This window comes from Gobio gobio (genome assembly GCF_949357685.1).
Source record: "Gobio gobio genome assembly, chromosome: 4".
NCBI classification, from domain to species: Eukaryota; Metazoa; Chordata; class Actinopteri; order Cypriniformes; family Gobionidae; genus Gobio; species Gobio gobio.
In genome coordinates, this window is record NC_137100.1 from 49,502,270 (window position 1) to 49,644,912 (window position 142,643).

The 142,643-nt window shown below is 39.3% G+C and overlaps 6 protein-coding genes across 10 annotated transcripts; 3 read left to right on the forward strand and 3 right to left on the reverse strand.

The window, feature by feature from the left end:
• Positions 1-7,226: 7,226 nt before the first annotated feature.
• On the reverse strand, positions 7,227-35,031 carry brwd3 (bromodomain and WD repeat domain containing 3). 2 transcript variants are annotated; one of them, XM_079813741.1, is made up of 40 exons: positions 34,887-35,031; positions 34,691-34,749; positions 34,576-34,605; positions 34,374-34,433; positions 33,599-33,749; positions 33,337-33,435; positions 32,710-32,870; positions 32,024-32,245; positions 27,925-28,025; positions 27,760-27,830; positions 27,510-27,610; positions 27,290-27,330; positions 27,073-27,177; positions 26,743-26,896; positions 26,481-26,615; positions 25,706-25,834; positions 25,388-25,613; positions 22,919-23,053; positions 22,509-22,689; positions 18,644-18,734; positions 18,303-18,473; positions 18,085-18,164; positions 17,338-17,542; positions 17,163-17,261; positions 16,948-17,055; positions 16,693-16,817; positions 16,368-16,450; positions 15,615-15,726; positions 15,456-15,517; positions 15,212-15,367; positions 14,976-15,096; positions 14,745-14,870; positions 14,560-14,635; positions 14,365-14,415; positions 14,134-14,277; positions 13,821-13,973; positions 13,386-13,534; positions 12,881-12,957; positions 12,359-12,505; positions 7,227-9,511 (listed from the first exon to the last, which is right to left on the reverse strand). In XM_079813741.1, the coding sequence occupies exons 1-40, from the start codon at positions 34,918-34,920 to the stop codon at positions 8,829-8,831; spliced, it is 5,214 nt and encodes a 1,737-aa protein (XP_079669867.1). In that variant the 5' UTR covers positions 34,921-35,031; the 3' UTR covers positions 7,227-8,828. The 2 variants fall into 2 exon arrangements, with proteins under 2 accessions (XP_079669867.1, XP_079669866.1); XM_079813740.1 differs by having other exon boundaries at positions 22,509-22,692.
• A 1,418-nt stretch (positions 35,032-36,449) lies between these two features.
• On the reverse strand, positions 36,450-39,724 carry hmgn7 (high mobility group nucleosomal binding domain 7). The gene is made up of 6 exons (XM_079813776.1): positions 39,535-39,724; positions 38,648-38,674; positions 38,303-38,332; positions 37,981-38,028; positions 37,744-37,851; positions 36,450-37,341 (listed from the first exon to the last, which is right to left on the reverse strand). The coding sequence occupies exons 1-6, from the start codon at positions 39,547-39,549 to the stop codon at positions 37,282-37,284; spliced, it is 288 nt and encodes a 95-aa protein (XP_079669902.1). The 5' UTR covers positions 39,550-39,724; the 3' UTR covers positions 36,450-37,281.
• A 583-nt stretch (positions 39,725-40,307) lies between these two features.
• Positions 40,308-51,944, forward strand: LOC307124525 (uncharacterized protein). 2 transcript variants are annotated; one of them, XM_079813771.1, is made up of 3 exons: positions 40,308-40,472; positions 40,889-41,048; positions 48,856-51,944. In XM_079813771.1, the coding sequence occupies exons 2-3, from the start codon at positions 40,898-40,900 to the stop codon at positions 49,500-49,502; spliced, it is 798 nt and encodes a 265-aa protein (XP_079669897.1). In that variant the 5' UTR covers positions 40,308-40,472; positions 40,889-40,897; the 3' UTR covers positions 49,503-51,944. The 2 variants fall into 2 exon arrangements, with proteins under 2 accessions (XP_079669897.1, XP_079669898.1); XM_079813772.1 differs by having other exon boundaries at positions 40,310-40,472; positions 40,865-41,048.
• Positions 51,945-53,204: 1,260 nt separating this feature from the next.
• LOC307124509 (connector enhancer of kinase suppressor of ras 2) lies at positions 53,205-114,327 on the forward strand (the record flags this gene model as incomplete). Its single annotated transcript, XM_079813743.1, has 23 exons — positions 53,205-53,268; positions 71,638-71,801; positions 81,574-81,776; positions 82,126-82,213; positions 82,333-82,374; positions 83,315-83,434; positions 83,816-83,875; positions 86,907-86,975; positions 89,373-89,519; positions 92,699-92,829; positions 92,947-93,107; positions 95,275-95,355; positions 96,712-96,950; positions 97,391-97,425; positions 105,403-105,451; positions 106,172-106,220; positions 106,336-106,508; positions 106,882-106,955; positions 107,170-107,241; positions 107,321-107,391; positions 107,567-107,649; positions 109,754-110,458; positions 112,751-114,327. The coding sequence occupies 23 exons, from the start codon at positions 53,205-53,207 to the stop codon at positions 112,970-112,972; spliced, it is 3,102 nt and encodes a 1,033-aa protein (XP_079669869.1). The 3' UTR covers positions 112,973-114,327.
• A 5,124-nt stretch (positions 114,328-119,451) lies between these two features.
• Positions 119,452-130,140, forward strand: apool (apolipoprotein O-like). 2 transcript variants are annotated; one of them, XR_013816271.1, is made up of 10 exons: positions 119,452-119,578; positions 120,830-120,940; positions 121,591-121,710; positions 122,330-122,384; positions 124,276-124,374; positions 124,469-124,560; positions 125,162-125,260; positions 126,863-127,556; positions 127,965-128,305; positions 128,636-130,123. XR_013816271.1 is itself a non-coding variant. In XM_079813755.1 (9 exons), the coding sequence occupies exons 1-9, from the start codon at positions 119,474-119,476 to the stop codon at positions 128,051-128,053; spliced, it is 1,464 nt and encodes a 487-aa protein (XP_079669881.1). In that variant the 5' UTR covers positions 119,452-119,473; the 3' UTR covers positions 128,054-130,140. The 2 variants fall into 2 exon arrangements, 1 of the variants encoding a protein (XP_079669881.1); XM_079813755.1 differs by having other exon boundaries at positions 127,965-130,140.
• On the reverse strand, positions 130,135-141,927 carry radx (RPA1 related single stranded DNA binding protein). Of its 2 annotated transcripts, none has more exons than XM_079813744.1 (15): positions 141,026-141,927; positions 139,621-139,763; positions 139,335-139,527; positions 139,104-139,212; positions 138,314-138,414; positions 138,069-138,188; positions 137,885-137,977; positions 137,454-137,624; positions 133,055-133,209; positions 132,772-132,932; positions 132,012-132,056; positions 131,610-131,722; positions 130,893-131,180; positions 130,654-130,818; positions 130,135-130,533 (listed from the first exon to the last, which is right to left on the reverse strand). In XM_079813744.1, the coding sequence occupies exons 1-15, from the start codon at positions 141,585-141,587 to the stop codon at positions 130,385-130,387; spliced, it is 2,568 nt and encodes an 855-aa protein (XP_079669870.1). In that variant the 5' UTR covers positions 141,588-141,927; the 3' UTR covers positions 130,135-130,384. The 2 variants fall into 2 exon arrangements, with proteins under 2 accessions (XP_079669870.1, XP_079669871.1); XM_079813745.1 differs by having other exon boundaries at positions 132,772-132,929; positions 141,026-141,924.
• Positions 141,928-142,643: the final 716 nt, after the last annotated feature.

Here is a 142,643-nt window from a genome sequence, read left to right on the forward strand (position 1 = left end):
GATCTCTCTCTTACAGGTAACATTCTATGCATAGGCCTACTGAGTACAATTAAGGGTTTAAAGGGTTAGTTCACCCAAAAATGAAAATTCTGTCATTAATTACTCACCCTCATGTCATTCGACACCCGTAAGACCTCCGTTCATCTTCGGAACACAAATTAAGATATTTTTGTTGAAAGCTGATGGCTGAGAAAAAGGCCTCAGATAGGCCTCCATTGGCATTCAGTACATTTACACTCACAAGACCCATAAAAGGCACTTAACCCTTAATCGTCCCACTGGACTTTTCCTCCATTTTTTAAAAGTGTTCCCTTCATCTCAGGGCCATGAGACTCTGTGACTTTTCCTAAATAATCTATCTAAACATGCACAAAAATCTGGGCTTGATTTGGTTGTTCTAAAGGTGTGTAAAAAAATGTTTACCGTTTAAGTCCCTCGGGGTCAGATTGACCCCACATTGAAAATGAATGGGAAAGTGTAAAAAATATATTTTTTTCACTTTTTTTGTCAATTTATTTTTACTAAATCCAGTATAAATCTGAAAATTTCCACATTTATATCAAGGTCTGGTCCTAGAGCATAAACACAAAGTAGAACGAACTTTCTGTCTCATACACACACGCACACACACACACACACAAACACACACATGTGTGTGACTGCAACAGAGAGCATTTTTATAGAAACTGGCAAATATAATCAACAAAACTGGCATAAATCTGAAAGATTTTCATACATAAATGAAGTACTAATACTAGAGCACAAATGCAATATGGAACAAGCATGTTCACTCACACGCACACACACACAAACACAAACACAGGTGTCTGGAGCATTTTTTTGGATTTTGGCAATGAATCAGAAAATGTAAAAAATGCTTTTTTTTCACTTTGTTTGTAAAAAAAAATCAACTAAATCCAGTATAAATCTGAAAATGTCTACATTTATATCAAGATCTGGTCCTAGAGCATAAACACAAAGTGGAACGAACTTTCTGTCTCATACACACACGCACACACACACACACACACACACACACACACACACACACACACACAAACACACACATGTGTGTGACTGCAACAGAGAGCATTTTTATAGAAACTGGCAAATAAAATCAACAAAACTGGCATAAATCTGAAAAAATTCCATACATAAATGAAGGACAAATACTAGAGCACAAATGCAACATGGAACAATCATGAGAAAGAGAGGGAAAAGGGCAAATAAAAGAAAGATGAAAGGCAGCTTAACTTTTGCATAACTTCCCTATGGACCTCTATTGGATAATGTGGTCATTGCACTCTCTTTGTCTTTAACTATAATTCCTAAAGTTTTTCCACAAACCTACAGATGGCGGTATTCTATCCCTAGCACATAGAGCAATGTCCAAAAACTATTTATATTTATTTAAGATCATCATTCAAGTGATTTTTTCATTAAAAAATAATTTTTAATGAGCCAATTTATGACATACAGTAGTTAAGTATTTGTGCAGTAAATAGGTAAAAAGCTAACAAATACCCACAAAAACACAGCATAAATGTATAGTTGAGAAGTAAATAAAAAAATGATACATAGTTTTCCATGTAAAAAAATTATATTTCCTTATGCAATCGCTCTGTAAAAGTTTGGGGTCTATCTGACCCCAAGGGACTCAAACGTAAACCCTACTTGAGGGGCAATTAAGGGTTAAAACGTTGTTACAAAGTCCATCTCACCACAGTGGCTCTACAATAATTTTACGAAGCGACGACAATAGTTTTTGTGCACAAAAAAAAAATCAAAATAACGACTTTTTCAACCTCTTCTTGTCTTCCGTGTACGCCTCCACGACGCATGCGCGAGAATATGACGTAGCGCCGGCGTTCGGGAATCCATGAAATGCACACTTTAGCCCCATTTTGAGCACTATGCCAAGACCTAAAGCACGATCAATGTAGAATTCAACAGCTTAGATACGCACGTCTTCCTCTGCTTGTAAACAAATCTCCTCCTCGCTTCTGGGTCATGTGTCTGAACGCCAGATCTGCGTCATATTCTCGCGCATGCGTCGTGTAGGCACACACGGAAGACAAGAACAAGTTGGATAAAGGTGTTATTTTGATTTTTTTTCACAAAAACTATTGTCGTCGCTTCATAAAATTATTGTAGAGCCACTGTGGTGAGATGGACTTTGTAACGACGTTTTAAAGCTGTAGTCTACGATGTTGAAAATCAGTCGAGAAAGCCTGAATTTTTAAAAAACTCATCCCGCCCCTCCACAGGCCCACCCCTCCCCTCTGTGCTACCTGATCCCTCCCACCGGGAAACGACCTGAACAACGTCACTCAGTCAAGCAGGAGTAAACAGAACCACTCTGGTCCTCTCTCATAGCTGATAGAAGTGACCACAAAGCCTTGAAGTAATGAACACATACAATTATGATTGATTGACGTCATTTACTTTCACAACATTGCTTAGTCGCTTCAATCTAATGACCTCGCTAATGACACATCATATGTAAAGTTGACTTTCGACACTTGAACTTAGTTGCTTCATCAACAATTCAATGTCACCATTGTCGTAACAAAATAGCTCAGAGGCACACGTTTGAGTTCACGCCCACGCAAGATTAGCAACACATGCAATGTTCTATCGGCTCGAACAGAAAACCGCTAACGTTAGGTCTATTGAAATAGTCAAGCACTTTAAGAAATAGAATTACTTTTACCCGTGATAGGCGATGCTAAACGGCTAACATTCCAATGCCGACCGGCAGCATGATCATGTTGTCAGACTGATAAAAAGCTATTTATGTAATACACCACACCATAAAAGTATAAATAAATGCTTACCTGCTCAACAAAAAGTCAGCCATGTCAGCGTCGGTTTTAAGTCCAAGGTTTCTCTGAAGCTTCCTCCAACGGGCAATGGCGGACCCTATATTGATTCGGCTTTGACTCCGGCGTTCTTCACATTTTTTTTTAATCTCTGCTCTTTCCTCAATTGATTTACGCTTTCTTCCAACCTTGACTGTTGGGGCGAGCAGAGGCCGCTTGCTGCTGTCTGTTTGGTTTTTCTCCATTGCTGAGTTGATGCTGCCTACTTGCCCACGAAATTTCATGTCGCAGGAGGGGGCGGGGTGGGGTGCGTTTGTTTGGAGACGCGAGTGGAGCAGGGGATTGGATGAGAGCAGTTAACCAATGTAAGCCGTCCGGCCGGACAGCTTACATTGGTCAATTTCTCTGCGGGTGTACACCCAATAGAGTGAATGGATTTTTTTCATTCTTTTTTCTCTTCATATTGTTAGGATTGTACTGTAGAACCATAACCAGCATCTAAACAAGGTTATTAATAATGAACAATCTTTGAAATCGTAGACCATAGCTTTAAGTGCCTTTTATGGGTCTTGTGAGTGTAAATGTACTGAATGCCAATGGAGGCATTCTGTCTCTCATAGTTGACAATAGTTGGCAATTCTGTCTCTCATAGTTGAAGTGTACCTATGATGGGGGTGGCAGTGGCTCAGTGGTTCATGTAGGTTGTCTACAAACTGGAAGGTTGGTGGTTCAATCCCCGGTTCCACCTTACCAAGTGTCGAGGTGTCTATGAGCAAGACACCTAACCCCAGATGCTCCAGACGAGCTGGATGGCACCTTGCATGGCTGACACCGCCGTCGGTGTATGAATGGGTGAATGTGAGGCAAGATGTAAAGCGCTTTGGATGGCCATGGGTCTGTTGAAAACGCTATATAAATGCAGTCCATTTACCATGATGAATATTACAGGCCTCTCTGATCTTTTTAAGAGGGAGAACTCGCACAATTGGTGGCTGACTAAATACTTTTTTGCCCCACTGTATGTGGAAATGGCACAAGAGCCATTGAGTGATGCTCTGCAGCATCTGGTGACTGTATAGTTTAAATTTCACGTTATTTTAATTATAAAAGTTTGTGTTTTCCAGTAGATGGCAGCAATCTTCTATTAAACCTATTAATTTAATGTTATCTCCATGATAATTCTATGTTATTTCCATGAATAGTACATGTGCATATAGATCTTTTTTCCATCAAAGTGAATTTTATTTAAACATTATTTTATAAAAACCTGAGGTCCTTAATTTGGAAGGCTCTTTTGAAGCCACGGGCTAAAAAGCCAACAAATGATCCCATGATGGAGGCGAAGCTGGACAGAGAGAACATGCTGATGAGATACTGAGATGCTGTGGATCTGGAATGGGTACAGCTTCACTGTGGTCCAGCCCGTGATAGACTTCAATACAAATGGCAGGCCGTAGTCCTGAAGCTGGAAGAACAGTATTCTTATTTAAACAATGAAGGGATGGTATTTACTGATAGTATCTGCTCCTCCGTCTGCACCAGGATGAATAAATATTCTGTAAAGTTTCACCATAGAAGAAGTAGTTCATGCATAGCAGGAAGTACCAGCTTAGGCTTCTGAACCACATCAGGTGGTAACTGTTTTAAGGCCAATTCACACCGCACCAACAGACGTCGAGAGATGACAACTTCGTCAGGTTTTGTCGGATCAGTGTGTTATCCCTGTCAGAGTCTGTTGCCGTCTGTCGGGGCTTGTTTTCACAGATGGAACATGCTGAACATGAGTCTGTCTGTGCAGTGTGAACTGGCCTATACACACTGTCTACAATTGTGATGATTGTTTTGAACGCACAGCACAACCATCATCAGCGGCATCGGACTCAGATAAAAAACCATGAAGAAGGAGGAGATCATAACCAGAGTGAGGAACCCCCACAACCAGTTCTTCCACCGCGAGGAAAGGCCCGAGAGGACTTTGTTGGGAATCTCTGATGTGTCATCAGCAGGAACGGGAACCCCAGAGTCTAATTCAATCTCATTGTTCGAGCCTCCATCTCTCTCCTTATCCTCCGAGTGCTGATGTCGCAGCTCCAATGGAAGGGGTTCAGAATAACCCTCCTAGAAGAAAGACAGTTCTTATTATGGTTGGATGGAGATAGACATGCCCATTCTAAGCATGTAGAGCAGGGGTGTCCAATGCTGCTCCTGGATGGCCACAGGTAAAATATTTCAGAAGGACTAAACATACAGAATTACTTATCATCTGTGTAGTGTATGAGGATTGACTATATGAAAGTTGCATCACGTATTGAAAGGCAGCATAAGAAAGCTAATGTCTACAGTCTGATAATTGGACCAAATCAAAAAGACTTCAAAATCTTCCAAATGTAAAGAATACCTTAAACCAGTTGTGGAGACAGACTTTCTCCAGGTCAGTCCGCTTCTCTGGGTCGTTCTGCAAATAAAATCGCAGCGTTCTGTGCAGAAAAACGCGAGACGTCTGATTATTACCTTAAACTTCACAAACATCCACAAGACCATCATTTATCAAGCTGATGCTTTTTTAAGCAAAGTAATTTTGTTAGCAAACTGACCCATAGTAGCTCTCTTATTATTCAACTGAGGTGCCGCAGTGTCCTCTGCTCAACTGTCTGAAGCTTGGGGGACGTCAATACTCATGTCAGGTACAACATGGACAGGAGTTTGGAAGGAATCAACATTATATTTGCACATGACACGGATGAAAACATGGAAGGAGTCGTCAATCCAGTCATCATCGACTTAAGGGTCACCAGTGACAGGTTCCTTTGCAGTAGAGAGGACTTCAGGGTCACCACTGGTGATATCTTGAGAAGAAGTCTGACCTAAAGAGGGTAATGACATCAACATAACCATATTAACAAATAATGATATAATCACATCATGCTGTCTGCTGGTGGATCACTGCTTTGTTATTAATTGATGCCGATTTAAGTCGTGCTTTTGAGAAGAATATATGTGAGACAAACCTCTTAAGCTCTGGCACCATTTTTGGGCTACCCAAATTGAAAAGCTTCCCATACCACATACAGTGGTCTAAATTAAAAATTCTGGTGTCATTTTACAGGAAACCCTTTGAAGTTACATAAACCACTGCTAAAAGGGATAAACATGAAAGTATATGTTGTCTGAGCTGTAATAACCCCCCCCCCCGTCTGTTTTTAATATTTTATATGTTTATTATATCAAACAAAACATATATTATAATAATTATCACTTTCAGAAGTGTTTTAAGTAATTTCAGGGTTTTATGTAAAATAGACAGAGATATTGCATGGGGGGATTACATAAATTACAAAAATCTTTTTTTCCAGTATTTTCTGGAATCTAGTGGAAACAGCCCAAACTGTCTGCAAGGTGCTAGAGCTCACAGGGCCTGAGTTACACACTTTCAAAAATTAATTTATAAACCCCCCCAAAAAAATCACAGCTCCGACAACATATACTTACATGTTTATCCCTTTTAGCAGTGGTTTATGTAACTTCAAAGGGTTTCCTGTAAAATTACATCAACATTTTTAATTTAGACCACTGTATGTGGGTATGGGAAGCTTTTCAATTTGGGTAGGCCAAATCCAGACAGAAATGGTACCAGAGTAAATAAGTTGTAAATAAGTTACTTTGTGTAATACAAATGCCAAAGTGATGCATGTCTCCAGAAAGTAGAGACTCCAAGCTTTCAAATGGTACCACATATGAGGTCAGAGCTCCTCCACAGACATTTAAAATTGAAAGTACTGAAAGGACCCTGTACTGGGTCCGCAGAGTTTATTAATTGTAAAATGAATACCTTTTTAAACTAACGTTTATTAATAAAAAATATTTTTGAATCATCTAACGAAATGAGACATTTTCACCAAATTTCACACGCTTGTGTATGGGGACACTCTGAGGACACAAAAAAGCAGTCGTTATAATTAAACAAAACATGAAATTGGCTGAATTTGGCTCTATACGACTCAACCTTTTTGCTCAAAATTATCTTCATTTTTGCAGTTGATCTGCTTCAAGCTTCTATTGTGCTTGGCTCCGCTGCTTGCAGCTATATTTATAATTATTATTAGTTTTAAGTAAATTTGTCATTATTTATTTTGCCAGGGAAATTAAAACTTTACAAGTTACTTTTTTCAGTGATTATTAGTAATATTATTATTACTAATTTATTCACAAAAAAAAAAATCTAAATTCAATGTTTTGACAGTAATGTTCTACTCCTGTGCATTTTGCAGCACGCCTGTATATATATATATATATATATAAATATATATATATATATATATATATATATATATATATATATATATATATATATATATATATATATATATATATATATATAGAGAGAGAGAGAGACCCACAACATATAAATTACAGATTTACACCTTTATTATAAAAAAATGCGTAGAAAAAAAAACACACATAAGCTTATGACATCCAACATCATGACCATCTTCACTATCAGTGTCACTGAACAGATCCAGGCTTTGTCTGTCACCCAATGACAACAGATCCCTGATACACACACATACACACATATGAAAAAAAAAAAAAAAAGGCCATGAGATGGAAAGGAAATGAATAGACAAACTCGATCTGGTCAACTCCTTTCTAAGCACAGAGCCTGAGGAGGTTAATGCTGTATCCTGATAGGCTGCGAAAAGTCTTTCAAACAGGTGAGGAAAAGCAGATTAGGGATCGGATCGGAGGGTATTTTCCATTACAGTGCAATAGAGACAGGGAAAAGTGAGAAAAGAGGGATAAACAGAAGATAAGAGAAGGGCAAAACAGAGAGAAAGAGATATGTACCAGTATGATAAAAATAAAAATCACATTTTGTATACACCCTTTGAACACTACAAACCAAACTCCGATTCAATTTATGGTCTCTTCAATTTATAATGCTTTGTATTCACCATCCTGAAAATACACCAATGAAAAACATGGATTAAATGATCACGTCACATAATTTTCAGATGATTTTTCTTGTGGTCTTCCTTGTCCAAAACATAACAGTCTTTTCAATTTTATGATAATGGCACAGAGGAAAAAAAGATGAGAAAATAAACATTCTGATGCTCCTCAGATAGCTTGAGGGCACCGGCTTCAATTTACATTATATTTGAACCAAAGTCCAGGATTCAGACATCACCTCATTTCCACCAATCAGCTGCCACATACACTTGACATAAAATGTGCAAACATCATCAATACTAATGTTCTCCTTACTGTAAGACAAGAATGAATCAAAGTGTATCATACAAGAGTGGAAAAATATAAATATATTCTGTAAAAACAGTCTGAAGTGTTTTTGTGTATTTGAACAAGAGAAGGGAGAAGTGCAGTTTCTCCTACATTTCACATAATCCTCCTTGTGTCTGTACTCTAATGGATGAGGAGTAACGCAAGTGATCTGGAAGTAGTTAATGCATCTTAGAGGTTGCACCTGCACTAAATCATAGGACAACATTTTATTATATTATTGAACAGAGGTAAATGCATTACCTGATTTAATAGTAAAGTCAAGTCAGCTGTATTATATGGTAAACATAAGTGTTCTCAATGACCCCCTGTGTAAAAAAAGTATGAAAAGAATGCAAGATGGAGAAAGTGAGAGGGGAGCAGCACCATCTTTATGACAGAAAAAAATCATTGGAGTTAAAGAGACTGGAAACCAAAAGAACCAAGATGGGAATCAAAGTCATTCAGGAGGGAGGAAGGAAGGAAGGAAGGAAGGACCGCTCCAGACCAGAATAAGGCAGAGGTGGCGGATTAGTTGATGGCAAGGTAGTTTCCATGAAGACCAGAGAAGAAAAAGCACCACAGTCCAGGAAGAGTCATGAACATCAAGTCTCGGAGACAACAATAGTAAAAAAAAAAAAAAAAAAAAAAAAAGTCACAAAAAGACAGTACTAAAAACAAAATCCCTGCAGTATCGCTGTAGTGAGTCTGTGTAAGGATCATAAAATGTCAATGTGTCCAGCCCATAAGATGGCTAACCCTCGCACGCTCAGTCATGCGACGGACCCTTCCAGAACGTGACATTCCTAGATTCAGAGGGTCTGTCGTCAGCCCCTCCTCTTCAGAGTCATCGTTGTATAGAACAGTCCTTCGTCCCTGGTTACGGGTGTTAACCCGCCCTGACTTTGGAGTCCTTTGATTCGACCTCTGACTTCCAGTTTTTGTTGATGATGAAAGGAGGTCATCCTCCTCAGACTCCTCCTCTTCCTCATCCATCTCCTCTTCTTCCTCCTCAGGTTCCTCCTCTTCATCTGGTTCTTCCTCTTCCTCAGGCTCCTCCTCCTGTTCTATTTCGTCCGCCCGCCGCGCTCGTTTCTCAGGTTCTGTTGTCTGCTCGTCTCCTTTCCGCTTTCGATTTGCGTTATCATCAGAGGCTGCTGCCGCTTTGCCTGTCTGTTTATGTTGAGGGGCTTTGCTGTAGTCATGATCGCCGCCGTCGGCAAAACCGCCCACCTCAGTCCCACTGTCGTCGCTCTCGGACGAAGATGACGAGGTTCTGGAAGAAGACGATGCGGATGTAGAGGATGATGACGAGCTGGTACTCTCACATTCAGAGACCTCTCCCTCTTCGGTTAATGCAGCTCCTCTCCTACGTGAACTTCGACCTCCATTTGGCAGGCAGTCATTGCCACCTATAGATGCACGGAGGAAACGATATCAGTGTAAACTTGGAGATTAAAACATTTTCTGAAACATGCATTATACCAGTGGTCGGCAACTGGCGGCCCGCGGGGCCAAAATTGGCCTGCCAGCAATAATATCTGGCCCGCGCCCGCAGCCAGATTATTTTGATAGCGGCTGGTGCTGAAATAGATCTGTCATGATAGTGTAATGGAAGCCAGCTAGTGACAGCTGTGCAGGTAAATCTCACTGCTGTGACTGAAACAGTGACTGACTATAGAGGTCGCAGCCTCATTGTTAGAGCGTCCGACTCCCATGTTTGCGCACCGCTTGGAGCGGCCGGTGCAAACCGGAGAGATTTCAACAATAACAGTTGCTCATAATCAATTTCTCTTTAGTGATTTTGCCTTCAAAAAAAGTACGAGAACGTTTTGGGATTAATTGAGAGCTTTTCATTTGAAAAGTTCTGAAAGACATTCAAAAGAGTGTGGAATGGATCGCTAGACACGCCTCTAAAATAGCCGTCATGAAATGTGTGGTATGATAAAACGACCCGTGAACCATTGAAACTTTTGCTTATAATGCGGGGCCTCAGCACCAACACGTGAACAATAACAACTCAAATTCAGCTTCCTTTTTATCAAAAATATTGAAAAGACAACCAGCAAAATAAAGGTGCCATGCTTCCTCTCGTGGTGCCGTCTGATATTATATTCGTTACAAACAGCGACAACTTCGTTGCAGATGAGACACACCGGCTTTGCATTCACAAAACCAGGTAAAGTAGGATGAACACAGTTGTCTTCCCATTCCTTTTGTATGCCCTATTTTTTTTTCGCTGTCGACTTTCCTCTTTACTCTTTGATAATGCCATTTTCTCTCACCGGCTAGCTTAAATGTTAACATCACTCTGAACACGACGTAATCGCGTACCTCTAGCAGGCAAACAATTTAAAAAATGCAGTTTACTACGTGAGGATGACAAGGAATAATTCGCAGTGTAAAAGTAGGCTACTTCAAATAATTATTACAATAAGTTAGGCTCCATAGTGTCACAAGCAAATTAAAATACACATTTATTATTCACAATATGGAAAGAGGAAATAAAACATAGTTCGTTAAGAGCATGCCATTAATGGGCTTAAGATAATTACGAGTCTGCATCTCCCACATATGTGTTTTAGCAAGGCGATCTGTGTTGCAAGTTGTAAGATACTTAGGTTACGTGTCACTACTGCTTTATTAATGTATACAATTTTTTAACCCTCTTGGGGCTCTTTGGTCATTTCTGACCCAAGTAAAAAAAAAAAAAATCGTAGCTTCATCGGAATGGTCCGAACCTTGGTGACTTTATTGGTACTTGGTATATGAACACCCAACAATTTGGGGACAGGATTTGAAAAGTCTAAGGGGTCGAAAAAAAATAGTCACACTCAGGACCTTCGGGTCAAAAATGACCCCCGTAGGAAATGAATGGGAAATTGGCAAAAATATCATTTTTTTTTGTCTGTTTTTTTGTGCATACAATCTACAAATCAGCCAGGATGCAGAAAAAATGGACTCAACAGTGAAGGGGTGAATCTCTAAAACATCAAGAGTGCAAAACAGACAAAAAAAACCACATACACACACACAAAAAACCCAATTAGCTTTTGGAATGGCACGCGTTAATTTGTGTGTGCGTGTGTTTTTTTGTGTATAAGTGTGTGTGTGAGTTTTTTTGTCTGGTTTGCACTCTTGATGTTTTAGATATTCACCCCTTCACTGTGGAGTCCTTTTTTTCCTGCATCCTGGCTTATTTATAGATTGTATGCACAAAAAAACTAATTTCCCATTTATTTCCTATGGGGGTCATTTTTGACCCGAAGGTCCTGAGTGTGACTATTTTTTTTTACGACCACTTAGACTTTTCAAATCCTGTCCCCAATTTTTTTGGGTGTTCATATACCAAGTACCAATAAAGTCACCAAGTTTCGGACCATTCCGATGAAGCTACGATTTTGCATTTTTTTTTATAAAACGCAAGATCCAGTATAGTGGTAAAAATTTGCTATTGCGTGATAAAAATGCTCAATGTGTCCACCGGATGGCACCGATCTCATTAAAAAAATTGCTTTCATGAGGCCTAGGCTTGATTCTAAAATGAAATACACCTTTAATAAAAAATAAAATAATAATAATAATATATAGATATACATTTTTTTATTACATTCAATGGGAAAAATGGGTCATAATTTTTGCATAAATATTAATTATAAATCATAAAATTATCTCAAACCACCAAAAAATAAAATATTATTGAACAAAAATATATTTCATTGATTTTCCTCAAATCTTTATCTTAATCCCGCCCTCCGGGTCATTTTTGACCCGAAGGTCCTGAGTGTGTCCCATAAATGAAGAACCCCAGAGGGTTAACAGAGTAACAGCTCACTACCAGTAACAAAAGACACTGTAACAGTATGTCAACAGGCAATTCTAGTTGCATCTTCATCAATTAATTTCTTAAATTATCCTTTGATTATGTTCTGGGCCACCATCTAGTGGCAAATTTTTTTTGTCCAGATGCCAAATTTATTTGCTGACCCCTGCATTAAACGCTCTTATGCTCACCAAGGCTGCATTTATTTGATTAAAGATGCAGTAAAAACAATAATATTGTGAAATATAGTTAATTTTTAGATTCTATTATAATTAGTTTACAGAACAGAATTTTTTTTAAATAGAACATTTTGTATTATGAGAAATGTCTTTACTATCACTTGTGATCAACTTAATTCGTTTTTGCTGAATAAAAACTTTTTTTATCTTATTGACTCAAAACTTTTGAGCGGTAGAGCATGCGTTTGTTTGTGTACCTGAGGATTTGCTTGGTGTGCCTCGGCTGCGTGTAACTCGGTCGGCTCCTGCATGCCCTGATGACAAAGACGAGGACGATGAGGAGGAAGAGGAGGAGGATGAAGAGGAAGGCTGACTGTCTTCATCAGCTTGTGCAACACTCGAATCTGGTGAAAAAAGCAAACACTTTGACTCTCCCATGAAAAAAACCCAGCTGACTTAAGGAGCCGTCTCACTAGCTGACTAAAATGGTCAACATTTTTCTAAAATAATAATCACCCACAGAGAATGATAGGAAATGTAGTGTTGCTTATCCAAAACAGTCATCTCATAAACTGGCTAAAATAGCATTCAAATAAGCTTTATCCCTGTTCTTCGACAACAGTACACAAAATGCATAAACTAAATTCACAATTATTATTATGATCAATTCTATTCTACCATTATTGCTGATTTGAGACCACCCCAATGGGGAAAGTCAGGGTTAAAAGAAAATCCAAGTTCCCACCGGTAATTACGACATCTCTAACTCGCTTACACACCTTGAGAGGATTTCCGTGAGCGGGACTTTGTAGACGTCTGGGAGGTTTTCTTTCCCGATTTCTGTTTTCCTTTAGGGCTGCCGACACACACAAGTTTAAAACGGGTACAAGAGAAATAAAGGTAACACTTTACAATAAGGTTTCATTAGTTAACATCAGTTATTGTATTAAATAACATGAACAATATATTTGTTACTGTATTTGCTGTATTTATCTTTGACGTTAGTTAATATAAATACAGCTGTTCATGGTTTGTTCATGTTAGTTCACAGTGCATTAACTAATGTTAACTAATAATATTAACTAATGTTTTAATAAAGTATTAGTAAATGTTGAAATTAACAAAAGATAAATAAATGCTTTATAAGTGCAGTTCATTATTAGTTCATGTTAACTAATGTAGTTAACTAATGTTAACTAATGAACCTTCTTGTAAAGTGTTACCGAAATAAAAAATCTGTGTGGGCTCTGTACCATTATTTGACATTGCGTGTGCATGTTTTACCTGTTGGGAAGGGAACTCTGTAATCTCTTGGTGCAACTGAGTCTCTGTTGACTCCTACGCTGATTCTGAACAGCAGATTTGTAGTCTGAGATTATGGGAATGATTTGATTCTCAAAGAACGCCGACAGACTCAGAGTCATACTGTAGATCTAAACAAAAACAAACAATATCAGAGTCACACTGTGGATCAACTGTCAAATGTAATGCTTAAAACATACTTTACGCAGCTATGTACATTTTAAAGTACTCAGTAATGGCAACCTAAGACTGCAAAACCATTTTAAAAGGGAATCAATATACTGTTTTAGTTACTATTTAAAGCACAACAATATTGTCTTATTGCTTTATTATAAAAGTAGACAGACTCTGTCTGGATAGTAGGTAGGATGAGTGTGATTGTGAGAGGGCTAGAAAAAAAAAGGGTGCTGGTCTTACTCGGGACTTCTTGTTGGGCGTGTAGGCCTTTGAATTACTGAAGATAAGCCGCACATCTTTGGCAAACTCTATGGGATTCTCGTAGTTCCCACCCATCAGGGTCTCCGAGACTGTGCCCAAATCCATAGGAGTGTCTATAATATCACGATAATCCTGATACAAAGAGAAAGAGATTAGATCTGAAAGATTTCCAACATGGAAAACAAGTAGTGAGAGACATCATGTTAAAGTGGGAAGACAAAAAGTACAGGAAGGAAAGGAATGATAGAACAAGGTGGCTGTGGAGAAAGAACAGAGGGGAAAAAGGAGCTACCGGGTAGATGAAGAGGTCAACAGGCTGGCGGAACGGCTCTGAATCTGGGCTTGCCATCATTCTCCTCAGAAGCTCTTTGCATTGTTTGTGCCATGCGTTTATATCTAGGACCACGCCTCGCTTTTGAGGCACATGACCAGACCTCTGAAAATGGTGGGAAGAGTTAAAGAAAATACACCTAGTACTAAAACACTTTCATAATAAGTAGATTCCTAAGCATAATTGTCTCACCCTCTGACCAGAGGAGGTGCCAGGAGTATCTGAGTCCACATCCACAGTCTCCTACAGAACAAACAGAGATGCTTAAGAGTTCATCTTCATACTAAAATCATATACACCAGGTCACAGCTTAGGCTCATTGGTCCTGGGTCAGTGGACCATACTTCTTGTTGAGCTCTGTACACACACATAGACTCCCAGGCTCACCTCTTCCTCTCCAGTACTGCTGAATTCGGTCTTCATCTTATTGTACAGATCCAAAATATCTGTACAGCTTTGATCCCTACAGACACACATACATTAAAATTGAAAATGTTCAGCATGGACACTGAGCCCAGCAGGTGGACCAGAGGGATCCTAATGTAAAAATGTGTGAGCGTTTTTTCTCTGACCTGATGAAACGCAACAGGATGTCGCTGACCGTTTTGGCTGCCGTGACGATGGGGCTTTGTGGTTCGTTAAAAGTTCGAGCATTGTGTTCGATGTAACGCACTTCCCACATAAGGGCTGAGATTCGCCTACACATACAAACAGAGACATGAGAACTCCAGCAGTTGTCCGTGTGCATACCTGGAGTAACGGGGCTCTCATTTTTGTCCGATGGCCTAAAGGACTGAGTATACCTGTAGAAACGGTGCACTAATTTTGTTCTGATAGTGCCAAGGTCGGTGAGATAGGCCACAACAGTGCAGTACAGCGGATATTCCCTCAAATCTACAGGGCAGGAGAACGCCTTTGCCACATCTGTAAAACACACAAGAGTATAATTAAGCAAGGAACATATATTTTGCAATAATATTTTACAAAATTACTGTTTAAAAAAAAAAAAAAAATCTAAGTTCAATATTTTTTGTGATACCGAGCGTTAGCAGCTGATCTATGGCCATGATTACTCTCTCGCACTCCTCATCTCGTGTCTGCAGCCCCCACTCTCCCTCCCGTGGGCTGTATAGTAGGGACTGAAGCTCGTCCTCTGTGACTGGGACACTGTCCCCAGTCTCCTCTGGGACTTCAGCTGTACACAGTCAATCACACCATTAGACATGCCAGAATGTGATGCTGATTTACTGTCAGAGCTCATGGGTGGAGTAGTGTATCAGTACCTTCTTCAGAAATGGGCTCTATATCCCATGGACTCATCTTCTCCCTCTCTCCATTATCCCACCTGCAAAACAACGTACACCAATTATTAATATTTACAGAAATAATGAGCTAAAGGTTTAACTCCATCCTCTGGTAAAACAGTGATGAAACCCATGTACCTGACAATGTAGCACTGAAATAGGCTGTCTGGATATTCAGACTGAAACGGCTCCTGACACTCAACCGAACCAAACCACCAGGCATCATCAATGATGCTCCTAAAACGCTGACCTGCACACACACACAAACTGTTATTACATTTCATAAACCTACACAAATGTGTCTATACACCAACAGCATTAATAGATTAATAACCTATGTTTTGCAGTCACTAAGGCACTCTGTGTTTTATAGCATGTCGCTATGTAGTTAATAGTGTGTTCTGGGTGGCCTTTTACTGGCTTAAATCAGAGTCCACACACAAGTCTCTATGATATTCTGGTATGGCTCGGGTCAGAAGTCTGCAATCCTGCGACATGACGAAGGAGTGCACGGGGGTTAAACGCAAGTGTGCAGCACGAGACAAGTTTTGAATTGCTGAGTGCGAATGCGTAAGGTAGGATAATGATGTGTGCGACTGCGCGGGAATGGGAATAAAGAAATGGCTTGTAAAATATAATAATCTAATAATAACAGCATGTATAAGTCTGCCACTGGAGAAAAAATTGCAAAGTGCAAATTGTAAGCTCAATGACGAAGTAATATCACACCTCTCTTCAATAAACCACATGGTTTGAGGCATCATTTATAGCCTCAGTGCAAACAATCTGAAGTTCAATACTTTGGGAAGAAGATTGTTCAAATCCAAACTCTAAGCTTGAGCACTAGCTTCAGCGACAACACATGCATCACAATTTTAAACACAAACACACCTGGTTGCCAGTTTCGTGCTTTGGCCTCATTATAAATCTGTTGTAGCACCAGAAAGTCAATGACATCAGGCATATCATGATACCTAAAGAGAGAGATAGAGACAGCTATCATTAACAATCTCATATTCATGAAGAACTATCCTAACATCCATATTCAATTTGTTAATCAGTATTTAGTATTTATCATTATTTATTGTGCAATTCCAATACCAATAAATGTTACAATCCCAGCAAACTGGCAAGTGTATTGTCAAATATAATTCATAAATAAATACCAATCTAACAAAATGTGCTGGTGTGTTTTTGCAAAGAAAAGCATACATACTTCAAGCTGAAGGATTCGTTGGTCATTTTCCCTGAGGTGGGGTCCAGGAAGGCCAGTTTGAGGCAGCACAGAGTGGGCGGCCCGACTTCATATTTAATACCCACTACTTTTACAGACTCCTGATCCTAAGAGAACACACAAGCAACATAAATGGAACATGTTGCTCTGCCTGCAGAATGGGTCAACCGTGTGTGATGCAAACCAGATTATGCCTAATAACAAGTAGGAATGGTGATGAGACCATGAGCTTCTTACCCTGAGATCCAAGCGGTTCCAGGGCTGCTTCTGAGGGTTGATGCTGTAGGCTTTGGCACGACACACGGCTCGGACATATGCTTGATGACCCTGACGGAAATATATCAACTACAGAGGGACACACAGAGAGCGAAATTATGTATGTATAATGCAAATCCTTGTACTTACTTTTGGTAATTTAGTGTGCATGTCTATATTTAAATGTAGGGACTCACCTCATCTCCCATTTGAGGTACAAAAGGTGATCGTCTTGGAATCGTTTCCATGATCCAAGCAGGGGGCAACCATTCATCTAATTCTCCTGCAGGCACAGTCTAAACACACACACATTATAATAATAGAAAAATATGGGTGTATGGATGATCGAATTAATGAATAATGGATGCTTACCCGCTGTTTAGTCTGCTTCGGTTTCCTTTTCTTTTCAGTCCGTCTACTTGATCTCTCAGCCTCCCCTTCTCCCTGCCCTGTCCCTTCCTCATCCTCAGAGCTGCTGCTCCTGGCTACAGGGGCCTGCCTTCTGGTTGTTCGCTTGGGGGGCTGGAGGTTGATTCCCGCATCTGCCGTCCAATCAGAATACTCACTAGAAGAGTTGCTGTACAAATTTAAAACAGGAAAGAGCAAAATAAACAGCAAAATCAAAATATGCAAACCATGATCAAACATAGCTAGCTATATATATATAACTTCATTGTACTTTTGAGCTAAACACTAACTTAACTTATTTTGAAAGAATATTAGAAACAAAACAAAAAATTTATTATATATTAATAAATACCCTTTTATAGTAATTTTACTATTTTATCTAACGAATTTTCAATTTGAGAATTGCTAAAAAATGATATTCAGGGTTATTAAATTTGTGTTTAATAAAGTTAAAGGGGTGCACATTTTGGGGTGAAATAACCCTTTAAAAGAAAATGAGCACGCATGATACCAATAAATTAAATATCTAATATATTGTGAATCCCTAAATAAAAATTCATGTTATTAGACTTTGTCTAATTCTATATGTAGTTTGGAACTAAAAGCTTAATTAAACCTAAGCCAGGTCTAGACCAACTTCACAAGGCTTAATTTGCATTATTGATTTTGGTTTTATGTTGTGAAATATATGCAACTAATTGGAGACTGAACCTGGAGCTGCTGTCATTCTCCCACTGAGCTTCACCATCAGATGACCCATCACTGTTCTCATTCTGGTCCACCTCCTCTTGCTAGGTGCACACATACAGAAATGTTGCATATTTAATTAATCATTTCAAAACTAACGCTGAAAAAAACCTAAAATGTATATCCTGAGGGCCTATAGAAGATGAACAGAGTTTGAGGCCAAACACAAACTCCTATCTTACCTCTGCTTCACTGTCAGACTCTCTCTCACTTTCCTCGTTACGGGTGTATGAGAGCACGCTTGTGCTGCGTCTCCTATCTCGAGTTGAGCGGGTCTGATATGTGTGTCTCCTCTGCTGGGGCTTGCGCTGAGGCCTTCGTAACATGCGACCGCTGCTACTCAACAGCTCGCTCTGCAGATAGATGGGGAGAAAGTGAGGTTTTTACTATAGTCTGGCACAGTTTGTTTTTATTGCCATACCAGCATATGGCTAATTTCATGGCAGCATCAATGAATTTTAAAAGAAACAACAGTAACAAAATCTGACATATCTGTTTGTGTGCATATACGTATTAAACTCACTCCTGCTGTGGGTGCAGATTTTCTCCTCTTCTCAATGTTGTAGAAAAAACGCTCCACCTCTCCTTTGGCAAACCTACTGTCCTCCATCACTCTAAACAAACACATCAGGGTTTGAATGTTAAAACTCAGGGTTTGAATGTTAAAACTCAGCTCTCAAAGAAGTTCACAAGAAACAAACAAGGACAGTTTAGTGTAGTTGACAACTAGAAAAGCCAACTAGAACCATTGTATTGCTAAATGGTATTGGAGACTGATTTAATAATGTCAACAAAAATGTAAACTATACCCACATATTTAAAAGTGTATTTTTATTATGTTGCGCCCCTGTGCAACAGCTCAGCTCCATGTACATTACAACAGCTTTTATTAGGCCACTGTTTTATAAAATCCTCTTTATTTATGGTTAAAACATTGGTTACACTTTATTTTAAGACAGAAGCTTAAATACTTTAGAACAGTTTCTCTCAACCAGAGGGCCAGGGATTTAAAATAAAGTGGGAGGCGACTGCAAGACAGGGTCTTTTAGTTTGAAATCCAGGTTTGTATCGGTACAAATAGCATCTGGTCAATTGTTATATAGTAGCTGCTAGTTTTTGTCTTTTTGCTCCGTTGACTAATGGCTTTCTCTTACGTAACCAGACCATTATGCAAAGAAAACCGATATATGTAATACCCAAAAGTAAGGAAGAAACAGAGTTGCATAGCCAGCACAAAATTAATCCATTCAGTATGTTGCATTGTTTAATCTATTTTTTTCTCTTAGTTTTATCTGCGTTTACACTTTAAATAATAAATTCTGGATACAAAGCCATTATATTCTTCACTCTGTATTAGGGGTGTAACGGTACACGTATTCGTTCCGAATGCAATCTTTAACAGTTGGCTTGTTTTAAGCGCGGAACACACTTCAATCCTAGTTCCCACTCGAACATATGTATTCAGTGCATTTTATCACGAAATTCAAACGATAAATGCCGTTTTGACGCTCTTTAATGTGACGACTGATCACTGTATAGGCGCGTCAATTCAAGTGGCCGGGGCACGCGCGCGAGTGAACGTGATCATCTCTTCCAGAAGAATAAACATGAATTAATATCTTAAGGCCTGTTCACACCGGGAAGATTTTTGCAAAAAGCCAGGCGTAAAAGCGTCATTAAAAAAAAAACGGCCCGGGTTCTTTTTTTTATTTTGACGCGGCGCGTTAAAAACTGTCCGACCAATGAGATCAGCGCTTTTGTTTACGTGCCTGGAGCTGCTGAAGTGACAGTAAAACACGACTTGTTGGCGCTCAAGCAAAAAATCGGTCTTGCCGAGCACACATTGATATGACGAAGAAGTAGTAAGTAGACTAAGAAGAAGATGAGCTGCTAATGCTGCCTGCCAATTAGCAAAAAGTGTGTGAATGGTTTTGGCCATAGACATAATAGATCTGTGGTTTTGGCAAGCACGTAAATACTGTTTCTCTTCTTCTGTGCGACAAGTAGGGCTGTCAACGAATATTCTAAATTCGAATATATATTCGAATAGTTTTTAAAAAACGAATTTCGAAGGTGAAAATTAATATTCGAATAAATAAAAAAATGTTGGGAAAAAAACGCCTGCGGTAGTAGAGGCGTGGCTGTCTGCTTTGCGAGTGGGCGCTAGCGCCCCTGAAGCCTTGTGTACTTTGGCCTGTCTCCGCAGCGCGAGCCCCCGCTGACTGTGCGCGCTCCTCCCCAAACGGACGACGTGTTTATACTTGACGCGCTCGCCGTTGTGCTTTTCTTTGAAACGACAGATGGCGACTCGGAGTTATTTGTTCTATAAACTATCAGGAAAAAGCGTTGAGAAGAAGTGGGCTAATGTACACAGGTGACGATATTTATTTTAGTACACTTCACCGAAAACCACACTACAAAAGAATCATGTAAAACAGATCAAAATAAACCTTGATATTACTTGTGACATGAGAACAAAATGTATGTAGAAATGTAACGTTAACTTATACAACTCAATGTATGATATCTAAATGTTTCCCAATTTCACTAAACACTTTAGTGAGTTTCACTTAGTTTCGTGAACTTTTCTTTATTAAACGGGCTTTTTTATGCTTTTGTAGGCTCGTTTTGTAAATATAAGCAACCAATGTGTTTGTGTAAACTGGACCACCCTTACTTTGCATCGCCCGCCACAAGCTCTCTGTCTGCAACACGAAAAGAGGCCATAAAGGAGAAATTAATTTTGTTCATTTGTAAGGACATAAGAGCGATCAGTGTCGTGGATGGGGCAGGCTTCATGGAGTTATGTCAAGCAATGGAACCGAGGTACTGACTGAAGAGATATTGCATGAATAAAGGATAAATGCACTGCTTCCACTGGTTTGATCATTTACCGTTTCAAGTCAAAGAAAAGTTCCATGTTTACCACAGCACAGCTCGGAGCGTTCAATAATATACTGTAAAACTTATATTAATATTTGTTTCAATCACTGAATGAAGCCTGCTATATTTGGGACAAGAGTCGCGACCTTAATTTGCTTTACAAAACTCTTGATCAGCCTCAAAATGTGTTTGTTCATTTAAACCGTTATGCGCAGAGAGCGTGAGGGCGAGAGAGAGTGAGGTCTGCGGTCTTTAGCCATTAGTTGATTTACTTGTTTTTGTGTAGGTAATACGTTGTCAAATATGTTTAAACTTAAATAGACTACCTATATAAGTAGTTATGTCTCTTTGTATTAATTTGTCCTCTTATTGACGTAATGCGCGTCATTGATAAAATGCGCAACCAGATGTTCGAATATTCGTGCTTTTTTTAGAGGGAATATTCGAACGTCATTTTTGAGCAATTTTGACAGCCCTAGTGACAAGCGAGTGTCAGAAGCGTAAAGTGCCGCAGCACCACTTTGTGTACCGGGAGCGCATCTACTGAATGTGCACGTTCACTCGGCGCATCGCCAGTGAAAATCGTTTGGGTGTGAACACTCGAGACGCGCCGAAAAACGTCACGGAAAAAAAAAAACGCTGGCGATAAGCGCGCGCAATATTCGTCCCGGTGTGTACAGGCCTTTAAGGTATGTTGAGGATAACACTTACTGAAACGTATCATATGTCGTGTAATCGCTCAATCAGTGTTTCAATCGCGGAAAGACGTCAAACAGCTTGTAAACAATGTCACACAGTATCAATTATCAATAGAGTCAGAAGTCCTTCAGTGTCCACAGCTGTTAATTCACTAGAGAAATTAACTCTTTCACTTAATATATGCACTATAGTAGCCTATATATATATATAAATTCTACTTAACGTGTTAGTGATGTCTTGATTATTTAATCCTATGTTTAGATAAATCTGTCATGAAAATGACAGTCACTAAGATTATATTTCAACAACGAAATGGAGAAAAAACAATTTTATAATTAGATTTAGGAGTTATTGCAAAAACTGCCTTATGTGAAGTTTACATGTTTGCACACAATGTTTTATTTGAGTGTTGATTATCCTATATCTAAACATGAATATCAGCTGAATAAAGGCTCATAGTTTGGGCTCTGTTGTTAACCTTTAATATTATAGTAATAATGTGCAAGTAAGGGCTCCCTATATAGTTTACAGCATTATCTTTAAGAAACTTTTAGTTATAATTTAACTCATTTAAGGACAGACACAATTTTTTCAGTAAACCACTGTTTAAAAATAAAAAGCTATTTTTTAAAACTGCTGTACCGAACGGTGACTTCAAAACCGAGGTACGTACCGAACCGTCAGTTTTGTGTACCGTTACACCCCTACACTGTATACATACAATATTGCTCTACCAGTTGTTAATTCAGTTCGGCCACACTATCCAAATCTCAGATTTGCAAACCGTTTAATTGTCATATTTGTACCTGAAAATGCCAGACTGGACTTCATTAACCACCACGCGCCGGCTCCATGCCAACAGGTCTCTCTCAGTGGCCATCTGACTGCGGGGGGCATTGTTGTGCATCTGCCGTACACCCTCAACTTGTCCGCTACGTCGCAGCCCGACATTAGGGGGTGACAGAGGACCACCTGCCACCTCAGCACCTACTGATCAACAGCTTTAAATGTCACAACCTCTAAACTAACAGCTTTCACATAAGTGACCAACAGGTGCCAGTCTTAATGCTAAATATATTTTAATATAAGTTCAAAATCATATAGTATAGTAATTACACTGTATGCAGTTTTCCCTGCAAAAGAAAAACAATTGTCCAACAAACCACTGAAAATGCTGGAAAACATTTTGACGGGTTAACTGTGGGTTTTTCCTCACCTGGAGGATTTCCTGAGTTACGATGGTCATCTTGCTGGAGCTGGAGCTGCCTAATCAGGTCATCCAAAGGGCTTTCATCCTGAGAATCCTCTGCGGTCTGCTGGCCAATCACCTGCTCAACCACTTCGCCATCACCTAAAAACATTAAAAGACTCTCAACAAACTAAATTTAGACCAAACACTAGACTAGTCCTATAAAAGGAGTACACATGCCATGACAGTAAGAACAGGAAGGTTTTCATTTAAAATTATTAACACAAGCCATCTGATATGCACAGAACACTAATGAGGTCCTCACCTTCATAGTATTCAATAGGAAATACATTTGAGCCAAAGTTATGTGTGACTGCTTAACAGGACAACATGACAAGCAGTAATGCTGCTACAGCTATGACTAGTTGCAAATAAAAGCACAAGGAGGTTCCAAGAAAAAAAAAATATTTTGGGTGGAATTGTATATGCCCTCATTTTTATGTAATTATTAAAATCACGACATTTCATTGTTATTGGCAACTGAAATTTTATGCAGCTTCTATTACAATGACTATTACAAAGGGATGCACAAAACTTTCCCGACCGACAACCGCCGCTCATTATCCGATTATTAACCGTTAATTGATAAGATTATAATATTGAATTGGCATTAAATAAATATTCAATTGAAGACTTTTTTCCACGGGTTTATTTTACTGTGAAAACCGCAGCATACAGAACAGATCAACAACAACATCAGAACCTGGATTCACATTATCAAATGTTCACACACCTGCAGCGTTTCTGACAACAGAGAAAAGCTAATAAAATATAAATAAAAATCATAAAATAAATAGGTCTACACTAAATATTTTTCACTTAAATAATTATCAGATTAAGATGACAAAACGAAAACACTGAATCCGTTTGAAGCTTTGAAGAACCGGAATAGTTTTTTTCCAGTCAAACTAAGTTTTTTTCATCATATAAAAATAGCAGGCCTACCTCAATCCACACCTTGACTGGTTTTAAAAATGTTTTTAAAGTAGCATGTCTAAATTGTGCAGGGGCGCGGGAAGTGGGGGTGCTGCAAAGGATTTCAAAGGATTGCAAATGCAATTCAAATTTTTGTTCATTTTATTCATTTTTTTTTTATTTAATAATTTATTTGTAAAAAAAAATGTAAGTGGCCCATAAAAAAAGTATTATTTATTTGTTGAATTACGTTTTTGAAACATACATAAGGTCATATTGTGATCATTGCGGTGTGTGCGTAGAAAGAGCGGTAATATTTCCTTCAGTGGAGAGCACCCTTCTGAAGATTCCGTTCATTTCTGAAGCTCATTGCGCTCAGCACCGCACGCTCTACCCAGAACTCCCTTTGTGATATGCTGGATCAAATTTAGGCCTATCTGAAATAAATAGTAAGGGCTGCCCCTGACTAAAGTTTTTTCTTCTTTTCTAGTTGTTCATTTAAACTGTTGTTCACGCTGCGCCGCCGCCTCCATGCCATTGTCTGTTATAGGCTATTTGCTTATTATTTATTAAATCTGGGCAATTTGGTTGATTAAACATAGATTCAAATTAAGATACAATTTATACAAAACGAAATTCACTTTAAAGAAAGGCTTTCAACAAAACAAAACTTATTGAAGTGTTATTGAACTTATTGAAGACCCCCGTCTTCTGACATTATGTATCTTGTGTGTCCTGTTCAGTTTTCAACGCAAATTAAATAAAAAAATAACATAATATTTCAACTGAAACTAATTACGTGTTTTAATGGCTACAAGTATAGTAGGCTACAGTACAGAGAAATGTCATGTCGGAGTGGGATTTGAGCGCACGTCATTTTACCGGTGAGCAGTTCATGAGTGAAGCTCCGCTTTGCTTTGCTGACATGCTCTGGTAAGGTAGGCAGGTTTTTTGCGTTCATTTTTATTTCCTGTCGCTGTGCAAGCTCGTTTATTGTAGATGACTGTGTAAACCTTTTATTTAAAGGTTTAATGTAGGCCACAGTCCATTGCATTACGATTGCAAGAAGAATCAACATTGTGAAAAATTTTCACATTTCAACAAATGTGAAAAATGCTGTCAAATGCAGTCCCGGTGTTTAAAGAGTGTTCTCACCGATATATGTTGTTCTTTCATGTTTTATAGACTCGATATTGTTTCTTATAAAAATGTGGTGACCATGCAGCAAAAAAATAAAACTACCTTTTAAACCGTTTAACTGATAGTATTAATCGGTCAAAATTCTTACTATCGGTTAACGGTCAATATGAGCATCCCTACTACAGACTGAACAGTGAAAAGTGGGATGATTCTTACTTATAATTAGTTTTGCAAATCTATGAGACTACCATAATTAATTAATTTATTTATTTATATTTATATATATATATATATATAAAATTATAACCATACAAATTATATTAATCATCAAGCGAATCTTTGTGACATTTGTTATTAGCCATGTAAACCTAATAAATTTACCATTTGCCATGTAGCCGAGCTGTGGCACAAGCTGCTCCTCTTTGCAGTTTTCTCTGCCCGGCACCAGGCGTTGGCAACGAGGAGGGTGGGGGTTCCCATCCACGTCCACCAGGAAAGGTGGAGGCATAAGATGAGGTGCCTGCTGCGTCTGCTCATCTAGAACAAAGTTATTGGAGTCCCGGATCAATGGCCGGAAATCCGTATGGAAGAACATCTGGTCTGGAATCTGAAAGCAGAGTGAAGCATTGGAATGTGAACAAGAGTGGATTCGATCACCTGTACAAAAGGCTCAGAATATCACACATGAGACGCACACACCTTTTCATAAAGCTGACTGCACCCGAAGCCGAAGATGAGCAGATGACCATGAGAGTCTGTGCAGGCAAAGTGCTGCCCATCCACTGAAAATTTACAATCAAACACGGCACCATGTCCCTGGCCCTCGATCTAACACCGAAAAAGAGAGACAGACAATAATTAAATGACTGTAATAAGCAGTACTTTAATCAAAATCTAGATTGTAGAATACATTACCGTTCAAATGTTTGGGGTCAGTAAGATTATTTAATGTTTTTGAAAGGAGTCTTGTGTGCACCAAGGTAAAAACAGTAATGTTGTGAAATATTAACTTATTTATTTTAATATATTTTATTATTTTAAAATTATTTATAATAATAAAGTGTTAAATGTTTTAAAAGGAATTTATTCCAGTAATAGCAAAGCTGAATTTTCAGCAGCCATTACTCCAGTCTTCAGTGTCACGTGATCCTTTAGAAATCACTCTAATGTGCTGATTTCATGCTCAAGTAACAATATAATCAAACAGTGTAAAATAGCTGCAATGCTTAATATTTCTGTGGAAACCGTGAAACATTTTTTTGGTGATACATTTAGTCTTTTCTTGTTAATTTTGTAACAAATGTCTTTACTGTCAGCTTTGATCCATTTATTGCATCCTTGCTGAATAAAATTAATAATTTCTTTAAAAAAAAAAAATCATACTGATCCCAAACCTTTGACCAGTAAATGTTTCAACCTTACCCACCAACTATTTTTAAAACAAGTTTAAATTGAAACCGTCATGTCATCTCACCATATTGAAAAAGTTTCTGATCTTCTGGCCTTTGCTGAGGTCCCAAATGTAGATGTTACCGTCATGACCAGCCGATAACAAGATCCGTGGGTCAAAGGGATGTGCTTCCAAAACAAACACCTCATCATCATGACCCTACAGAGAAAGAAACATTTGCCTATATGATCCACCCATCAGAGTCATAGAAAGCTCCAACTAAGAATTAAAAAACAAGGACCAAAATGAACAGACTGAATTCTGCCTCACATGCACACACACATACCGACAGAACATGTAGTAATTGGCCATTTGCTGAGTTCCAGACTTTGAGGAGGCAGTTTGAAACGGCTGTGATGATGGAACGATCGCAACGATCCCACGCGACCATGGTCACCACCAACTTTGTCGATTTATCATCGCCTGATATCACAGCACTCCTGTGAACACAATACATATGTCCACACAGACATAAAAAATACACATTTTTCACGGACCAACTAGATTTTTTTCTCCTCAAAATAACAATATTTAATGTTAACAATTATATTCTGTCCAAACTGTGCTTGAGAAACCTGCCTGCTCTCACAATTAACAGATATGTACACACACTGACCCTGGTAATCTGGTGGTCATGTCCAGTACGGTACTCTTCCATTCCTGCTGTTGGTAATGCCAAATCCGGGCCGTACCGTCCCGACTTCCACTCACAAACCTGAGACTGGAGATACAGAGACAGCCAACACACACTTAAAAACACCAATAATCAATAAAGATGAATGGTACATCCCAATGAACAAGCACAAGAGGAACCATAACACATCAAAACTCACCTGTCGGTGTTATTGCAGAACTGAATAGCAACAACTTTATCCTGTAAAACAAAAACATTAACTTCATCAAAAATAATTTAACTTTTTAATCAGCACAATATAGTCAGGAAAATTTCATTTCAAGTTCTGCCTTTTCTGTCTATAATTCTCCTTAATATCATTATCTCTTTTGCCTTCTTGTCTGTCTACTGGCTTTCTTCTCTATGTCTCTCGCACTCACCGTGTGGGAGTCCAGGTCAGAAAACTTCACAGGAGTCTCTGTTCCGAGGTAGTAAACTCTGATCATGTGATCTGTGCCTCCAGTGGCCAGAAACATTCCCCCTGGGGTCAAAGGACACAATGTCGGAATTATTGTCTGACTCTGATCATAAGACGATAATGAAGAAACATGAAGAAGAAGAAAAAAAAAGTTAATTTGAATCAAATCGTTGAGAGTTTGGAAGTTGAAGTGTAAGTGTGGGTTAACACACCAGAGCTGAAGGAGCTGCAGGATATCTGAACTCCGGGACGAGAGCGTTCCATGAACTTCACAGGCTTATCACTGCAAACACAAACACACGTTACTCGACATAATAAAAATGAATCACTGGCATCAGACAAAATGTGTTATTTAAAAATGTACAAATCACACTTACACAAACTTCATGCTGTGTGAGTTCCACTGCCAGAAACACACCATGCCATCAGCTCCAGTGGTGGCCAAATACCGAGAGGAACCTAATGCTGATGGAGAAAACTGCAGAGACAGAGATAAATAATAATGATTTTTCTAATAAAGTTGATTGTGATAAATAGAAAAGGGGCTGCACAATTTGGTCCCACATTTTTGTGATTATGAAACAATGACCACATAATAATACTACTTAAAATAAAGAATAATAAAATAATAAATATTACTATTTTAATATTTCACTGTAAAATAAAGAGTACTTAAAGTGCCCCTATTATGCTATTTTAAAAGGACCCTGATTTTGTTTTGGAGGTCTCATACAATAGGTTTACATTCATCTAAGGTCAAAAACCACTTTAATTTTCTTATCATATAGATTGCACAGCACACCACCTTATTTCTCAAAGAGTGTGAAAATGGTTTGTTCGAAGATACTCTCTACTCTACTCTGATTGGTTGAATGGATGACTCATTTCAGCAGTTCAGAATCGATGCCATTAACTTTATTTGTTGTGCACGTTGATCTTTAAAACACAGACTTTTTACATTCACAAGCAGCCATATTACACACTGCATGAAAGGTAATATTCGAAAAATAAAAATTATTTTACAGTACAACGGTCTTAATTTCTTAATTTCAAACATTTTAAACCATCAAACTTATTTTGACGAAAAACTGCAGAGCCCTTAAAGTTTCTCGTTTGTTGACAACAGCTGGTTTATAAGCACTTCTCTTTACAAGTATGGGTCATTACACCCGCCAACCCACCATTTGCGGGTGGATTTCAGCTGACGTGTAACAGTCACTCCCACTAGTCACTTTGGCGGGTCTTCTCAAAAGGTATCTGTTATCGCGTTGTGCATTAAATCAAATCACAAGCGATTCTGTTAATCTTATGAATGCAATGTCATATAATCAGAGGCGTTCAGATCAGTCATCGCTGAAACGCAGAAGTTTTGTTCAGAGCGCCCTCTCTTAGAGATGCTCCGATCAGCATTTTTGGGGCCGATCACCGATCACCAAGATCATGATCTGCCGATTGCCGATCACTGCCGATCACAGAATGGCAGGGGAATGGCAATCTTTTATCTATAATCTTGCAGAGTTTGCACCATTTGTAGAAATGAAACTAACTCTAAATTAACTGTATTGAGAAAAAAAAACTGTAGAAATAGGCTAGAGTCAAGATCTTGAAGAACCACCAAGTGTTTATTTTAGAAAATGAGATAACTTAAGGCTACTGTAGGCCATCTTTCCCAAATAAATTTATATAATAAATGTATATAATTATCTCACCTAAATATTTGATCATGCAGTGCATTTTTGTTTTTAAAGACAAATTTTCAGGTAGGTCTAACATTAGTATTGAGATAAGAAATACTAAAGACATTTAATAAGAAATCAAATGTAAATTAATATTGGTCTTCCCTGAATAAATTAAATTAGATTAATCCTTACACTTACGGTTGCAAAAGTTAGTCATTCAAGAGCAGTGAGTGTCATAAAGGTTCATCAAACAACACGACAAAGAGAAACTCAGAGACAGCAGCAGTTTATTCGCCAGCTGTCACCTTAAGAGCGAACACGGTTACAGTTACATGCAGTTGCACAAACGTTCACTCGCGAGTCACGACGGGGTTTACGTGCATACTCGTCAAGACGGTAATTTAGTACATACATTTGTGTGTATCTGACCATTTCACCGCAATTTGTTCTCGCAAGCTTTTTGTGAGATGGCCTGTGTGTGTGTGTGTGTGTGTGTGTGTGTGTGTGTGTGTGTGTGTGTGTGTGTGTGTGTGGGCGCGCGCTCACGGTCTGGAGAGCGCGCGAGTGCTGAGCGGTTTGAACACTGGCAAGACTTAAAAATAAATGCAAATGATAAACTTTAGTGACGATGCGACACTGCCTCGATTGTGCAAGTGGCAAATCCTGTCAACAGTGGCAAATCCTGTCAACTGTGCAGCTTGATTTTAGTGCAGATGCGATGATATGAAGCCATTTGAGCATTTTGAAAGGGAGAGAGAGCTCGCGCACGCGGTGATTCACTCGCGCTGTTTGTGAACTTACGCAGTCATTTTAAAACTTTCTGTGAGACGTAAGTTATTTAATAGAAATATGAATTGTACCTCACCTTCAGCATTATAATTATTTTACCCGCGCTGGAAAGAGAATGAGACTGTGTCGCTGCATATCATGCCCTGGCTCTCACGGCAGGTGCGGATTTATGTGTCGTCAGCATGCGATCGGTTCATGAGATCGGCCTTTTTAGAGACCGCCGATCAATCATCCCAAAGCGATTATCGACCGATCGAGATCGGATGCCGATCAATCGGAGCACCCCTACCCTCTCTCACTGAGATCTGCTCTCATCATAAACAGCACAGCAGAGATGCGTGCGATGTACGTAGAGATTCATTCATCATACAGTGATTGACTGTTTTTGTTCTATTTCACCAGCGAAAATAGTTTCAGCCAAAGATCACAGCAGACCCACAGCGCATCTAATGTGATGGCATAAAGTCGGCTTGACATTAGACATTCGATATTCGTTAAAGCTACACTATGCAACTTTTCCGTCCACTAGAGGTCGCCTGTTCAAAACAAAGGCGTAGTTTGATGACGTCACGTTTGAGCGCAGAATCTTGGGACATGTGGTCTTCACCTCACAGCTGGTGGAAAAGAGTATATAGATAGGACTCCGGCAGAAATCATGTTCAAGGATGCGATTATTAACATTACAGTAGTATGAAGCAGAGCAGGACCGAGTGTTGTGGAGCTGAGCAAGGCCGCAGGAGCGATTGAAGAGCGGGACTGTTATTATGGCATAGTCGGCGCCGGGACTTTTATTATGACACGGTTGCCGGCACCACTTCCTCTTTTCCAGTCATGAGTATGAGGTAATGCAACTCTGTTTATCCTATTAGATATATCTGAGTGTGTTGAAAAGGAAGTTATGACGTTCGCTCGGCGGCTGCTATGACACTTGTTCAAACTGCAGTGAGTGTACAGCATTTCTGCAAAATAAAACCGGAAACCGAGGGTAACGCAGATATGACGCAATCGACAGGCGACTCCCTCAAGCGCATAGCTCACACGTCCCGGTTCCTTGGTTAAAATAGCAATTTCTCACGATTTACAAATAGTTGGAAACATTTGGGATATTTTAAGTACTCAACTGAACAAAATATATAACACTGGCCTAGTGGTTTTTGGATATTTTACTGCAAAAATCTTACATAGTTCACCTTTAATTTAAGGACCGTCTCTAAAGTTATATACAACATTGATTGGTTTACACGTTTCTAACTTCAATAGCTTTTGAAGAGAATTACTTAGTCATAAAACCAAATGTAAAGTGTTCAACTGGGTGTCAGATACGATGCACACCTTTTAGATTTTTCATATTTAATCAAATAAACTGTAAAATCACATGAAAATATGAATATTTATATACTATGTTACTGTATGGGCTCATACACAAAATATGCTAGATTTAAATATGTCAGCTGATAGAATACTGATGAGTAAAAAAAGACAAGCAAATGTTAGTGTTTCTCTGTCTAGAGTAAGGATTTTTACACACAACCTTATCAGAGCTATTGGATGACCTGTCATGTTATACATTTCCTGTAGACTTGATTTGGCTGTGTACAGTGCTCATCTACATATAGCCAACAACAAATTTCCCAACGACAAAATTGTGGCCAGTGAAAATGCTGAGTGGCTAGTAACTTTGGAAAACCACTTGACACAGTGGCTGGTGAGCAAAAAAGTTAATGTCAAGCCCTGGCTGTGCTCCTAAATGCATGTTATAAGCGACCTAAACTCACAGCATATACAGAGATTAATGTAGAAAAGCATTTACTGTGAACTGAGCCGATCTGAAACACTGAACATGAGCTGCCAGATTTGTTGGACAGCTAGATTATGAATCAAGATAGAAAAAAAGAAAAGATGTAATGTTATCAGAAGTTTGTGTGGAGGTAGGCAGCTCATTCCTCCAAAGAGTAGCAGAGAGGGTGAAGGTTTGAAGAGTTTATAAAGAAAACTTGTGTTCACACACCTGTATGGAGGTGATGGAGGCTGTGTGGCCCTGTAAAACCGCCACAGGTGCACATGTACGCAGGCACCACACGCGGACGATCTTGTCACAACTGGCAGAAGCGAGGAGTGTATTCTCGAAATTCACTGTCATATCTGAAATCTCTGCCGCATGTCCGCGCAGAGTGGCTAGCAGACGGCCATCATCTGTTGTCCAGATCTTCACTAGACAGTCATCAGAACCCTGACAGAAACACGTGTGCATAAACCTTGATTACAAGCATACACACAGAAAATACTACAAAACTACTGATTACAAAACAGACACAAGTGTTTCCTGCATTGCTATTTAGCAGCAAACTGAGCAATGACTGGAAAACGGTATAGAGTGTTTGTGTTGACTAAAGTACCGACATCGGTACTGAAATTTTAAAAATGTGACCCTCAACAATGCAAAAATGCACATTTTGTACGACTTGGTACCGAAGTCGGTACTTTTGAAAACACTAGATCGTTTAGATTTTTTGAGCAAATCAAACAGTGCATGCCTTGTAATTGTCTCTGCATGTTAATCTAGGACAGGAGAAATTATTTTAACATGACCAATATTACACACTTCACATTTATGTCTAAATCAGGCCCAGTAACTGGCCCATTAGAAGTCTCATCCTAAACTTCTACATATTACACACATAAACCCCTCTTTACCGTAAAAATGCGTCGTCCAGTGCGGTCAAATGCCACACAGTACACTGATGAGAGGTGGCCCAGAATCCTCCGATGCATCTTCATGTGCTGGTATGTGCAGGAAGGGAAGGCGTGGGCAAATCGAGCCACTCCTGTTTTTTGGCGAGCACCCATGATTGACACTGAGCAGAGATTTAGACTGTTACAATCAACGGAACAACGGTCTACACCGATGGACATTATTCCATCACTAAATAACATGCTAAATAAGTGAAATTTAATCAACAACAGAATTGAGCATTAAAGTCACAATGAAAGGAAGTAACGTCCATTCTGTGACATACACTAGAGTGTAAATGATTCTTGAATAGGAAATAAATGTAGGACAGTTACTTGGTTCCTTCTATTCCAAACATTGACTGGATTTGATATGCAAGTTATAGCATTTTTAATAAACAAAGAAAAATTAAAAAAACAAAATAGATTTGATGCATTTTCATTTCATACTGACTTTAATCAGCTATCATGAAGCACCATTTTTGATTGGAAAGAGAATACTCTTTGTGCACAAACCACAGTTGATTCCTAAAACTGAACACAAAACCAGCCAGCGCCAGGAAACCACACCATTTAAGAGGCAGGACTCACCTATATTTGGTGGTATGGCACAGTTTATAGGTGGTTCTGGGGGCCGTCCCCTGTGCAGGGCGACTACTGCAGAACCACCCCATACTGTATGAGAAGAACCTGAGTGAGAGAACAAAAGATTGAACAATGTTAGAAGGAGAAAATTCACGTAAGGGAAATGTGTTAATGCGATCATGTGTGCTATTCAAGTATTTTTTTGTAGAAAATAACTGAGAGAAGTTCTCATTGTTCGCTGTATGTAGTGATCTTTTGTGTGCCTCACTTTTTGCTGTCCGTAGTAATGACTGTCGTCCGGTGCCCAGTAAACTGTGGACTCCAGGAACACTGGGAGGAATGTGTTTATCTATCAGTGGGCCAATCTGCTCACACACGCGTAACAGGTAATCCGCGGGTATGTGCTGATTTAACAACACCTAAAACATACAGAGGTAATTGATACACAAGGTGCTTTAGTAAAAGACACAGCAAATCTTATTTGTATTAGGATAAAAATTACACCGAAATAACAGCAATACGAGTCATACTATATTATATAAGAATATATTTTATTATATTATAATATAAGATTACATTATAGCATTAAACATTTTCACCAACATATCCCATATCATTACCGAAAGACCACCCTTTTCCCTCCACAAGCGTCCGCATTGCGTCAGCCAATCAGACGCCTTCTCCCCCCATCTTTACCGTCTCTTAAGTAGCAACTGAGGTTTGATTGGCTGACGCCTTTAGTTGACGCAGCAACCCACCAATCCCCTCTCGATATGTCTGCTCTGCCGTAACGCCCACGGCAGGCACGCACAAAGCCTTTCATTTCAAAACAAATGCTTTTAATTTCAATTCCTAAAATCAAAACTTTCCCGCAATACAGCAGACTCGTGTGAATTATAAATCATATTCTCAAAGCTAGCACCATTTCCTCAAATCTGCTTTTATAATTTTACGCGCTGTAATATAAGTAAACCAAGCACCTGTGAGAGTTTCGTGCTGTATTTCACGTGCGTGTATGTGTGTGATAGTTTATTTAATCTTACCCAGTCTTCAAAGCTTCGCTTAAACAGCTTCCCATCCCAGCTCCAGCGCTTCGGGATGATCTGCACACAAACACAGCGGGGGGAAAACACACCACACGCGGGATTTAGACACGCAGCCGCGCTGGGATGAGGAGGAGATGCTGATGTTGGGACATTTGAGAGAAATAACGGGTTTGAGTGGGAGAAGAGGCATGAAACTTACCTCATATTCGTGCATCTCCTGCAGCAGCATCTGCAGAAACACACAGAGAGTTACACACACCGTAACACACAATCATTGCTACACACCGACACCCACAAGTCATTTTCGGTCTCACCTGAGCGGATTTCTGACATGGTCCAGACTGCAGGAATCTGGCGATCAGGTAATAAAGTTCTGCAGAGAGTGAAACACAACAACACCAGTCATTAGCTTTAGCTTAGCCTAGCTTAGCCTCGCAGGCTAATGCTAAAACAATGCTTAAAGTCTTTCTAGCAATAAAGGCGCAGAAAAACCGCCAGAATGGTGCCCACCGGCTTCAATCTGTGAGCACGGTTCCGCCGCCATGGCCCGGTCCGGGCGGTGGAGGTTCGTGATGCTCTGCTTGCTAAGAGCGGCCTGTGCTGTATTTGCTCTCAGCGTTTCGGCCTGCAGCCGCCGCTCGCGCTGCTTTGTTTGAGCGCCCCCGCGCGGCGGCCGTACGCCAGTGGTAGTGTAGTACCACGCGCCCTCACCAGGGGCGCCCTAAGCGCGCACAGGACAGGTGAGCTCACCATTTCCACGGGCGGACATTTTGCATGGTGTGCTTTTGGGTGATTTATTAAGACCATAGCCTAGTTGATTGCAGTAAAAGTGCGCATTTAATGTTTTTTTCCATCATTTTAAGGAACGCAAGTCAAGCGTGTGTCGGTTAAACATAAGATCTGTTAAAGAAAAGATCTGGTTCCATACTACAATCAATGTACCATATACATGTGTTATGTAAGGCATGGTTTATAAATATTACGTAATGCAGTTATGTAATATGAATATATCGAACAAGTGTAAAAATGCATCCATCATACATTTAAGTTATTTAACAAAATGTAACCCTGTTGGATATATGCAGAAATAATTAGTTCTTTATTGCATGTTCACTCAGAAAGGTTTCACTTCATTATGTTGTGTGCATATTACCTCTAATTTATTACAATAAAGTTATTAAAATGTAAGCACAATGTCTTTGTCCAGAAATGATGTTTTCTGTATAGCTATATGAACAGCAGAGCAGAATCTTTATAGGCTGTCAGTGTGTTGCCTCTGAGATGACTCAAACTTAAGAGGTCATGGATGCTTGCATTCATTCATCAACTAGAGACACACAGCAAGGGTCTAAATGAATTTGTTTGCAGGTGAGAGACACTCAATTATTTTTCTAACACTAAACTAAAAATAAGTTTACCTTATGGCTGTTGTTTTCACTGAATCCTTTTTGCTCTCTATCCAGTTTGTCTCTGAATCTTTTTATTGATATACATTTTGAAAGGCATTCATAAGTGCAAATAAATAATAAAGCAATGTTTTTTTATTTATTTATTATTATTAATCTACCAATAACTTAAAATCCCTCATCATCCCAGCAAATTTGCAGGCCTTTTATTCTTTCAATGATGAAAAAATAGTTGCAAATAAATCTTTTTTTTTAAATCCAGAGAAATGTTCTCTTCATTCTTGGAACCTCTTATATTTGAACGGGATGACAGTTGTAGTGTATAAAATGATTCCAAAGAACGCTCATCCCTTAGCACTGTCTTTTCACATTGTATTCAACAACTTAAGATTAAAAACTATTTTGTCTTTTAAGTTATGGCTCAACTGGTATTCATATTTGCATTTAGGGTGTGTTTGTCTCAGCTGTTGTGTGATTAGGATCATTTGGTAATATTTAAATGCAATGTGAACCAGTGGTGAAATCCGCTATTAGTTATATTATTTCATCAACCACTGTTATATACACTTGATAACTGATTATAGCATATTAACAGCATATGCAGAAACTCTGTATATAAGACAGTATTTAATATGTAGTAACCAAATCAGTGAAAAAGACCACAACAGACATTTTGAGGAAAACTCCAATGATGGATTTTTATTGAGTGAGACCGAGAGAATTATAGGGGACACTAAGTACTTTTTCACAGATGAATTTTCAGTGTTAAAAAAACTCCAAAAACGCTTTAAATCTTTTTTCTTTGAATCCCGTAATTTCAAAAAAGTCCTCTATAATAACAGAAGGGTTTTTCTGGCCTCCTAACAAAGCCCAGTTACCTGTTTCAACAAATTGCAAAGGAGGTGTGATTCTTAAAAAGCCAGGAGTCACCATCTAATGCTGAACCTGGAATGTAAGCAGTCTTTAGTTGTTTTCTCTCTTTTCTTCTACATTTGTTGAACTCATTCCTCTTTCTTAAAGACAATCCATTACATTTAAAAGAAAAATAAAACAAACCCCGTACAGAAATGTCACAGACTCCAGAGCAACATCACAAGCACTAACGGACATACAGACTGAGAGCCTCCTTCCACTCCAAAACCCAGCTACAGACCATCCGCTTTTTAAAAAAAAGAAAGAAAAAAAAAGAAAATAAACGAAACGAAACGAAAGAAAGACGCCGCCTTTTTTTACACCTCTCATGTTGTAGACACCTGATACAGCTGCGGCCGAACACAAGACTTGTTTAGTCAGCTTTGTTTTTTGTGCTAAAAACCTGAACCAGTATTTACAAATTCGCTGATAAAAATATTCTTCTGGTGGTGATGGGCAGAGAGGAGGTTGTTGAGAGAGCTAGAGTGGGAGAGAGAAAACTGGGAGAAAGAGAGGAAGATAAAAGAAAGGAAAGGGGGCAAAGGGAAAGAATGGACGGACGGACGGGCGGACGGACAGGCGTGGTGCTACTCTGCCTTCGGGTCCTCCTTCTCGGGCTCTGCCTCCTCTTCTGGAGTTTTCTCAACCTGTGTAATAAAAGGAACAAACCCATAAGAATCAAGCAGGACTGCCTTTGCACCAATCAGAATCATTCTTTACAAATAATAAAACTATAGAGTTCCAAACTAGAGGTGAAGTTTGGATAATTCGCTTTAGTTCAGGCTATCAATGTCTTCGTTTTGGGTAATTAATTGAACGATGTAACTTGGTATTTTTGAAATGTTATTAGGAAGAATTCAAAAGCTGATGGAAATATCTTCGTGGTTTCAAGACAAACAAAAACATTATAGCCTGACATAATTTTTTGTAGATTTTTTTCAAAGTACTAGCCAAGTAAAGGTTTTTTGATAATAAAGTAATAAAGATGGAAGTAATAGTACTAGTGATAGTAATAAAGTGTTTATGTACGATCTGAGGTATATATTTACCTCGTTGGTCTTAGTCTCCCCATTTTCTGATTGATTCTCCTCCTTGGATTCCTCAGCCTTTGCCTTTGCTTTCTTCTCTTCCTTTTTATCGTTCACTTCCTTCTCTTTCTGTCAGAGAGGAAAAGACAGGGCAAAAGAATGACTATAGCGCAATACATGTAAGACAAACCGAATCATGGAAACAAGTGACACGATCAGAACAAAAGTGTGTATTAAAAGTGTAATTACTACAAGTACCTTGGGAGTTTTTTTCGGTTTGGGTTCAGGTTTTGGAGGTGTTGGTTTCTTAAAGGAAACAATAAATGATTCATTCACAAACATACTGTTTGATAAGAAAAAATGCACACCTAAACAATGAACATATAAATAGTTAAAATAGAGCACAGTATGGTGTTTGTTGTTCTTCCCTATACTGAATTTAACAGATCATCTTAAAGGAAAAGTCTGGCAAAACAGTGCTAATAATTTCCGAAACTATATTTAAAGTCTCTGAAGACATTTAAGCTCAAGGATAAAAAAAAGAAACATTCAAAATCTCTTTACAAAGAAAACAACTTACCGCTGATAATCTAGCAGACCTTCTCTGAGGCTACAAAAGGGAGAAAGAAAAAAAATCTAATTATTTGAGGGCAGGTAAAAGAAAACAGATACTTACTGTAACTCCTATATATTTTAAAAATCTTGTTCTTTGACTTTTCATTTCATCTTTTTGTGTACCAAGCACGCTTATACTTTAAACTTGGCACAGTGCACTACAAATATTATTGGCTCTTATGACAAATTTGTGGTGTTTCTCATTTGTATAATAATTTAGTAACTGTAATTCAAAAAGTGCCTGCTAAATAAATAACAAATTTGCAACCCAAAAATAGCGTTTGATATTCGTAGAATTTTCCTTTCGTACCTCTTCCTTGACTTCTCCATCAGTTCCCTGGAACAGAACCAAAAAAAAAACATAGGTTAGAACATGATATATCATATTATTAACATAAATGGCGGGAAAACCAAAAAGGCAACTAATATAAACACTGGGATCTGCTGTTCTGCAGGTTTGTAAATGTGAGCAACATGCTGGGTGCCAAAAAAGGGTGTGTTTAGCTCTATTAAAGTTCAAATGACTTTTATCAAAGGATTTGCATCTAAGTTTATTTGTCAGCCGGCGGCAGCGCAAAATGGTGCGCCGATTTTTTATTTATTATTTTTCTTCACGGAGACATTTCACTTCACCGGCTCCACACATTTGAATAAGGAGGAGGGGCGCGATTATCCCGCCTCAACTATGCCACCTGGCGGCAAGCAGGCGTTATGACACGCCTCTTCCATGGCGAACAAAGAAAATGCGTTAAAATTGTATAAAAACGCGACCATCTTTTCGCAAAATTACCACCATTCAGAGAATTAGAGTTATCCAGCTATTTTTTAATCCCCATTTGGCAGCGGCTGAGGCACGATTGCGCTTATAATCGTCGGTTTTCGCGTCGCGCTGTGTTGGAGATGGAGAGAGAGAGAGGGCAGCATGGCTGCGGTTCCACGGGCATGAGATCAAGCCGAGCTTCAGCACAGCTCTGCTCCACTAAAACCCTCCTGCTAAACGCACCGCCGTCGACAAAAACACCGCGATCCGTCAGAAAAAATCACAAAATTAACAACGATTTTTTATCGCCCACTGATTCTAAAGAAGTCGCCTGGGTTTTTATTAAAAAAAACATTGTCTCGAGGGCTTCCTAATTTCACGACTGATTAGTAAGGGCAAAAGTGTAGCCGTTCGCCGCGCTCGGCTTTTCTACATACCTTTCTCTTGGGCATGTTGAGTTTGGGATATTTTTCTTCTTTTATGCAAAACTAACAGGTTATCTTTTGTGATTCGTAGTTCACAGTTCAGGAGACTGTCGTCCGCTATGCACTAATTCTGTAGTAAACACAGGGCTACATTAGAGCCAGTGGTTGAATGGGAGGGTGGGGGCGGGGCCCTGCTGTGACTGATGTTCTGCTTGTCCAATCAGCGGGCGTCTGGGTCCACCACAGAAGAGGCAGATTCTTACCTCCGCTGTGCTTTTACGCGCGAAATCCTGAGGTGTAAATCCAACGGCGGACCTTCCTGTTATATTTCCCTCCCAGCATGTTAAAAATATAGTTTGTTGTTAGTGCGGTCTGCACCAAATAATGCTCTGGCATACAGTAGGCTACTGATGTGAAAAGGAATAGCTCACGCTTTTAAAGTCAGACCCTCCTTTATATCTGTCACCACAGCAAATCTGCATCTGTGAATTTTACTAATTGCTTACTTATATTCTTGAGAGGTTCTAGTTATGAGCTCTTTCTATAAAATAAGTTCTGAAGTGCCAATATAATGAAACATAAAATGCAGTCACTGCGCGCGTGTGGCAATCTGTAATAGAGAAGAGGAGCCACAAGACTTTTCACACTTCTGCTTTATTCAAGCAGAGGCCTAATCTGTGTAAGTGTTTGTTTGTGTGTGTGTGTGTGTGTGTGTGTGTGTGTGTGTGTGTGTGTGTGTGTGTGTGTGTGAGAGATCTATAACTGCTTACTTCCTCTGCTGCTACCCAGATCAGAGACGCCAGCTCAGAGAAAACATCTCAGCCATAGATAGACAGACAGATGATAAAACTATCTGAAAGTGACACTGTACATTGGACATTACTCGGCATTACTGTCATTCTTGAGATTTATGCAACCATACAAAAAGGCATTACACTCTAAAACTTTTGGTAAGTTTCTTTATAGATTTCTATATTCTTAATAAATAGTTGTGGCTAGCTGATTTTGTTTTCTTAACTAATTGTCTAAAGGTTTTTGAACAGTTTATTTGGGAATTTGTTTGATCTTATTAAATTGCAGTGATACGATTGGAGTAATCTTCTATATTCTGAAAGGCCTTTATTCATTTTAGATGTTATTAGGGAAGGAAGTCAGTATGTGAAATGTGTGTGTGTTTAAAGTTTCCATAATTCTGTAATTCAATTCCGTTAAATTCCTCATTTCAGTTTGATTTAATTCATGGTTTTTTTAAGCATGTTTGATTTTGCCCTGATTACACTCTGTTTTTGTATTTGATTCAAGTTTTTTCTTGAGTAAACATTAAAATGTATATTCACTGGAGCTTGAGATGTGTTTGCGTGCATAGGTGGCTATCATGCTCGGAGAAGCTTTCCTTCATGTTCTGAACTGCACAGAAGACACCACAAATCACGATGGACACTCACGCACACACTCATCCACCTGTCCCGACCCCTGTGCGACAAACGCCGCTGCCAGATCACCTCTGACACCACGAACTGTGAGAGGTGAGAGACCACAGAATTCTGGGTTATTAGGATGAGGTTGTGTTAAAAATAACTTAAAGTCATGATCTGACTAATGGCATTGGGAGATGAACAAATGAAGCAATATCACTTATATGAATGTGACCCAGGTCCTAGGAACAGTCAATAAATGTAAAAATAATATTCAGGAAGGAAGTGTGATGCTGCTGAGAATTTTAACCCACAAACCGAAAAGCCACTTAAATGCAGGTGTTACATTTGAGCAGAGTAGCTATTACAGAGCCGTTATAATGCAGAAGTAGTTAAATGAAAATTTCAGTCATCATTTATGCACTCTCATGTCGTTATAAAGACGTATGAGTAAAATTTTTCTGCAGAACACAAAAGAAGATATTTTGAAGAATGTTTCAGCTGTTTATTTGTCCATACAATGAAACAACTTTCATTGAATGGAAAAAAAATGCTTACAGGTTTTTGACATGAGGGTGAGTAAACGATGACATTTAAAAAAATTAACAATTTTAAAACACATTTATAACGCTATATTTCATGTTCTATTAACTTGGCAGTAAATTACAAAACATGAGTTCATCAGGGTTACCACTCTTTCATGAACACCAGATTCAAGGACTTTTTAAAGCACCTTTTATTTTAAATCAAGCACAATAAATACGATAAAGGTGGGTGTGTTACTGCCAATATATCAAATACCTACTGCACCTGTGTCAATCATTAATAATGCAGTAATGCTAAGGCATATACTGACAACTAAAATACAATTTCCAATGAGGAAAAATGTGCAATTTTACAAAATCAAATGAGGAAAGAGGCTGGTGTACAAGAGCGAGCAAGTTTTAACGAGAGATGCAGTTTGCAGCTCTTTTATTCCTGCTTTTAACATTTATTTCACACTAATTTTAGCTTTCTTTTTTCTAAATCACTACTTAATTAAAACATCAAAATATAGAGATAATATTGTATACATGAATTTTCCAATTAAATGAAAAGATATGGACAAGTTAATTGTTAGGCATTAAAAATATGCAAAATGATTTATCAAATCAACTGTACATGTACTTTTTTTAAAAATCAATTTGAAGGCTTTTAAGACCTGCACACATATATTAAACATATATAACTGCTGTCGTTAAAACGGGCCATTTCAAATCTTTACGTGCTTTTCTTTTTCTTTTTTGAGCGGTGATGAAATATTGCTCTTTTAAGTACCAGTCTTTTTAAGTGCTCTTCCCAGCATTTCAGTAATGAAAGTCTAGATCTTTAAAATGCATCCAAATTACAGCAAAGCGCAACCGTACGGTGGCCTGCAGTGGTCAAAAAGTATATAAACAGTGCATTTTGAAGTGATCTCATCTTGAAAACTCTGAGATGTGGATTCGGACAGCAGTTAAATGACCACATGTCCTTGGTGTTTGAAAAACAGTAGGCAATTCGGCTGGGGATTTTTACGCGGGTGGTGGGATAAAAACACTGACATTCTGAATTCGGGCGGCAATAAAATCTCCGAGTAGCCCCTGTCAAGGATGAAAATACCTTATGACCCCACGAGAAACAATTACCACCCGAATAGGGCTTTTGACAGTAGATGATATTATGGAACAGCAAAAATATTTTGAAAGAGCTTCCTCCCTTAATGCTGTTTTGTTCTGGCTTTGGCTGCGCATGAAGGCCAATTTTTGTAATAGCACCATGCTACTCTAACAAAATGCAGTTCATGCTTAATTCAAGCACTTTCAAGGACCCATGTTTGTTTTCAAGAACTTTCCAGGCCTTGAATCCATGTGTCTGAAATTCAAGTACTTTCAAGAAGCGTGGGAACCCTGGTTCATGCTGCTGCGATGCTGTTTCTAATACAATGGCTGAGGGATTGATGGCAAATTTGACATACTTCTGACTGCTGAAATCAATCTCTCTATATTTGTCCCTCTTTTTGGAAAGTCATGGAAACGCAATCACAATTTTTTTCTTTTGCTTTTAAAGCAAACGCAAATACAACAAATTTGTTTGCTGTCGTTTCCCATTCATTGCTATAGACGTTTACCCAACTATAATGACTTCTGCTTCTGAGAACCCCAGAAATGTGAAAAGGGTCCATTATTATTTTTTATGAAATATTGCAGTGTTAATTATAAATTATTCATCCATGCATTTTTTCTAATTCATATGCCTTTTCAGTCTCTTTAGTCAAAAACTTTAAGGCACAAGATGTATTTTTTGCCGCTAGAGGTCGCTTATTCAAAACAAAGGCATAGCTTGGGGATGCCGTAAATGAGCGTGGCATCATGGGAGTTGTAGTCTTGACTCTTCACCTCCACAGCCGAAAGGAATCCGATGGACTCATGACAGAAATCATGTTCATGATTGAGTGAATTTATTAAAGTTTTATTAACGTTACAGACAGTGGTATGAAGCAGGACGCGCCAATAGCCCTTGATAGAAAATGCTAATGAGAGAGACGTGAGCAAAACACTGGTCTCTGAGCTTTTATTATGCTTATGCTGCAGTCAGCCACTTCCGCTCTTTTCGTTGTGTATGTGGGGTAACGCAGCGCTGTTTTACATTCTTAATTTACATTCTTATTTAGTGTGTTGAAAGTTATATTATAACATTACTTGGTGCGTTCCCTCGGTGGTTGATATGAGATACTTGTTACACTTTGCAGTAATATAGATCGATATTAGAATACCATATCTGGAAATCGAGTGTAGCGTGGATGTCATTGACAGGTGACACAAGGCCACGGTTCGTAACTGGTTAAAAGAGCTGATTTCTCTGGATTTAAACAATGTTGGAAACGTTTGAGATAATGTAAATACACAGGTCAACAAAATATATAACATTGTTCTAGTGGTTTTTGGAAATCTAAAAATCTGACATATTGTGCCTTTAACTTACCCTCCCCCTTGCCACGTCAATTCCCTTACAGCAATCTATCACTCACATACTACAACAATCTAATCAATTTGAGATTGAAAGACTGTGAAAACTTGCATAACTCCATATTGTCTGGCGAAAGACAATAACTCACTGATAGGATACTTTTTGATTCCGACGTCCCACTGAGTGAATCAACTGAGAATCTCCTTAATTTGCATGTATTTACCTTGCCCCAAATATCCCCCATCTTACTCCCCTTCATGTTGAGGGATCACTTAGAATTCACCCAAAATCTATTGGATTTAATGTGAATTCTCACTATACAGTATCATATGTGTTTGATATCGTTTGAAATGTCTCAGTGCGAATGGTACAAAAATCTCATGCCCACAGAAATTGTTAATAAGAGTTTTTAGAGCTTAGAGATATTTTACTCATGACGGTGGGTGTGGCTTTTGGAGCCATTTGGTTTCTTCTTCCAATCCAGGAAAATGGGAACTGGATCCAATTTAAATTCCCTTTGTTATTGTAACGTACTGCTCTGAGACAGAAGGTTGAGGATCCAAACGCAGCTTTATTAAAGGGTAATCCAAAATCGTAGTCGTCAAACAGGCAAGAGGTCATAACATGTAATCAGTCCAATCAGGCAAACAAGACAAGAGAGACAGGTGACCGGGCTGGTGTAGGCAGAGCAGGCGGCCAAGGTGAAGGCTGGGCAGATGAAGAGGCTGGCGTAGGCAGAGCAGGCGGCCAGGGTGGAGCAGACGACCACCACAGTAATGCAGACGAGGTTGAAGACCCCCACGGGCGGAGCAGACGACCACCACAGCAGTTCAGATGGTCTTGAAGCCAATGGCGAAGCGTCCTGAGCAGGTGGCCCGGTCGGAGTCCTCTCTGGGCTCGGGACAGGAGGCAGAGCCGTCTCTGGACGCAGGTCTGTGGCTGGAGCCGTCTCTGGACGCAGGTCTGTGGCTGGAGCCGTCTCTGGACGCAGGTCTGTGGCTGGAGCCGTCTCTGGACGCAGGTCTGTGGCTGGAGCCGTCTCTGGACGCAGGTCTGTGGCTGGAGCCGTCTCTGGACGCAGGTCTGTGGCTGGAGCCGTCTCTGGACGCAGGTCTGTGGCTGGAGCCGTCTCTGGACGCAGGTCTGTGGCTGGAGCCGTCTCTGGACGCAGGTCTGTGGCTGGAGCCGTCTCTGGACGCAGGTCTGTGGCTGGAGCCGTCTCTGGACGCAGGTCTGTGGCTGGAGCCGTCTCTGGACGCAGGTCTGAGGCTGGAGCCGTCTCTGGACGCAGGTCTGTGGCTGGAGCCGTCTCTGGACGCAGGTCTGTGGCTGGAGCCGTCTCTGGACGCTGGTCAGTGGCTGGAGCCGTCTCTGGACGCAGGTCTGTGGCTGGAGCCGTCTCTGGACGCAGGTCTGTGGCTGGAGCCGTCTCTGGACGCAGGTCTGTGGCAGATGACCACCACAGCAGTGCAGATGGTCTTGAAGCCAATGGCGACGCGCCCTGAGCAGGTGGCCCGGTCGGAGTCCTCTCTGGACTCGGGACAGGAGGCAGAGCCGTCTCTGGACGCAGGTCTGTGGCCGGAGCCGTCTCTGGACGCAGGTCTGTGGCCGGAGCCGTCTCTGGACGCAGGTCTGTGGCCGGAGCCGTCTCTGGACGCAGGTCTGTGGCCGGAGCCGTCTCTGGACGCAGGTCTGTGGCCGGAGCCGTCTCTGGACGCAGGTCTGTGGCCGGAGCCGTCTCTGGACGCAGGTCTGTGGCCGGAGCCGTCTCTGGACGCAGGTCTGTGGCCGGAGCCGTCTCTGGACGCAGGTCTGTGGCCGGAGCCGTCTCTGGACGCAGGTCTGTGGCCGGAGCAGTCTCTGGACGCTGGTCTGTGGCCGGAGCCGTCTCTGGACGCTGGTCTGTGGCCGGAGCCGTCTCTGGACGCTGGTCTGTGGCCGGAGCCGTCTCTGGACGCTGGTCAGTGGCCGGAGCCGTCTCTGGACGCTGGTCAGTGGCCGGAGCCGTCTCTGGACGCTGGTCAGTGGCCGGAGCCGTCTCTGGACGCTGGTCAGTGGCCGGAGCCGTCTCTGGACGCTGGTCAGTGGCCGGAGCCGTCTCTGGACGCAGGTCTGTGGCCGGAGCCGTCTCTGGACGCAGGTCTGTGGCCGGAGCCGTCTCTGGACGCAGGTCTGTGGCCGGAGCCGTCTCTGGACGCAGGTCTGTGGCTGGAGCCGTCTCTGGACGCTGGTCTGTGGCTGGAGCCGTCTCTGGACGCAGGTCTGTGGCAGACGACCACCACAGCAGTGCAGATGGTCTTGAAGCCAATGGCGAAGCGTCCTGAGCAGGTGGCCCGGTCAGAGTCCTCTCTGGACTCGGGACAGGAGGCGGAGCCGTCTCTGGACGCAGGTCTGTGGCCGGAGCCGTCTCTGGACGCAGGTCTGTGGCCGGAGCCGTCTCTGGACGCAGCTCTGTGGCCGGAGCCGTCTCTGGACGCTGGTCTGTGGCCGGAGCCGTCTCTGGACGCTGGTCTGTGGCCGGAGCCGTCTCTGGACGCTGGTCTGTGGCCGGAGCCGTCTCTGGACGCTGGTCTGTGGCCGGAGCCGTCTCTGGACGCTGGTCTGTGGCCGGAGCCGTCTCTGGACGCTGGTCTGTGGCCGGAGCCGTCTCTGGACGCTGGTCTGTGGCCGGAGCCGTCTCTGGACGCTGGTCTGTGGCCGGAGCCGTCTCTGGACGCTGGTCTGTGGCCGGAGCCGTCTCTGGACGCTGGTCTGTGGCCGGAGCCGTCTCTGGACGCTGGTCTGTGGCCGGAGCCGTCTCTGGACGCAGGTCTGTGGCCGGAGCCGTCTCTGGACGCAGGTCTGTGGCCGGAGCCGTCTCTGGACGCAGGTCTGTGGCCGGAGCCGTCTCTGGACGCAGGTCTGTGGCCGGAGCCGTCTCTGGACGCAGGTCTGTGGCCGGAGCCGTCTCTGGACGCTGGTCTGTGGCCGGAGCCGTCTCTGGACGCTGGTCAGTGGCCGGAGCCGTCTCTGGACGCTGGTCAGTGGCCGGAGCCGTCTCTGGACGCTGGTCAGTGGCCGGAGCCGTCTCTGGACGCAGGTCTGTGGCCGGAGCCGTCTCTGGACGCAGGTCTGTGGCCGGAGCCGTCTCTGGACGCAGGTCAGTGACTGGAGCCGTCTCTGGACGCTGGTCAGTGGCTGGAGCCGTCTCTGGACGCTGGTCAGTGGCTGGAGCCGTCTCTGGACTGGCGGGTACAGAGTGAGTGTCACATTCCTCCATGACACCCACAGTAAAATCAGAGCTGCTTATTTGTAATGCCAAATCGATATAATGTTCCAGAGACGAATTAGGGTCTTGTAATGGCATAAACAAGCTGAGCGGCTCAGATAGTCCCCCACGAAAAAAATCTCATAAGGCATAGCATGTCCATTGAAGTAAGGTGTGCCAGTTCAACAAAGTCTCTAACATAGTCCTCAATAGGACGATCTCCTTGACGGAGACACAGGATTCTTGCTGCTGGATTCATGGTGGCGAAGTCTTCTGTAACGTACTGCTCCGAGACGGGAAGGGTGGAGTAGGTGGCCACAATCGTAATCAAAAACAGGCAGAGCTCATAACATGTAATCCGTCCAATCAGGCAAACAAGACAAGAGAGACAGGCAAACGGGTAATCCACGGAACAGGCAAGAAATCCAAAAACCAAGAGACAAGAAACCAGGGAAAACGCTCAGAATTTCAGTGTGAACATAACAAGACTTCACCATGAATGACTGAGATAACCAGGTTTATATAGGGTGAGGTAAACAGGGTAATGAGACACAGTTGCATGTAATCAGGGATGATGAGGAGCAGTGAGTACTGATGAGTCCAGGCAAAGAATTATGGGTGATGTAGTCTATGATAGAATGACAGTCCGGGTTGGAGTGCCCTCTGGTGGTTTATTACAGGCACTCACACTGGTGAATTGTGACAGTTATCATGTATTTCCATTTGAAAGAGGTTTCGGTCTGGTCTGAGTTACTTAAAGCAATACAGGAATGGGTTCGGGGCGCATACTGTAATGTTTTCGGCCCGTAACATTCAGTCAGGTATCGATATCTTATTCTTTGCTATAGAGTATTTGATGTTATGTACAAATATGATGTTATGTACGTAATATTCAGTCAGGTATCGATATCTTATTCTTTGCTATAGAGTATTTGATGTTATGTACAAATTATCTTTGAATTGATTATGTAATTGGCATTATACATTTACCTGACTGTTAATAAAATTGTTACATTTTGATCCTTTCTGAATTAGCCTACTCTGTAATTATTAACTATCTCCAGTACGTAACGGTATAATTGCAACAAAGGGTTAAAACGGAATGATTAAATGTATGATTAACTATTAAATATAAATTACCAAACAACCAATTGGCATTCTATCCTAAATTCGACAACTATGATAAATGGAGTCAGATAAAGAATATTATAATTAAATCCATTTTGCCCAGCGGAAACACGAACGCGCAACGGCCTTCAGTCGCGGTTCGTTACCGATCATTGGAGCGAATTCAGCGGCCTTACAAGATAGATAAAAGTCCCAACCTACATTTTTTCTGCTGTCACTATTGTGATATACATCACAATAGACAAGAAAAGATGATCATAATTTCAGTTTCATGCCAACAAGTGAAAATATTGTGCAATAGAATAAAAAAAAAGAAGTACTTAGTCCATTTTAGCATTTTTGCAATTCAGTTGAGTGGCTCACAGCTGCAATATATTTAGGTGAGTGCTCAAGTGAATTGCACAAAAGCGGCATTTGTATGAAGATATTCAAACTCTGAGCTGCAAACTCTGGGCTTTCCTTCAAACTTCCACATTTTGTGGCTGTTTTCTTTTTGTTCTATGTTAAGATGAAGCTGGTTATAGCAGTGCCTAAAACATGATCTCTTCATTTCAGCTGGCAGGCCTGTTGGCCTGAAAAAGCCAAGGCAGTGCCGGGCCTCTGCACCCAGCAACGCTATGCCCATTCTCAGCTGTGGCGGGGAGGATCACTTGGGCATGACGCTATATTGCTCCTGGTGCTGTCCCAGCTTCTACAAGGACTATCCAGACCTCCGGCTTGCAGGTGACCGGCTGGAGCACTGGAGTCCTCATAACCCAGACCTGCTCAACCCACCAGACGACGGGCCACTGCTTCAATCTCAGGACTTGAGCTCTCTGGAGCCTTCTTTGGAGCCAAGTCAACAAACAGAGGCTGTAACCCAGCAGGACGAGGGGTATCTTGTCATGGAGAGTGTTCAGAGCCCAGGCTGGGAGAGAAGGCTCACCAACTCCATGTTGAACGGCTATCTGGAGGTCCAAATGCTGGAGGTGTTTTGTCAGCATATGCAAAACATGGCGTGTTGCGGATCGTCATTGCTGGGCACTGACGTCATGCCAGCACTGGTGCCCACCAGCCTGACTGTGGCCAAAGAACAGACAGCCAGTCAGGGAGAAGAGCTGGATTCTTCATCCAATAATGTTGTGCGATACTTGAGCACTTGCTCAGCTCCAGCCACATCCCACTTCAGCTCACCTGTGCTGCGAATTTCAGAAGCTGAGTAGCCACCCTCATAGACACACACAACTCTTGCCCTCATACAATTTCCTGTCTTTTGACCAACACACAAATATTTTAAGTCATCTGTGTTTTAAAGGAATGTTCTGCTTTTAGTACCTATGTTGATTACCAGATAATTTTTGTAAAGTATACTTAAAGTACTTAAGGCAAGGCAATGAACATTAACATACACAATGTTTCAAAAAGTATAGCCATAAGATTTTAATAATATAGGCATGGGGTGTGATAACTTGTGACCTTGTCTATGCAAATTTACACTACTGTTCAAATGTTTTGGGGTACATATGTTTTTAAAAGCAGTCTCTTATCCTCACCATGAAGGCTGCATTTATTAAATCCAATATAATTAGTAATATTGTGAAATATTATTACAATTTATATTTTAAAATGTAATTTATTTCATGTACTGACAAAGCTGAATTTTCAGCATCATTACTCCTTCAGTGTCACCCTACAGAAATCATTCTAAGTTCCTTATTATTATCAATTCTGAAAAATGTTGTGCTTCTTATTGTTTTGTTTTTTTTGTGTGTGTGTGTGTGAAAATTGTGATACAATTATTTCAGGATCCTTTGATGAATAGAAAGTTCAAAAGAACAGCATTCATTTGAAATAGAAATGTGCTGTCAAATTATAAATGCCTTTACTGATACTTTCGATCAATTTAATGCATCCTTACGGAATAAAAGTGTTAATTTCTTAAAAAATTGACCCTTAACTTTTGAACAGTAGTGTACTTCCGATCTATATACCTGCTATCTAGCATGATACACACAAGGAATGTTACATATGTGACAAAGCCCTGTGTTAACATGGAGCAAACTCCACCCACAGGAATTCAGACATTCGTCCAGCCACCGATAAAAATAGTCCCACCTCAAAAGGATGATTTTAGCAGTGTTACAAATAATAGTGAATGATAAATGTTTTTTTTATATGAGTCCTTTAACAAATATGAGTCTCACATTTCTAGTTTAAGACTTTCCAGATTGCTGAACTTTTTACTTACATTGTAAATACAAAATTGTCTACGTAATTATCACTGTAACTGCAATTTTTGCTTTATCTAAAAAAGAGAAAAAGCCTGAAGGACAGTTCTTAAATTTTTGTTTTCTACATTTTGACACAAATTCTGTCGATAGAGCTTAACTTGTGTTGAACTCAGAGCATTGCTTTAATTTACATTAATGTTTACACAATTCATTAATGCTAATTCATCCTTTCCAGACCACAATCCTCCCCTCACAATCCTGCTCCTCCATTATAAGCTTCCACCAACATGGTATGTTTAGAAAAAAGAGGAACCAAAATCAGGCTGTCATGTGTAATGGCACTTATAAATGTTACCACTTCCTACTAAACAACCAATCAAATGTTGTTTAAAGGCTACTTTCACTTTCCTTGTAATCATAATGAAGTGTGTGTGTGTGTGTGTGTGTGTGTGTGTGTGTGTGGGGGGGGGGTTATGGATAAGTGTTTATTCCCATAATCCGTTATGGGAATAAACGGTACTATCCAATGTCCTCAGTTCTATATAACATGCCATAATTCAGTTTAATCAATTAATTTCTGCTTAAGATGTTTGTGGTAATGTTTCAATAATGTGAAACTGTTCAATAAGTGTTATTAAACTCTGCCACCTGCTGTTCTTACTGTAAAATGACACCCAGGTGGAGAACAAGTGCTGATATTGTGCTCGCGCCCTCTGCTGGGAGCTCTCGGAACGGTGGCCAATGTCACCATGAAGGGTTTTTATGTCATTTTGCCCATGGCATTGTCCTTCACCCAGAGCTGTGAGACTTCAACTGTTATATTTACAGCTAAAATACACGCATTACATTAATATAGGCTATGCTAAGAATTTCATTTTATTGTAGTAATGAATGGAAAAAAGCTTAAATGCCGTTACTGCCATGAATGTGCTGACATATTGTTTTGACGTCACTCTGACGTAACGTTCAGGGAGGTGCCGGTATAACAGTTAATGGACCATGATGAGTAATAATGTGTGTTTCTGTGCATGCTGATATCCTGGCACCGGTACGCAGGAGCCAAACTCACAGCATCATCAACAGGATTAACTGTTAACTGTGATCTGTAAATGTGTTTGTATGTGTGTGTGTGTGTGTTAATCTGATCTGTGCCAACATGGCTACTTCACACTCTTGTAGTTGCTCTGTGGGCATCTAAACGGGCTCTTTAGCCTGGCACCATGTGGCAAACCATAATACCAGATGGACCGCTCTCTCTCTTTCTCTAGTCTTGGAAACTGCCCAGGCCAGAATAACATTTAATCTAGTTCCTTGCCATAGCCTACTTTGATGTCCTGTGGTGGGACAGGAATGTAAATGCATATGGGTCAATGATGTGATGATCATTTTTGTGCAAAAATGTTTCAAGTAAAAAATGAAAATAAATGCAATTTATAGACACTTTTTGAGATGTTTGATTTTTTAGCTAAAATGATTTTGAAGTAAACAATGTACAGTGGTGTAACTGGAGATTAAAGAATGCAATTAAATAAAAATGTAGCCCAATGTAATAATTAAAATGTGTGTGAAATATATGAAAAATGCTTAAGCAATATGCCTTCAAGTAAATTCAAGGTACAAAGTATTACTTTTATGAGTTCCACTTGATTAAGTAAGTACCACTTGATGAGTTTTCTAAATTAAAACCAAAAACGTATAAAACCGTAAAGAACACAAAGATTAGGCTATACATTTATTAGCATGTGTTTTAAAGGATTGTGCCATTTTAACATCTCGCGCATCTTTAGCCTATTTGTTACTGCCCCATAGCCAGAGCCCCAGCCAGCACCCCTCAATCTGTTTTCTCTTTCATTTTTCTGATCATTTGAGCAGCACAGACTTGTGTTCTCTGTCTATTTTATCGGGTGACCCGGTTTCCCTGGCTCGGTCGGTTGCGGTTACCTCACTCTGCTGCACAGCTATTGGTTGAGAAGGCGCACACTCCGACTTTTGCTATACGAGTGATATTGGGCTGCGGTGACGTAAGCGAACGGGCGCGCAGAAATTTTCCAGACGCGGACAGAGGAGCGAGCTCGTGTAGACCCGAAACGGTCCAACCGAGAGTGAGAGAGAGAGAGAGAGAGAGAGAGAGAGAGAGAGAGAGAGACAGAGAGAGAGAGAGAGAGAGACGCATACAAGCACGCATACCAAGTAGTCGTTTGCAAGGCACTCGGTTGCATCTCGCGCTCAGTATCGGACCCAGTGGAGCTGTTCAGCGTTTATCAGTAGTGTCACCGAACAGTCCCCGCGCTCACGGAACCGCTGACCCATGTGATACTGCAGCGTTGCGAGCGCGCGGAAGGGAGGGGGCGAGAGACACATTTCCCCCCCTGCATCTCCACTCGATAGACTGGAGAAGCAGGTGCACACTTGGGAGAGAGAGCGAGAGAAAGCGAGCGAGCGAGAGAGAGAGAGAGAGAGAGAGAGAGAGCGCTCTAGGGGGGCGGGGTAGAGTCGCGCGCGTGGATCTCTCCGTCGCAGTCCTCCGCGAGGATGTATCCAACAGCTAGACTCCTGCCGCGCGCGCGCTGCCGTCACTGTAACGGTATCACATGTGCCCCTGTGATCTAACGGCGGTTCTGATCTGTTTCTCTGGGTTCGGATGGTCCGCGCGCTCCATACACAATTCAACCGGGAAATCAACGCACACCAGCCATGGCGCTGGTCATGGAACCCATCAGCAAATGGTCCCCGAAGCAGGTGCTGGACTGGATGAAAGGTAAAAAAAAAAATGTCCCCCCGCATTGCCTCTGCATGACCTATAGCCGTTGGGGGAGGAATGGGTGAGCAGGGAGAGCGTCTCGGCTGCATGCGGGTTGTGCTCGGCTCTGCCTGTGCCGTGCAGTGAGGTATTGATCGCGCTTGTGTGCCATTTTGCGCCTCTGCTCGGCGCACCATGGTGTGTGTGATCTGCACAGCGCTACACGCGTCGCGCAATAGGGGGTGTGCGTGTGGTCTGGGGATGCGTGATGTGTATGTGTGTCTGTGTGCGCGCGCTCGCGTGTTTTGCAAGAAGATGAGCAAAATGGTTATAATGACAAAGGACGACATGGCGTTTTCACACAGTAGCCTACCTAAATACACACATACGTGCATGCGTGCACACACACAGAGATAGTGACAGTGCGAGAGAGACAGAGAGGCTGTTTCCAGCCTCAGTGAATAAATCTCCCTCTCGCGCAGTGATAACTAGCACCATGGACAGAACCAGGCCGTCGCGCGCGGTGCTGCGCTGCGGATGCGCGTAATCTAGGGACCAGAAGAGGGATGACGGTATCTGTGGAAACTAGCTGAGCCTTGACAGTCCCTCCACGACAAACATTTACTCATTTAAACTAACTAATGTCTATTTTTGTGTCACTAGCACTTGTGGTTTAATTACCATTAGTAATCCATTAGTATCCTTTTCAATTATAGCAATTGTTTAGATTATTAATTTGCTTCCTATGGTGAGTATCTATTAACTTTGTCACAGCACATACTAGTGCTTATGTATTTGTTTCTAGTCACTATCTAAATAGGGACAAGTAACTATTCCATTGTTGCTTGGAACAGATTGTACATTCCTTGCTTGAATTCTGTACTGCTACTTATTTGTGTTTTACTAGTAACTCTTTATTATGTACTAGTTGATCTACTTATTTCTTATTTACTTCTAACAATCCCAATAGTTATAATAATATAGTGTACATTTCAGCTTTACTTGTTCTTATTTGGGTTACACTTTATTTTACAGCATCATTGTTACAGTGTAATTATATATTTAAGTACAGAGTTTTAATTAACTACATGTATTGAGTTATGGTTGGATTAGGGTTTGGTTGAGGGTTAGTTGCATGTATTTATGCATAATTAACTGTTATTACTATGGTAAGTGCATGTAACATATGTAACAAGGACACTGTAAAATAAAGTGTTAACTCTTATTTGATTTATTAGATAGGCCATCTACCTATTTTATTATAGCCTAGTGTCTATCACAATTAACATTTCTTATCTCACTATAGTTACAATTGCTATAATTGCTGTCTTAATAGCTTTATAATTCAATTCAAATATTACTACTAACAAATACAAAATTGTACTATACTGGAAAACTGGTACTTAAATATTCAAACAATTACAGGTAACTAAAGAATAATTTCTAAAATGATTGAAAATATATTAGTCAAATATTTGCTTTACTTTTAATATGATAAAAATACATGCTATAGGAACATAAACATAGATCGTATTTGGCTTTTAGGAAAACTAGGTAAAATAGCTTTGCATAAACCCACTACCTCATCCAGAAGAAAGCAAGAGAGAGTATCCGAATGCTGCTTGCAGATAGTTTAAGGCACACCACGCGGGTTTCGTCATGCAGTTATAGCTCAGGGATGTGGACTTGGCCTCTCCTGTTTAGGAAAAACTGACAACATTTTCAAAAAGCTACACAGTCTGACATGACAGTTGGTATCTGATTGGAAATCATTATCCATTAATGGCATGCTCTTCTTTAGATGACACACTGATATAAGTAGAACACACTGGAGCACAGCTGTGGCGGAGAGACAGAGGGCCAAAATACCAGCCAGATCAGATGCAATCTGAAGTGAAGTTTAAGGGCATTAGTGCACATGACATTCAGCTGCTCATAATCTCTACCCAATGATCATTTTAAAGGTCTGATAGCCTTTGCCACCAATCTAATAATGGACAAGTGTACACAGGTGAATCAATAATGCGGTTGTGATCTCTACTGTATGTCCAAAACACCCATACTTTAATGAAATTCTTTCGTAGATGCATGTAGACTTAAGCCAATTATATGTCCATCAGGTCTCTCCTATATCTATTAATGTACTTAAAATGGCAAAAAAGGCCCCATAGTTGATCAGTCTTTCATTTATTGCTATTATTGGTATTACTGCCTGGTAAATTCATGTACTCAATGAATCAGTGTTTCCTACAGAATTTCACATATAAACTATACATGTATAGTTTAGGAAAGATTTGTCAGATTCATTCAAACCAGTTTAAGTTTTTGTTTTAACAATTCACTAAACGAAGCTTTCAATTCACCAAAAATAACCTTTATTGTTTGTGAATAGGATTACCCTGATCCGTTTTCGATTCACTATAAGAGCACCGGCTGATTAAGAGTCATTTGTTCTTGAATCGGATTACCCTGGTCTCGCTGAATGTTTTTGATTCACCGAAAAGAGACGGCTGATATAAGTCATGTGTTCATGAATCGGACGACTCTGATTGCTCTGTTTGTTTTGGATTCACAGGAAAGAACCAGCTCAAAATAGTAATTTTTTAAGACACCTAACCCCAGCTGCTCCCGACGAGCTGGATGGCGCCTTGCATGGCTGACACCGCCGGTGTATGAATGGGTGAATGTGAGGCAAGATGTAAAGCGCTTTTGATGGCCATGGGTCTGTTGAAAGCGCTATATAAATGCAGTCCATTTACCATTTTTTCATGAATTGGACTAAACTGGTCACGTTGTATGCTTGTTTGGTCACGTTGTATGCTCAACAGATAGATTCTTCTTGCCACCGTTTTGTGGTGCACATTCTATGTATTTGCTCACAATTCATTATAGACTGCAAACTAAAATATAATTTTCTTTGCCATGGCGTTGAAGATTATACAGATTGCAAGATCTATATTTTCTTACATTTATGCAATATGGACACTACTTAGGTGACATTACTCTTAATTGTAACATTTCTGTAGCCTGACAAGCCAGACCCACATCAAGATGTTGGGTCTGGGAACTCACCATTGGCAGGGCTCAATCCGAGGGGCGGGATAAACGGTTGTCTTTCAAATTCCCTCTGCACGCAATAGGATAGCGCCATAACCAACCAGAGCAACGAAGAAGGTGAAGCGGAGCTAGTTGATAGATTAAACTTTCGCTGTATCCGGTCGGCAAAACTCCGAACACATCTCCCTTTCTTACGAATGACTTCAGTGCCGTTCTTTGTTCTTTTCTCAAAGAAAAGCTTAACACCAAGTCTTCCAGAGTCGCGGCTAGACATGTGCCGGTATCAAATTTTCATGTTGCGATTAATTGCTGAAGCTTTTATCACGCTATACGGTATTATCACGATATTGAAATAAGTTGCAAAAAAAGTGTTGTCATACTATAACAGATTAAATCACTTTCTTATAACAAAAGAACCAAACATTTAAATACAATAAAGCAATACACAAAAATGTATAAAGTAAACAAATATTTAAAACAGATTAAAGTGCAAAAGAATTATAAAGAACAATAGGTATGCTGAAATGTACATTTAACTAAGATTAATACATGCTTTAGAAGTATTTTTCATTGTCAGTTTGTTAATGAAGGAACTAATGTTAAATACTGGAGCCTTGTAAAGTGTGTGATTGAACAACAGTCAGAACATATTCAAACAATATCTAGGGCATGTAATTTAGTCCAGATTAAAATATAAAATGCAAGTTTGAAAATGAATAGCCTTAAGTCTTTAAGTATTATGTGTTAGGTTATGTGATTACTGGGGAAACGGCTGCATTTCTGCTGTTCCGTCAGCGCCCTCTGCTGTCGAAGAATGAATGTGCACTTCTCCTCATTCCGCCATGTGCTCGGCTCATGCACGGTCTATTTACATCAGTGTGCATTCCTCTTTGACTTGTTTTTCATTTTAAACGTTTGATGGGTAAAGTATTCTTAAAGTTAATTCTAAAAATCTGAATAATTCGTAATAAATAATTATTCACGGTATTTTGAAGTGCCCACGATAACAATATTGTGCATGTTCATTATTGCGGTATATCGTATTACCGTTTACCGCCACATGTCTAGTCGCGGCAAAAGCAGATTTCGAAAGACTGCTCCAGCTTCTCCGGAACCGCGGCACCTCTGCCGTCATTATGTTAAGCTTGCCCACCGAGTCTATACACGATGTGATTGGCCTGAGCCTGACCAGAGTTTGGTTTTTCCAGCTCGCAAGCCAGCGGAGAGTTGCTAGACTACCCTGGCTGCAAATTAGATTTGCTCCCGCTAGGGTGCGTCTAGATTTCTAGGCTAACATTTCTGTAAAGCTGCTTTGAAACTATATGTATTGTGAGAAGCACTATAAATGTGAATTGAATTGAATTCTCCCCTGTGCAGGATCACTGATTAGTTCTGTATTTTAGAGAACTAGGTTTCACGGCCAGTTGTGCAGGATGGTTTCCATTTTCAGGAACTCTGTTCACTGTCTCAGATGCAACTGCAAACTAGCTGCTTGTGCATAATTTGCACAATTACTGCTGACAAAGAGTTTGTCAGACCTCAGAGCACCTGATCCAGGGTCATTTTGCTGGTATTGATGCTTTCTGTTCTGTTGCTTTGCATCACATTTTTGTAGAGATTCTGCACAAGCAAACATCTGTCAGCATGATTGTTTTGTGTTTATTGTTTACTGTTTATTTCCTAAATTGTACACTCTAAAAAAAAAGGCTCGTAATCATAGGGGAACCTTTTTTAGTGCTATATAGCACCAATTTTGGTGCTTCAGTGGTTCTTCAGCGGTTCTTCAGAGGTGCTATATAGCACCTTAGTCAAAGAACCGGTGAAGAACCTCTGAAGAACCGCTGAAGAACCACTGAAGCACCAAAATTGGTGCTATATAGCACTAAAAAAGGTTCCCCTATGATTACGAGCCAAGAACCAATTTTGGTGCAATATAGAACCTTTTTTTTTTTAGAGTGTAGTTATTACTTACTGTCTTGGGACCAACTGCCATTGCCATATTTCTGTTGTGTAATGTGTGTATCATTCGTTTTCTTACACTTGGCAGAATGTCAGTAGAAAAAAGACACTTGTATTGGTGCAGAGATGTGGCAAGTGCTGATGATGTCTGTAGGGATAATCTGCCTCCTCTAACATTACAGACATCTTGTAATATAAAACTCTGCTGCGTGCCCTGTTTTGACCTTTGCATCTTACATTTGAAAAATCATCATGTAGGTTGACATATGATAGGGTCTTATACCCAAGATGACAGTTAGGGCTGTGGATACACTCTAAAAAAAAAAACGGTTCTATATGGCACCAAAAATGGTTCTTGGCTCGTAATCATAGGGGAACCTTTTTAAGTGCTATATAGCACCAGTTTTGGTGCTTCAGTGGTTCTTCAGCGGTTCTTCAGAGGTTCTTCACCGGTTCTTTGACTAAGGTGTTATATAGCACCGCTAACTATGGTGCTATATAGCACTGCTACCATATACAGAACATGTTAAGATATGGTGCTATATAGCACCAAAAGTGGTTCCTCTATGATTACGACGAAGAACCATTTTTGGTGCCATATAGAACCATTCTTGTGTGTTACGCAGCACGCTTGAGCTTCCGCAAGAGGTTTGTTCTTTTGCGTCAAGCAGGTTCGGTTGAGCTTCTGTTTATGTTCGCTGATCAATGTTTATATGTGAATAAAACCGCTCAAATCATATGGATTAGTTTCACGGTTTCTTTATGAACTTTTAGAAGCGTCAAAGTGTCAGTTGCGTAGCTGTCAATGGAGGGACAGAAAGCTCTCAGATTTCATCAAAAAGATCTTCATTTGTTTCCGAAGATGAATGTAAGTCTTGCAGGTTTGGAATGACATTTTTGGGTAAACTAACCCTTTAAGGTTATCCATATAGTTGCAGATATGATATGATATTGATATTGCAGTCCTTTCAAATGTGTTACGTTTAAAAGAAGAAAAAAAATTGCCAATACAATGTACTACTTGTTTGTCTCACTGCAGTGGTTCTTCCCAGACCAGTGTTCATTGCTACTGTTGCTCTCCCATCACTTATCAGAGCATTTATCTCCAGTGTTCTCTGTTAACAAAATGAGTGCACACTCCATAAGCCCTAGTGGCTCACCTGTTTTATCTAATAAAATCTTTCCAGAGACCTAATTTCATTTGCAAACCTATTCAGCTTGTTTGTATCTCTGCATACTTCAGGGTTTTTAATAGATGACTGTTGTCCTGTGGAAATAATCAAATGCCTCTGCCTTTTCAACCAGCTTTTGTATTATTGCAATCAGCAGTAAATGTAAATAAACATTGTGTACTCTTTCGCCATTTACCCATTTATTGATAAAAAAGTCGTGTTTTATTCAAGTCTTTTTTGAAAACTACAGATTTTATTTGCACATTTTTGTATCCTTGCTCACATACAGTTTGATCGAACCCAGTGTAAACATCCCAACCATTTTTCTCTTCTCTAATCATATAGTGCCGATTCAAAAAAAAAAAACTTTTTACTGCAAAGACAGCCCATCTTGCCAGCTATACCCCTTTAAACTTTGGCTGCTCAGAATAACCTACTATCACACTACTCTGTGTTTCTGCAGTATACAGCATGCACATTTTCTGTAAGCATGAAAATCCTGGATGAGCCGTAATACATTTGCCAAAATATGCGTTATACAACAGAGCTCAATGCCCTGAATACTATATTCCATAATGGAAAGTGCTCAATTTGACCTTCAATTTTCAGTGTGATAAAAAAAATCAGAAGTAATATCAGCAACAATTTTTAACACCCTTTTCTCGACTCGTTATTTAACTAGACTGCCAAGATTGAAGACATTTTAAGACATTGCAATAAAACAAATCAATAAAAATGCTAAATAACACATATTTTACACATAATGGGGTCATGTTGCAGCATACTTCTGTTTGAAATGTTTATCAATGCATAATGCCTACTGCTTCACATAATACTTTTAAAAATAGTTGACAGTATAGTTTGCAGTACACTAGTTTTGTTCGAACATTGCATTTTCTTATCCAAGAGATAAAACTTTAGCATCTTGACTTCTGTAGTTTCATTGCAATTTGGCAGATGTATTCATCAAACAGTCATGGAGTACGCAGTTAATGCATACAAATCAAAACCTGGACATTTGTGGCTTTTAGTTCATGTTAGTTTTGAGGCCATATATTTGATAGTGTACTCCAAAAGCTTTATTTATATATCTTTTATTCACTATTTGAAGTGTCCCATTAGAGCATGCTGTTAGATGTTTACATTTATGCATTTGGCAGATTCTTTTTTTCAAAGTGACTTACATTTGATTCAGTGTACATATTTTATCAGTCTTGCTTTCCCTAAAAATAACCTTGGTGTTGATAGCACCGCGCTCTACTGCTTACAGGTAGGCTGAAGTGATCAGTCAAGCTTGTCATGGGATTCTTAACACAGCCTGGATTTCCAAAAACTAACATTCTAAATCGATGTACAAGACTGGCTGTCTGAAGGGGGCGATGGGAATAAGAGTGAACTCAAAACCACAGAGGTCACACAAGCCAGTACTGATGATCAGCTCAATTCAAACATTCTCTCCTATGCTGATTCAGATACAGAAAAAGAACTTATTTGATGAATGCCTTCATTTTAATAAACCCAAAACAAATTGACTGTATTGGTGGGAAAAGTGCTATGCACTCCCTCACCTTGCCTGAGCGGAGTGTTTTATCACTCATTACCTGCTCTTCCTGAAGCTGTGAAGGTCAGATTATCTTAGCCTACTAATGCTCCAGGCAGTCATTTAAAATGATTTCAAATGGTGGATCACCTTCCATGAACCAAAATCAAATATAGGCCCATCTAAAAAACAATCTTCACCACACATGCATGGTCATCACCACTTAGTTTTTAAATGTTTGGCCAGCAGGGGCGAATCCAGGATTTCAACCTGTCACACCCATAGCTCACACCATGTGCATGAAACAGGTTAGTGATAGGCACCAGCGGCCCCAGGGGGGGTCTTGGGGGGTCAAGACCCTCCTAAAAAACGCCTTGACCCCCCATTTGACCCCCCCCCCCAACCCCACCCTCTACCTGATTAAAAAATATATATCCGGGATAAAGATTTAAAAATGTTTCTCTTCAAACTACCCAGAACAATAATAATTAATAATTTATTCAACATATAAAAAAATATAAACATAAGAATCACTGCGAGGCCTCATGAATGTCGCTGCGCCTTGGATAGCCGTAACTTATGGCGGACCCTGGTGCAGCCACAAATATCATAACTAGCCTATCTATAGGCCTACTGTAATTAAGACATATATTCAAAAAAATTATTAAAAACAGAAAGACGGGCTTAGACTACTCAAAGGCCGCGGAAACAGGCCAGTGGGTTCGTACACACGTCAATACATTCCCGACGATCTTGGTTTGCTTCTTATTTATTAAATATACAGCCATTTAGTGGATGAAACCTTGATCAAAATTAAAATACAATTTATAGAAAACGAAATTCACTTTAAAGAAATGATTTCTGCAAAACAAAACTCAATAAAAATCATGTCTGACCCCACTCCATGTCTCCAGACATATTGCACGTCTTATAGCCTATCTTACTCATGCTGCTCACTTTTCATCATCAACATATGAAATTAAAACAATAATATAATAGGCTAATATTTAAACATATAGCCTATATGAATCTAAATAGGCTACGTTTTGCATGTAGCCTACTCCACTCCAAACGCTTCAAACATTTATTTTGTTTATTAAACGCAAAGTTTTTAATTTCAAATTTAATTTCTAAATTCAGTTCATATTTCCAACAAACGAAATTCCGAGCCAAAATAACTAAGTGGTCAAAAAAACTGCAAAAATTATAAATATTAAAGAATTCGCAGGCGATTTCGTCGGCATGAGTAAGATGGAGTGGGGTCAGACATGATTTTTATTGAGTGTTGTTTTGCAGAAAAAGTGAATTTCGTTTTCTATAAATTGTATTTTAATTTTGATCATGGTTTCACAAACGAATTGCCTGTAGCCTATATTTAATAAATAAGAAGCAAAATAAGAACGCCGGGAATTCGGATTGACGTGCGTAACGAACCCACTGGCCTGTTTCCGCGGCCTTTGAGTAAGGTTGAAAGCGTCTCTCTTTTTAATACATTTCTAGAATATATGTATTACAGTATAACATACAATATATCACAGTAGGCCTATTATAGATAGTTATGATATTTGTGCACCGGGGTCTGTGATTTCTAGGTTAATGTTACGCCACTGATGCTAATCATGAGCGGTCCATGGCACCTGCTACCCGTAGCTGTTAAGAACTGTAGGTTACATCAATAAATTACAATACTTTCGTGCTATGGGCACTGCCATTGATACAGGCAGCGGAAGAGCCTATTTTACGCTGAGCTTGCTTCTGCTTTTCAGACATGGAAGTGTGACAAATGCACATGGGCTATATGAATTCTCTAATGTGGATACAGGCATATGTTGTAGACATCACTGTACAACACATGTCCTTATTAGGAGAAAATATATGTCGTTTTAACGAGAAAAATATGTCGTTTTAATGAGAAAAATATGTTGTTTTAACGACATAAGATCTCGTTATTACGACATAATTGAGTGAAAAAAATTATATGTACGTGGCAGCAATGTGTCACCGTAACATATAGCCTAATAATAATAATAAACAAATACACAACTTAAATACACAACAAAAAAACCCTCAAATATGCTAGGCCTACAACACGTAGCCTATAGACAAGCTACAATACCATAAATGAAGGAGTAGGCTATAAGTTGTTGCTGCTATAGACCTAAGGGGAAAATCCAAACTTCACAGTCTATTCATCATCAAACTAAAAATGCAGTCAACCAAATCGAAAAAGTTATTTGGTTCAATTTATATTATTGATGTTTAGTAACAGTGATATGCAGTTATTAGCCGTGTCCACTGTATTTTTTGTTGGTTTTCATGAGACCCCCCTTGAAATGACCAGGACCCCCCATTGCCCCCCCCAATCAAAATTGTCTGGAGCCGCCACTGGTGATAGGATAAAGTAAGCTTTTTGAAACTTTGAATCAATTTTACCATTCGAATCGCCACGCGCTTATGACTCCTGCTGGTCTGAACAGTGTCAATATGGTGAAAAAAGCTTAAACAAGCATAAAACACTTCACAACGCATATACACCATGTGCACAATTATTAGGCAAGTTGTTTTTGAGGATTCGTTTTATTATTGAACAACTACAGTGCTCTCGGTCAATACACAATTTTAATAAACCTCAAACCTGAATATTTAAGGAAGTAAAAGTGAGGTTTTGGCTTTCTTAGGAGAATATCTACAGTATGTGTGCACATTTATTGGGCAACTGTTAGTGTGCAGAATTATGCAACAAAATGAAAAACGCAAATGTTCCCATCTCACTTGTTTATTTTCATCTGTTAAAGTGAGAATAATAAACAAACAACTCAATTTACAAATAAACATTTCTGACATTAAAAAAAGCCACCCTTCTTTTCAACAACAGTCATAAGCCTTCCATACATGGAGTTTCTTGATCTGTTGACGATCAACTTTTTGTGCAGCTGCAACCACAGCCTCCCAGACACCGTTCAGAGAGGTGTACTGTTTTCCTTCACCTTAAATCTCCAGTTTAAGAAGGGCCCACAAGTTTTCAACAGGGTTTCGATCAGGCGAGGAAGTGAGCCATGTCATTATTCTTTCATCTTTAAGGCACTTCGATGCATGTGATGGAGCATTGTCCTGCATAAAAATCATGGTCTTCTTGAAAGATGCAGAATTGTCCTGTACCACTGCTTAAAGAAAGGGTTTTCTAAAAACTGGCAGTAAGTTTGGGAGTTGATTTTGAGTCCATCTTCAACCCAAAAAGGTCCAACTAGCTCATTTTTAATAATACCAACCTTGCTGGCGTCTGAGTGGAAGTGGAGCTCTGTGCCCGTTACTGATCCAGCCACAGGCCCATCCATCTGGTCCATCAAGAGTCACGCATCTCATCAGTCCATAAAACCTTTGAAAAATCTGTCTTCAGATATTTCTCGGCCCAGTCTTGACTTTTCAACTTATGTGTCTTGTTCAGTGGTGGTTGGGTTACGGCCTTCCTAACCATGGCCATGTCTCTGAGCACTGAGCACTGGAATATGGAGGATAATGGGTTCCTGGTAACTTCACGTTTGATTCTTCTGAAATCTTTGGCAGTTAATTTGCGTTTTTTTCTCTCAACACGTTTCTTGCGACCCTGTTGACTATTTGCATCAAAACGTTTGATGGGTTTGTGATCAGGTCCCAATATCTTAGCAATTTCAAGAGTGCAGCTTAAATCCAATAAGCATTCAAGTTTATACAGCTTGGAGTTGGAAAATATGCATAAAAACGATGATAAGATCAAAATACTCACTTGCTAATAATTATGCACACAGTGCATATATATATATATATTTTGCTGTACATCATTAAACGGTTACACTGCCTAAGAAGTCTGTCCGAAATCAGTTTTGTGAGGTGCCTTCATGCTCAAACGCTGCCTTACAAGCCATTGTCTGATAAGGCAGTGAGGCAACGAGTCAGCTGCCTAGGTTTTCGGAGGCAGCCATAATGAAGCCTCGTTTATTGAAATCATGTGACTTTGGCAGTTTAGGTGTGCTCGAATTGAAGCAGCGCTGTGCAGACATCAAAGTATGACGAGAGAGTGATTAGAGAGTAGACGGCTCCATATGCTTTGAAATCAGTCCTGCGGTACTTATGCGCCACACCGTTTCAAGTCGAACACACCTTTTGATATAGGCTCCGAGTCACTGGTTTGAAACAAATGATTCGCAAAGATTTCATTAAAGGGGTGGTAAACCACGATTTCACTATTCTAACTTTAGCTAACGTGTAATGTTGCTGCTTGAGCATAAACAACATCTGCAAAGTTACAACGTTCAAAGTTTAAAGCAAAGGGAGATATTTGCTTTTAAAGAAATCAGTTTTTAAGAACTACAGCAAACGGCCAGTAGGCGACTACAGACATTCCTCCAGGGTTGGTGACATCAACAGGCTCAATATTTACATAAACCCCTCCTCCGAGAATATTAAATAAGGGGGGGTGAGGCCATTTTGTATCGCGGCGCTGTTGTGGTATAGTTATGCTGGAGTGTTGTTGCCGCGATGCAGAGGAAACGCTGTTATTTTCATCCGGATTGCAGGTCTGGGGTACTTGCTCTGTTCAGCCTTCCTTGGGACGGGGGTGCGTTGCAGAGCGTTTAACATAAAACATGTTATATGCACGTGTGTTTGAGTCAGCGGGGAATCAGGCGCGCAGGGCTCCCTGCAGCACATCTAACAGAGGAAAACATCCACCGTCTTCGCGATTTCAATGCCAGATTTGCACAACATCAGCTGCGTGAAAAAAACACTGCCGGTGCGTGGATGCATGACGCGCGCGCTGCACATTTCACGGAGGACAACACAAACTTCCACAAACTTCGCGAGTTCAATACAGGATATGCACAACGGCTTGTCCTGAAAGCTGGATTTACAAACAGAAGCTGTTCACGGGCCACAACCTGTAAGTCTGATTTATTTTTCATCGATGTGTTTTCCTGTAATAGGTTGTAGCAAGGAAGTAAACAGATGACAATGCTGTTCTGCAAACCAGTCTGTTAAATGCTCATTCATACTTAACGTTATCCGACGAACACCTAACGTTACAAACACTAACGTTAAAATCTCAACAGCGAACCTGACATTAGTGTAAATGATTCTTTGATTAGAGCTTTTATGTATTGTTTATCTACAGGCATGCTAAACATGGTTCTGTGTGTGATTTGGCTAACTTACTAGTTAAAGCCAGTGCTTAGTGTTTGTTTTGGGTTAGTTCTTGCGACAGATATTTGGCTATAATCGTTCTAAAAATACAAAAGTTAAAGTGCCATTCAGTAGCGATCATTATAGATCCGCAGTCTTTACTCTTGAGGACTGAACAGGTTCTGCTCGATCATCTTCACTCAAATGTTCTGGGTCTGATTCGGGCTCAGATTGGTATGGTTTTATTGACGCCGTTGTTTCTAACACTGACCAAAGCACAGCCTCCGGTAAGGGGCGTGACGTTTCCGACATACGTGCACTAGGCGTTTAGCGAATCACAACACACTGGGCCAGCTAACCAATCAGAGCCCATCGCGTATTTTTGAGGGACTGGCTTCATACAACCCGGAAAGCATCAGACCGTTTTACAAGGAGGGACAGAGCAGTGTAGAATAAAGGTCAAATATATGAAAAATAAGGCAATTTTTTTTAAAACAAAGCATGAACACGTTACAGTGCACCCCACAAACACAGTCAAGCCTTCAAAAGAATGTGTTTTACCACCCCTTTAAGCGTATATTGAACTCGAAAGCGATTATCATTAAAAACTCACAAAGACTCACTTTCATTCTGACAGCATTTCTGCTTCGCTTTGATAAAAAAAAAAAAGAAGTGATAGGCTATCTAGGTTGAGTATTTTAAGCGATAAAAAAAAAAAATCACTCACATGTCACTTCCATGAGAAATCCAAATGCCAAAAAATCTACACAAAAAGAAACACAAACCCCAAACTCCTGCAATAAACTCCTCTGGATTCATTCAGATGTGCTGGTGTTTGTGTAACTTGTTGCATGTGTAATTTGCATGAAGTCCGATAGAGATGACTTTTGCAAAAAAAAGTTTGCACTGATTATTTTAGTGCCTGCATCGAGCTCGCAGCATCCTCAAGGACTCCTCTCACCCAGCCCACAGACTGTTTTCTCTCCTGCCCTCCGGCAGGCGTTTCAGGATCCACCGGACCAGGACCAGCAGACTAAAGAACAGTTTTTTCCCCAGAGCTGTCTCTTTATTGAACTCAAACCCCCGTTGATCCACTTCCCTCATAAACTGATAACTCTCCTACCTCACATCTTCCTTCACTTTGTTATTTGCACTACCGACTGTTTATCACAGTAACAACTGTTTACATATGCATCTTACACTGCCATATCTTAACTGGATTATGCTCATTTGCACTGCCGACTGTATTTATAGTACCAATGTTTACATTTGCATTTTTGCACTGTACTTCTAAATGTAATATGCAACCACTTTCCACTGCACTTTACACTTTTTTTTTTCCGGATAGCTCTGTCCATAATTTATTGCACTACCCTAATCCACTGCTATTCCTCATATTAGCCTAGCATATTATTGTATACCTCTATCTGTAAAATTCTGTTTATAGTAATAGCCATCTGTATATTGTATTCATAGTACATATTCACCTGTAAATTCTGTTTATAGTAATAGCCATCTGTATATTTATTCACTGTACATATTCACCTGTAAATTCAGTTCTGTTTATAGTAATAACGTCTCTCTATTTATACATATTTATACATATTCAGTACATATCCATGTCCTGCACTTACGCATCCATTGTATATCCTGCACTTGCTGCTATTGCACTTCTGGTTAGACCTAAACTGCATTTCGTTGCCTTGTACTTGTACTTGTGTAATGACAATAAAGTTGAATCTAATCTAATCTAATCTAATCTAATTTTAAAAAGCCCTCTGTTAAACTCGCATGCTACATACAGGCCTGTGAAAAAAACTGAAATCAGCCAAAAGTACATTGAAAATGCACTATAAATGCACTATAAATCTCCACAATGTTTTACAATAAACCTGGTGTTTCTAATTTCTTTGTTGGTGACTGAATTGCTTGTGTAAATGTTTCACGAAGCACTTGAGTGAATGATTCAGTGACTCACTCATAAGGCCCTATCCCAAATGGCACACTTAATATGCACTTATGGTCTTGTGGACTTACAATGGCTGCCGCGTGTCCGTTAAGTCTACAAGACCATAGCATCTCCTAGCATTTGTCATTTTAGGTTTCAGAAGTAGGCTCGGGAGCGCCCCCTTTGTGGTCGATATGGGTCGATGTGCTATTTGGGACAGGTCCATAAGTTCCATTGCTTGTTAAGCTGGATTTTCAGCATCATTACTCCAGTCTTTAGTGTTATATGATCCTTCAGAAATCCTTCTAATGCTGATTTGTTGCTCAAGAATAATTTCTTATTATTATCACAGTTGAAAACGGTTGTGCTGCTTAGTATGTTTGTGGAAACTGTGATAAACTTTTTCAGGATTCTTTGCTGAATAGTGCTGAAAAGTCCAAAAGAACAACATTTATTTGACATAGAAATCCTTTGTTAGGCCAAATGTCTTTACTGTCACTGTAAAATGTAGTGTTTGATTACTAATAGAGTGGGGTTGTACTTGAAGTACACATTGTGATCTCATGAAAGAATAGACTTGAGAGAAAAGAGACAACATTTATGGCATGTTCGGTCATTTGGGATCATTGGGATGATCAAAGGACTTACAAAAAGTATAAATACAGGTGGTGAACAGATTTGAAAAAAATGTCCAAAGTGGGGTGTATCAGAACCTGAAACAGCAGCAACTGGGCTTAGAACAGTAGGATGTTTGCAAGCATTTGTGTTTGAGTGAGTGTTTGATGATTTTCTAAGGGGTTTCCTCACGATGAGTCACCACTCTCAGTGGGAGGGACCAGATACAGTTTTCCCTTTGTCAGCTGTTCTTGGATCAGCGTAGATGTGTTAGCGCAGATGTGAGATGTGGGATGTAAACCAGAAGAGTGGACTTGAAGAGATTATGTGTGTTTCTTAAAGGAGGCCATTCTCATAGGGAATTGCATGCAATTATGCATGATAATAATAACCCTATTTTCTATGATGAAGTACTCTCTCCTGTCCCAGCTTAATATGCAGAGACTGCAAAAGGTGTAAATGGATAGTTTATACATTGATGAGCTATTTCTATCTAATATGACATTTAAAAATTACTTGGTGAAATCTCATTTAGTCATGTTAATTTAGTCATTAAATATTTAATAATGTGTAAAAAATATATACAATAGAAATATTTTTAATATCTATATCTATATATATATATTTTTTTTTTATAAAACCTAGGATAGCAAGGTATATTTCAGTTTAGTTTGTGCCAACCCTGGGTTTTGGGCATCATGAAAGTGGTTTGGCTTTTAGCAGTATTCATTTCCATAATACTAATGTAGTGTGGCATAAGGCAAGCTCACACTACATGACTTTTGGCTGGAATTTGCTTTCGCAGACAGTTTTCCAAGGTCTGCAACAAAACTCCCAAATTGTGCCCAAATTGGTGCTTGTGCTGTGCAGATGCTGGTTAAATATGAGCAAATCTGAGCCTGTCTCGAGCAGTCACAGACGCTGTGTTATTTTTAAAACCTGTTTGATATTATTGCCACGTGATCTTGTAGTGTGTGCAATGCAAAGACAATGTGGAACTAATCCAGCCAATCACAGTGCAGATGGTTTTTGTATCAGTATTGGTCGGGACTGCCTATTGACCAAATGTCTTGTAGTTTTTGCACCTCATCAGCATTGTGATAAGTAGTGTGCGCTGCTATGACAAGACGACGACAGATGACAAGAAACCTTGTTGTGCACAGCAATTCATTATTCATTATTATTTGTTTAATTAATAATATTCCCTTAATCCATTAGACATGACATTTTGTTTAACAATTATTATTAAGCATTTAGTTTAAATGTATGTAAATATATACGTATGCAATACACACTTTAATAAAACACGCTTTAGAATCAGTAGATAGTGCTTTAAAGGAGACCTATTATGCAAAATTCACAATTATAGTGTTTTTGAACATAATTAGTGTGTAATTAGTGTATTAGTCCGCAGTGTGTGTACACAACCATCCTATTGTGGTAAAAATCCATGTTTGTTATTTTCCCCATAAATCTAAAACAGTGTCTCAAAATGAACCGCTTAGGAATTGGAACATCACATGCCCCGCCCACAACTGGCATGGAATCTCCTTCCCAAAGTGAGCTGTACACAGGGCGTTTCTTAATATGCGTTCTTAAGCAATCTTGCGTTCTCATACTACGTCATCATCAACCGTCGAAGTTCAATTTCAGTCCTCAAGAACTGAAGTACAAAGGATGCAATGAAAGTACCCAGACGTGTTCTTGATATCGAGGATGCATCGAATGCAGACTTGAGAGAATCGAACCATTATAAATCCTAGAAGACGCTGCGGGCGGACAACATACAGAGGCCTGTAACTTCTCGTTCTCACTTAAGAAATTCCCGCTGCCAGCTGGCAATTACGTGACGGCTTGTGAAAGTAAACATTTGTTTAGCTTTATTTGAATAAAGTGATAAAGACCTGAAGAAAGCCTGTAAAAAGGGGCATAATAGGTCCCCTTTAAAATGACATATGTGCTTACATTTAAACGATATAGCAAGATATTTACCTCTTGCTGTTAAATGCATTCATATACTTCATGTTGTTCAATCTCTTAATCCTCAGCAGAAGAGACAATTGAATTACTCTGACTCTCGTGAGAAGTGAATCACAGTTTTGCATGTTTCAAGGCATGTGATTGGCTGTTCGCTACTGATGTCACACTTTCACCGTTAGCAAAGATTCATTATTATTGCACTTCCATTTGGTCATGTGAGTGCTGCAGGAAATACACATTTCTCCTTTAATGTGTGTATATGTTTGCAGTGTATGTATGTGTGTGTGTGTGTGTGTGTGTATAGGACTGTAGGAAATGGAGGCCTTTATCATTGCCTGTGCAGGCTTACCTCCCCGTCTCTAAGCAACGGTTGCCAAGCAGCCCGTATAGCTGGAGCAGAACGAGAGAATGAAGAGAATGAGCACGAGAGAAAGTCTGTTTAGCTGAAGGACATCCTACACACACACACACATACATATGCACATGTCGATAAAATAACACACAGGTTATCTTGTGTGTGTTTGAGACCATGAGCTTGTGTGTATCTGCTAGTTCAGAATGTTCCCATCTGAAGAACCTCTCGGCCAACCTCATTCTCTGAGAAAGCGAGTGTGTCGCTGTCTTGAGAAATGCAGGTGTGTGTCTCTTTCTGAGAGACGTGTCTGTAATCACTAAGTGGTTTATCTCCGTTTTTTGGGGGGTGGGGGGTGGGGGATAAAGCACAAACTGTTACAGGAATTAGCCACTTGACATCATTTGCAGGTTTACGATGTGTTTATGCATTGCTTTTGGTGTGCGTGAGTGTTGTGTATTAATCATCCTAATGACAGCTCTCTGTATGGAGAGAAGCTCCATTACACTGGGTCACATTTTAAGTTTATTACATGACATAAATGAATTATGATCACATGGTTGTGTTGCACTTCTCTCTCTCTCTCTCTCTCTCTCTCTCTCTCTCTCAGGGTTGGATGACTGTTTGCTGCAGTATATGAGGACATTTGAGAGAGAGCAGATAAACGGAGAGCAGCTGCTTCACATCACCCATCAGGAGCTGGAAGAGCTTGGCGTGACCCGCATCGGACACCAGGAGCTCATTCTGGAGGCTGTGGACTTACTCTGTGCACTGGTGTGTGTGTGTGTGAGTGAAAAAGAGACTGGCTGTGATAATGATGTGTTTGTTTTGTATTAATGACACAACAGACATTTTAATCAAACTCCGCTTAACACTGAATGATTAGCACCCAGCGGGAATCTCCCAACCAGTATGCAAAAAGAGGAGCGAGTTTGTGTGCAAGGAAGGGAAGATGCGTTTTTGGTTCTGCTGGAGGAATTCATGCATCATAGAAAGAGAGGAGGAGTTAAATCTCAGTCAACTAGCTAACTTCCTCACAGCTGTTCATGCAAAACAATTCATCTTAGAAGCAGAATTTAGGTTTATTAGCAGGCTAAAGTGCTGTTTCGGGTGAAATGATTGCACGTGGACAGCATTAATACTAATGCAAACGGGGTCTGAAACAACCTGAGATCTTATCGCAGATGACAGCGAAGGGTCACCTATATTTGTCCAGTGTGCAGCAACATTGTAGTTCTTGTTGCAATTATTTTATTAGTATTTTGATGCTATTATAGTATTTATTAATATTTTTAATTAGATTTTGTTGACTCGTGAACTTACATTATCCCGAATGTTTCAGACAATTCAGACAATGGATTTCCAGAGAAATCCGCTATTTTAAGCAGTGTAACGGCCCGTGTCATTGTGTCGCCTGGCAGTGAAGTCATATCCACTTTACCCTCGATTTCTGGTTTTACTTCCATAGAAACCATGGGAACACCAAAGACGCATTAATATTATGTGTATCATTAGACAGGTGAGCAACTGTTTGAATATACTTATATACAGAAAGTTAATCATTGTTATATAGCTCACCATGGTTAGTCTTATTGTTTGAATTTTTATTATTTACCACGTGTAACATGTTTGTACCATGCCTCAGAGACAACACTATTTTGTAAAGTGGCTAACATAGCATAATCAGAAAGAGCTTTATTTGTAGCACCAGTAATACAGCATTTTCTCCACAATCCAATATATTTTAAAATGAACTCCATGTCAACACAAGTCATCCAGTTTTTATAAATATGATATTTAAATATCAATCTAGCTTAATATCAATCAGTGTGCAACAAATGTCTCATAGCAGCCTCTGAGTGAACGCACAGAGAAACATGAACATATCTTTCAACACACTCAATTTAAGTACTCCTTTTATTTCCTCAAATAAAGTGACCTGTATGAGTAGTAATACAGCTCCTGTGGCTGTTTCATTAGAATAAAATAAAATAATGTGAATTTAAAGCTGCTGTCCAAACTTTTTTTGGTTCAAATAATATCAAATAAATTTTTGAGCAAGTACATAACCAGTAAGTGTTCAAAACTATCTCCTCGCCCAATTCACCAGGGTAAGCTTGTAATAATGTGTTATAATTTGAGTGGTACTGGTAGCTTTCCGCGAGGAATTTGAGCATGAAGAAGGAGTCTGGCTAGTACGCTAAATCGCATGTGTTGATGCTGTAGGTGGCGGATCATTTATAGCCTTTTCTCACAGCAGCTGGAAAATTTTAATTTAACATTTTGATGCCGAATTGTAATCCAGAGAGGTCCAAACAACATCGTCAGTGACAACTGGAGATTCACCCGTATGACAATTAGAGATTAGACTACAGAAATTGAAATCTACAGGTACACACTAAATACACATAGTCATGCAATGCTGATGTTGTTAACTTGAGAACAAAGTATTACAATAATAAAAATGTGCATGGTTTGATGTGATATGAGCTAATCGAACGTTAGATTTAATCACGTTGGTAGCGTGTATTGTACAATTTTTTTTTCCTAGTTGGTCCGAACAAAAGTGGCAGAAATGTTACGTACAGTTGTGCTCAAAATTATTCTTACCCTTGGTAAATATGACCAAAGAAGGCTGTGGAAATAAATCTGCGTTGTTAATCCTTTTGATCTTTTGTTTTAAAAATGTATCAAAATCTTATATTGTGCCATGGTTGGATCTTCCAACAGGACAATGATACAAAAAAAAAAACTACAAAAAAACATCAAAATCAACACAAAGATTGGTCACTGAGAACAAAATTAAGTTTCTGTCATGGCCATCCCAGTTCCCTGACCTGAACACTATAAAATGAGTGGGGCGAACTGAAGAGAAGAAGCACCAACATGGATCTGGGAATCTGAAGGATTTGGAGAGATCCTGATGAAGGAATGGTCACTGATCTCTTGTCAGGTGTTCTCCAAACTCATCAGGCATTATAGGAGAAGACTCAGAGGTTTTATCGTGGGAAAAGGAGGTTGCAAAAAGTATTGAATAAAAGGGTATGATTAATTGTGAGCAATGTGTATTAGAGAAAAACATTTATTTCATTTCATAATGAGATTTTCCAACCATTTAAAAATGTTATTCTCCAATGAAAGATTAGATTTTTGTAAATTAAAAAAATACAAGACCAAAAGGATTAACAACACAGATGAGGAGGAGTAAATCATTTTCACAGTTTTCTTTGGTCATATTTACCAAGGGTATGAATAATTTTGAGCACAACTGTTCTTGTTCAGATGACATTTTCTGGGGAAAATTCTTATTTTGGTCATACTACCAAGATGTAGAATCTGTGATTCCGAAGTACAGTATCCACACCGGTGCAGGGACTGACAGCCATACATACTCCTCAAAACATTACAGTGCATCTGGAAAGCATTCACTTTGCTTCACTTTTTCCACATTTTGTTATGTTACAGCCTTATTCCAAAATTGATTAAATTAATTATTTTCCTCAAAATTCTACGAACAATACCCCATAATGACAACGGGAAAAAAGTTTGTTTGAAATCTTTGCAAATTTATTAACAAAATTCACATGTACATAAGTATTATGTACATTAGTACACTCTAAATCGTAATGCAGACGCATGCATTTTTGTAAAGCTGAGCCGATATGTATTGTGAAAAGCGCTATACATATAAATGTGAATTGAATTGAATATTCACAGCATTTGCTCAATACTTTGTTGAAGAACCTTTAGCACCAATTACAGCCTCAAGTCTTTTTGAGTATGATGCTAGCTACAAGCTTGCCACACCAATTTTTGGGCAGTTTGTCCCATTCTTCTTTGCAGGACCTCTCAAGCTCCATCAGGTTGGCAGTTCCTGCCACAGAAAACATCCCCACAGCATGATGCTGCCACCACCATGCTTCACTTTAGGGATGGTATTGGCCAGGTGATGAGCGGTGCCTGGTTTCCTCCAGATATGATGCTTGCCGTTCAAGCCAAATAATTCAATCTTTGTCATCAGACCAGAGAATTTTGTTTCTCATGGTCTGAGAGTCCTTCAGGTGCCTTTTGGCAAACTCCAGGCGGCCTTTTACTGAGGAGTGGCTTCCGTCTGGCCACTCTACCATAGAGGCCTGATTGGTGGAGTGCTGCAGAGATGACTGTTCTTCTGGAAGGTTCTCCTCTCTCCACAGAGAAACACTGGGGCTCTGTTAGAGTGACCATCGGGTTCTTGGTCACCTCCCTGACTAAGGCCCTTCTCCCCTGATTGCTAATCATTTGGCTGGGCAGCCAGCTCTTGGAAGAGTCCTGGTGGTTCCAAACTTCTTCCATTTACAGATGATGGAGGCCACTGTGCTCATTGGGACCTTCAATTTTCTGTACCCTTCCCCTGATCTGTGCCTCGATACAATCCTGCCTCGGAGGTCTACAGACAATTCCTTGGACTTCATGGTTTGGTTTGTGCTCTGACACGAACTGTTAACTGTGGGACCTTATATAGACAGGTGTGTGCCTTTCCAAATCATGTCCAATCAACTGAATTTACCACAGGTGGACTCCAATCAAGTTGTAGAAACTCAAGGATGATCAGTGTAACCAGGATGCACCTGAGCTCAATTCTGAGTTCCATGGCAAAGGCTGTGAATACTTATGTACATGTGATTTTTTCATTTTTTATTTTTTATTAAATTGGCAAAGATTTCAAACAAACTTATTTTTACGTTGTCATTAAGGGGTATTGGTTGTAGAATTTTGAGGAAAATAATGAATTTAATCCATTTTGGAATAAGGCTGTAACAAAATACTTGTAAATATTTTCTGGATGCACTGTAGATTCATCCGCACTGAGGAGCCGTGCCAATGCACAACCCACGTAAAGATGATAATTCTGCAAATAACTGCAATTGCAGGTTTCAAACAGAGATGGCGACAAAGAGGCAAAACTTAAGGACTGCAGCTTTACGCGATCAAACGTAGTGTTGGAGTCAAGACCACCTAATCCGAGACCAAGACCAGACCAGACCAGCATCCCTTAAATTCATAAAGATCCACATTAATGCCTGAGAAATGACTTATTTTTAATCAAGAAACATAATTAGAACAAGACACTATATATAAAGCTGTTATACCAATCAAATGAAATCTTTAACAACAAAATTCATCTTTGCACTGGTGGTGGTACAGAAGATGCATCTGAATTGGTAAATTACAACAGCATAAATAATGTTAAGAATAATGTTTAAAAAATATTTTTTTAATGTTTGTATGAAAGCAATATAATGTTTGCAGTCATGCTCAAATTTGTGAAAACAGCTCTCTTGTGATATTGCTTAATTATATCACGTTATAATATAAAAATCCAGATCTCATACAATACTTTTTTGCAACAATATTTTGAACTTTGTGAGCATTTGTATTCATTTTGGTGTAATTTTTGACACAATCCCTCATTTCTGAACCGGCACAATAAATAAAGTAGAAATAAGTTATTGATTGCATCTGAAGCAGTAAGTTTTATATCCAATCACATCAATGATGTTAATAATTAAATCAGACAATGTACCGGCAATTTAGTAATATCCCAAAAGTTGCTTTTGTCTTGAAACAAAATCCTGAGTCCTCAAAGTCTGAGGCCGAGACAAGACCGAGTACAAATGTGATCGAGACAGAGACCGAGAAAAGACCAAGACCTTCAAAAAATGGTCTTAAAGGTCCCATGGCATGAAATTTTCATTTGATGAGGTTTTTCAACATTAATATGAGTTCCCCTAGCCTGAATATTGTCCCCAAGTGGCTAGAAATTTTGATCAGTGTAAACCAAGTTCTGGCTGTCTTTTTCTGCCTTTGAGAAAATGACAACTCAGATGAGCTGATCTGGAATTTTCCTGTTATGACATCATAACAAGAACGGTTAACTCCCTTTCCTCCGCCCAGAGAATTTGGCACACCCATGCGAGGCCCATATTTGTTTGTCCTCGAGAGATCATGGCTTGTGAACTAGTGAATGCTGGCAGTTTCTCAGTGATTGGATGTACAAATGAAAACAGAAGTCTTTTTTCAGTTCCTTCTGATCTGTGATCAGTGATTTCTGATGTGTAGCTAATTATTCAAGTTCACACAGAACGTTATTATTCGTTTACACGCTACAGCTTCTCTCTCTCCCGACAGAACAGTGTTTTCGTGTTTTCTATCTTGTGAGTCAGTGTTTTTGTACGTCCTCGTCGCGTCTATCTGTTCTAAAATGTGCATACAGTCGTGAGTTTCTGCTCAACATCGGCAGAGCCACATCTTTAGAGATAAACCTCACGCACGCCGAAGCTCGGGCTGCACTGACCGGTCGGTCTTCAACATCACCAACCCCCAGTACTGCATCTCTCCCACAGCGGAGGCGCCATACACGGCGCAAGATTAAGCAGACGGGGGGTACGCGTGAGCGTATCCGGGCTAGGCTAGCCAGCTATCCCCACAATAAACTGGATTACATTTGATTACTGCTGTTGTGTATTTGTTTGCGCTGTGTACTCAATGCTGACGCCTTTCAGTTTTCACTGACGCTTTTCATATGATAGGAAAACATCTAAAAATAATGCTATAATCAACACTTACTCGTAACTCATTCATCTCGACAACTGTAATGGTACATTACATGTGTTACAAAGTTGGTAGAATAAGGAGGAAGATGGGCTCTGCGTGACTGGGACTCGTGTTTATTCAGAACTCTCAGATACAAACAAAATAAACTCGCGCTGACAGCTCTCTCACAACTCAGTAGTTACAATATATAACTTTGTTAGCAATCGCTCCGTCTCTGGTCCATTGATGTCCGGTTCGCGAACGAATCGTTCTTCTGAACCGGTTCTTTTTAGTGAACCGGTCGAACCAGTTCACCAAATTGGACTGAATCGTTCTAAATGGTTCGCGTCTCGTGTCAGCGCTGATCCATCATTTACTAAAGTTACTAACTTTCTGACATGAGTGACAGTCCCTCCGACTAGAAATAAACTAATAACCTGAAGTATATGCTAGTAACTACAACAGTTCACTGAACTGAGACGTGCTGAGAGAACTGATGAGAAGTGACATCCGTCTCTCTGGCAGGCCGCAGGCTTGTGCCTCGTAAACCACGCCCCCTCCGCTCATTTCAAATGCAAAGATGTCAGCCAATCACAACAGTGGGCGTTTTTACTGAAGTCTCACAGCAGACACGCCCCTTGAAACAGGCCATTCAGCCAGAGGGCAAACATCAGTATAGAAAAAATGCCTTTTATTTCTAAATTATGACATTTTATGATGTAAAAATTATACTAACAATATAAGTACACCTCAGAATACATTATACAATAAAATAAAAAATCCATGCCATGGGACCTTTAAGACCGGTCTCAGGACCAAGACCTACAAGACTAATCAAATGTAACTGTAACAAAGTTCAAGTAATGTTTAATCGTAAAATAACAAAACGAAAGGAGCAGCAGCGGTGGACTGCGGCTTATAAGCATAATAAAAACAGCAATGTAAAATGTCCCAGGCTCTCGGTTCTGCCCTGCTTCATACCACAGCGTTAATAAAACTTTATTACATTAGCTAATCCATGAACATGATTTCTGCCTGAGTCCCGTCGGATTGTTTTCCATCGGCTGTGGAGGTGAAGACGAGAACGCCCATGATTTCATGCTCATTCACGGTGCCAAGCTACGCCTTTGTTGTTGCAAGAAAAACTTACATACTGTGCCTTTAACTTTACTAATTTAAGTTTTAGTAATTTTGCTTTTGTCATTTTTATTAGTTTTTATTTATTTATTTTTTGTTTTAGTAATTTTAGCACTTCTGCTTGAACTTTTAAATTTGATTTCAGTTAGCAAAATTTCCTGAGTTGTTCATCCAATATTTATATTTTATTTTAATTTCATTCTGTTTTTTTATTTAATTTAACAATATTTAGTTAACAATAACAACACTGCTTGACATTAAATGGAAGCCTCTAGAAATGTTTTCAAAGTAAACATTTTAAAATTAAATATAAATACGTAAGTATAAAATAATTATAAAATGAATAAACATTGTGAATAATAAAACACAAATAAAAAATATATTAATTAAATATGTTAATATACAATTATAAAATAATAAATATTATAGCAAATCAATATTTTATAAATTAAATATATATATAATATAATATATATAAACTGTATATTATACATAATAAGGGTTTTAAACTTTGCTGTTTCCATTTGGATTTAAAATAAAATAAAATTTGGTGCATACCTCACAAGACCTGCCCTCTAAAGCACCATCCCAAAGTCTCTCTCTCCTTATAAATTTTGCATTGAATCTTTTTTAAACAAGAGTCAACTGTCACTCCTAAATCCTCATATGGGTTCTGCTGACCTTCTGTTTTTTTCTTTTTTCTTCTTCTTTTCTTTAGGTCTTTGCTATTTATTCTGACATACATAGCTACCTGGAAACTTATTTAAATTCTAAAGATGCCTCGAAAAGCTTTTAGGTGCCTTGAAATGATGAACAACATTTCAAAGATCTTAACCGTGAACCTATTTATATAAGGATCTATTTATAATAATGGTCTGAACATTGAAGGGGTGTCTGCATATTAATGTGCATCATGGCTGTAATTTATGCAGCGAGGAGCTTGAAAAAGAACAACAGTCACAACTGTAGAAAATGATACGTCACTGCTGCAGGTACCAATAAACACCATATAAAGAAAAAACGGAGAAGAAGTCAGAAAACCCCTAATTTTTATAAATGATAGATGCTGGGTCCAGCTGATTAATACTATAAACAAACCCAAAGGAAATGTGAGAAAATCTACTGTTTGTTACTTTAAACAGCCGATTGTGAATCAGAACGGTCCGGTGATTGAACGGTTCAGCCGATCGATTCACAGAAATGAAGGGTTTTGCAGTTCCACACTCTCAAAGCTGCAGTTCTGAGAAAATGGCATTTATTCTGAGTAATGCCTTTTCCAGATATGAATGGAGACTTGATTGTGTGCTTTATTTCATTCCACAGTGTAGGCAGTGTTTTATTTCTGAGTAACTCTGTTAGTGTGTAGTGATGACCCTCTGTACTTGCTGTGAGAATGCTTCTTGATTTTTCTGCTGTTGACACTTGGCTTTTAAGTCTCGGAATGATACAATAATTCATAAGGTTGACTGCTATGCTTCAGACCTCAGACCTTCTTAGAAAAAAAAAAACCTATTGAACTATGTTATAAAAATAACTGCTATCTATAAAAATAATAAATTATGCTTTGTCAGACGTTCACAAGTTTGTGGTCTAAATGGCAAGACCATAAAGAGAAATCATAACATTTATTTATTGCTATTTTCCATCTTCTTAGGTCACAAATAATAAAATTTCATGATTTAAAAAAAAAAAAACATGACTTTTATTTTTTATTTTAATGTTTGTATCCCCCAGGATACGTCGCCAGTTATAGGGTTAATGTTTCTGAAAGAAGTCTTTTTTGCTCACCAAGGCCACATTTATTTGATCAAAATACAGTATAAACAGTAACATTGAGAAATATTTAGTTGAAAATATTACAATTTCAAATAACTGTTTTCTAATTTAATATATTTTGAAATGTAACTTATTCCTGTGATGACTATCCGATAATTACTCCAATTATGCCATTACTCCAGTCTTCAGTGTAGCATGATCAAAAACTATAGACGTACAAAGACGGTTCACTCCTATTGCTTGTAAATGGGAGAAGCTGCAACACGCTATTTGAGCATAAGAAACAACATTTATGGAACATTTCATATCAGATTTTGTTTTTAATTTGAAATATGTTATTTCATTGTGAGTTCAGCAAGCAGTTTTTGAGATTTAAGGATTCCCCCATTCAGATAGATAGGACTTGATCTTGAATGCCCAAAATAGCTGCCTGGAGGCATTGCAAATATGGCTGCCGAGGGAACAGACGTTCCTTGAAAGGAACTTCCCTGTTGAAAAAAACTGCATATGCTGGTTAGCTATGTTTTGAAGCATGGCAGCTGGTTTGAGCTGGTCCTTAGCTGGTCATGAGATGGTTTAAGCTGGTCAAGTGCTGGTTCTAAGCTGGTCCTAAGAAACTAGCTCCAGCTCAGGACTAGCTTAAACCAGCTCATGACCAGCTAAGGACCAGCATAAACCAGCTGCCATGCTTCAGAACATACCTAACCAGAATATGCGGTTTTTTTCAACAGGGTTTGCACATGATCCTTCAGAAATCATTCTACTATGCTGATTTGGTGCTCAAGAAACATTTCTTATTATCAAAGTTGAAAACAGTTGTGTTACTACTTCATATTTTTGTGGAAACCATAATAGATTTTTTTTTTACTGGATTCTTTGATGAATAAAGAACAGCATTTATTTGAAATATACATCTTTTGTAACAATGCAAAAGTCTTTACTGTCACTTTTAAACTATTTAATGCATCCTTGCTGAATAGAAATATGAATTTCTTAAAAAAAAAAAAAAATTTTGAACAGTAGTATAACTACTTCAATAAAGATATTTTTCCTGTTGCAGAACTATGGTCTAGAGACAGAGAATTTGCGGACTTTGTCACACAAACTCAATGCATCCGCTAAGAATCTGCAGAACTTCATCACGGGGCGCCGCCGCGGGGGCCATTATGACGGACGAGTCTCACGGCGCCTTCCAAATGATTTTCTGACTTCAGTCGTTGACCTCATCGGAGCAGCTAAAAATCTACTGGCATGGCTGGACAGGTACTGAAACGTCCCTGAACAGGGAATGAACTCACCTGGGCTGAATAGAACAGACCTGAAAGACCTGATATCATAGAAATGAATGGAATTGAAATCAAACCTGATAGGACTGAATTAAAAGTTAGTCAAATAGCCTTGATAAGCTATCCAAAATATCAGATGAAAAGCAAACAAATTTAATTCTCATTTATGTAGTGGACACTCTTTGGACAGCAGAAGATTGGCACAAGTGCTCTGACATATTGAAGTGTGGTGCTCATGAGAGACCCAAGTCCAGCCCAGGTCTTGTTCCCAACCTCTGTGAAAAAATGCCCTCATCTCTTCATGTTTGTGTTTGCTTTGTTTGCAGGTCTCCATTTGTCAGTGTTTCTGAGTACTCAGTGCTGAAGAACAACATTGTTCAGCTCTGTCTAGAGCTAACCACTATAGTACAGCAGGTGTGTGTGTGTGTGTGTGTGTGTGTGTGTGTGTGTTTGTGTTTTGGTATGTGTATTCAACACACACAAACTTCACAGTCCTTTATTAGTATTTTAAATGTATTTTTTTCTTCTCTTAGGATTGCACAGTGTATGAAACTGAGAATAAGATTCTGCATGTGGTGAGTGTTTCTCAAACCACACAATTTTCTCTTTTACACACACAAACGTGTACACAAATACCTCACTAACTGTAGTAAGAGCATCTGTGGCATACTTTCGATTACCACAGACAATTATTTTGACTGCACAGTAAGCAGAAGTGTGACATTTATATTATTGTTAAACCATTTATGTGAATTATTCCGTTAAATGTGTATTATTTGCTTTTGATGTAACTTTTCTAGGTAAAGAACTGTCCTTTAAGAGATTCATTTAGACTTTAAATGATTTGACCACTTTGTAACAGCTTTATAAAAGAGAGAAACATCCTCCATCCTCACAGGCTGGTTATAATACATTTCACTATAGTTGTGAGGGCAAAAAGTCTTTCAAAAAATCTTTCATAAGAATATTGAACAAGCACACACACACTTTTCTCACTCCCGCACAGCACTTATATTTATATATTTCAGTAAAACGTGATTGCAAAGTCACATGTATCTGGCTTGCTCTGAAGCAAAAGTGTTATCTGTGTGTGTGTGTGCGTGCGTGCATGTGTGTGTTTAGCCTAAGGTTGGATATCTTGAATAATGCAGATTTTTCTCCCTTTAGGATCATTGCCTGTAGAACAGAAAGAGAGAGAGAGAAAGAGAGAGAGGGAGGGAGGGAGTGATACAAAAGGACAGAAAAAGATGAAAGAAGGAATATAGCATGAATAAATATACATAGAGCACATGACTTATTAAAGCAGATTCATTATACATTATGGGTATATTTCATGATGCTGAATGCCTTTCATGTGAATGGTTTGGACTGATGCAGTGTTGCCAGTATTTTCTGCTCCCTCCCAGTTTAACAGCTATAATTAGACTGAGAGATTTACTACGGAATCGCAAACATAGACTGACAACACTGTCTGTTTCTCTCTCATTGTCTTTCTGTCTTTATCTCTCTTTGCAGTGTAAGACTCTATCAGGTATCTGTGAGCACATTATTTCATTGTCGTCCGATTCGTTGGTGTCACAGTCTGCTCACCTCGAGGTTGTCCATCTGACTAACGTTATGCCTAGCGAGGGCCTGGTGAGTAAACAACAGCAATATCCCTTTCTAATCAACAGAAATATAAGAACGTTTAAAAAAGAAGGGTGTAATTGGTTGGATTTGTAGAAACTTTCTCTCATCACTGCTTAATATGCAGAGACAACTATAAGAAAGCCACTTGTAGGTTGATTAGCAACATACAAATGGCTAGCAACATTGCAGCATTGACTGAACCAATGGCATGAGTTAGGGTTATGGAAAATAGCAGGACTATTTGTTTGTGTGACCAATGGCAGACAGAGAAACCTGTTTGAAAACAACCATTGTTTTTGCAATTCCATTCAGTGACAGAAATTACACACTTCAGAACATTTTGAAAAATCTGTATAAATCTCACAACAGTCTCTTTCCTCTTTTTAGGGCATGTACATTAAGTCCACATACGATGGTCTTCATGTGATCACTGGAACTACAGAGAATGTGAGTTCAGAGCTGTATTTATTCCTTACTGGTCTTATAGTGTGGGTTCTAACAAATGACGAAGAGGAGCTTTTTATATAAATTCTACCAATTCAAATCCCAAGATTATAAACAGCTGCTCTCCTTATTTCTTCCCACAGTTATTTAAGAACCCCATCCGGATGGTCATTTAAATTTAGAGCCATGCCATTTAGGGGTTTGTGATATGTACTGTCAATGATGAAATAGTATTTATGTTAAAATCTTTTTTAATTAAACATGCTTTGAGAGTACATATATTCACTGTGTAGCCTATTAGAATGCAGCTAGAATCCCAACAAAAACAAAGCCATCTCTGAACAACACAGTTTTGAGTCTTTTGTGAACGATTCAATGACTCACTCATTAAGTAACACAATAACTCAAAATAACTATAAAGATAGTCACTTGCTTCATTTCTAACTGAAATGTATTTTGCCATTTTAGAGAAAAGTATTTGATTGAATGATTCAAAGACTCACTGATTAAGACAGGGACTTTCTTCCACTTTCTAATGGTTTTAGTTTCATATTTAAAAATATTTTACTTTATTTTCTTAGCCCTGTGATGGACTGGCCATCCATATAGATGTTCCCCTCCTTTGCGCCCGAGATGAATTGTCAAAGCATCCATTACCCTACCCAGCAAGCAATTTTCGTTTAAAAGACGTCTAATAGCTGTCCACCACTCCACACACAGCCCTGATATCTAGGCTAAAACAAAGCAAGATTTTGTCAAAAACGACATGTAACCAAATTTAAGGTTATTTTGGCTAGAAGTGGATTAATCATAGCCAGACTATATCGGGTCTATAGTTAACGAGATGGTGAAATTACGTCTTATTGCTTGCTGGGTACATAGGACAAGTGATTTTGAGAATGGATAGATGGATTTCATATTTCGGTATGCAAAAACATCAATTTCATAGTATTATTTAGGGCCCGAGTATTTGTAATTGCTGTGCACATGCATGTATGCAACTTCTGAGCCGCATTAAACAGTCTGTGTAAATACATCTAAATGCCACTTTAGATGCAGTTTCTGTGACACTCTTGTATTCTATTTAAATAAAAAAAATAGTACTGAAATAGGTGTCGTGAGAAATCACACCTGACTAGATGACAGACATAGACTAAGTATAGACTTTTTCACTTTTTTAACCAGTCATGGAATGTTCTATACCTTTATGTGTTGAAGATAAGGCAGTCTAATTCAGTGGTAAAGTCTAGCAGAAGTTGGCAAAACATCTGAAATTTACAATAGCACTCTTTGAACCACCTCTGCTTGTTTCCAACTTAGCTTAATTTATGCCAGTGTTTGATATTTATAGTTGATGTATTGCACATCAGCAAGAGAAGTGATGTTATAAATAACTAAAATAATTTTATCCAGACTGTTTAGTCCCTAGTCATAGTTCTATAATGTAAAGCACCATCAGTTCTACTGCTAGATTAAAATTTATACACTCTCATATAAAAAGGTTCAAAGCTGTCTCTGGGATGTTACTGCTACCCTTAAAAAAGGTTCTAATATGTACCATTTACAGGTACTAATATGTACACTTTTGGTACCAATATGTACCTTTGAGGTACTAATATGCAGTCTTAAAGGGATAGTTCACCCAAAAATGAAAATTCTGTCATCATTTACTCACCATCAAGTTGTTCCAAACCTGTATGAGTTTCTTTGTTCTGCTGAACACAAAAGAAGATATTTAGAAGAATGTTTGTAACCAAGCAGATAGAGCAGCCAACCATTGACTACCATAGTAGGGGAAAACATTCTATGGTAGTCAATGGTTGCTCTATCTGCTTTGTTACAAACATTCTTCTAAATTGTATCTTTTGTGTTCAGCAGAAAAAAAGAAACTAATACAGGTTTGGAACAACTTGAGGGTGAGTAAATGAAGACAGAATTTTCATTTTTGGGTGAACTATCCCTTTAAGGTACAAAGGTGTACCTTTTGAAAGGGTAACGCCTCAGTGACAGATTTTGTACCTTTTTTGAGAGCGTGTAAGTGTTTATGTCAAATATAAGATCACCATTGATGATGCCGTGTGATAGGACTTCTTCTCCATTGGAAAACCGGCCCTGGTTTTCTTCATATTGTCAGTGCCCGTTCCAGGCAGTATTGCTCTATAAAGCACATGCTGTGCTGCAGCTCTTCTGTGGGGACAGCAGAACCAGGTCATCCGCATTGAGCAGGCACTTGATTTCAGAGCTGGCTAGAGTGAGGCTTGGAATGGTGGATTGTTCCAGTGCTGTTGTTAAATCATTTATGTAGATGTTCAATTAGGTTGGACTCAAACATGGCTTTTTTTTAGCAGCTGGAAGAACAGAATTCATTGATTTCGAACTCTTAACGCACATTTAGCCTACTGTTCAGCTAAATGGATTTTACAGTTTTAAATGATTTTAAAGTCTATTATAGAACAACAAATCAAATGCGAAATCTTCTGAATAATATTCTTGACTGACATGATTTTGTGGTTGAAGATTTGGAAAAATTGTAAGTTTAAAACTCGAAAGCGTTGAAAATGTCAACTGTTGTATCCTTGAGAAAGGCATTTAATCTGAGGCTGCTCCAGGCGGACTGTCGCTGCACAAAGTGTACTTACTGTAAGTCACTATGTACAGAAGCATCAATAAAAGGACTGCTTACTATGTTTGAACAGATTCTAAAAATATTCTTTAAAATAAATGTTTTAGCTGTGAAGTGTGTGGGCAGAAGAAATGAGCAGAGCTGTGTTTCGCAAAAGCATTGCAAGCCTAAGTAGATTGCAGAGACCAATGCTCTCTACAATCTACTTAGGCTTACAATACTTTTGGGAGATGCTGTCCAGATGAGTGAGATTTTGATGAAAAGACCTTCAAACGTTCTTCATAGGGAAGGTCAACATTCAGGCATGTATGATACTATAATACAACACCTAAATGCCTGGGTAAATTATTGGCGTCAAATTGATCTCTATAATGAGCAGGGGTTATTAATATCTTTATCTCTCTCCTGCAGTCTCCCGCAGATCAGTGTAAGAAGATCCATGCCGGTGATGAGGTCATTCAGGTCAATCACCAAACAGTGGTGTGTATCTTTGCCTGGGTCAGTCAGGTTGACATCTGTGCTTGCATCTTAGTGCATAAACGTGCATTAATGTTTGTGCAGATATTGATTGGCTGTTGATGCTCAAGGGTTTTCACGTGGATCTCATAAAACCTGACAAGAACATGTCTGCAAAATTTGAGAAAACTTTACAAAAAGGTTTCATTTGTTAATACATTAACTCATTTTAATAAATGAGACCTTATGGTAAAATGTCACCAATTCTTTTTTTGTAAAGAAAATATTTCTTACCTTAGGACCATGTATCTTTTTTGCTGACATTTTTTCCCTCAAAATGAATGCACATTTCAAAATTAAAAAGCAAGTATGTTCCCTGCCACCAATTCTCTTCCGGTCAAACGTTTGGAAACATTTTTTAATGTTTTTGAAAGAAGTCTCTTATTCTCACCAAGCCTGCATTTATTTGATTAAAAATGCAGAATTAAAAACTGTAATATTGTGAAATATTATTACAATTTAAAATAATGGCTTTCCATTTTAATATATTTTAAAATATAATTTATTTCTGTGATGCAAAGTGGAATTTTAGTGTCACATGATGCTTTATAAATCCTTAATATGCTGATTTATTATCAATGTTGTAAATAGTTATGCTGCTTAAAAAAAGAACAGCATTTATTTAAAATAGAAATCTTTTGTAACAATATATACACTACCATTCAAAAGGTTGGGGTCAGTCATTTTTTTCTTTCTTTTTTGAAAGAAATTCATATATTTTTTCAGCAAGGATGTGTTAAATTGATAGTAGGTAATAGTAAAGATTTATATTGTTGGAAAAGATTTCCATTTTTAATAAATGCTGTTCTTTTTTTAACTTTTTATTCATCAGTAAATATTTTTCTAATATTGATAATAACTGAGTATCAAATCAGCGTATGAGAATGATTTCTGAAGGATCATGTGACCAGTGATGGGAATAACGGCGTTACAGATAAACGGCGTTACTAACGGAATTATTTTTTTCAGTAACGAGTAATCAAACGAATTACTGTTCCTCCCGTTACAACGCCGTTAGCGTTACTGAGGGAAAAAAAGCGGCGTTAGTCGCGTTACTATAATTGAGCTCACTGAAGCGCTTTTCATCCGAACAGGCTCTCTGTCAGTCGGACCTGCAACGTGTGTGTGTGTGTGTGTGCGCGCGCACACCAGCCATGCGTGTTGGGGGTGGGTGCGGTGGTGCACATAACTGATGATGATTTGTGGGTGGGAGACAAGGTTGAAGTTGATAGGTTGAGTTCACACCTATTTTTTTCACGGTATATGGTTCACACACACACACACACACACACACACACACACACACACACACACACACACACACACACACACACACACACACACTAAAGACGCACACGCATATACACATTCAGCGATGGTCCAACGACTTCAAAGGTAGCTTTCGCAAACTGGAAGTATAAGCGCTACTTTTCCCTCGTTGAGGTGAAAGGTAAGAATATTTATGTAACATGCAACTTATGCCCAGGAAGAAAGAGTCTCTCCACGCCGGTGGCAAGTGATTCTGAAGCGCCTCACATCATCATATGCCACAAAATTAGTGGCTAAAAACCCAGGTGATAACGTGAGCTCCACTACCAAAGGAAAGTATAGTACTGATAATATTTACACAATATTTACACTATAGTAGGCCTACTGATAATATTTACAATAATGCATTGAATTTGATAGGTGTCTCTCACATTTTCCCACAGCAACATTACAATAGTGTACATTAATGTACAATGTTTTATAATAATAATTTATTCTATTTAGTGTCCAATTCATTCATTTAATATATCTAATATTGGGGGCATCCAAGTTATTTGACATATTTGAACATTTGAAAAAAAAAAAAGTAACGCAGTAATTACTTTCCCTGGTAATTAGTTACTTTTATAATGATGTAACTCAGTTACTAACTCAGTTACTATTTGTAAGAAGTAACTAGTAACTATAACTAATTACTTTTTTAAAGTAACGTGCCCAACACTGCATGTGACACTGAAGACTGGAGTAATGATGCTGAAAATTCAACTCTGCATTACAGAAATAAATTATATTTTAAAGTATATTAAATCAGAAAACCCTTATTTTAAATTGTAATAATATTTCACAATATTTCAGTTTTTCTGTATTTTTGATCAATTAAATGCAGACTTGATGAGCATAAAAGATTTCTTTCAAAAACATTAAAAATAGTAATGTTTCCAAACTATATATATATGAGAATTTGAAAATAAATAAATAAATAAATATATATTTTGGGTAGGAATATAACCTTTACACTACCAGTCTAACGTTATTTATTTATTTATTTTAAACTTCTTTAATATTTATCTTTAAATCATCTTTATGTTACAGGTTGGCTGGCAGTTAAAGAATTTGGTCAACTGTCTCCGTGAGGATCCAAGTGGAGTCATCCTCACGCTGAAGAAGAGGCCACAGAACACTCTGGGCTCCACCCCTGCACTGCTGAAGAACGCCCGCTGGAAACCACTTGCCCTGCAGGTGTGTGTGTGTGTGTGTGTGTGTCAGGATAGTTCAATGTGTTTGCTCAAGTGCATCCATTTAATGTGTAGTGCATACGATTGCGTGTGTCTGTGTGTGTGTGTGTGTATATGAGAGCATCTCAGAGCACTGAATGAGTTCCGTACAGCTTGTTGCCATGGCAGCCAGAGTTCTGTGGTTGCTCTGGATACAAGTATCAGACAGATGCAGTTAACAGCTTGCACATGTGTCCTCTCCTCACAGTCACGACACAGTAGAGCGGAGTGGACGATCACTCGTGAATGAATTCACATTGGCGATTTGAAGGACAAAATGATTATTGACATAACCACTGATCAAATTACACCAGAACAGGATTTTCAGTCCTCTCTGGATGATTAAATAAACAATATACACTTGTAAATTATTGCATGAAAACAGCACTAGAAATGACCTGATAAAAATGACTGAAGGGTACAAGGACATATTTGCACTTAAATGTTTACATGCAATAAAACGATGCCCATTGATAAATGATAGTGATAAATCAATGGACAGTGTTTTTATGTATGTTTCTCCAGCCTCTTGTTGCCGGGTGGCCTTCTACTGCTTGTTGCTATGCTTTTCCTCATTGCTAACTGACTGATGCAGCGCTCATGGTTGCTAAGGGCAACACTATCGTCATTTTGAAACACACTCTTGGTCCTCTGTTAGTCAAAGGTCTTTAGATGTGTGTGTGACCAATCACGGTCCTGCCCTCTAGTGAAACTACTTGTACAGTATGTTAGTCTAGTCCAGTTTTAGTATGATTAATATCATGAGAAATATAAGATCTGTCTGGTAATTATTTTCTTTCACATTAAAGGGGCTATATGTAAGAATGTTCATGTATTAATGGTTATTTTATTGCCAATGTATGTTTGAACTAGACTGGGTAAACCCAGCCTGATCTTCCGGCGATTTGATTTCACCTTGCTGCTCAGTCTGGAAACCTGTACATTAATTTCTACTGCATCTGTTACACTTTTGCGGGAAACAATCACAGACTGGCTTATCCACCTGGCGCGCTATTGGCGGGTTTAACGCGATGACGGATAGAGAAGCGATGGGTCGTTGCCCGTTGATCTGATTGGTTGAAGGACTATCCAATTGCGTACAGAGTCATTTGAATTATGCTCATTGATCACGCCTCTTGTGCAGTAGAAAATACAGAGCAGAATCCCCAGACCAATGTTCAATCTTAAATTGAGCTTGGTCTGGTCACTGGTGATAGCCAGACAATGTTTGAACAGCTTGTAACGAAACTTTAAAAAAACGAGACTTCCCCAACGTCCTAGGTTGTTTCTGAAAGCCTGGTGACTGGTTTTTATGTGAAGGACTCTGGACATTTTTGGCCGGGAAAATCAAAAGGATGTGACGTTTACGTGTGCTCCCGAGAGTCTCTCTTTCGTTCAGTGACACAAGAAATGAATGCTACAATGTTAAGGATAATGCCGAAAGAGCCATTCTGTATGTCAATGTGTCATGCAAAGAAAAGGGATTAATTCAATGTTGTCTCACATATGCCAGATCTATATAGTTTATAGTCACAAATATACTTTATAATCAAACTATCATAACATAATCTCTATGGACGGATGCTTTCTTAACTGCTGCTTTACTGTCATTGTTGTGTGTTTGGGTCATTCTTGGGATTCGGTGCCTTTTGTAAAATGTTGATCGATATCCATTTTAAACCTTTTTAAACCTTTGAACTCTAAGCATATTGAAGTTCATTGAAAAATTATAATCTGAAACATTTTACAGCATTTTGAAACACATATCACCATTTTTCCAGTGTGCCCAGACATGTGCATTTCTATGATAAATACAACACTTACTATACATTACCCCCCCCCCCCTTTTTTTTCCATTGTTGGGTATATCAGTAATGATTCTCGCTAATGTATATATATATATATATAACAAGTAATCTTGTTTTTTAGCTTGTCCCTCAATTTATTGTCCACGAGTACTTTCCCTTTAAATAAAAGTTGGAAAAATTAAATGACATATCATAAAGCAGTCATCAGTTCTTTGAAGGGAAAACAACATGGAAAAGTGAGTGAGATCCTTGATTATGTCTATTTTTACCAAATTTGATGTGGTCAACTTTAGTACGTCCAAGGGAACAAGGGAAAAAAAGTTTGTAGAAAAATCATAGTTTTAAAATGACAGTTTTAAAGACCATGCAATTTTTTATTTGATAAACATTCTATGTTAGCTTGTTTTTTCTCCGACACATGCATTGGCTGATTTTAGATCAGAATGTCCATCCTGCTAGTGTCCACCCTGTTATATCCAAAGAGATAACAGAGTAGATACTGAGAGTGTACATAGTAATTGTGGAAGTAATTTATGTTTAAAGTTGAAGTAGTGCATTTAAAGTTCGTACATATTGTTTCCCATCTAAATCCAGTTCAAAATTAAGTAAAATTATAACTGGTTGTTCGTGAGCAATATGAAATCATCCATTCTTTATATCATTTGTCCACCCTGTTAGGCAGTTTTTTACTATACTTTATTTCATAAAATCGGCAACAACAAAAAAACATAATAATAATAATTCACAGACAATGAAAATTAACTAGGGTATCAATAATTTAGTACTTTTTAGGCATTTGTGTCTGTCCCTAGGAGGGTGGACATTTTTAATCTTCCATTCCATTTATTTTGTTTAATAAATGGTTACATTTATTTACCCAAGCTTGGCCAGAACATTTTTTCAAATGTTTTGCATCACCCTATCATAACTGAGTTTGATTTTCTACATTTTATGATGGGCAAAAGGCACCGAATACCAGGAATGACCTGTTTATGTTAAGAGGAAAGCACGCAGAACATATTTGAATATTCATCTAAACGTCGCTCTCAACAGCGTGGATGGCGTCGGGATGTTCCTTAACTGTATATCGCTGCAAAGGCATTTCCAATTTCTTTTTCTTCTAAGCAAAGAACGAAAAACAACTTCACTGTGAGTATTTTGGGCATTGAATCACCTTCAGTTATACATTAAGTTTCTGGTCGCAGATCACTTAGCGGCCACCGGTGTTGCTAAAACAATGGTTTCTGATTTCTTCATATAGCCCCTTTAATATAATAACAAAAAAGTGCAATTAGCTTTATACTGAGGTTATTTTGTGTGTGCTTTTGATCGACAGCCGCTGTCCACCAGTCCGTGCAGTGGTTCTCCTACACCCCCCAGCACACTTGGGTCAGTTGGACTTTCACCTGGAGTGGACACACCTGGGGGACATGATGTTTTTATTCTATCCCCTGTCTATGGACACAGGTATTTACATATGAAATATATTCAAACCAAAACTGTTTGTTTCTTTTAGCATGTTGGTGTAATTTCTTTCTCTTTTCCTTTTTTTTCTTTCTTTTGCTCCTGTTCTCACTCACTTAGAGAGGAGGATCTGGATCGGGGTGGGTTTGGTGTGTTTGGCTCCGATTCTCCAGGGTATTATGTAGAACAGGAGGTACTGGGGGGCCAGTACTTTCCCCTCCTGGAAGAGGATTCCGGAAGAAATACCGGACTGCGACGCAGAGACCGGACCCCAACTCACAGTAAGGACATGCACATTAGGGCTGCAACTGATAATTGGACATCACAAATATGCAAACACATAAATGAAAAATCAAATAAATACAAAGTTCTGTCATGAAACTCAAGATGGCGCAGTCTGATAGGTCGTTAACTCAATCATGTCATTCTCTATAAGGCACAGCTGATTAGTTCCTGCTGTATCAATGAGCTCACTGCTCCTCCTTTAAAAACTTGGTCAGCATTTGCTGTATCAGTGCAGCACGCTTTCAGAAACCCTCCATCTTCCCCAGCTCCACCATGTTTTCCCACGGAATTGGGCTACTTTGAACCGCTTGCCGCGGGTTGTTTTTTATTCCACGTGTTAAAGGTTTAACATATTGCATCATTTATATTTAGCTGATATGGTTGTGTTGAAATATTTTACTCAACCCAATTTATATTCTACCAATACAAACTGTGCTAGGGCGATGAGACAGCGTAAACACACTTTGTGAGGTATAGGGGCACTGCTAGGCTGGGTTGCCAGTGGGTGTGTGAGCGCCGGCTGTTTTTTTGGTTTTGGGCTAGTTTTATTGGCCATTGGGCTGGTTTTGTTGCGATAACCTGGCAACCCTGCTCCACCTGTATAGATCTGTTAATTTACTGTATAGCAGCAGCATGTCTTACTTGTTCACATACTGTGTTGTGTATGTATTGGAAGCAGCAAGACCCGTACTTGCTCTGCAGCAGTTGCAGCGTAGCAGATCTATTCCACAAAAAAAATAAAAAATAAAATATCAACATTGTCATATCCATTACCATGCCAAACACTCAGAAATAAAATATTTACAAGTATATAAACTTTCAGATTTCAATTATGGTTCATTATTTGTGTTTAAAAAGGAATATTGTTTTGATCAAAATGATTGAATTAAAATTATTTGTCTGTAATTATATTTTTTTCATAAAGAATATGATTTTAAGACCATGAATATTTACATGGAGACGGGCGAATGAACAGATGGATAAAATGACTAATGAGTAAGAACCTATTTGCACTGCCCAATGATAATAATAAATAAATGGGCAGCATTTTTATGTCATTTGATAAAGAAAACCTATTTTCTAAAAATTGTATCAGATCATGAATTTTTTTTTTGCATTGTAATATTATTTTCAATCATTCCAATTCAATAATTCCAATTCAATCATTCCAATTCAATCATTCCAATTCTCTCTACAGTAAATTTAAATGTTATATTATAAAATATGATATAATGTATTTTATATATATTTAAATATCATGGTAGTATTTGTTTTACTGAAATTATGCAAATTTAATTTTAAAAACATTTCGTCTGGACAGGATGATTTTGATTGTTGTATTACAGTTTTGATCCAAATGATTGGATTTAAAGGGATAGTTCACCCAAAAATGAAAATTCTGTCATCATTTACTCACCCTCAAGTTGTTCCAAACCTGTATGAGTTTCTTTGTTCTGCTGAACACAAAAGAAGATAGAGTGAAGAATGTTTGTAACCAAGCAGATAGAGCAACCAACCATTGACTACCATAGAAGGAAAAAAAAATACTATGGTAGTCAATAGTTGCTCTATCTGCTTTGTTACAAACATTCTTCACTCATCTTCTTTTGTGTTCAGCAGAACAAAGAAACTCATACAGGTTTGGAACAACTTGAGGGTGAGTAAATGATGACAGAATGTTCGTTTTTGGGTGAACTATCCTTTTAAGTGATTTGAGAGTAATTATTAATATTGATTTTCTCAATTAGTTATTGCCATCCTAATTCATTTGAATCAGTACTCTTGATTAAAAAACAACATACTATGCTACATACGCTTTCTATACACAACAATATACGGCATACTGTTTTAAATAATGTATGAAACATTCCAACCACACAGTTTCCAAACATACATTTTTAAATTGTAGTATGCTTGTGCGATGTTACACAATGTACAGCTTACATCATGCCTGGATGGCCGTTTTTAAGCTGGACATAAATGCAGTGCATTACAGGAGATTAAGCCACTAGGGAGCTCCGGCTTTAAACTGCAAATCTCAACCATTTAGTATGTTTCAGTTGCACAACTGTGTGCACTAATACACACTAACAGAGGAGATGATAGATGCTTTGAAACTAGCCAGAACAGACACACTCAAATGTTGTATGTCTCTGCCTGTAGGTGACCTCCGACAGGTTTCCATGGGAACTGAATGGCTGGCAGAGCCTCAAGAATCTGGAGTTTACAAAAGAGGAAGCAGAGGTGATGATTTTACCTTTTTGCACACTTTACTACATTTACTCCACTGGCACCAAGTTTTTAATTTTCACTTTGACTCGCTTTTTATTTGAGCACATGTTCATCATACTTCTCTGCACTCTCTGTTATGTGCCTTATTGTTATCGTAGGCATTTTTGACATCCCTGGCCAACAGGGATTTTGTGTATCTGGCAAGGAATTTGAAAGTGGTTCTCTCAAAAATGGCATTAACAGTTCTGTCTTTTTAAAAAATGGACAGATGTTGAGGATTTTAGGTCAGAGCTCAGTGTCTGAAATGTGGGGCTAACATAAATACTCATAAAGTTAGTTGACCCACTCACATCTCACTTTTTTAAAGTGTTCATCATATTCAGGGATCTGTGACTATATAATCACTACTAGTTATGTTATACCAAAGATGTGTGTGTTAATGTTTGTTTATATCTCTAATTAATGAAGAGCTTCTAGTTAGGAGCTTCTTCTTGATAACTAAAACCTAGTTTATCATCATCATGAGGCATTCTCGGTTGGACATCCTGGCATTGTCATTAGTGTGTGATTTGTGCAAGTTATTTTCGATAAGAACACGTCTGCAAAGAACGTAAATGTCACAAAACTATAGAACTGACATTTAAGAGCATAATAACAGAGAACACAAACCTGTAAGTGTTAAAAAAGCTACTTTTTTCCTGTGAACTTTGCAATCAAAAGCAGGAAATGCCGTTACATAGTTTGTGAAAGCTGAGGTAAGCAAAGTGAAAGACAGACTTCTTTGAAGAAGCTACCTAAGCTTCAGAAAGCTGGAGGAACGGCAAACAACCATTTCCTTTGCCTTTGGTTGATCAGTTTTTGTTTCCCTCCTGAATATATTTTAATGAAAAAAATATATATATATATTTTTTTAATCAGCAGAACATTGTGGGCATATTAGAGGTTGCTGTTTTAATCCAAAATTTAGGTGTTAATCTTGGAGGACTAAAAGATTTTACCTCGATGACTGATATTGACGGTGTTCTTTTTTGGTTTTTGGGATGTGAGAGGTGAAAAGTGAACTGTAAACAAAATGACTCATTCATTACTTCTTTGTTTTTTGGTGGAAACACAACTCTAAGAATAGAACAGAAAATACGTAGGCAACATTGGCAGATAAAAATAGAAAGCAAACCTACTTTAGGGGAAATAAACCTCACACACACACAGGAAGGTATCAAAGGAGCTTCATTCTGTGGCAGCTAGAGTTATGAAGAGTTGAATATTTTGTAATACGCTCAGTTTCTTCTACATGCTCGCAAGTCCTTACGCTGTTTTTTTCTCTCTCAGAGTGTGACTCCCTGCTTGCTTTCTTTCTCTCTCCATCAGATTCTGATTCCTCCCTCTTGCGGTTTCTCAGTGATGACAGGATTGTGTTGATTCAGGAAGAGGCAGAGTTTTCCCAGCGGGACACAAGCAGGCGATCCAGGAAGAAGAGCCGGAATCCCAGCAGTCCCAGTTTTCCCATCAGTCCCTCTATGCTTGTCCCACCTGTGCGTCTGGACACAGGCCCCCCCGAGGGGCTGCCCTTCCCCGTGCCTGACTCAAACACGATGCCACACTACCATGTAAGTTAGAAATGTCGAATCTGATCAGAGCTGTCTACTGAATTAATCAAATGAATCGTTTGATACAATGCACTTATTGTGTACATGTTTTTACATTGTACTGCAAGTAATTACAGCTGTAAATCATTTCTGTAATTACATCTGTTGACCATTCCCTAATACCTTAACCTACCCTTATCCCACCTCAATAGCAGCAAAACACAAAAAGCACTTTTTTATGTAGGTACGTAATAATTAAAGATGCCCAATATAAAGTGATCAACATTTCAGAACTGCCTCATCTCGCGACATACATTTGATCTATATTGTCATGTTATTGTACATACACACACTCACACGTCTCTGAAACAGTGGTTTCTTTTCATCACTTACAACAGGAAATTCAAATCTCTCTTCCTCTCTGTCTCTTTTTCTCTTTGTCATTCTGTTCATTGCCTCAGAGAGCTGCAGACACACTTCGAGCAGATGCTGATAGGTGAGTAAACTTCAAACCTTACTGAATTTATCATACTTTCTTTTATTTTTTTGTATTCTAACTTTTATCTGCTGAGTTTGACCTGTAATCAAAAAGTTTAAAGTTTTTACGATCAAAAAGCCATCATTTTAGTTTTATTATAGTTTTTTTAGTCCATTTTCTTTCTTTTTTTTGGCTGTTTTTAGCTGGTTTGTCTTCAAGTATCCTTTGTAAACACCGTCTTCAAAAAAGCAGTAGGTTGGCTGTCGGGTTAAATTTTGTTTTGAACTGGCCCATGCTTAAGTATATGCCTCTTTGCATAGCCTGCATTATATTGTGACTCACAAAATAATTGGATTCCGTCAGAAAGATTTTCAGAGCAACAGGTGCCACACACAGCCAGTGTGTAGGTGCTATACAGAGCACAAGGTTTGGTGGATTTCCCCTTATTTTATTTTTATCCTTATTGCTTCTGGTGTTGATTAACAGTATCAATTCTGCTTCCACTGTATTACCAGACTGTGACTGGACTGGCCAAGATTCAGAACATTAGTATTCTTAAAGTGAGAGCACATCATTTTAGTATAATAAACCTTATCACAAAAGAGGAAGTAGAGTTTGATTCCTTGTGATATCTTTAAAGATATAATGGCTTTTGAACTGGTCACCTTAAATTCAAAATAAGAATTTAAAGATTTTGTTTATTGGTATACAGACTAACTGGATGCTTCTTTGTGCACACATCAGTCACCACTGTGACTGTCTTAATGAACTGCTGTTTATTTATGAATGAGGAACAGAAATTCCTTGGCTGCAGTCTTAAATAGGTTTTTATTTTGTATGTGACTAAAGCTGTAAGAGTATGTGCAGTCTAATTCTGTGGTTCGTGTCTGTTTAAAGTAAGAAAGATCTCTGTCTGCGATTACGATTCATACAGAGATTTAGATTTTAAAAAAACTGTCTTCTGGGTGTCTAAGATTATGGGCACTATCATACACCCGGCGATGTGACGCGAGTGTTTTTTGCTAGTTTCAGCCCGAGACATTTTCACATCTAGTGCCACGTTGTTTAAATAGCAAATGCACTCGCGCCCATCTGTTGGTGTGTTGCTATTTTGAGGTAACTGAAAACGACTGCTCAGTATTTTTTGTTTTATTTAAAGGGCGCGTTAATAATATGCGCCTATTGGTGGATGCACACAATATTAAAAATAAAAGGACTCCTGAGAAGCATTCAGTCTTTCCACTTGCAAATTCTACTTTGCAAATTTCAAATCCGCCATGGTGCAAACGCAACTGACTTTTAAAGGGAATGGGAGATGAGACTCTAATTGGTTTATTGCACGTTACGCCCAAAACATACCCATGACTCATTAAGGGCATTTTCACACCTACCTTGTTTGGTCCGGATTTTCTTACTTTTCAGTTTGGTCCGAATCAAAATTACAGGTGTGAAACCTCCCCCATACCACGGTCCGGACCAAACAGACGAAATTTAGTCAAACGAAAAGAGGTAGTCTCGGTCCGGATCAAACTGAACAAAGGTTCGGTTCGTTTCTAGTGTGAAAGCATTTTCTGTATGGTTCGGACTTTCAGACCATTTACAGGAAGTTCCTGTTTATGTTTAAATATTATAATGTTATTTTTAAATTCAATCTAGGCTACATTGATTATGAAAAATGATAAGATGCGCAATATGTCAGAAGACAGAAGGTCAGAAATGATTTTGAACGAAATTTTGTATGATTTTGCTTAGAAAGCCTTTCTTTAATGTGAATTTCGTTTTGTATAAATTGCATCTTAATTTTTATCAACGTTTAATCAGATAATTGCCTGGACTTTCAGGTGTGAAAACGCCCTAAGAGTCTGGGTACAACCCTTTTGGACCGCGCTGACCATTTTTTCTGTCGTTAAACTAGCAAAATGGATTCGGACACGTCCTAACTGCACTTGTGCCGTGTGCTGTAGACCATGTGCTTAGATCATTAAAATAGGGCCCTTAGTGTTTAATCTACAAAGGGTGTTTGTGTCACAGTTCTATGAGAGAGGACTCAAATGCAGGAATGAGTGATCAAGGGTTTATTGACAAAGAGCTGACAAGACAAGAAATGGTGAGGTGAACACGGTCCAAACAGTAGGCGGATTAGGAGCACAATCACAGGCAAGAAGAGCAGCCACTATAACAAGCTCCAGAAAGTGGTAGACTGGAGAGCAGTTCTGACAGCAGCATAAGACCAGAGGATACCAGGAATCTTAAGGCCCGGGTATATTTCAGCCCAAATTTTGTGACCGCGCGGACGGTCCGCGTGCAACAGCGCATGCGCCAGCAGTACAGAAGAGTCCACTAGGTGGCAATAAACACAGTATTGAGCACAGTGTTCAGCCGTCGAAGAAGAGTGTGCAAAGACCGGTTTAAAAACAACACGCTTGGAAAAAAAAGAGAGAATTGTTGATTCTTCAGTGTTTCTTCCAAACTATGTAGCAATGGTGGATGCACTACAGTTCTTCTCCGATCATGCCCAGCGAATGTCCCGTTGATGACAGGACTCAGTGCTGCCCTCCGATGTCTGGTGGAGCATAGACACTTTTTTACGGCGCATGTGTCGAACGCGATCCTCCGCGCGCATCCGTTGTGTAGTATACTTTGAAAGACGTGCGGACAGGGCTGCGCGCGTGACGCGTCCGGGCGCGGTAAGTGAAGTATACCCGGGCCTTTAGGGTAATGCAGTCAGGTCTTATCAGCCCACATGGAAAGAACCTATATGAGGATATATGCGCATATATGAAACCTATATGCAGTTTATATGCACATATATGATAATATACATGCCGCATACACTCACCTAACGGATTATTAGGAACACCTGTTTAATTTCTCAATAATGCAATTATCTAATCAACCAATCACATGGCAGTTGCTTCAATGCATTTAGGGGTGTGGTCTTGGTCAAGACAATCTCCTGAACTCCAAACTGAATGTTAGAATGGGAAAGAAAGGGCATTTAAGCAATTTTGAGCGTGGCATGGTTGTTGGTGCCAGACGGGCCGGTCTGAGTATTTCACAATCTGCTCAGTTACTGGGATTTTCACGCACAACCATTTCTAGGGTTTACAAAGAATGGTGTGAAAAGGGAAAAACATCCAGTATTCGGCAGTCCTGTGGGCGAAAATGCCTTGTTGATGCTAGAGGTCAGAGGAGAATGGGCCGACTGATTCAAGCTGATAGAAGAGCAACTTTGACTGAAATAACCATTCCGTTACAACCGAGGTATGCAGCAAAGCATTTGTGAAGCCACAACACGCACAACCTTGAGGCGGATGGGCTACAACAGCAGAAGACCCCACCGGGTATCACTCATCTCTACTACAAATAGGAAAAAGAGGCTACAATTTGCACGAGCTCACCAAAATTGGACAGTTGAAGACTGGAAAAATGTTGCCTGGTCTGATGAGTCTCGATTTCTGTTGAGACATTCAGATGGTAGAGTCAGAATTTGGCGTAAACAGAATGAGAACATGGATCCATCATGCCTTGTTACCACTGTGCAGGCTGGTGGTGGTGGTGTAATGGTGTGGGGGATGTTTTCTTGGCACACTTTAGGCCCCTTTGTGCCAATTGGGCATCGTTGAAATGCCACGGCCTACCTGAGCATTGTATCTGACCATGTCCATCCCTTTATGACCACCATGTACCCATCCTCTGATGGCTACTTCCAGCAGGATAATGCACCATGTCACAAAGCTCGAATCATTTCAAATTGGTTTCTTGAACATGACAATGAGTTCACTGTACTAAAATGGCCCCCACAGTCACCAGATCCCAACCCAATAGAGCATCTTTGGGATGTGGTGGAACGGGAGCTTCGTGCCCTGGATGTGCATCCCACAAATCTCCATCAACTGCAAGATGCTATCCTATCAATATGGGCCAACATTTCTAAAGAATGCTTTCAGCACCTTGTTGAATCAATGCCACGTAGAATTAAGGCAGTTCTGAAGGCGAAAGGGGGTCAAACACAGTATTAGTATGGTGTTCCTAATAATCCTTTAGGTGAGTGTAGATTATTTCCATGAGGGAGGAAACTCACCAAGCTTGCAGCTAGGCCAGGAGAGCAAGCTGCCAGGGAAGCTCTACTTGCAGGACAGGAACTAGAGACACAGAAAACAAGACGAGACCAAAAGGCAGCACAAACACTTAGCAATACTAGCATAACAGCAGACATCGGTACAATGTATAACGAACCAGCAACACATGAGGGAAAAAACACACTTAATAAAGGGAGCTGAAAACATGAGGAACAGGTAAATGCATTCAGACAAACAAGGAGCAGAGAACATGATGAAAGGTGAACACACTCAGACAAACAAGGAGCAGAGAACATGGGCCGTTTCTCAATACCAAGTACGCAAACTTCTGACTTGCTTCCTTGGTAGTTCAGACTTGCAAGTTCGACTCGGGAGAACGAACTCCAGAGAACGGGAGGAATCGTCATCAATCGTCAATGGTGAAACGTCATCAGTTGCTGCCCAAGTACTGTTCCAATTCAAAGTTCACATCTAGCCAAGTACAGTTCAAATCCCCGGATGTGTCCTTGATCCGCCCCTTTTATCGAGGATGCATCGAGAGGAGACTTGTGGACTTCAGACAGACCGGTATCCCAGAATGCATCTCGCACCAACAAGCAAACGTCAATAGCGGACGAGAAACCCCTCGTAATTTAAAAATACTACTGTTAATGTTTCACAAAATGTAGTTTTAAGACTTTTTCAGGCGAGAATGTACTTGTTTAAAGCTCAAATCTGTGGTTTATTTATAAAGAGAGCGGCTTTTTGAAAATTTGATCTGGTGTTTTCGGAGTTGTGAGATCCAGTCGATCAGCGGCGCTCAGCGGGCGCTCTCACCGCCAAGAGCAGCCTAAACACGGCTAGTCCTTCTGACGTCTGATGTCTTCAGATATAATTTGTCTTCTAAGGGCCGATCTTTGGTCTCATGGATCTATAATTTGTTCCCTGGCAAATCGTTTTGACTGAGGGCAAAGTGAAGTTTCATAACTTTATATTTTTAGGTTATTAAACACATAAACTGACATTTAACAAAAATAGACTGGGTTGTGTTTTATGTCATAATTAATTTTATTACAGTGATAATCACACTTGTCTGAACCACATATCAATATTTTTTTTAATGAAAATGAAAAGAGGCAGAGTGGTGTTTTATCATATATTTCGTTTTATTGTAGCCTAAAATATACATATATACAATGAATAACACTATCAAGAACGCTGCTGTTCCATTAGCAGAGTACCGGACTATTGTCCTCCCGTCCTCAGGAGTTGGTTCTCCGGAGTTGAACTTGTGAGCCTGAATTAACTACCACGGACGCAAGTCAGAAGTTCGCGTAGGCCTACTTGGTATAGAGAATCGTATATTTAAGGCTACAATAAAACGAAATATGTCATAAAACACCACTTCCTCTTTTCATTTTTTTTTTTTACAAAAAAATCTTAAACATATTACACAAATGTCGTTCAGGCAGCTACATTGATTATCTTATATATTTATAAAAAAACGAAGTATAAAACACAACCCTGCCTCTTTTCGTTTAGATTAAAAAAAATAATAGGCCTATATTAAACATTAATATGTGGTTTAGGTAAGGTGACCAGATTTCTGAAATGGAAACCGGGGACATTTCCTATTTGAGTGGTCAAAATATCACTAAAATCTAATTTGTTATTATCTTTTAATTAAAAAACGGGACAATATATTTTTTTAATGTTTTTGTTTGTTTATTTGTGGTTGTTGTGGGTTATTAACATTAATAATTATTATGATTTAGTTTGATTAATAGGATTTTTATGTGGATTTAATACAATTCAACGCACCCCCCCCCCCCCAAAAAAAAAAACAGTTAATAGTTGCCATTGTAAATAACAAGCAGTTCAAAACAATATTATAACATGACTTAACAAAAACACATTACAAAAATAAAACATAAATATGATCAATAAAACTATTTAACAAATATTTTAACATTTGATAATTGTATTTAATATTTTAATTTTCACAAGTTTATACTACTATATAAGTAATAAATAAAAAAAAACTTTTTTTTACTTCAAATGTTTTATTAGGCTTGTGCTTCAAAATAACTACTATCTATTATCTACTATTACTATCCTAAATTGGTCTTGTTTTGCATGTTAGGCTTATTTTAAGCAGAAAAGATGTGTATTCTGGATGTGTTGCAAGTGACAAAAGAATGCCGCACCTCGTTGAGGCTCTGTTATAAAGCACATGCAAACAGTATTACTTTAATTGATGATAATGTCGCTCTGCTCTCGGTTACGCTCTTAGTAGAGGATCGCGCACAACCCAGTTTATCATGCGGGGGTGTGGTGGGGTATTACTGATCGTTGCGTCCGTTGGTGCGAGATGCATTCTGGGATACCGGTCTGTCTGAAGTCTCCTCTCGATGCATCCTCGATAAAAGGGGCGGATCAAGGACACATCCGGGGATTTGAACTGTATTTGTCTATGGCTAGATGTGAACTTTGAATTGGAACAGTACTTGGGCAGCGACTGATGACGTTTCACAAGTCCACGAGAACACAGTCCATGAGAGTCCACGAGAACACACACCGTCGGTGTGTGAATGAGTGTATGAATGGGTGAATGTGAGGCAAATGTAAAGCGCTTTGGATGGCCGTAGGTCTGTTAAAAGCGCTATATAAATGCAGTCCAAGTACAGACAAGAACGCATATTGAGAAACGGGGAAAGGGTGAGCAGTCACTCAGACAAGGAACTGGTGAGCACACAATTAGTTAATTAACGAGGACTAGACAAGGACTAAACAAGTGGGTGTGGTAACAGGAAACAAGGAGGCAGGACACAAGGAGCACATGGCAAACACAAACCAAGACAGAGCCATGTGTTCAAGCACAACACAAACAAAGACACATTAAACAATGACAAAACAGACAGAGCTGTCAGAGGAGAACCCTGACAGTTTGTGTGTGTGTGTGTGTGGGGTTCTGATAAAACCTATGTTATGGGGACAAAATGTGGATGGCAATATACGAAATCCTTGTCCGTGTGGGGACATTTTTTGGTCCTCATGAGGAAAACAGCTTATAAATCATATAAAGTGATGTTTTTTGAAAATGTAAAAATGCAGAAAGTTTTCTGTGATGGGTAGGTTTAGGGTTAGGGGAATATACAGTTTGTACAGTATAAAACTCATTATGTCTATGGAATGTCCTCATAAAACATGAACACACAATGTGTGTATGTGTGTGTCTGTGTATAGGTTTCACTTGTGTGGTCCAAAAATGTCCTTACTGTTCAAAAATATCCTCACTAATGTAGTGAAACCTGTTGAACAGCAACTAATGAACTGGACCTCACTAGTTAAAAAGACTTTAGGCCAAATCTTGTAAAACTTTGTGTAATTATATATATATATATATATATATATATATATATATATATATATATATATATATATATATATATATATATATTTTTTTTTTTTTTTTAATATATATATATATATACATATATATATATATATATATATATATATATATATATATATATATATACATATACATATATATATATATATACATATATATATATATATATATATATATATATATATATATATATATATATATATATATATACATATATATATATACATACATATATAAATATACATATATATATATACATATATACATATATATATATATATATATTGTGTGTGTGTGTTTAAGGGTGTGTATGTGTCTGAGGGTGTGTATGTGTTTTTGAGGGTGTGCAGGAGTATGAGCTGCTGTTTCAGCTAGAATCAGTTATGAAGTCAACCACAAACACCAGCATCCTGTCCATTACCTATCTATATTTGAGTATATTACTCTTTTTTGTTGTTGTTGCTGCAGATGGAATCATAAATTACTGTTGTCTCATTCGTTCTCTTTCTCTCTCTGCAGATATGCCAGTTCAGGACTTGACCGACAAGCAGGGGCATCAATGAGGAAGGTAAACGCAACTATGCAAACACCACTTTGACGCTTAAAAACAGTCAAGAGATCGCAAAACTAATCCATATGAATCGAGCGGTTTGGCCCAAAATATTCTGAAGAGACACTTTATTTGATGAACAGATTGAATTTAGGCTTTATTTTCCACTTATAAACATTCATCAACTCACTCATCAGTTGTGGTACTATATTGCAATGTTTTTGTTTTAATATCAGATAAAATATTGGCAAGTTTAAATCAGGGCACTTTGCAGTCATTAGTATTTAACTATTATTTAAAATTTAAAATAAACTTTAATTTATTTGCAATATTTAGATGTAAAGAGCGAGCATGTTTATCTGTTATAGTATTTAACAATTAACCATTCATTTCTTATATAGAAACAATTAAATCCAGCACACTATCCCAACTTTTAAAAAGTATCACAATTTATTCAGCAACATTTCAGTCCCATGACCTTCAGCAAGCATTTACCAGGTCTGAAACATTGCTAAATAAATTGTGATACTTTTTAAAAGTTGGGATAGTGTGCAGGATTTATTTGTTTCTATATTAAGTTTTGGCAATAAGCTTCGCCCCTATCAATATCTACAGTGTGCAAGGTTAATTGTTTATTGATAATGATTTTTATAGAAATCCTCACGACTTTGGTCTGTGAGAATGTCGCTCTTCTGGAAGTTCTATATTTCTTAAATGATCTTTCTCTCCTCTCTCTAGTCTGTACATTATGCCTCTCTGAGGACCAAGCCCAAGAAGAAAAGCAAAGGTATGATGATGAGATCCTGGGTTTACTCTGAGCGCTTTTTGTATTACAGTGTGCTTGTATTATCCCAATGTTATTCTGTCATATGTGGTTGTCATTTAATATGCTGTGTGTTTAGGTTCCCTCAGTAGTGCCAGCAGAAGGCGTATTGCCTGCAAAGATCTGGGTCATGGCGACTGTGAAGGCTGGCTATGGAAAAAGAAAGACGCCACCGGCTACTTCACGCAGAAATGGAAGAAGTATTGGTTCGTTCTCAAAGACTCCAACCTGTACTGGTACACCAACCAGAATGTACGCAAACAAACACAATTCCCTTCCCTCGAGTGGTGAAGTCTGTTGGTTATATGTGTGTGTGTGTGTGTGTAATGTCCTTCTTTTATGATCCATTTCCATATTTGGCATCACTGAAAAACCTCATCAGCCAGTTAATCTCTACTATTATTACCAGTTACACAATTATCAGCACTTTCAGTACTCGCTGCTTTCCTTGATGGCCAAGTCACAGGCTCACAATGCTGGTGTGATGTTTTGTTTTCTTGTCCACCAGAATAAAATGTGCATCATATGTTCTCAGTTTCAGAGATGCTGATGTTTGCATTTATGCTAACACCTGCATATTTATGATGCAGAAATGATTTCTCTTGTTCTTTATTTGTTTGCTCAGGATGAGAAAGCAGAGGGTTTCATCAGTTTGCCAGAGTTTCGGATAGACAGAGCGATCGAGTGCAGGAGAAAACAGTGAGTGTTAGAAGACAACAATAATCACTCTTTCTCTCTGTTGTCTTGGGTTTGCTGGTTTTTGGGCGGCTCTGTGTTTGAAGCCCATCGGCTAGCGGAATCTGGGTCACTGCAGAACTGCTGATCTCTCTTTTACAAACACACACACAGTAATTGATTGTAAACTAGATATTTGTGTCTGAACATCTCTTTTTCTCTGCCTTTTTTGTTTCAGTGCCTTTAAAGCATGTCATCCCAAAATTAAGAGTTTCTTTTTCGCTACAGATCATTTAGAGGAGATGAACAGGTAAGTGATTTCAGAGCCCCTTCAGACTTCAGCTCCCCTTCCTTTTATTTTCTTCTCACATCTATGGTTCCTGTTTCAGGTGGATGAATCGTTTAGGCTTGGCTGCGATTGGCTACACGCCTGATGATCCGGTACCGCGTCCTGATGAAGGTGAGATCACATCCTGTGATGATATCATAAGCCCATAGTGCTGTGATCTCACTGACTTCACTAGTTTCACTCCATTCCACGAATGACTCTACTTAAAGCAGTTGAAAAGCCTAGTCTGAGTATCATAAACTATGTTGTCACGTACATGTGATTCTGATGTAATATTTCTGTTTAGATTACTGGAGTGAGAGTGACCAGGATGAGGTTGATGGGTCTATGACACTCAAACAGGAATCCACTTACCACCACAACCCCTCTGTGAGTATAAACACACGTCTATGAACACACACACATATATAATATATATACAGCCAAAAACTCTCTTTGATTTTCTTTAGCACAGACACACCATCATACTGGTGTGTTTAAACCTCAAATCATGAACCAGTGACATCAGAGGTCAGGAGTCAGGATAATGTCTCAAACAAGTTCTTTTTTTTTTTCAATTTAAAGTGCATAACAAAACTACATGCTACAAAAATAGATTTGTTTCCATTACAATCAACAAATCTTAACGCAAGCACCCAGTGAAGCACTTCATTCATATTCCTATTCACTCCACTTTTTTCCTTGTCTCTCTGAAAAGAAATATTATATATATATATATATATATATATTAGGGGTGTAACGATACCCTCATGTCACGATTCGATACATATCACAATACTGAACTCACAATACAATATTATTGTGATACTCAACGACATATGGTAAAAGGTTAACAAAAAATGTACTGTTGATTAAAATGCTAAATTTGGTATTACATTGGGGTGGAAATGAATAGGCTTTTGCTGCGTCCCAATTCGCATACTATCCGTACTAAATAGAATTCGAAAAAACAATTAGCATGTCCCAAATTGTAGTATGTTGAAAAGAGTTTTCCAAAGATTCCCGGATGGTCTACTATTTGCGGTCAGAATTCAAAGTGCAGATCGATGCGCACTCTAACGGCTGATATTGCCCACAACCCATTGCAAGATGGACAAGGATTCGATTCGAACTACAAACGCGGATAAAAAGTGTTAAAAAAACTACAAACATGGCGGTTATGCGAGTCCGACGGTTAAGTAGAGAGGGTTAGATAAAGGGGTTTGAGTGAGCAATTATCAGTATTTAACCAGATGAAAAGATATTTATTCAATATTATCCACATTATAATTCACCTGCAGCAGCATTGTGAAATTTGTAATGATACGTTTGGTCATTAACTTTTAAATGCATCATTAAACTGCAAACACATGAGAGGAGTCTCTGCATCATGGCAGATCAACGTGCTACTACATTTCTCTCCGATACGATAGGAAATTAAATTGCATGTGGAGGATTTGAACTGTGACGAAGATTGACAGGGCAGTGACGGGATGCACGAAACTAAGCAACAGAGTCCGTTATAGATGACGAAGTAGTATGTCCCAAAGCTTGCATACTCTTCTGCTACACACTCAAAAGTATGTACTTTTTCTTCACTAAAAGACTTTTAGGTCGTAGTATAAGTAGGTGAATTGGGACACAGCATTGGACTTGCTGCTAACCCAATGCAGAGGACAATGGTGACACCAGAATAAAAATATGCATGATTCTGAAGCTGAAAATAGAGAATTATTTTAGACATATATGCTTGCACTCTGTCACAGACTAGATATATTTCAAATAATGTATGCCACTTTTTACTGGTAACAGAAGACATTTGGCAATATCAGGACCCACAAATATTCCCCCATTGCATTATTATACATTATATTTAACATTATATATAGTAGTTATGTAGTACTGACACTAAAACTCTGTAAACTTAAATTTTTTCTTACACAGTAATTTTCATTTTGGGTGAACTATACACAATGTATAGTATATTGTCACTATCCATTCATAGTGTTGCATTTTTTATTGTGATATATTGTTACATAATATATTGTTACACCCCTAATATACATATCGCCTTGGTGAGAATTAGGCATTAGAGACTTATTACAAAACATTTTAAAAATCCTACCGACCCCAAACTTTTAAACAGAAGCGTACATTATATTGAATCTAGCGCATGATGCCATAGAGATGATAAATTACATTACTTTAGATGAGAAAATGAGTTGCAAACAAAGACTGATTCAACATGTTTGAATTTTGGCAATATATGAAGTAACATAGTCAGTTATGTCTTTTTTTTTTTGGCTCACGGTACTGGAAACATGGGCCGGTTCTGAGAGAGGTTTGCTGAGCACCCGGCCTTCACACCAACACCATAATGGTGGAAAACGTGCAGCAAACTAACTCTGTTGCTCTCTCTGACTATCGTCTTTAACCTCTAGCTCTCTCACTGACAGATGACAATGATAATGAGCAGTCATTCTGTTGTCCCCAGGGAACTTCGTCCAGTCCATTTCCTGAGCGTCATTTTTCCAGCGGCTCCACATTCTCGCATTCCTCTGCCGAAGAGTCCCATTCTTCTTGCCGATCCTCCCATCGAGAACGCCGCTCGTGGCAGGACCTGATTGAAACCCCCTTGACCAGCACAGGTCTACACTACCTGCAGACTGCAGAAGAGGAGGAGCCGTCCCTGCTGTCACCTGACCAGCATCGGCAGGCCACGCTCCCCGCCCAGCACCGGCGTCCTATGGAACGCGATGGGCCATTTCCATTGACGGACAGCGAGGAGTCCCGGCCCCGCCATCACACTCACAAGCAGCGCAGCCAGAGCCTTCCACGCCACCGTGACACACACGGAGGACACTCGCACCGCAGTGCTCGTACACACACTCACGCGCACACGCACGGCACTCTGAGGCCAAGAACTCATCTCCATGAGGAAGAGGAGGAGGAGGAAGAGGAGGAAAAGCAAGTGAGGAAAGCCAGCAGCAGGAGGCCTGAGAGCGAAGAGAATGTGTCTGACGGCACGGACGGCCTGAAGGAGTTGTACCGATCGCTGGAGCAGGCCAGTCTCTCGGCTATCGGCCAGCAGAGGCCTTCCACCAAACAAGAGTTCAGACGCTCCTTCATCAAACGCAGCAATGACCCCGCCACAAATGATCGACTGCACCGCATACGGGTTCTCCGCTCTACGCTGAAGGTATGAAAACACAGGAAGCGATGGAACCTTTTCACACTTCAGGGTTTGGAACATGGAAGTAAACCCTACATAACAGTGTAGTCAATAGTTGTATCCCTTAAAACTCATCTTTGATCACCAAAAAAACGATTTTTGTTATTTGTGCCTTAAAATAGCTTGAATCTAACTCTACACCCTAGCTTCATTTAGTATACACGGAACCATGAATATGCAAATGATCCCCGCCTCCACTCACTCACACCGGTTCAGAATACCCGATCCACTCGGTCAACTTTACTGTAGTAAACAATGGCAAGTGGAAATACTGGTTTAATTTAGCCATATATGATTGAACCAGAAAGAGTTTTTAAAAGAAATGTCTTATGCTCACCATGGCTGCATTTATTTGATCAATAATACAGTAAACAGTAATATTATGAAATATTATTACAATTTAAAATAAATTTGTTCTACCTTTAAAATTGTATTTATTCCTGTGATGACAAGGCTGAATTTTCAGCATAATTTCTCCAGTCTTCAGTCACATGATCTTTCAGAAATCATTCTAATATGCTGATTTGTTGCTTAAGAAGCATTTTTTATGATTATCAATGTTGTAAAAAGTGCTGATTATTCAGATTTATTATTTAAAAAATAAAAAGTTCAAAAGAACAGAATTTATTTGAAATAGAAACCTGTTTAACAATATAAATGTCTGTCACTTTTGATCAAATCTTACTGATCCCAAACTTTTGAATGGCAGTGTACATTACAAATTTGAATAATTGATATATTAAAGCAGCACTAGGTAACTTTTCAACCTTCATAATATATTTTCAAGACTCTTGTGATGATACATCGACTTACAATAGGTTGAATGACACGTCTGCCATAGCCTGACGGGGTCTGTATCGTTTTTAATCGTACTTTTAAACTTCGGGTTTCGAGTAGTAACCCGAGAACAAAAAGAACTACAAAATTCGACTGCTTTACGGCATATACGTCACTTCCACCACCACCCCCACTTCCTTCAATTCGGACGTGCGAGCCCGAGCCCAACTATCGTTTGTTTGCCGGATGTTATAGTCATGGCCGTAGCAGCACAGAAAAATAAGAAAGCAAAGGTTTTGTCGGAGGAAAGCAAAAAGAGGAAACGCGAAAGTGATTGGATTAAAGGGAGGACCAGGATCAACATTGGGCAGCGTTTGCTCGTTGCCGTGAGCTGGAGGAGGAGGGGCTACATTCTTGCAAGTAAATACATAAGACGTACAAAATCATATTTTAGGATACCAAACACGTCTGTGATATTTGTTTATTTGTCTTGCCTCAAGCTATAATGCAAATCGATTTTTCAAATTTGCAGATTCATCTATGGTAGCTTGATATTATAATATTGACGATGTATGGTTATTACCTACCACTCAAACATTGAACTGAAGTATCATATAGATTCCGTAAAACGGTAACCAATAGACTATGCTACTATAATGACGCTGGCTTGTAAACGTGAGCATCGCGATCATTTGGCGTTTGAAAAAAATAAAACCCATGAAATTATATTCATATGACATGCTGAAACATATGCCACTGTACCTGGGATGAAGACATTTCCCACGCGACGCAAGCAGAACACCTGCATGTGAACTCCATAGACATGTGAACTCCTCCTGCAGTGTTCAGGGCTATCATAGTTGTCATGTCAACAAATGCACGTGCGATGCATCCACTGATGTAAGATGACAAGAGTTTACGACAGTAGTAGAGGACAATACTGTTTCCCAACTGTATCGGGACCCCGAGAGCAAAAACTACCTAGTGCTGCTTTAAAAAAAAAAAAAGTGCTGTGTCATCACAGTCTGTGAATCTTTGTAAATAAATCTAGAGGAATCTAATGGACAATTCTAGAGGATCTTCATAAACATTTAACAAGTAAGACAAGGACATTGTCGGCTGCTATCTTGCAAGGGTGCAGGAACTTATGTAAAGAGGACAAGTTATATCAGCTTAGCTTATATAACAATTTTTTTCTGAAAGCCAAACCAATTACACTTGTTGCTAATTCCCTGCTAGGTGATATTTGTTAACCTCTTATGCTTCATAAAGCATATTTTAAACTTTTTGGTAACTTGAAAAATGTCAAACTCTTCAGCCAATCAAATGCTTTTTGTACAAAGAATGAATATCTGAGTATCTTGTGTTCTGAATCATCTATTTTCCACCTCTCTTTCTCTCTCTCTCTCTCTCTCTCTCTCTCTCTCTCTCTCTCTCTCTCTTTCTCTCTCTCTCTCTCTCTCTATTCCCCTTCACCTACAGGCAAAGGAGGGCGACTTGGCGATAATCAGTCAAGTGCTAGACGATCCTTGTTTGACCTCGAGGAAGTTTCGTGAATGGAAGCAACGTAACCACGAGCTCTTCCTGGATATCTGTGAGTTCAGCTCCGCCCCATTGGAACCGCCCAGCGACTCCAACGACCTTTCACCTCTCTCGCCAACGCTGATGATGCACACTCACTCTTTCATAGAAACGCACGTGTGAAACACACTGTCACGCACCCGCATGACTAACAAACAGTCACATGCTGAAAAAACAGACGCAAAGGTATATGAATAACCTGAGTTGTGTGTTTCAAACCCACACACACACACACACACACTTTGAAAAACACTGTGGATCCAGACTGTCTTCACTTTTTCCTTGACGGATGACCTGATACTGCCCTCTTCCCGAACGCGAGTGACACCAGATTGAACCAATACACTGTAAGATCAATGTCAAAGAAGTGACCCAGCCTCCAGAACTACTGCAGACAGACACGCAGGCACTGACAACAGATGGTGACTCGAACTGCTCGTCGTGGAAGCGAAAGTGTTACCTGCACATCTACGGCTCATTGCAAACTCTGTACAATATATTTCATCACGGCCACAATTTGAGACGAATTGAAGAAAGGCCCCGCGAGGTGCCCGCTGCATGCCTGAAGAATCATCTTTTCAGATTAATTGACCACCAGTTGAACAAACTAGGACCGAAAATTAAAACGAATCTCTTATTTTTGTCTCCGATTGGAGTGAAAAAAAATCTTTTTTTATATCTTCTGAAGATTTTGTTTATTTATTTGTTTGATTTTTTTTTTCCTTCCCTCGGAATGCTGCAGGAAGAGCACTCATGTAGCCATGGGCAACAGGCTTCACTCTGTTACCAAGCAACACCGCCCTACTGTGTTACTCTATACAACTCTCAAAGCAAGCAAGAGTGTTGGAAAGTGTGTGTGTGTATGTGCGTATGTGTGTGTGCGCGCTTGTATTAGAGAGACAAGAGAAAGAAAACGAGTCGAATGGATGCAGAAGAGTCTCTTTTTGAGAGTTTGATGACATTTGCGTTCGCATATGGGAAAAGATGAACTCCTGGCAGGTAGTAACGTGTTTAATTTGGCTTCTTTAGAATATTTATATTATAGCTAAACTCATGCATGGTTTAAAAGTATTACTATATGCTATCAGGCCAGAGAACAGTCTGTATATAAGAACATATTATTTGCATAGCTGCATCCTCTGTTTAAAACTGTGAATTGTACTCGTGAATGCAATCTTTTGACTCTGCCAAGGCAGAACCTTTCTACTCTCTATTTTTTTCTACAAAAAAGATGACAAAAGATGAAAAGCTTTGCTTCTCTGATGTTATGACTGTTTTTGCTTGTTTCCGGGTCTTTGCTGGTCATTACCTCTGAGCTATGGGCTACATTCAGGTTGTTCGTTTCTGTTTGCTAATGTACGTGTCCCTTAGACAGACTCCACTAGCCTAAAGCCAACGTTTTATTCCCTTTCGCAATTCTGGACGTCAGTGGCTCAGGATTCTAGAATTGGATAAATGGTAAAATGGGAGAGAATTTGAGGTTCAAATACAAAAAAAATCAATTGGTTCATTCCCGGCTGTGGAGTGCAAAACATACCCCTACTAAATGTTTGTGTGTGTGTGTGTGTGTGTGTGTGTGTTCTCATTTTGTCCACATTAAAAAGTCATCAAGACACATTGGTTTTTACCACAGCCCTGCATATGTGCTCAGTGTTACTGTTATGTTTGATTGTCACTTTTTAGAATCTCGTGGGATGTATTTTAATTGAATAGAATGTACTCATTCAATGGCTTGTCAATTGTAAATTTCATTGGAACAAACGCACACACACTACCCACACACAGACTTTTATGTCCGTGGCCGATGCTTTCTTACCAAAGCGACTCTCAAAATCACATTTGCCTGTTACAGTTACCGTTTTAATGATTATTTTTATGTAGAACGTTGGTTACACTTTACTGTGTTTCATCTCATGGTGTGTGTGCGTGTGTGTGCGTGCGTGTGTGTATGCGAGTGTTATCCAGGCCATCGGGGTTTCACTGTGGTTTTAAGGGCATGTCCCCCCTTCTCTCCCCCACACGGCTATGCTGTATAAGGTGTAAGTTGCACTGCAACATTGAGACGGAACATATTGCTCTTTTTTCAAGGTTTTCTTTCAAAAATGTCCCCTTCTGTATATTAAAACACCAGGAAGAGCCTGATATTTATTCACAGTATTATTCAAAGCTAACCCTCTTTGCTTTCAGAAATATAAATACATATATAAATATATATAATACAGATTGTAAAATGTTAAACTAATAAACTGAGTTCTCTGCACTCTGCATTTGTGTGTTGTGTGATGCTTCCAATGTCCAGTGAAATCACAAGCTGAAATGCATCTGTATGTTCTGATGTACATCCACTGACATGCAATACAAATTCCGCTTGGTTTATCAAAGAAAGGATCAGTTGCGATGGGTTTCTTGTCAACAGCAAGAATCTTACCACTAAACCAACATCATATTGATTTTAGTATAGATTATCTGCACATTCTAATTTCATTTAATAACATTTTTGTTCCCTCACCTCAAAAATCAAAATGTTGTCTCTGCACGTTAAACTGCAATGGAAGGCAGAACAAATTACTTTACACTTGTAATGTGCAGCCTATACAGTCATGAAAAAGAAAGGACACCCTTTAGAATTGTATGGTTTTACGTATCAGAACAGAATACAATTATCTGGTTTTTAGCAGGTCTTAAAAGGTAAATATAACCTCAGATGAACAATAAATGACATATTACACCGTTTCATTATTTATTTAACAAAAATAAAGCCAAAATGGAAAAGCCATGGGTGGCAAACTAAGTACACCTAATGTTGCTTCAGTTCTTTGAGGTTTGCGGGCATTTGTTTATGCCTCAACATTTCAGGTGGAGGTCTGGACTTCGATTGGGCTGTTGTTGCAACACCTTGATTCTTTTTCTTGGCTGTGGTTTTGGGATCATTGTCCTGTTGCATGACCCAATTTCGGCCAAGCTTTAGCTGTCGGACAGATGACCTCGCATTTGACTCTAGAATACTTTGGTATACAGAGAAGTTTATGGTTGACTCAATGTCTGCAAGGTGCCCAGGTCCTGTGGCTGCAAAACAAGCCCAAAACATCACCCCTCCATCAGTGTGCTTGACAGTTGGTGTGAGGTGTTTGTGCTGATATGCTGTGTTTGGTTTTTGCCTAACTTGGCGCGTGCATTATTGTCAAACATCTCCACTTTGGTCTCGTCTGTTCACAGGACATTGTTCCAGAAGTCTTGAGGTTTGTTTAGATGCAACTTTGCAAACCTAAAGGCCGCTACATACTCCGCAAGAACAGAGAAAAAAGTTCTCGCTCCCAGGGCTGCGAGAACAAAATGACCCTTTTCACCTGCAACCCTTCCAAACATGCCATACTTGTCCCGTCTTTTTCTAATTGTACTGCCATGAACGTTAACATTTAGGTTAACTGAGGCCTGTAGAGTCTGAGGTGTAGTGTTTTTTTATTTATTTTTTTATTTCTCTGAACATGGCACGGTCTGACCTTGGGGTGAATTAGCTGGGACGTCCACTCCTAGGAAGACTGGCAACTGTCTTGAATGTTTTCCACTTGTGAATAATCTTCGTCAATGTAGAATGATGGACTTCAAAGTTGTTTGGAAATGGCCGTATAATCCTTCCCAGATTGGTGGCAGCAACAATTGCTTCTCTAAAATCATTGCTGATGTCTTTCCTCCTTGGCATTGTGTTGGCATTGCTGGCTGCTGATCAGGTAATCAGAGGCTTTTGATTGGCAGTGCCTGACTGCTACTTACCCTCTTAATCCCTATGGAAGCAGTAAGGGTGTGCTTAATCTGCCACCCATGGCTTTTCCATTTTGGCCTAGTTTTTGTAAAATAAATAATGACACAGTGTAATATGTCATGTGTTGTGAGGTTGTATTTACCTAATTTTAATTTTGAGTAGTCTCTCTCACCCCCCACAACATTTAGCCATTAGTTCATAGCATAAGTCTTTCCATGCAAAATGGTTGAACAAGTTGTCATAATATGTCAAGCATATTTCTATACATTTCCATTAGACGTTCACATTTCTACTTTTGTTTTCTTTGTGCTATGCAGTGCTGTCTTTTCCTTTCTGCATCGCAATGACATGGTCTGTCAACAAATTACAGTACAAACAGTAAAAGCGTAAATGTGAATCTTGTCCAATCTCTTGCAATCAAACTCCCACATACACTAAGGTGTAACCTACAATTTACAATAATTGTCATCAAAACTTTAGCCATATTTACATCAGAACATCCCTCCAGTGTACTACACCGTTATATTGACAACATGACTAAGCAAATTGACCGTCTTATGCTGCGTTCACACCAAACGCGAATTGAGCGTCAGGCGCGAGTGATTTCAATGTTAAGTCAATGGAAAGGCGCGTTGACGCGCGTCTGGAGGTCCCGCGGCGCGGAAGGCGCGTTACGCGCGGCGCGAAGGACGCGAATCCGCTTCATTCGCGCGTCCAGTTCGCGCGAATGGCGCGAATTGGACGCGAATTGAGCGTCTTGCGCGATACGCGCGTTACACGCGAATGGTGCTTTTGTGCATTCACGCGTTTGAAGCGAATTCGCGTCTGACGCCCGAGTTGAAAAATTTGAACTTTGGCGTCAATTCGCGCCGCGTTAACCAATCAGGAGCCTGCTCGCTGCTGTCACGTGGTAAAGTGACGTGTATGAGAAACCCTGCATAAATTAAAAACAGTACTATTGTGTCACAAAATGTAGTTTTAAGACGTTTTCAGGTGGGAATGTAGTTGTGTAAAGCTCAAATCTGTGGTTTATTTATAAAGAGAGCGCCTATTTAAAAAAAATAATCTTGTGTTTTTGGAGTTGTGAGATCCAGGCTATCACCGGGCAATCACTGCTCATAACCCCAGCGAAGGCAGCCTTTCCTCGGCCAGTCCTTCTGGCGTCTGCCGCTGGCTCTGATGTCCTGTAGTGGTTCGTCTTGTGTGGATCTAACGGGCGATCTTTGCTCTCATGAATATATAATTTGTTGTCTGCCAAATCGTTTTGACTGAGGGCAAAGAGAAGTTTCATAACTTTATATTTTAAGGATATTTAAACATACATGCAGTGAAGATAATGTAGGAGTTGCCTGGACCACATTTGTGTGGCTATTAATGCTTAATATATATGTTTAATGAAAATGAAAAGAGGCAGAGTGGTGTTTTATGACATATTTCTCCTGGAGTGCCTTGAACGCGCGTCAATTTCGCTTCCAGCGCTCGATTTCTACGCGCGTCCAATTCTCTGCTGACGCGCGAATGCATTCAAAATGTACACGCGTGAAACTAGACGCGGTAGACGCGATTTTGACGCTCAATTCGCGTTTGGTGTGAACGCAGCATTATCCGTACACAATGACACAAGGGGCCCTATCTTGCACCCAGCGCAATTGACTTTGTACACCGACGCATGTGTCATTCCTATTTTGCACCCGCGCAAAGCGCGCTTTTCCCTCCACAGAAGCACGTCGCTAAACTAGTGAAGGAACTTGCGCTACCTGGGCGGTTCAGCGCAAAAAAGGAGGCGTGTTCCGGCGCAAACAATCTCTGGTGCTATTTTGCTGTTCCATTAAACAATTGCGCCACTGACCAGAAAAAACCTAGTCTAAAGTCAGTGGCGCGTTGCGCGTTGTTCATTATGCTATTTTAAGGGCGCATGCTTGACCATAATGTATAGCGTGCACAACGCGCATACACTTTGCTCATGTAACCTACACAGATGCAACAGTTATTTTTGCAAATCATAAATTGTTACACTAAAAAAATATTAACACATGAGATGACGGAAATCATTGTGGTGTGCCACGAAGATGTGAAAAAATAGGCATAAATCTAGCTTACAAATGATTCAGGCTAATTGTAATTAAGGATAAGACCTGTTTGCCCAATAGTGGCAAGACATATATGTATAAGGACATCTGACAAATTGGTTTGTCCGTCAAGAACCAGGAACAAAAATCGACTGAAAAACTGAAAAAACTGAAAGACTGAAAAAAAAAAAGACTGTGAAATCACCTTTACCATAATGTACAACATTACAACTTCACTTCTCTGTCTTTCACTGCTCTTACAAGAACATCAGTCTCCTCGGCTGTGAACCGCTCCTGGCGTGCGCCTGGTAAATACGCCATAATAATAGCAATCCATAATGGAACTTGCGCACCTGCTTTTACAGGGAATGTTGGATGACGCTCGGATTGGTTTATTCACGTTACGCCCAAACCACACCTATGAATAATGAAGCTACTTCAGACCAACCCATTTTAGATTTGCGCCGGGCGCAAGAGCCATTTATCCCGCCGGGAAAATAGCAACAGCGCCGAGACCCGCCCACAAAGTTACTTGCGCTTCGCGTTTTGACACTTGCGTTTCAGATCGTTAAAATAGGGCCCAAGGACTTGTCATTCTGATGGCACTAACATGTTCATTGACACAGATATTTACTTTTGAGAGATGAACTAAGGATTTTGAGCAAGACTGGCTTTTGCCGGTAATCCATGGTGTTTTGCTATTTGTACGAATTGTTTTGAGAAATGCACTTACTATTTTGCAAATGTCGAGGATGATTCGAGAAATGTACCAAAGCGACTGAGAAAAACGGTAATATGAGATGTCTATCGGGAATATTATCTCGCGTTTTGAGGGCTTTCATGACTCCTCCTGCTTTCCGTAGTGAGACTGAAGGGGGCGGGACCGGCATGGCGGCCAAGGTGAGTGACACTTCCAACTGAGTTAGTTCAAATGATCATGAGCATTCTATCATAATATGTCTATTCTGCAGGAGAGTATCGCACATCTTGTCAAGTATGATTTCTCGTGAGTTGCATGATGCAGCTGTTAATCAGAGCGTGAGCACGGTGTTTGTTAAACCAGAGCGAAGAACATGCTGTTCTTAAACTAACTCTCACACACCGATGATCTGTTTGAGGCACCCGTCTCTAGACAGGCAGCTGACTCGTTTTTGGGAAACGACATTCTCTCTGTCACTTTCTATCACTTGTGAGACTCACAAAACAGTTTAGGTTTGGGATTATTACACGCAGTAAAGCGTCTTCTCTTGCTTCAGTCCATTAAACTAATACAGATAATGTGCTTAAGGGAAGATAAAGCTGAAAGGAGTAAACGCTCAGCCAGGACTAAGCCTATTACACTACAAAACAATTATTATGTGTAGTTATAGTTATTATAGCTATATATTATTGTAAGTATTACAATACAAACATGTGCACAGGGGAAACTAGAAAACACATACAAATGTACCATCATATTACCATGTTTTTGGACATGAACTTTGGTAGTAACATGTATGTCCTATTGTATATGAATATGCAATACTTCAGTATGATATGGTTGCAAAACAAGTTCTTGTAGAAAGAATCAGTGGATGTCAAGTCCCACCCTCGGACATAAATCCCTTAATCAACCAATATTTGAGAAATGACGAGCAGAATTGATAGAATGTCAAAATAACAAATTATTTTAAATACATTCTTTTAAATCAAGACATGACCAAGTTGAATTTACAAGATGTCGAATAGGTCATACTAGATTGACTCAAGGGTGAAGAAGCACCAAAATGTCTGTAAAACATATACTTTTGGACTGCTCAATCTTTATTCTTACGAGACCGCGCATTTTGTTAGGACAAACTTTAAAGGATTTATTTATGGATCCAGAATTGTTTTAATTTTTTTTTAGCACAAGTACATTTAAAGATTCTTTTGTAAAACGTACTTGTATTGGACATGTACTTATTATTATAATTTTTTTATTTGATAAGTTGTTTGTTTTTATTATATTGTATTTATGAATTTGTTGATAAATGTTTAATATGTATTTGCCATGTAATAGCCAGTGATGCTGATATGGCAAACTTAAACACTACTACTAATACTTGTATGATGGTATTATGGTCAACCACTGAAGTGAGTCTGTATTACTAAAATATTGTTGATCCTCAGATTCTGAAATATGCAGCGCTTCCTGCTGCTGCTGCTGCAGTGGGTTTGGGTTCGCTCAGAATTTATTCCATAAGTGAGAAAACGAATGAGGCGCTAATATCGCCAAGAGAGGTAAGAAAAGTCATGTTTGGAATAATATACACATATTAGCAGTGTTTTTGATGTATGTATATGTTGAGCAGTGTTTATTTTACCTGCTGTTACATATAGCAAATTGAATGAACAAAAATGTACTTCTATGTACTACTGTTTTGAAATGTTCATAAGTGCAAGTTTGCACTTTAGACAACTTGACTATGTAGAATGTACACTACTATTCAAACGTTTGGGGTCAGTAAGATTTTTTAAATTCAGTAAATGAATACTTGTATTCATGCATTAAATTCATGCATTAAATTGATTAAAAGCGACAAATATTTTGTTGCAAAAAGATTTTTTCTTTAAAATAAATCCTAAAAAATATCACAAAATGTTTCTTGTGCACCAAATTAACATATTAGAATGATTTCTGAAGGGTAATGATACTGAAAGTTCAGATTTGCCGTCACAGGAATAAAACAGAAAACGGTTATTTAAAATGTTTCACGATAATACTGTTTTTGATCAAATAGATGCTGCTTTGGTGAGCATAAGAGACTTTCAAAAACATTTCAACATTTTAAAGACCCCAAACTTTTGAACAGTAGTGTATTAGTGTGTGAAGTAATGCATAGGTTAGATATATCACCATCACCTCTCTTTCTGTTTCTTCCTCTGTCCAGTTGTCTATCTACTCCCCAGATGGCCCTGCTGTGCAGTTTGTGGAAGAGCAGCCTGGTGTCGTGCAGACAGGGCTGGGGGCCGTGAGGGTGGGCCTGCAGCCGTATGTCAGAGCCGTGCAGGTCTGATACACATGCTGTCCTGTCACATGTGATAATGTATTAGTTTGTCATTTTCCATCCACCTATTTCTATGCAAATATTGGGATATTGCACAAAAACACTGGATGGAAACGCCAAGATGCAATTATGCGCATACAAATCTTATGTGCACTCAATTGAGGTAAAAAGATGTGCATAAACTATGATGGAAACACATTTACAGTAAATTCCTCGATGCACAACAAAAAACCTCACGTGACTTTGCCTCAACAGAGGATGTGATTGGATAACTGAACTAACCAGCGGATCAGTTTAATTGCACAGAATCTCAAATGTTGTTTTAGTTATTCTCAAATGCCTGAGACAAAGTCAGTCATCTGAATTACATGGTATAATGACCTCCCAGAACTGTGTCATGAAACATGAATTTCCCAGGAAGTGACGATTTTGTTCTCTTGAACACATGGGATGGAAATTGGCAAAAGGTTTTGCTTTATTTGCAAATGTTTTTATGCGATATTATAATTTTGCATATAAGTTAAATTTGCAACTTTGGATGGAAACAGCTATTGTTAGATGATTAAAGAAGTGTGAGAGTTTATTATGGATTATCTGTTAGCATTCTCTCTGCTTTTTACAGAGCGCCATCACTTCAGTTGAAGTTGGAGTGATATCGCTTTACCTGGCTGGGCAAGGTGAGCCTGACATGTGCGACTGAGCGGAAGGCAGGAAATGACTGTAAACCTGGGACCGGTTGCTAAAAGCACATTAAGTTTTTCCCTTAAGTATGAGACTTAAGGCATGATTTCCCATGACCTAAGGAAATTACTTAAGGGTGTTGCATATAATCCCAAACGGTTCTCTTAGGCAAGGGAAACCATTAAGCAACCCAAGTTGTTCCGTTATAAAATTCTGTTCTTGCCATGGACATTGGACACGTTATTTGTTAATACAGTAGTACGTTTTCACAGAAAACAACATAACATGGATTCGGAAAACAAAAAAGAAAACCAAATATGAAAGAGAAGGACCAGATGGAGACAGAAACTCAAATTGATGATGCACTCAAAATTGAAAATTCTGTCATCATTTACTCACCCTAATGCCGTTCCAAACCCATAAGACTATAATTCATCTATAGAAACAAATAAAATATATTTTTAATATTCTCTCATCTGTCCATTAATTGAAAGACCTAAAAGTAATTCATATGATGAATTACTTTTTTAATTACTTTTATTGGACTCAATATTTGGCCAAGATACAGCTATTTAATGTCCAAAAGAAGTCCTTACCAATGCATATCACTAATAATAATAGCATTTTTATATATTTACTGTAGGAAATTTACAAAATATCTTCATGGAACATGATCTTTACTTAATATCCTAATGATTTTTGGCATAAAAGAAAAATCGATAATTTGGACCCATACAATGTATTGTTGGCTATTGCCACAAATATACCCGTGTGACAATGACGGGTCCAGGGTCACATTTAAGATTTTATCAATATTTATTTGTATGTAAATAAACTGCTAAGTTAAAATTAGTTTATCATATAAAGTGGCCAATCGTGTCAAACTTGGATTGAAACTTGGACTTGGATCCATGTAACACTTAAGGTGAAGTTTTCCAAACCTTATGTTATGCTTAGGAAAATTACGATTAAGGGGCTTTATGCAACACTTATCTTTTTTCAAGAGATTACTTAAGTAAAAAATAGATACTTAAGGGAAATTCTGAAGGTTTATGACATTTATGCAACACATGAAATTCTTCTCTCAGACGAATACAATCTGAGTTACATAAAAAAAAATGCCCTGGCTCTTCCAAGCTTTATAATAGCAGTGAATGGCTTTTTCTGTTTTGAGCGCTCCACATGACTCCGGGGTGTTAATAAAGGCCTTCTGAAGCGAAGCCATGAGTTTGTGTAAGAAAAATATCCACATTTAAAACTTTATAAACTGTAATCTCTAACTTCCGCTAACTGTCGTACGCGCGTTCACGAGAGACGGGTTCCAGCGTAGGACGTTCTGGTGAGAATATGCTAGTTCTCGCGAGAACCAAGTTTTGTTTTGCTCTATCCTCTGACCTTCCGCGTTTATCACTGGAACTGACGCTACGCCTGCGTCCTACATCATATGCAGGAACGCTAGTCTCTCGTGAGCACGCGTACGACAGTTAGCGGAAGTTAGAGATTACCGTTTGTAAAGTTTTATATATGGATTCTTTCACAAATGCATTGCTTTTCTTCAGAAGGTCTTTATTAACCACCCGAAGCGTGTGGAGCAGTTTTATGATGGGTAGATGCACTTTTATATAATAGAACTTTTATATAATTTAAAATGGAAAAAGCCATTCACTGCCATTATAAAGCTTGGAAGAGCCAGGACATTTTTTTAATATAACTCCCGATTGTATTCGTCTGAAAGAACAATGTCATATACACCTAGGATGACTTGAGGGTAAGTAAATCATGGGCTAATTTTCATTTTTGGGTGAACTACCCTTTTACGGGAAAAATACACTAAAGGTGCTTTATGCAACTGGGCACTTACTTTAACCCCTGACCTTCTTGTTTTAGACACATATCACTTCCTTCGAGATCCACCTCCTGGCTTCCTGCCTAGAGTGGGTGTCATTGGTGTGTCCGGATTGGGTGGCCTGATTCTGGCACGCAAGGGTAAGCTGACCGTGCGGATACCGCATGTTATTTTACTGTTTAAATCCATTAGGAAGCAGCATCTGTGTGAGTGTGTATGTGTGCTTTTGCCCAGGCTCTCGTTTAAAGAGGATTGTCATACCTCTTGGACTGGCTACTGCTGGTACTGCAGTATGTTACCCCACACAGACTGTAGCAGTCCTGAAGGTACATAATTTTTCTCTCGCTTTCAAAAAATATTTTCTACAGACTTGGGGCCAGATTTACTAAAAAGGGCAAATTAGCGCGAGAGCGCAATTCCAAAAAAAGCACAGATGGGAGTGGAAAGTTCTGCGCGTGATCGACTGACGACACGCAAATTAAAGAACACAGACGCAGCCGGATCATTTCCATAGTGACCAACGCAATCTACTAGTTAGCGTCTGGTTTAAGATGTGCTTTTTTTGGGCAGTAAATAATGCCGCAAACACCAGTAAATTGACTAGCGCAAACCTTAGTAAATCACCTTGCATGATTCATTTAAATACTCTCCTCCCATACATTTTGCATCTGAAAGTGAAAAACCTACAAATGCATATGCATAATAAAAATAATTGTCCATGCCTTTTCAGTGCTATTTTTTCACTGCGTGTCTTTAGTAAATCCTGACAGTATTTTTTAACGGCAAAAGAGGGTTTGTGCTGGCACAAGCGGTTAGTAAATCTGGCCCTTGATGAAAAATTTTCCCAAACCTAGAAAATATTTTCTCCTATCCTCTCAAATATATTTCTCCTTAATTACATTTTGCTCTTTTTTTATTTATTTATAGATCACAGGTAAAAAGGTGTATACTGTCAGTTCATCTGTTGCTTCAATGTTGAAATCCAAACCAAAGGAAGATGTTATCATGCCTGCTGTTAGCGTGGAGGTAATCTACAGATTTCATATTAAAATTCATATTAAAATAAGTTATGTTGGTTTTTATAGTACATATTGCAAATTTGGAGAAGTGTCTGCTAAGTTAATAAATTCAAATGCAAATATAAGGGCCTTAAAGTTGCCATTATTTTCTAAATGTTGTTGATCTTACTGTAAACAATTAATCTGTGCACTTTTTTTTTTTTTTACTTTGTAATTTTTTATTAAATTGTGATAACTCAAACTTCCAGTGAAGTCTTCCAGTGAAGTCTTTCTTTCTGGTGACATGCTGGATTCCAATAATTTCTTTCTGCTTAAAGATTAAGATCTGTCTCCACAATCTACCGATGGATAAAACTAATTCCCCGCCCTACATTTTTTTTTCCTTTTTTGATAATCCATTTCACTCAGATGTACGTCAAAATATGGAAGAAAAGATCTGTTGCTACTAGTGCTGGGCGATATGGCTGAAAACTGTATCACAATATAAGTGTTTCATATCGGTCGATATCGATAATTATTGATATTTTTTATGACCAGGAGAAAAATATTTTACATTTAAACATTTTTATTTTAAACTTAACTTCCTCTGATTATAATCCCCTCAGTAATAAAGGCAGAAATGTCAACACAACCATGGAAAACACTCAAATAATTTAAATATAACACAAGTCTAAAATCACAATGAACACTTAACAATTATCTCTTAACATTAAGTTGTAGTGCCTCCGTTATTTCTTTGTAACTGTTACCGTTTAGATGCTTTGTCATAAGGCACTGATGCAGAGTACCTCTTCATGTCGTTTCAAAGGCTGAATCCGAAATCGCCCCCTATACCCTTATAAAATAGGGCACTATTTGAAGGGACAGCCATTTGTAGTGATGTCCAAAACGATAGTGGACGTTATTGAGTGCACTCCTTCTATTCCACTTTGCACCGCTATAACTTCCAAATTCGCTGGAAGTGGAGGCTCGCACTGCGGAGCCAGACGAAACTATAAACAAGGCTGCTAAAACAAGTTTGTGGTATTACCAGTCTTGGTGGGGACAACGGTCTTGCCTAATTTGCAGATGACATTGGTCTGACTACGGTCAGACTCATAAAATCCAAAAAACTGCCATACTGGCGAGCGGACTTGTTTTCCTGTTTTATCAACAATTTCCTTGCTTGCTGCTGCACTCATTTTCCACTTGTCACTCCTCGCCAGTTCTGTTTACTGAAGAGTGAATCCAACACGAGACAACGATATGGTGCAACCAAACAGATACAGTTACATGATTGGCTGTTAGCCTGTCACTCCCTACGTTGCTTGGTTACCAGAGAGCGAGTGCCTTTGTTAATGTTCATGCAACCAAACTTATTGAACTTATTGAAAAAAATTATTGAACGTTTTATAGAACGCATTTTTTATTGATATCGATTACGTGTCTATCGCGATACATATCGTTATCGTTTTATTGCCCAGCCCTAGTTGCTACTTTAAAAAACTTTACACCATTTTTTTAAATACTAATTAAGCATAGCCAATTAGCCTGTCAATATAATTTTGCATTTATTTTACTCAAATCTATGTTTATAAATTGCAACATAATTTGTTTAATTTATTTACAGTCTGCTGCTACAGTAACGAGCCCAGATACAGAACCGCCCGTTAAAGCGCTTTCTGAAATGTCACCTGAGTCTGAGCCGCCCCCTGCTGTTTCAGATGAGGAAGTTACATTAATATCTGAAGCTGAATCTGGGGACTTTGCCCCAGTAGCTGATATTGTATCAGAAGATGCTGTAGAACCTCCTCCTTCTGCTGTTGATTTAACAACTGAAATTGCTTCCCCACTATCTGAGCCTGAATTTCCGCCTGCTCTTGAGACTGCCCCAGTTACAGAAACTACCCCTGAACCTGTTGATGGTACTGTCCGAGATGCAGAATCCACCCCTGAATCTACCCTGGAGCCTCTTGCTGAAACTGTCAAAGAAAGCCCCCCTGAGCCCCCTCTTCCAGAGCCAGTGGTCAAAACTGTCCCCCCTGAAACGGATGTTACTCCAGAAGCTGCCCCTGCTAGTCCCGAATTTGAAGTCCCTGCACCTACGGCTATTATAGAAGAGGCTACACCCTCAACTACATCTACAGTAGAGGAAACCACACCTCCTGCCCCCATCCTTCCTGAAGATACCACCCCAACCACAGTAGATGAGGAACCTGCTTCTGTTTCCCCGCCCCCTGCCGAAGAAGCCCTTCCTCTGACTCCTCCCCCAGCCGAAGAGGCTCCGCCTTCATCTCAACCTCCTGTAGTTGAGCCAGCCACAGGTGAGAAACTTTAATTTTTTTATATTCCTTCAACTAGTCTAATGCAGCCTTCCTAGGAAATTCCTGTGGAATAAAATGGATGAATTGAGACCTTTTTCAAGGGTTAATTATGCAGCAAAATATGCACCTTAATTTATGTATTATATTTTATCTGATATATTATTTCATCATTCTCCTGCTCCCTCACAGTATGATGGGAAATGTTGCATTTATTTAAAATAGAAATGTTTTGTAACAATGTCAAAGCCTTTACTGTCACTTTTGATCAATTTAATGCATCCTTGCTTCATAAAAGTAAATAGCAGTTTGCTTTCACCATGTTTGTTCGTCAGTATGTGCATCTTCATGTGTATCTTGCAAATACATTCATACTGACATGACTAATATCCCCCCTCTCTTTTATCCTAGTGAAGTCACAGTTTGTTCCTGACCCTTCTCTGCTCGACCACGGCCAGTCTAATCCAGAGGACGCAGACATGTACAGCACACGGAGCTGAATGAGTGACAGAGTAACTGCAGCTGAGAGAAAGATGGATATGATGAGATGTTTTAATGTGCCATGTTTCCAGCAGAATTTAAAGGGATAGTTCACCCCAAAATTCTGTCATTAATCACTCACCCTCGTGTCGTTCCAAGCCCGTAAGACTTAAGCTCATCTTCAGAACACAAATGAAGATCTTTTTGATGAAATCTGAGCACTTTCTATCCCTCTATAGACAGCCACACAACTGACACTGACACTTCAAAAAGTTCATAAAGCTAATCCATGTGAATTGAGCAGTTTAGTCCAAATTTTCTGAAGAGTCTCGATTGTTTATATGATGACAGATTGAATTTATGCTTTTATTCACATATAAACATTCATCTCACACACATCAGTTGTGATAAACGGAAGATCAAGCATGTTTGCTTGACATGCGAGAACCAATGAGGTTCATTCTCACGCGTCAAGCAGGTTCGGTTGAGCTTCTGTTTACATTCGCTGATCAATGTCTAAATGTGAATAAAAGACTAAATTAAATCTGTTCATCATATAAAGTGCTCGTGTCTTTTCAGAAAATTTGGACGAAACCACTCAGTTCATATGGATTAGTTTAATGGATCTCTTTCTGAACAGTTTGAAGCGTCAAAGTGTCAGTTGCGTAGCTGTCAATGGAGGGACAGAAAGTTCTCAGATTTCATCAAAAAGATCTTCATTTACATTCCGAAGATGAACAAAAGTCTTAAGGGTTTGGAAGAACACGAGGGTGAGTAATAAATGACAGAATTTTCATTTTTGGGTGAACTATCACTTTAAACGTGTGGTAATTAGGTTCATGGTTTACCAATGATGTGATGTTTTCTTTTTTCTGTGATGCTTCACTCTTATGAGAAGTTTCTTACCTCGGCAGGGATATCAAACACACACACACACACACACACGTTTCTGTGTTAACACATGTTGTCTACATTGTGTTTAGTAGCGATTTCTCAGTTTGACACTATGAAGGAAAATCCAGGGTTACAGTATTTTAATAAAAAGCCTGTGGTCCCTTAGTCTCATCTCCAGGTTTATTTCTGACATTTATTCCAGTAGCAACAGGAAGTTTGTGCTCAATTTATACTGTTAAAATTGACATTTAAAACTGGACCACACTAAAAATAATGGTATTTTTTATATGTTCAAAAACAGTTGATGTATACATGTATTTGTCTAAGTAATGCATTTCACAGGGGTTGGAGAACATATATCAAGCTTATCTAGCTTGTAATCAGACTGTATTTGTTTGAAGAAAAAATTTGATTGTTATATGCAGTTAATTTGTCAAAATATTCGGTCACGCCTCATATTTAATTTCAAAAGGGCTTTTCACACTGTGCTTAAACGTAGTTTTTAAACCTCGCCTTAACCCCGGGTAAAGGAACGTTTCACGCTTGTAATTCAGAAGCGAGGTTAACACCGCACTACCCGGGGTTATAGCACCCATTTAGCGTTGTTAACCCCGCATTGCTGTGCTAAACTTGGAAGAAGAAAAAGTCCCAATTATCTTTTAAATTGTTTCGTTATTTCAATTGTTTTCGAACTTCCATACAAAAACACCAACACTGCCTGTTGTATAAACGTTTCAGCGTTAGAAGGGGAAAGTGACAGAAAATACGTTAACTGGAGTAAAGAGACTTATTTATTCTTACCTTTATAGTCTGATAAGCACCTTCAGGGAAAAACGGTGATGTCGCATGCGCAATGCTAGCGCCTTTATGCACTGTAAACAGTTCCCGTGCTGCGTTCGCCCAATCAATGACACTGACTTTGTTTATGAATGTACCATGTGAAACGTTATGATTAATGGTAATACCCAGGATTAACTGTTAACCCCGGGTAAAGTATGAACAGTGTGAAACGCATTGTGACAAACGCATGATTCCATTTAACAGGGGTATGGCACAGTCAACAGGTGTGAAAAGCCTAGTATTTCTCAGAGGGCAGGGCACTGACGGCGCAGAGTAAATGTTTTACGTTAAAATATTTAATTGATACTGTCTTTACATGAATCTTTGTTGCCTGTGCAAAAGGAAAAACAGGAGATAAAAAATAAATAGATTTAAAGAACGTTTTGAGTGTTTATTTTTCTAAAACGTTTCCTGAAATGACAAACAAAAGATAACCACATTTTATTAATACATCTACAGAAAAAAAACTTGCAAAAAGCCAATTCACACATAAAATCAGTCTTTCAGTCCCTAAAAATAACAACTCATATCAGTCACACTGATATCAGTCCCAGCACATTTGTCATCTGATTTGCACAAGACTTTTTCTTTTGCATGATTATTTTTGTGATGGCCTCTCATTGAGTGCTGTCGGGCTGGCAGACGTCTGCTGTCCTGTAGAGTTTAGAGCAGATCATTTCTACCCTGCGTTCTCCAAGCAGACACAGATCAACAATACACACCACACGCTCTGACTCCAGCTGAGGGGCAGAACTCATCAGCGACCCTGCAGGAAAAAACATGCGCGCACACACACTTTAGTGCTACAGTATGTCACTGTGACTCGCAGGTTATTCAGCAGAGATGGAGGATGTGAACAGAACAGTGGTAAAACACATACACACACCTGGTGCGGGGCAGCTACCGTCTGGCTGAACACACAGACGTCCTGATGACATGCAGGACAGCAGTGAGTTGTCATGCTGAGTGTGCGGCACTCCAGCAGCTCTGGGGTCGTCAGATGAGACAACGGGCACAAACAGAACATCTACTGCAGCCGTTTGATTCAGCCCTGCGAGAAGAAGAGATGTACAGTTATTACCTGAAGTTATAGCTCCATTCCACAACATGGTGAGCTGCTCCTACCCAGAATCGTGAGCGTGAAGTAGCCGGTGCAGGCCACAGGTGTGTGCCTGTGGGTCTGCGAGGTCAGATCCGGGTTCCATCTTGCTGGGCTCAGGTTCAGGTCATGTAGTAGAACTTCTCTGTCCTCAAAGTGGAATTTTTCAGGAATACTTTCCTGATCGAGTCTGCCACAGCCAATGTGATCTGCCACTTGCTGTTTCACTAACGGCCAGACTCTGCTCTCCCATGATGCAGCGGGGTGGCTAGCAGCTTGCTGTACATCTGGGACTTGCGATGTCTGGTCAGTCTCTTTAGAAAAAAAATACAATATTTGATAAGTAACATTAATGTTTTTTAAGTCTCCTATGGTCACCAAGGCTGCATTTATTTGATCAAAGTACAGTACAAACAGAAATATAAAAAATTATTTTATTCCATTACTTTAGTCTCCAGTGTCACATGATCCTTCAGAAATCATTTTGATATGCTGATTTGGTGCTCAAGAAACATGTCTTATTATTATTATCAATGTTGAAAACAATTTTTTTTAAAAATCAGAAACTGAGATATTTTACCAATTGACCAATTTGCTGAATAAAAAAATTAACAAAAAGGTTTACTGACCCCAAAGTTTTGAACAGTAGTTGATGTACATATCATCATAACATATTACTCCAGACATTTAACACATTCTATCATATATTATATTATGTCAGTGATGTTCAGAGGGTGCAACACCTTTTCCTACAGCTGACTGTCTAACTGATGTGTGCTCATCTTCACCCTCGAATTCCTCTGACTCGAACTCCCCTTCGTCCGGTTGTTCTTCTTCCTCCTCCTCTTCATTGTACCTCAATGGAAAAACAAATCATATTCATATTATGCACTTACAACGGAAGTCTAGGGCAAGGCACTGAAATGGAATAAATATTAAATATACAGTTTTCGACTGTGGCCGCCCGCAATTTAACAACAGACAATAAACAACAGGCAAGTTGTCAGATAAAAATGTATGATATTTAACTAGAAGATTAAAAGAAAAAGTATATGGATATTTTGTTATCAGTATCAATAGATTCTTACGAAATTCTGACTAATTTAGTAACTCGAGTGAGACTAAATGTAATGTGCTTAGATTACCTGTCGTACTGCATTTTGGATCTGGTGAAATACTGACGATGCACTCTAAACAAAGAGGGAAAGAAATATTTGTTGACATACTAAGGAGGAAATTAAAAACATTTCACTCAAGTAATTCAACTAATTAAGCAATAATTATTCAGCCTTGTTTCCACACCTGCCACAGGCAAATAAACCAGCCATAAACTTCTTACCTGCCAAGAAACAGTATTTGGCATTATTTTTATTGATACATTTTGTCCTTTTGACAATAGATTTATTTGTCTTTAGACTCTTCCTTAAATATGTATACTGCTGTTCAAAAGTTTGGGGCGATTTATAATGTTACAAAAGATGTCTATTTCAAATAGATGCAGTTCTTTACATCAAATAATCCTGACAAAATGTATCATGGTTTCCACAAAAATATTAAGCATCACATTGATGATAATCAGAAGTCTTGATCACCAAATCATCATATTGGAATGATTTCTGAAGGATCATGTGACACTGAAGACTGCATTAATTATGCCTGATAATTCAGGTTTTCCATCACAGGGATGTATTACATTTTGTAATATTTTAAAATAGAAAACAGTTATTTTAAATTGTGATAACATTTCACAAATTTGACTGTATTTGTGATCTAATAAATGCAGTCTTGATGAGTATAAGAGACTTCCTTCAAAATCATAAAAAAAATTATCTCACTGACCCCAAGCCTAAACAGTAGTGTATAATGAACAATATCATGGCTTTAATACACTATGGCTACTTGTACCTTGAGCCTATCAGCACTCTCCTGCGTTTGGGTGAGACCGTAATGTCCGAATCAGGTGATGTTGAATCCGTTTCTCTCCGTGACTGAGTCATCTCATCCTTTGTGGAGTGAGGAATGGCAGCTCCAGTGTCGCTGACCCCTTGTACTGAGACACCCTCCTGCTTTAAAGACATCACCAATAATGCTATTATTTTAGTCAGGACATTTAAATTCTTTCTAAAAAAATGTAAAGGGAAATGACAGACTGTCCTCATGGTTTTCATCTTGAGTCAGAAGTACAGACCTGTTGATCATTATGTGGTGGTTCGGGCTGTGGTGGCCAGGTGTGATACTGCACAGCAGATACATAACCCTGTACAGCCACTCTCCTGTGCTCCCTGTACTGCAGACTCTCCAGCTCCCCCTTCAGCTCAGCAACTGCTGTAATGGATAACTCATCTACAACACACAGGATTAAATGCGTTTCATGAGTTTAGTTAAATCGTTAAAGACCCCTTGTGGTGAAAATCAAGTTTTTTAAATGTTGATTATATGTTGTTCTCATTATGCTTTTAAGACAAACCAAGTGAAGAGAAGAGAATCAATCGAAGAAGCAATCGAAGAGAAGCAATCGAACTTCAGGGAGAACAACTAGTCTGTGAGTACTGTTTACATTTTCTTAAGTGATCTGTAGTTCAGCTGTTAGTCAGAACGTTTTCTGTGTGCTGTAGTTGGTTGTCTGTTTGCTGAAAGTTTGTTAGTCACGTGACCTCACGCGAACGCGTTTCACTGTGCGTGGCCGCTAGCCAGCGTGGTATAAGAGCTGTGTTGTTTACAATTGGAGGTAGAGAGAAGCAATCGAACTTCATGGAGAACAACTAGTCTGTGAGTACTGTTTACATTTTCTTAAGTGATCTGTAGTTCAGCTGTTAGCCAGAACGTTTTCTGTGTGCTGTAGTTGGTTGTCTGTTTGACTCCACTGCACACCTCAGATCACTTTCTCATCACTCTTAACCTCATACTGACTCCTGACACAACACACACTCCCCCACAGATCACCTTTCGGCGTAATCTACGCTCGCTCTCTCCCTCCCGTCTATCCACTATGGTTTCATCCTCACTCCCTCCACCTGCTCAGTTCTCAGCACTAGACACTAACAGTGCTCCTGACACTCTTTGCTCCACTCTAACATCCTGCTTAGACAACCTCTGTCCCCTTACATCCAGGCCAGCCCGCACCACCCCCTCTGCCCCCTGGCTGTCTGATGTTCTCCGCGAACATCGCTCTGGACTCCGGGCGGCAGAGAGGAAGTGGCGCAAAACTAAAAACGCTACTGACCTAACCCTGTATCAGTCTCTTCTTGCTTCATTCTCTACTAATGTCTCCACTGCTAAAACTACATACTACCACAACAAAATCAACAACTGCTCTGACTCTCGTGCACTTTACAAAACATTCTCTTCGCTCCTTTGTCCTTCTCCTCCCCCTCCTTCATCAACTCTTACAGCTGATGACTTTGCATCATTTTTCACAAACAAAACCTCCTCCATCAGCAGTCAATTCTCCACACCACAAACTGACACGCACATCTCAACAACCATCACACACATGCTCCCCTCCTTCTCTCTGCTCTCTGAAGCAGATGTCTCCAAACTCATCCTATCCAATCATCCCACTACCTGTCCGCTTGATCCTATCCCCACCCACCTCCTTCAGGCCATTTCTTCTTCTGTTACTCCTGCACTCACTCACATTGTCAACACCTCTCTTCGCACCGGGACCTTCCCCACAGCATTTAAGCAGGCTCGGGTAACCCCACTGCTTAAGAAACCCTCTCTAAACCCAGGACTTTTAGAAAACTAAAGACCTGTATCCCTTCTTCATTTCATTGCAAAGACACTTGAGCGAGTGGTGTTTAACCAGCTGTCTACGTTTCTTGAACAGAACAACATCCTGGACATCAACCAATCCGGCTTCAAAAGCGGGCACTCAACTGAGACTGCCCTGCTCTCGGTTACGGAGGCACTCAGACAGGCAAGAGCAGCTTCCAAATCCACAGTACTTATCTTACTGGATTTGTCTGCTGCTTTTGACACAGTTAACCACCAGATCCTCCTGTCAACTCTCATGAAGATGGGCATCTCAGGAACTGCTCTCCAGTGGTTCAAGTCTTACCTCTCAGGTAGGTCCTTCAGGGTGTCATGGAGAGGTGAAGTGTCTAAGTCACATCATCTAGCTACTGGAGTTCCCCAGGGCTCAGTGCTTGGACCACTTCTCTTCTCCATCTACATGTCATCACTGGGATCGGTCATTCAGAAACATGGCTTTTCCTATCACTGCTATGCCAACGACACTCAACTCTACTTCCCATTTCAACCAGATGATCCATCGGTTGGTGTTCGTATCGCTGCCTGCCTAACAGACATTTCTGCCTGGATGAAGGAACATCACCTTCAACTTAACCTTGCAAAGACAGAACTTCTTGTTGTCTCTGCCAACCCAGCACTTCACCACAATCTCTCCATTCAGCTAGGGTCATCAACCATAACTCCGTCCAGGACAGCCAGGAACCTTGGAGTTGTGATTGATGATCAGCTAAAATTCACTGACCACATTACTGCAACAACCCGATCCTGTAGATTTGCATTATACAACATTAGGAAGATTAGACCCTTCCTATCAGAGCATGCCACACAACTACTGGTCCAAGCTCTTGTTCTCTCCAGACTGGACTACTGTAATGCTCTTCTAGCGGGCCTTCCGGCATGCACTATCAAACCCTTGCAACTGATCCAGAATGCAGCGGCGAGGTTGGTCTTTAATGAGCCGAAGAGAGCACACGTCACGCCTCTCTTCATCGGTCTGCACTGGCTGCCAATAGCTGCTCGCATCAAATTCAAGGCACTGGTGCTCGCCTTCAAAGCAACCACTGGCTCTGCACCAATATACCTAAACTCGCTCGTTCAGACTTACACACCCTCCAGGAACTTACATTCTGCTAGTGAACGACGCCTTGTGGTGCCATACCAGAGAGGCATGAAATCGCTCTCACTGAGCTTTTCCTGGGCTGTTCCCACCGGGTGGAATGACCTGCCTATCTCAATTCGTGCGGCCGAATCTGTAACCATTTTCAAAAAACACCTAAAGACACATCTCTTCCAGCAGCACCTGACCAATCAAGAATAGCACTTATCATTCTATTCATTTTCTGTCTGTCTAATTTATAAAAAAAACAACAAAAAAAAACAACAACTGTCCTGTGTGTTCTGAGCTAGATTAACTGAGACTTGCTACAGCACTTGCATACTGTTGCCCTCGACTGTTCTAGTTGCTTCTTTTGCTCTCATTTGTAAGTCGCTTTGGATAAAAGTGTCTGCTAAATGACTAAATGTAAATGTAAATGTAAGTGCAAATTCAACAGTCAACACCATTGCCGAGTATTTTTTAAAGCTATAGTTCACCCAAAAATGAAAATTCTGTTATTATTTACTCACCCTCAAGTTGTTCCAAACCTGTATGAATTTCTTTCTTCAGCTGAACACAAAAGATGATATTTTGAAGAATGTCGGCAACCAAACAATTGATGGACCCCATTGACTTCCATAGTATTTTTTTTCCCTCCATACTATGGAAGTCAATGGGGCCCCTTTTTGGGTGAACTATCCCTTTAAAACTGCAGTGTGCCAAAGACAGTCTTAAAAAAGCGCCCCCGTTCTCCTCCCGTCAAACATGTAACCAATTCCGTCAAAGTGCAGGGCTTTTCTCCACTGACTTTCTAAGTTGTTCAAAGCGTTTCTAAGGATTCTGATTTTGCTGATTAAAAGGCAGCTGTCTGACTCGAAGATGGCAAACAGGAACATGGATTGTGTAACATTATCAACGCATTATTAGCTGTTTGATAACATAGTCAAGCAAAAGGCTAATCACATCAATTACTGTTGTGTCCGACGTTGTAGAGAGCATTTACATTACCATTGTGATACATCGACTTGTATACAAGCTTGTATAATTCACTCTTCCAATTCTTTTGAATCACTTTCTGGGTTAAACATATATCGCTGAAATAAACCAGTATTTCCAATTGCCATTGTGTAGCGTGTACTACAGTTGACCGAGTGGATCAGGTAGTCTGAGTTGATATGATTGAGTGGAGGCAGGGACTAACTTGAATATTCATGGATCCGCATATACTAAATGAAACAAGAGTGTAGAGTTATATTCAAACGTTTAAATGTCATTTTGTTTAATTATTGACTGCAGGGGGACTTTAACATGAAAAATTATCTTAAGTCTTCGGAACATTGGAAATCAAATAACTATATAAATCGCAATACTGTCTACATTTAAAGTTAGCATGAAACGGAAGTTATTCCCTATCATTACGTATATAAGAGTGAAACGGCTTTTCGGGAAGAAAAAAAAATGTAGGGTGGGACTTGATTTTGTTCATTGGGAATTTATTGGATCGTTGTGGTCCGCTATTGCTGTGATCTCATGCGAGTGACAGGTTGGCCCGGTCATTATCCAACGCATTATCAGAGAAGTTTTGATGAAAGATTATGATGCACATAAATAAGGAATGTCCGCAATGTTAATAAATATAATAATGTGAACAGATAAATCATGTATAATAAATACTGCAATATTCCATAAAAAAGGTCAATTTTGAATTCATGGGGACTTTAAGGAAGTTAAATCTTACTGGTCATGTTGCTATTGGTGATTGGTGTGAAGGTGGGTGGGGCAGGAGGGTAGCAGTAGTGTCCTCCAACTGCAGTCCTCCGCAGCATGACACTATCCTTCAGTGTCTTGGTCCACTGGATGAACGCTTTAACTTTTGGCTCATTGACATAGGGCTGCTTTTTATGACAGCCTGTTGATGCAAAAACATTGACATACAGGGTGTTTCAAAAAGATGGACCCAATTTCAAACAAATCTTGCAAACAACTGAGGCTAGATGCTGTCGGTGCGCTGGGAGGGACTAGAATTGAAACTCTATGCCCCACCCTTTCAAGTGGTGGTGAAAGTTTTATTCATGGGCGGTCGTGGTTGCAGAGATATAGCGATTTCAAATCGGTCCATCTTTTTGAAACATGCTGCAGTTGAACTGGTTGTGGTTATCTGTGATGTACCTGTGATGAAGAGCTGTGTTTCTGTGCTGCTGGTCAGATACACAGAACAGCCTGTCTGACACACCCTCATCTGAGTGCACACCAGATACGTCACTGAGAGAGAGTGAGCGAGAATCAAATAAGGTCATTCAGCATAAGAGAAATACAATGATTGCGGACATAAAGTCATGGGCTGATATTTTACTAGGGCAGACGTTGTTGAAAATCTCTGGCTGAGATGAGGAGAAGATCTCCAGGATAAAGGGAGAGTCAGTTGTCCCATCCACTGCATGTACCCAGCGATATGCCCAAAACTTTTCAGGTCCTGACACACATCAGATGTAAAAATTGTTTGATTAAACAGTCAACCCTAATTATGAATATTACAAACGAAGCTTGCATTAGCAAGCATTATTAACTGACAACCAGCCGTTCAATAACAGACTATACCTGTCTTTTCCTTGCTCCTGATTCGCTCAACCCGGCCCACATAAGTCACTAGACCAATGACATCACAGGCTTGATTACTGTTCATCGAGTCCACCTCTGACCTGATCACAGAGAAAAGTTTTGTTTAGCCAAGTGAATTTATTATCCACAATGTGGAAAATTGTTATTTGGCTTCATGACAAAAGAAAAAACTAAAAATTAAAACCATAATGCAATAAAATAACCCTAACACATTAATCATGCTCCGGAAAGGGGTTGGTAAGATTTTGTTTTATAAATGATTTTGAAAGAAGCATCAAGGTGGTATTTATTTGATTAAAAATATAGTAAAACAGTATTATTATTGTATATTAATAATATTAAACCTGAATTTTTCAGCAGCCATAACTCTTCAGTGTCGCATGATCCTTCAGAAATCATTCTAATATGCCTGATTTGATGGGTCAAGAAACATTATCATAATTTAAAAAAAGTTCTGCTGATTAATAATTTGATACATTTGCCGTGATACATTTTTGATGAATAGAAAGTTCATCAAAAATGTATTTAAAATAAAACCATTATTTAAAATAACGTAATAAATGTCTTTACTGTAGCTTTTTTATCCTTCCCGAATAAAAGTATTTAAAAAAAATCTTACTGACCCCAAACCTTTGAATGGCACTGTACATCTAATGTAAGAATGAAATGTAAGAGTCCCTTGAAATGTTAGTATTTCTTTCAAGCTAATACACTAAAACAAAACGTTCAAAGGAACAAATTAAGTTGTAAGTGGTGAGTATATGTGTACCTTGTGGCAAAGTTGTATGGGACATCAGGCAGATCCCACTGAGGCTGAACACTTTTTGGTGGAATCACCGTCACTACAGATGCAGGACTTCGAGGATTTAAGCAGATCTCTACAACACACAAAACAATCACAACCAAAGAGTTAAAAATAATGTAACTCTTCCATGAAATGGTCCAATATTGACATTGTAGCATAAGAAAGCTAGCTTTGGAAAAGCTCTGGAGTTCATACCGATGGAGTGGAAAGTCATAAGAGAGAGTGTGTGGATCTGTGGTCTAGAGCGCTTTTGATAACTGTGTTTCAACGAATAATGCTGCAGATATAGAACAGAGCCAACTGTCAGTCGGTTGAACCACTCAGGACAAAGATCATTCCATACAACCATAGACATGACGCCGCTCTGATCAGCCACCTCACAGTAAACCTGAAAGAGGGAGCGAAAAAAGAGATTATGTTTTGCACCACTGAAGAAATCAACAGCTACAGACAAAAAAAGTGACCTATGACCTCAACTCACCTGAAATGGGAAGTCAATGTTTTGTCCTGGTTTTCCGTAGTACCGGATCCTGGACCTATGCAGAATTCGGACCAGTAGTGGGAGAGGACGTCTGGAGCTGTGAAAGAATGCGTCCAGATCCGCAAGAAGAGTGATTCTAGAGACTGACAAACAGAAAGGCAACAACAATAGCATTAACCAAATATAAATGGAAGGACACACTACCATTACACAATAAAGTATGTGCAAAACAACAGCCGTGTTCGAATATTATATGTAAATTCTCTCATTCAATGTTCTCATTTTTGTCCACAAATTTTCTTTCGAAACCGTCCTTCAAATGAGACGTTAAACCGAGGTCCTGACTCTCTGTGGTCATTAAAAATCCCATGGCACTTCTCGTTAAAGAGTAGGGGTGTAACCCGGTGTCCTGGTCAAATTCTCTCCATTGGCCCTTACCAATCATGGCCTCCTAATAATCCCCATCCATTGAATTGGCTCCTCTCCACCAATAGCTGGTGTGTGGTGAGTGCACTGGCGCCGTTGTACTGTGGCTGCCGTCGCATCATCCAAGTGGATGCTGCACACTGGTGGTGGTTGAGGAGAGACCCCTGACATGAGTGTTAAGCGCTTTGGGTGTACAGTAGCGCTATAAAATGGCTCATTCACAATTTTTGACCTACAACATTCTATTTGTCAAACTCAAATATCTAACCCTTTTAAGCTATTATTATTTGAAAAGTGTTTAGTTTTTTTGCAGTAGCCTATTTACTATAAATTATTTCTAAGCACAAATTTTTTTTTATATTCATGTGCCCTCATAATCTTCAATAAAAATAACTTCCCCTCCCACTTGCAATGACATTTCTTCTGAATATTCATATTCTCACTGATGACATATTTACTGGTGTGAGAGCGGGACAACGTCACAGCAAAAGCGGGACAACGTCACAGCAAAAGCAAACTAATACTACCTAACGATCCGATCAATTTGCGATGGACAAAATCAATTTCCGCCCTACATTTTTTTTTTTTTCAAGACATTTCACTCAGTTGTACATCACAATAAGTAAGTAAAAACTATTGCAACTTTCATTTCATGCTGACTGTAATATTACTATATTAATAATTTTAAAACATTTATATACAAATATTTTATAATATGTATGGCACTTATTCTTTTATTAGTAACAAGAAAAACATTTGGTCCTAATCTAACTAAGCTTTAGGCAACATTTAGATTTTGTTACTTGCAATCTTAACTCTTAATATAAAATCTTAATAATAATATATATATATATATATATATATATATATATATATATATATATATATATATATATATATATATATATATATATATATATATATATATATATATATATATATATATATATATATAAATTGACCACTGCTGATCTCATACCATCAATAACCACGTCTGGAGGTGGGTTGTTCGGAATCCATACGCTCCCATAAGGATCATCGTTTATCCACAGTGGTAAATAATATTTTCTGCTCAGCTGCAGAGGTCCATCGGATCGGGTCACATAGTCCTGGCACCACTGCGGGATTTTCTCTACGTCTTTAATGGCCAGAAGTCTCTCAGGAAGCTCCACGACGCTGTGAATGCCGTCTATCCTCAAGTAACTGTGACTCAGTCTCGTCTCATCGTGAAACAATGACAGCTGGGACACCAGGACCCCAGAACCGCAGCGCAGCGAGCCCGTCCGGACCCAGCGGGTCAGACTGTCCGCCAGCTGACACTTCATCCTCCATTGGCCGTCCGTGATTGTCAGGTCGTAGCTGTAGCTGTAGCTCTCACCCGAGGGATGTTGTGAGCTCAAGTACCGGTCCAGAGCGATGACAGCCAGGCACAGCGGGCTGGCGAGGGTCAGGGAGAGAGTGTGCGCGGACCGCAGCTGCTCAAACACCGCCTGAAGAGCAGAACCGGACCCGCTGTCACTGTGATCCGCTGGACCTGCCATCACTGAAACCAGAGACGGTTAGAACGTCTGGATCCAGACCCAAACCTCTAACGTTACACGATTTGGCCAGAACCAGATCGAAACATTTAAGTACGTTTAATAGGACGTTATATGAGAGTGAGTGTGTATAGGATATAACTGTTACACTTGCTGCGCTTAACGTTACATATCTAACCTTTACGCTGTATTATTTGTCTACATTTTGAAATAATATAAGTGATTGCGATTGTATTACTTATGACGGTGTCATTTATTGCAATTTGAAGTCAGCTCGAACCTCACGAAATGTAAACAAACTCCAAGCGCGCGGTGAGTTCGTGTTTCTTCTTCCCGAGTCACTGAAAGTAAGCCGCATCGCCAACTACAGGCACGGAGGACACGACAGCTTTGTTCCCATGCGTCAAACACTTTTAGGCCTGGTTTCTCAGACAGGGCTGACAGGCAGGAGTAGGCCTTAGGTAAATTAGGACATTTTAAGTAGCTTTTTATAAATGTGCTTTAGAAAAAAAAAAACATTACTGGTGTGCTTCTTGAGACAAAAAATATGGCACTGAAACTACTCAAACATACATTTTAGTCTGGGACTACTAGGCTTATGCCGTGTCTGTGAAACCAGGCATAAGTGTTAAGAAACACGACCTTAAGGAAAATATGTTTTTTTTATGGTCCCAAAGTGTATTACGATAGATTTTTTAATTTTTTAATTAGATAGTGTTGGAATAACACAATTTTTGTAAGAATACATTTTGTGATGCAATTTAAAGTCCTAGTGAACCGGAAGTTGCAACCGACTTTATTTCAGTGATTTGACGTATTTCCGAGAGAAACGGAATACTAAATGAGCAGAACAGAGGGCGTGGTTTGTTTTTTCCTCCCTGTGACCTGATTGGATATAGAAACGTAGGCGTTTCATTCAAAAAACGCACCTCCTCGCCATCTCTGTTTATTAGCTCGCGGGCAGTTGGATGGGCGTGTTTAATGATGGTGTCGAAGCCCAAGCCGTCATACAGACATCATCAAAAAAGGCCTGCCAATGTAGAGGGGAGGAGCATTTTC

What these genes read in the sequence shown, in the direction of transcription:
- apool (XM_079813755.1), top strand. Translation starts at nt 119,474, where the DNA reads ATGAGATGTCTATCGGGAATATTATCTCGCGTTTTGAGGGCTTTCATG. An exon ending in CGTATGTCAGAGCCGTGCAG is followed by an intron (nt 121,711 to 122,329) that starts GTCTGATACACA and finishes TGCTTTTTACAG; the next exon opens with AGCGCCATCACTTCAGTTGA. An exon ending in GCTTTACCTGGCTGGGCAAG is followed by an intron (nt 122,385 to 124,275) that starts GTGAGCCTGACA and finishes TTCTTGTTTTAG; the next exon opens with ACACATATCACTTCCTTCGA.
- brwd3 (XM_079813740.1), bottom strand. Translation starts at nt 34,920, where the DNA reads ATGGCGGCGGAACCGTGCTCACAGATTGAAGCCG. An exon ending in AGCGAAGCTTTGAAGACTGG is followed by an intron (nt 33,750 to 34,373) that starts GTAAGATTAAAT and finishes TGTATGTTTTAG; the next exon opens with GTGTTGTTAAATCAGCACAT. An exon ending in AACGAATCCTTCAGCTTGAA is followed by an intron (nt 16,451 to 16,692) that starts GTATGTATGCTT and finishes CTCTCTCTTTAG; the next exon opens with GTATCATGATATGCCTGATG.
- hmgn7 (XM_079813776.1), bottom strand. An exon ending in AACCGAAAAAAACTCCCAAG is followed by an intron (nt 37,852 to 37,980) that starts GTACTTGTAGTA and finishes CCTCTCTGACAG; the next exon opens with AAAGAGAAGGAAGTGAACGA. An exon ending in GGGAGACTAAGACCAACGAG is followed by an intron (nt 37,342 to 37,743) that starts GTAAATATATAC and finishes TTTATTACACAG; the next exon opens with GTTGAGAAAACTCCAGAAGA.
- radx (XM_079813744.1), bottom strand. Translation starts at nt 141,587, where the DNA reads ATGGCAGGTCCAGCGGATCACAGTGACAGCGGGTCCGGTTCTGCTCTT. An exon ending in CAGGAGCAAGGAAAAGACAG is followed by an intron (nt 138,189 to 138,313) that starts GTATAGTCTGTT and finishes GATGTGTGTCAG; the next exon opens with GACCTGAAAAGTTTTGGGCA. An exon ending in CTTCACGCTCACGATTCTGG is followed by an intron (nt 130,819 to 130,892) that starts GTAGGAGCAGCT and finishes TTCTTCTCGCAG; the next exon opens with GGCTGAATCAAACGGCTGCA.
- LOC307124525 (XM_079813771.1), top strand. Translation starts at nt 40,898, where the DNA reads ATGCTCGGAGAAGCTTTCCTTCATGTTCTGAACTGCACAGAAGACACC. An exon ending in GACACCACGAACTGTGAGAG is followed by an intron (nt 41,049 to 48,855) that starts GTGAGAGACCAC and finishes TCTTCATTTCAG; the next exon opens with CTGGCAGGCCTGTTGGCCTG.